This window comes from Cyprinodon tularosa, unplaced genomic scaffold (assembly GCF_016077235.1).
Source record: "Cyprinodon tularosa strain WSP-4 unplaced genomic scaffold, ASM1607723v1 ctg192, whole genome shotgun sequence".
Classification (NCBI taxonomy): domain Eukaryota; kingdom Metazoa; phylum Chordata; class Actinopteri; order Cyprinodontiformes; family Cyprinodontidae; genus Cyprinodon; species Cyprinodon tularosa.
In genome coordinates this window covers 1043521-1163882 of record NW_024038688.1, presented here as the reverse complement: position 1 = coordinate 1163882, position 120362 = coordinate 1043521, and the positions used below count along the sequence as shown (strand labels likewise).

At 38.2% G+C, this 120362-nt stretch overlaps 4 protein-coding genes across 6 annotated transcripts; all 4 read left to right on the top strand.

Annotated features, from left to right (window-relative positions):
• Nucleotides 1-13348: 13348 nt before the first annotated feature.
• Nucleotides 13349-21882, top strand: LOC119782402 (phospholipase A and acyltransferase 4-like). Its single transcript, XM_038283352.1, has 5 exons — nt 13349-13387; nt 18843-18951; nt 19925-19986; nt 20019-20153; nt 21802-21882. Exons 2-5 carry the CDS (start codon nt 18858-18860, stop codon nt 21880-21882), a joined length of 372 nt encoding a protein of 123 aa, XP_038139280.1. The 5' UTR covers nt 13349-13387; nt 18843-18857.
• A 10778-nt stretch (nt 21883-32660) lies between these two features.
• LOC119782364 (phospholipase A and acyltransferase 3-like) lies at nt 32661-115065 on the top strand. 2 transcript variants are annotated; one of them, XM_038283312.1, is made up of 8 exons: nt 32661-32794; nt 33379-33448; nt 36349-36392; nt 36783-36891; nt 37478-37722; nt 38770-38878; nt 39713-39729; nt 114912-115065. In XM_038283312.1, the coding sequence occupies exons 2-6, from the start codon at nt 33433-33435 to the stop codon at nt 38851-38853; spliced, it is 498 nt and encodes a 165-aa protein (XP_038139240.1). In that variant the 5' UTR covers nt 32661-32794; nt 33379-33432; the 3' UTR covers nt 38854-38878; nt 39713-39729; nt 114912-115065. The 2 variants fall into 2 exon arrangements, with proteins under 2 accessions (XP_038139240.1, XP_038139239.1); XM_038283311.1 differs by lacking the exon at nt 114912-115065 and having other exon boundaries at nt 39713-39983.
• On the top strand, nt 45103-49606 carry LOC119782360 (phospholipase A and acyltransferase 4-like). Of its 2 annotated transcripts, none has more exons than XM_038283307.1 (4): nt 45103-45277; nt 46472-46583; nt 46815-47087; nt 48702-49130. In XM_038283307.1, exons 1-4 carry the CDS (start codon nt 45200-45202, stop codon nt 48773-48775), a joined length of 537 nt encoding a protein of 178 aa, XP_038139235.1. In that variant the 5' UTR covers nt 45103-45199; the 3' UTR covers nt 48776-49130. The 2 variants fall into 2 exon arrangements, with proteins under 2 accessions (XP_038139235.1, XP_038139234.1); XM_038283306.1 differs by lacking the exon at nt 48702-49130 and adding an exon at nt 49163-49606 and having other exon boundaries at nt 45122-45277; nt 46815-47071.
• LOC119782401 lies at nt 102667-110947 on the top strand. Its single transcript, XM_038283351.1, has 3 exons — nt 102667-103254; nt 103374-104600; nt 108615-110947. The coding sequence occupies exons 1-3, from the start codon at nt 102723-102725 to the stop codon at nt 110945-110947; spliced, it is 4092 nt and encodes a 1363-aa protein (XP_038139279.1). The 5' UTR covers nt 102667-102722.
• Nucleotides 115066-120362: the final 5297 nt, after the last annotated feature.

Below are 120362 nucleotides of genomic sequence, written 5' to 3'. Positions count from 1 at the left end.
ACCAGGCGCTCGCCAACGAACCCCAACCCCAGGCCTGGCTCCAGGGTGGGGTCCCGGCTCCGCCGTACCGGGCGAAAGCGATTCTGGCAAACCGTCCGGCGCCTCCGGAGGGGAAAGCAGTGCTCCGCTAACACTGTTTTCAGTGGGAGTGGGGAGCTGCTGACCTTGAAGGAGGATATCGTCGGGCGGTGGAAGGAATACTTTGAGGATCTCCTCAACCCGACAGACACGCCTTCCGTGGGGGAAGAAGAGACGGGGTGCTTGGGGCTGGAATCGTTCATCACCCAGGCCGAAGTCACTGAGGTGGTCAAAAAACTCCACGGTGGCAAGGCTTCGGGGGTGGACGAGATCCGTCCTGAGTATCTTAGAGCTCTGGATGTTGTCGGGCTGTCATGGTTGACACGTCTCTTCAACATCGCGTGGAGGTCGGGGACAGTACCCCTGGATTGGCAGACTGGGGTGGTGGTTCCCCTCCACAAGAAGGGGGACCGGAGGGTGTGTTCCAATTATCGGGGAATCACACTTCTCAGCCTCCCCGGAAAGGCCTATGCCAGGGTGCTGGAGAGGAGAGTCCGGCTGATTGTCGAACCTCGGCTGCAGGAGGAGCAGTGTGGTTTTCGTCCTGGCCGTGGAACAGTGGACCAGCTCTACACCCTCTGCAGGGTGCTTGAGGGTTCATGGGAGTTTGCCCAACCAGTCCACATGTGTTTTGTGGACTTGGAGAAGGCATTTGTGTCCCCCGTCCTGCCCTGTGGGGGGTGCTCCAGGAGTATGGAGTCGGGGGCCCTTTATTAGGGGCCATCCGTTCTCTGTACAAGCGGAGCAGGAGTCTGGTTCGCATTGTCAGCAGTAAGTCGGACCTGTTCACAGTGGATGTTGGACTCCGACAGGGCTGCCCTCTGTCACCAGTCCTGTTCATAACTTTTATGGACAGGATTTCTAGGCGCAGCCAAGGACCAGAGGAAGTCTGTTTTGTGGAGCAGAGGATCTCGTCCCTGCTTTTTGCGGATGATGTAGGTCTGCTGGCTCCCTCCTGCCAAGACCTACAGCGTGCACTGGGGCGGTTCGCAGCCGAGTGTGAAGCGGCCGGTATGAGAATCAGCTCCTCCAAGTCCGAGGCCATGCTTCTTGACCGGGAAAAGGTGGCTTGTCCCCTTCAGGTTGGAGGAGAGTCCCTGCCTCAAGTGGAGGAGTTCAAGTATCTTGGGGTCCTGTTCACGAGTGAGGGAATAATAGAGCGGGAGATCGATAGACTGATCGGTGCAGCTGCTGCAATAATGCGGACGCTGCACCGGTCTGTTGTGGTGAAGAGAGAGCTGAGCGAAAAGGCAAAGCTCTCAATTTACCGGTCGGTCTACGTTCCTACCCTCACCTATGGTCATGAAATTTGGATCATGACCGAAAGAACGAGATCCCGGATACAAGCGGCTGAAATGAGCTTTCTCCGCAGGGTGGCTGGGCTCTCCCTTAGAGATAGGGTGAGGAGCTCGGTCATTCGGGAGAGGCTCAGAGTAGAGCCGGTTCTCCTCCACATCGAGAGGAGTCAGTTGAGGTGGCTCGGACATCTTCTTCGGATGCCCCCTGGACGCCTCCCTCGGGAGGTGTTCCAGGCACGTCCCACCGGGAGGAGGCCCAGGGGACGACCCAGGACACGCTGGAGAGACTATGTCTCTCGGCTGGCCTGGGAGCGACTAGGGCTTCCCCCAACAGAGCTGGAGGAGGTGTCTGCGGAGAGGGAAGTCTGGGAGTCTCTGCTTAGTCTGCTGCCCCCGCGACCCGGTTCCGGATAAAGCGGGAGACGATGACGACGACTGTTCACATACTTGTATTATATTACCTGTATTATATTAACCTGAACTTTGAATATTCACCACTGTTTGACGCCATTTCCCTTTTTTCCACCATTTCTCTTTTTCTTGCGAGGAGCAGCCGGCTTGCTTCGACCCGCAGTGAATCACTGCGTACAGTACTCAATGAAGGTACACCAGACCTGTCCACCCTAAACCCTCCATCACTATACAGAGTGGGGACATTATATAGTGGGCTTTATAGTGAACTCAGTTCACTGACCGTTCGGACAGATGATCACCACTTTTTACTTCCCGTTGGTCAGAAGACTCTGGCTTGCTGGACAGTGCCTGTGCCTTCTTTGTTCTCTCTCGCCCCCCAAACAAATCCCATGATGCTTTGTGGTGGGAGCCCTTGCAAAGCAATCTGGGAAAAATATCCTCATTTAGAGACCATAGATGCACCACTTTACAAGGTGCATTGTGGGATATTTTGAGATATTCTGACACTGATATAAAATGGTGTAACCACCAGTGGTGGTTCTAGGGGGCGCTACTGGGGCTACAGCTCTCTTCTGAGCTGAGCTGAGTAAAACGTGCAGTACTGGAATTCACCAGATAGTTCCAGCATGCGCTGGAAAGCAGCCTGTAACATTACCTTACAGAAGAAGTTGTCACCACTAGCTTTTGCTAAACAAACTGATGTCCCAGGGTATGTGAAGCTCTGACTGACTTTCAGACGTTCTTTGTCCCGGTGTTGTGTGAAATTCAATTTCTTGTGTCTGGAGCGAGCATTGAAGCCAGAGAGGCGGACATGGCAGATGGGACCATTTTCACTGCGCTTCTGATCGATTACTCGTTAAAACAACTTATATAATGATGTCAATGTTGTAACATCCAGTTTAATCAGCAGCTGTTGTTTACAAAATTGTAAAATAAATAAATAAATAGACAAGGTACTTTTTAAGCTGTTTTGTGTTGTTTTTTTAAATGCCAAGATAATCGGTCTTTCTCCAACTTCTGTCACTTCAGCCTGAGAAATAAAAGTCAGTCACTAAACAGTTTTCCCATTCGTAGTGAGTATCATTTTTCATTGGTGATATAAGACGATGGAAACTGGCTGATAGCAGGACACAGAAATTAAGAGTTCCTGAAAAGACGAGAGAGTAGACCTTCTGGTAAATCCCCTTCTAATGTAAAATATGACAGATTACTGTATTAAGGACTTTTCTAGTATACGACATGCTATCAGTTTCTGAGAATTTGGAGACAGTTGCTCTTTATTATTCAAAGATATGGGAGGAGGAGAGGAGAGAATGCATATTTTAGCTCACTGAAATAATCTGCTCCATAATATGGGATTAAATGAATTCACCTGCAAGTCTTTAACTGTGTTTATTTCTCTCTTCATCAACAACAAATCCTGTTTATTGTGACATTTGATCATTATTAGTTATGAGAGGGAAATCATATATTTTAGCCACCTGATATGATCCATTTCCCCTTTGATGAACTTTAGGAAATGCATTTTCTGTTTAAATGTTTATCTAATAATTTACAAATATTCCATAAAAGGTTCAAACCAAATGTCTGGAGCAATCCTACTGCAGACATTTTGAATTGAGAATTGAAAATACATTTCATAAAGATAATCAAACCAACAGCCATGTTTATTTGAACTATTTTTGATTTAAAAATATAAAATAATAAATGTTTCAAACATGATGTAGAAAAGTTTCAGAATTCACAGGATTTGTTTTATTTTTTCACATGTTATGGGGGAATGGATTATATCAGGTGGCTAAGATATATGATTCCCCTCTCATAACTTTTGCAAATATTGATCAAATGTCCCCAAATCCACAAAGTTTGTTGCTGATGAAGAAACGAATAAACACAGGTAAATATTTGCAGGTAAATTAATTTCTTCCCATGTTATGGAGGGGGAATGGATTATTTCAGGCAGCTAAAACATATGGATCCCCCCATCATAACTCTGGCAAATAATAACAAAAGGAGGAAGGCAGTTAAATTAATTTCTTCCCATGTTTTGGAGGGGGAATTGTTATGTGTGATGGCATGTAGTATAGGAGACATTTCTTTAATCCAGTAATCGGTCATATTTTACATTAGAAAGGGATTTACCAGAAAGTCTGCAGTCTCATCTTCGCCCTCAGGGCTAAGCCCCTGATCTCCTAGAATCCTAGATCCTCCCCTGGTAACCACTATATAGAAACATTTACAAAAGTAATTCCCAAATATGGTGTTTTTGTAAAAAAAAAAAAAGTTTAGATCCTTTTCTTAAATCCCTTAAGCTGCCAAAGGCTGCAAAAGCTGAAAAACTATTTATGTTCTAAATTTATACAGTTTTGTACCTTGATTTTAATTTTTTCTTTTTTTTTCAGTCTATTTGTCTGCTTATTTATTTGTCTCTATTTTCCAACTGCTCCTCTCATTATGGTAGATTTACTGTATTTGTACAAATGCCTTGTTTGTATATATTTGTTAAATTAGAAAATATGGGACATGTAGGCCGGGAAAATGATAAGCACGCCATCTATTTTTACCAAGTTGGCTAGGTCTGTTTCCTGCTTAAGTGATTCGCCCTGTTCCAGGCAAGCACACGATTGGCTTGTTCCTGTTTTGGTTCCCATGGAGACATGAATGAGATGGTATCAGCTACTTCCTAAAAAATTTCCCTCAGAGTTTATACTGTATCTGAGTCATTACTTTACTCAGTTTCATTTTAGTTTTACATGTAAGCTCTTAAACATATATTGGTCATTCTGTCTATATGAAGAGGTTCATTTAGTTAAATAAAATTATAGTTAATACAGTTAAAATTTTAAGCTAAACTTTGAAATAAGTTTAAAAAAAAAAAGAAAAAGAGTAAGATGACCCTGAAATTGTTGCTTGATGTTTTTATTTAATTTATTCTTTTTTTGTGAAGAAATATATAAAAGAAATAAGAAATTCGTAAACAAACAGTATATCAAACATGATGAGAGGCCAAGGTGCAGAAGGAAAACAAAGACAAATAATTAATGAGAAAGATAAAATAAAAAAAGATTAGAAAAATTTGATTAGTAAAATCAAGGTACAAGATTGTATAAATGTATCAAATAAAAGTCGTTTTTTTTGTTGTTGTTTGTTTTGCAGCCAGTAATAGCTTAAGGGACTTAAGAAAAGAAATAAACTTTTTTTTTTACAAAACACAGAATTTGAGGATCATTTTCATGCATTTGGATATGTTTATGGTTCTCAAATAGTGGAAATGACCCCATTTTCTCTGTATGGAGGCATTGAAACTTCATAGTAAAAGATATAAAGCATTTCCTCACAGTTAGAAATATTTTATGATGCAGTAAATCAAACAGCATTGCTCAGCACGCTTCAGGTTTTTATGTATCAAACCAAAGACAGAAAATGAAACTAGAATTTTTAAAAGCAGAATTAAATCACTTTTTTATTCACTCAGAAACTGTTGGTATTTCTCTTTAACCACTCCCAGTTGATTTTGGCTTGGCTCTAACTTTAGCTCATCAGAAAACTCCCACTCTCAGTTTTGTTCCCCCAGTCTGACAATAAACTACGGACCAAAGCAGGTGAGCAACCTTGGAGAATACATTTTTATTTGAGAAATTGTAGTAAGAACACAAAGAAATAATTTGGTATTTACTGTTTACCTTAATATATTCTTCAGCTAAAGCTTTTTAAAATATATTTCACTGAAAAAAAAAATATGTAACAGTTTTTGGCATTTACTTAAATCATATTTAGTTACTTTACCACAATTTGTGCATGTTAGCACAACAATTGTGTTAAGTAACTAATTATTATTAAGTAGATGTCAAAAACGTTTGCATTATTTTTTTCAGAGTTGTTAGAACTGAACTCATCTTGTTATTATTTAATTTAGATGAGTTTGATTTACCTTAAAACATAGACTTTTTGTGTTCAGTATGATGGAAATTGTACCACATCAGTGCAGTTGAACAAAGACTGACTAGACTTTAGCTTGTATGACTGTTTTCCTTTAAACCAGTGGTTCTCAGTTTTACAGATCTATTGCTGTCAATTTAGTTCCATCAGGATGACAATAAGCGACAGACCATAGGGGATGAACAGAGGCAGTGAAAATGTATTTTACAGATATAATTTGACAGGATAATTAATATCTGTCTTAGCTTATCAGGACACTCCATACAATAAACTGACCCAAAGGAAGCAAAATAGGTGTCGAGTTGAAATTCAGTTTCATTTTGGGTGACAGTGGTGTTGGATGGAGAAGTTTTTCCTGATGCTTGACAAGCTCCATCTGTCTCGGTAGTTGTGTCCGTGTACAAAAACCTTCCCATACGTTAAAGACTTATGCCAGTCAGAGGGCCTGGTGGCGCCTGTGCTTGGCAGCCTCACTTTTATCATAGTTTTTCCACCCAAAGAACGGAGTTTCCAATTAGATGCTTTCAAACGTCGGTGCCCACTCCCATTTCAACCAGTTTATTGAAGGCAGCATCCGTCGCAGTTTGTGGAAAGAAAGGGTAGCAGCATGGTCGAATCTACGTCGGGGCCAGCCGGGGCCCATGCCCCTGTAGGACTGGTACTGGCTTCTTTTATGGCCCCTGTACCAAAGACAAAATACAAAATTTATTTATGAAAAATAAATTATATGTATTGGCACCAAAACTGCAACTGAAAAGGTTCCTTTAACATCTGTATATTTTTAATTTTACTGTTTTATTTTATTGACAGTTGAAAAATGAAGTTGTAGCACTTTTAGCTTAAAGGTTTTAGCTGAATGCAAATTTCGCAGCATGAGTTTGGTGACTTTGGTGAAGTTACATAACCGCCTTTTCTTTAAATTAAGCTAAACAAAAGGGGTTGAGAGGTTGAAAAATCTGAACTTTTGTTTACATTCATGTCGCGAATCCAATCAGTGGTCTACAGTGAAGGAGCGCAGTGAAGATTAGCTTTTTTAAATAAAATGCTGTCACCAGCCAGGCGAATTTCAAGGTGAGCATAAACAGAGAAAACTGCCAAAATGTTTGCAGTTTCTTGTTCGATGTGAACGCAGCTTAAGTCATATGTTGATAGGATCCCAGTTATCGTCTACTAGAACTAAAGTTTCCAGAGCTGTAAATGGCTGTTTTCTTCATTTAATATATCAGATGAAGAAATTTGGACAATTTTTTTTATTTCATTCTTTTATTTGGCGCACCATGAAAAAAACATTTATCTCCCCTTGGCCCCCCAGTAAATTTGGTCTAGAACCAACACTGAGTACCAGCATGATAATTGGTTATTTACATATGCGAGCTAGATCTGTGTTTACAGATATGCCTTTTAGCGTAAAAGACAGCATCGCTAAACTGCAGTTTGAATGGAGCAGGACTTCTGCCTCGATGCAGGAACAATGGAACAATATTCAGTAACCAGGAGTGTAACAGAAACAAATAATAATGCATTTGAATTCCATTTGCATTTAGAAAATCTCATGGTTTATATGGTTTAGTCAATTTTAACAACATGACTAAACTGCTGAGAAACATGTTCACCTGCAGCCACATTTTACTGCTGCTTCAACTCTATATTGCTGGTCTGGATTTAATTTTAGTCTGATGCAGGAGGCCAGGATCATCTAAACATCTCCCCACTAACCATCACCAGGAGTGGATCTCCATCATTTCAGAAAAAGTTAAAGGAGCAATAATCTAAATTTCACCACTAGGTTTACTGTAGAGTACTGTCTGTATCCCACTGCACGACACAACTTTCCAACAAACTCAGTAACATGGCAAGAGGTAATTGTAGTAATAATAATAATGTAATCAGATCCTCCTGTAAAATCCACACAGACTACACATTATGTAAAACAGACTTAGTTGTAGAGGGAGAGCAATGAAGTTAATGGAGGCATTTTCCCTGCAATAGTTTAGTCTAGCACCATCCTGCTATTTTTCTGAACCACAGACGTCATTCTGGGAGAATTTGCTCTGTGGTCTGTTTTTGAACGTGAAAACAGATCATAGCGACAATCTAGTGGTAAGCAGTGAGAATCACCAGCTATCTGTGGGCCGATTGTGCTTCCTGTGAGCTCTCTGAGAGAGAATAGATCCAGTTTTCATCCCTTTAAAGTTTTTCCAACATTCATACTGGTCCTAATTAGCCATCCACTGGCAAGTTCTCCTGTTCTCTGAGCCGTCTGCTCCCATTGAATCTGGACTGGAAGAGCGGTGATATCTCAGCCCCACTGAGGAAACAAGTTTCATTCATTCCAGCATTGTTCAGCAGCAGGGCCGGCCCTATACAAAGTCAATATTTTCGGTGGTGCTCAACCCCCACCTACCCCCATTCATCGCAGTAAATTCACAAAAAACTGATTAGGCTTGAACTTTTCTTTTATCAAGGAACAATAAAAACCGATTTCATCAATACTCAATGAAAGTAATGAAATAACACAACAAGGTCCAAATTAGAAATAAATAAAATAAATTGTAATTTTAACAGCTTTTGCATAGTGCAAAATTGAACTATCTACAAAATAAAACAGTGTAAACAAGTGACAGAAAAAAAATTCCAAATACAATATAATTAAAGCTTAGCATAAAGGGATGTGGCCCAAACCATTGGCACAACAAATAAAAAAAGCATAATCGCACAAAGCATAAAGTGCATATATTAATAATTATGTTACAAAAAAAAAAAGATTTTACAGAGACCTCGAGTGGTTTCTTTTAATACTGAACTCCCTAAACAACTTCATCTCCTGCTACAGTTTTAGACTCCTATGCTGAGTTCAAATTTAGTGGCTTCCTTTTGCCCAATTTGAAGGACGGTGTATCCTACGTGGCCTTGGGTATCCCAGGATTCATTAAGAATCCAAGCAAGTCCGCTGCTCCATGCTCAGAGGAAAAAGATAAATGGTGCCGAACGGTGGTAAATATTGTAAGTGCGGATTAATATAATAAAAGTATGTGAATAGATCCACCTGAACTAAATTTAAATAGTTGTTTTAAATCGTTATTGAGTCAGACATGTGAAGGATAATGTGTGGTTTATTGAAAGATTTCATCTGTTCCCCTGCAAATTATTTTGGATGACATTTAAGCACAGATTCTAATACATCTGCAGTGTGGGGACTATAAGTCTGATATTCATGAAGACGGTATGCTGCTGCTGAAGCTCCCTGAACATATAAATTGCACCCAGAACAGTAGTGAGAAGTTCTGTATCCATTCAAGCCTGCTCTGTGTGTGTCAATGTGTCATTCACAGACCTGTACTTGTAATTCAGTCTTGATGTAAAATCTTGAAATTATATGTAATATGTAATTACCACAACAATGTATTCAATAAATCTATATTACATGTACATAATCAATTTAGCAATTTTGGCACATCTGTATTATTATGCTGCATTACACCTTACTTTTGTTGTGAGTTATTCGTATAATATGTTATACTACTTGATTTATTGACTTTATGGACTTCATACTGAACATGCAACGGGGTGTGCCTGTTTTTTTTTTATCATAGGTGATAATAATCTAGTAATCCTACGAAATACCATGTGTGTGTCAAAGTGAGGAATTTATCTTTATTTTAAAAGTCTTATGCCCCCTGAAAATGAAATGTTGCTGTAGAGCAAGTATTGCTTACAAAGGTGACCGGTCTAACTATGGAGTACCAATATAATAATATAATATAATATAATATAATATAATATAATATAATATAATATAATATAATATAATATAATATAATATAATATAATATAATATAATATAATATAATATAATATGATATGATATAATATAATATAATATAATATAAAATATATTGCTAGTGTTGTTAGACAAACAATGTTAGAGTAAAAGTTTTTCTGAAAACTATCTCTCTGCAACATACACAAATATTCATAACCGTTTTTATAGTACCTCTATCTGTTCATGATTTTCTTCTTTTTCTTTTCCTTTCTTACTTGGAAAGTTTTGGTCATTTTTTTTGCCTTCTGATGTCATGTCAGATCACTCAGCCCCGTCTCTCAGACAGCAGGTAAATGGCAATCAGTCAGAAGGGGGGAGGGGGGTTAATTACATATCATTTCTATTTAAAGGTTTTACTATACAGTAATGTGGAATAATTCTTTTCATACTAAGAAATAATAGTATTGTTTTTTTTGTATGAAAATAACTGTAAAAATATAAGTTCCACTTTTATTTTTCTTCCACTCCCACCATCACAGCGCCCCCTGGTTGAGTGGCGCCCTTAGCATTTACTATTTTATTTATTTGTTCCCAAGAAGGATCCTTTATGACAAAAAACTTTTATGCTTCTTTCACAGTTATTAATATTATTATTTTTGTGTGTGTGTGTGTGTTTTATTTGCTCTATGCAGATAATAACTTGTTCAATGATAAATATAATATTCTTAGCCTTAAACTGTACAGTTTCTGTCTTGCTTTGATCTGCTTTGTGGGATCTATTAAAAGATTTCTCTGTACAATTATTTTCTTCTGATATTTTACAACTTTCACTTGTTGCATTTCCACGGCCTGTTTCCTGACCTCACATTCCGAAAAGGTCCCCCTGGGCTGCCCTCTACAGTTTGAACTAGTGTATTCGTCCATTTACGTTCTTTTTATCTTGGTTCTCCTCACATTATGGACGTGTCTGTTTGCCTTTAAATGCTGCAGCAACATGTCAATACCTCTGGTATTTATAACACCCTACAGGAGGAGGGATGTAAGGTTAACAGGGAAACCCAGACATCCTGTTTTGAATCTCTCTGGAAGAATAGCTTCTCCAGCTCAACATCCAACACTTTCCAGCCTCTCTCCCTCAACTGTTCTAATGTTAATTGTTTGGCTGTGACACCATCCTGGAGAGAAATATCAGCTGGGGTGCTGCATCAACACCTTTGTTTATAGATGTTGGAGCTTGGCCTGTTTTTCAGTGTAGTCCTTTCTCTGAGCCCGGTTCTGCTGGAGGTTTCTTCCTGTTAAAAGGGAGTGTTTCCTTTCCACTGTTGCTACAAGCATGCTTAGTGTGAGGGATGCATTCAAGTCAGTGAGCTAATGCAATCAACTGGGATTCCTTAGATAGAAAACTTTGAAGCAATTTGACTGGATGATCTGGTTAAATTGTAAAGTGCCTTGAGATGACGTGTGTTGTGAATTGGCATTATATAAACAAATTGAATTGAATTTTGCAAACTTCTCCTCCCAAAATATTGCATCTCATTTTCCCCAGATATTCCCACACAGGAATAGCTTAAATAACTCCTTGAGTTTGCCATTTTTGTCTCCAGCTTTGACCTGCCATGAGGTGATACATCGGTTAATGCCAAAAGACCAGTTGTCCATAGTTAAATGAGAGTTTACACTGTGGAACCTGTTTTTTTTTTTTTTTTTGGTACCAAATCTGTCTCTGAACTGCATCTGTGGAAAAGACCCATCAGTGCATAAATTTGTGCAGGTGTGTGAATGGGTAAAGAACTAATTGTAACGTAAAGTGTTTTATGGTCCTTTATTGTCCATTTAATAAGAATTAACAAACTAAAATGGGATAAATGGCCAAAAACATTTAACTGATTTCCAAGTTAACTCAGTAACTTACATTTAATGCTCCAACATTTAATTTTCTACGTATTGGATTCTTGTTAATTCTAAATTTACTGAATTAGAAATATTTTTTTTCTAATTTAATTTGACCAATATTTTTCTTTCAATTTCAGTTCCTTCCAACTCAGACCTGTTGTTGATTTCCCTTCTTCATTCCCAAGAAAGTCATCATCATGTCCTTCTCATCTTCATCTCGTGAGTTTATCCCACTTTATTCACCTTTTCAATAGATACATACAAAACATAATTTATTTTTTTATATCTTGTGTTTTCTTTCACATTTTAAGCAATTATTTGCATGTTTTCAGCTATGGTGGTTACATGTGTCATCAGTCATTAGAGATAACAAGGGATGAGTCTCCTTGATGACGAATTTTGATCCAATGATCCTAAGAGATTAGTTTTATCTCAGGCCCACAGCATGACAGCTGTTTCAGGTCGCTTCACAGCATCTCTGCTGGGGTTAGGTCCAGATTATATGCAGGTCACTTTAGAACCTTTATTTTATTTTTTAATTAATCAAGGTGTTATCAGATATGCTTGTCTTGTCTCCTTAAATTCTCTCCTAACTGAGGAACCTTTTCAAATGATATAACAAATTTATATTACCTTTTGATGTTTGTTGATTTTATATATATATATATAGTGTATGTTTTTTAAGCCCTAGTTTAGATCAAGCTGCTTTTCATGAATGGTATTTGTTCTTTATGTGGAGAGTAATTTCATCAATGGTCAGAGCAGGGCTTGAAAAAATACAACAAAAACAAAGAGGCAGGCACTTTACTCACTCAGACCCTCCTTCGCTGCTTGTATCTTTACTTAAAGTTTATGTTGTCCCTAAACATAGCAGCAGCTACTAACCAGAGAGAACAGCACATGTCCCTATAATAAGTACAATTTACATTTTTACTTAGTCAAAATATGTCCAAATTCCTGCTGCAAAAACTTAGTTTACTCACAAATCTTATATGAGACATTATTAGTAGAACATCTTGCTTTACTATAGTTTTGTACACTATGAGTTGATGAGCAAGACTGTGGAGCAATCAGACAATATAGTGATATTAAAATATGAATAATCTGAACTAAAACAGTTTTATGTGGGTGTATGTGGGTGTATGCATAGTGATTTTATTATAGGAAAACCATAAACTCAACACAAGATCAACGGTTTTCATTTTTGTAACAGAAGCAACTGAAAAAAAATGCAGCAGTAAACAAAAAACAAATGTATTACTTTGCAGGCTGAAGTGACAGATTTATGTGAGAAAAAAAGAAAATAAAGGCAGACAGACTGAAGTGATTTAGAATAGTGTTTATTTACTGCTTTACAAATCTGCCATTAAAAAAAAAAATAAGGCTGGGATCTCTGTAGAGGGGAAAACACAGGTTAGTGACCAGGTAACTCTGATGGAGGACGATTACGAGTGTGGGTCACAAACCAGCGTGAGTCCAGGGAAAGGAGTGGAATCCAGCGCGAGGATTATTCACAGCATGCGGCAGATGCTGCCCAGAGAGTTCCAGAAGCCAAAGCCAAAAGGTTGCTGAGTCGGCTAACAAGCGTAAGCCTCTGAAAACCGATGAGAGCAGGTGATTTCAGAAGGAAAGCAAACCGCAGTCGGTGAGGCAAACCAAGTCCAGGCCAGAAGATCAGAGATCCAAAATGGGGAAATCCAAGCCTGGGTCAGGAGACAGATCCAAGATTGTAAGCAGGCAGAATCCAGCAGGAGTCTGAAGACAAGTTAGGCAAACAGATCACAGAAGAATCTGGCACTGATGAATGGGAGCGAACAGTTTAAATAGAAGCTGGCACAGGTGGATCTGATGAGTGGTAATGAACCATTAGTCCAGTCATCAGTACCAAGACCAGGACAGTTTTTTGAGCTTTATTACAGTAGTATAGTAGTATTATTCTTGATGTTTTGTTCTCACAGGTGCTGGTCGTTGTAAGGGTCCATCTGGAAAACTTATTGACAAGGTAAGAAATGATTAACTCAAAATATTTCAGTGTTTTGCTATATTCTAGGTTTTAATCACACCATGAAATGGAGAAGTTCATTTTTTCAACTTCAAGGACATGTTCCAAATCCAAATACCTTAACTTCAAAGAAAACTTGGAGATTATGTGCAATTAGAAAAGTTTTATTCAGTTCAATTTATTTGCAAGTACCAAAGTCAGATTGGTTGGATTTAATATGGTTAATATGGTCAGATGGTAAAGATTTAACAACTAACAAAAACCAGTTGATTGCATTGACTCATTGACTCGAAAGGAATCCCCCATACTGAGCATTCACGTAGCAACAGTGGAGAGGAAAACTCCCTTTTTAACAGGAAGAAACCTCCAGCAGAACCAGGCTCAATGTGAGCGGTCATCTGCCGAGGACGACTGAGGTTCAAGTTGTTATGGAGGAGACTTACCTGAAAGGATGAGTAGAGCAGTCACACTAAAAGAAGGTCTAGTGATGATTGCAGAGAAGATGCACTGATGGTTCACTGAGTAATGAAATGGGCTGATAATGCATAGAGTGTGAAGAAAATATGCTGAAGACGCACCCAAGTAGGAAGGAAAACACTAAGAACCTGCTGAGCGGTGGATTGCGCTGATGGAGCGCAAAGAGATGAAAAGCGCTGGTAATTTCAAGGAAGAAAAAAGTGCTGATGACGCACTGAGAAATAAAATACTGACAATGCGCTGATGATGCACCGTTAGTGTGCTGGAGATGCATTGTTAGTGTGCTGATGATGCGCTGAGAGGAGTTGCACTGATGATATGCTGAGCGGATAGATGCGATGGTGATGCGGTGACGGGAGTGACACATTGATGAGATGGGATGCTCTGATGATGGTTTGGCTATTGGGTGCATGCAAGAGTATCTGCATGGTTCAGAAATTAAGAAGAGATTAAGCTAAACGAAGGGACAACGAAGTTACCTAGGCTTACCATCACATGTGATTTGCTGAGCAGGTTAACCTAGTATCTCAGCAATGAGGTTATGATTTTTTTTGTTATTATTATTATTTAAATAATAATACATTTTTAAAGCTACAGTGTGTAACTTTTAGCAACATCTAGCGGTCAGACTGCAGAATGCAGCAACATGAACATCTCCCCCCCCACCGCTTTCCCCCCCCAACAGTACGGCGAGCGTTACGGGACAGAATGTCTTCCACGACGTCCGCATCACCTACCTTCTCAAGTGATGAGGTTTGTTTACATAGATAATTTTACAGATAGTATTCATTAGTCTGTGTAGGATATAGATTTCATGTAGACTTAAGATAATAAATATACCCGTTATTTTTTCTACATCGTTGTGACGTTTTGGCGATCTCACAATCGCTAGTTTGTTGGCCCTGCACTGCCGTAGCGCAAAGATGTCTGCCTCCATGGCTGCGAGACCCGCTCCTATTTAATTATAAATAACGAATTCTAAGGCAACGCAAATATTAAGGTTAAGAGGCTGAGCTCGTAGATGATGATAAATATCATAGTTATGTATAATATATTACATTTCTGACTGTATATCCCTGTAATTATTACACACTGTAGCTTTAAGAATCTACACATCTGACACTGAGTCCTATAGTGTTATATGGAGCAATAGGGGTGAAAATTATAATTTACATTACCTATAAATGTGCACTCATTTATGCATGGGGCAACAGTGAGAGAAAAGTAATCGATATCCACAATGAGCATGAATAACACACTGCATGACATTCCATTTATAATGAATATGCTCACCTGCAGCAAATGAGGGCTTTAAAAATTGACCTTCCTCTTGATAAGGAAGAGGGTTCAGAAGCAAGGAACGATGTTAAAGAGAGCATGGAGCCTTGGAAAAAAAATCATCTCACCTGTGGAAATCAGTAAGGCTGGGCATACACTGTGCGTTATCTTCAATCTTTGTACTCAGCTACAGTTCAAGCTGTACAATGAAACCACAGTGTTTTAAAGTTCACAGCTCACGATGTATGTCCTTACACTGTATGGCCATGCTCTGATGCGATCTAACTGCACGTCCAAAAACCACATGTCGGACTCAGCCCTGGGAGATTGTCGGACTTGTCAAAAAAGGAAGAAGAATTCCCTTGTTTGCACATATGCAGTGCTTCTGCTTGAACAGAAGCATGTGTCTACGCACACCTTACGAGGGCCGCTTCCTGATCAGGAGGTGGTCGTGAGAGGCTGATCGCCACTCGTTACCCACTGTATAATAAAGACGCAGGATGCACCATGAGGCTGGAATTCAGCCCATTCAAAAACATTGACGGGCGTGTGCCAGGCTGAAGGCAGGAATCGGGAATGAAAGAGGTGAGCATGAGAGAGGATTGGGTGAGCCAGCGGGCATATGACGTAGCAGAGCCGGGGAGGAATGTGGATGCTGAAAGAAGAGAGACCTGGATCCACAAGGCACTGAGAACTTTGGTAGATGGATTCAAAGTTTGGCTGAATAGCTGAATGGAGAAGCTTTGACTTCATCTTAAAGAAGTATGTCTTGAGAAATGATTGATAAACTGGCAAAATGAAGAACAATTCTTCAAAGAAATAAACCACTGGTTACATTATAAATCAATCTAAAATTAAAACCAGTGTATTATTTTCCAATTCTAATTTGAAATGTCTAAATTTGGTTGATTATGAAAGTGCACAGGTCATTTATAAAGAGAAATAAAATCTACAGCCAGAAAAGAAATGTTTAGGGAAGGAAATTTTGGATAAAACCTAAACAGAGATATGAATTTTATAAACCAAAAATAATACATAAACAAAAAGTAATTATCAAGCTATGGAGGCACTTTGTGGAACGGCTTGTTTACAGATATTAAGTACATCCTTTATACTTAAGGTATTTTATTATTAGTATAGTACTTAGTTTATTATTAGTATTTAGTTATAGTATTTTTTTCGCCAGATTCAAATAAAAGAATCTCTATCAGAACAAAATCCCCATAAAATCACAAAGTCATAGTTAGGGTTGCCAACTCCCTGAAAATAAAAATGGGACACCTCATGTGCGTGACAGCTGACCCAACTGCCTTTACCCCTCCTGGCATGGTGATTTGTTTTAGCCCCATTTGTGTGTGAAATGTTTTTTTTTTTTTTACAATTTCACTCAAATCTGTATTGAATTAGATGCATATTTGTGAGCGACCATCTTCCCACAGCGTCTGATGGGCAAACTGGAACAGCTGGGATTTAATACAACACTTCAAAATTGGCTGCTGGACTTGCTCACCAACAGACCTCAGTCAGTCCGGGTCGGAAAGACAACCTCTGATGTCATCAGTCTAAGCACAGGCTCCCCTCAGGGCTGCTTCCTGAGCCCCCTTCTGTTCACCCTGATGACACATGACTGCGTCCCCAGGTTCACCACCAATCACATGGTAAAGTTTGCAGATGACACCACGGTGGTGGGCCTCATCAGAGACGACAACGACCAGGACTACAGAGAGGAGGTGGAGCAGCTGGTGGACTGGTGCAAAGATACCAGCCTGATCCTGAATGTGGAGAAGATCGAGATCATCTTGGACTTCAGAAAGAACCGGCCTAACCACGCTCCACTGCTCATCAACAGCTCAGCTGTAGAGGTGGTCAGCAGCACCAAATTCCCGGGAGTTCAAATCACAGACTATGTCACCTGGAGTGGAAACACCACCTCACTGGTCAAAAGGGCACAGAAGCGCATGGACTTCTTGCGGAGGATGAGGAGAGCCCACCTGCCCCCCCCCATCCTCACCACCTTCTCCAGAAGCACCATAGAGAGCGTTCTGACCAGCTGTCTCACTGTGTGCTGTGGAGGCTGCAGCGCCTCAGACTGGAAGAAAAAGAGAAGAGTGGTGAGAGCAGCAGAGAAGGTAATTAGGGCTCCTCTTCCCTCCATTAAAGACATTTCATCCCAGCGCTGCGTGTCCCGAGCCCGTAACATCATCAATGACCCCTCACCCACCCACCATGGACTGTTCTCCCTGCTGCCCTCTGGGAAGAGGCTTCACAGCATTCAATGCAGGACCAGCAGGTTCTGCAGCAGCTTCTTCCCCACTGCCATTAGACTGCTGAATGTTTTGTAAAAGGGATTATTTTATTGTATTTTATTATATGTTATTATTAAAGAAAAAACTGAAATGTTAGAACTATAAATATAGTCATATGTTTATATTACTGTTTTATGTGTTTTTACTGTTTTTCAAGGCTGCACTGTAAAAAGAAAATTAAATTGTCTAGAGAGCTGTTCTAAATTAAATGTATTTTTGTTTACACTTTGTGTATACAAAATTACAAAACAAATCTGTCTAAGAGTATCGCTGACAGTAATAGCATAGGTCTAAATAAATAAAGAAAAACATGAACATAGCACCAATTGAAAATGTTGTTAATTGGGGCTTGACTGACTGCTAAATGAGCTCAGAAGTAGATTCGGCTACAGAGTCAAGGGGTGTGAATAAGCACAACGAAAAAATGATGATTAGTAGTTGTATATTTATTTTTCTAATAGAAAGAGTATTGGTTACATATACATGTTAATGAGCTATATTATATGATTTATATGGATATGAATTGATATAATATACACACAAATTAGATGATCAATATAATTTCAAAGAAAAAAAAAAAAAGACCAAAAAAAATTTTGAAACAATTCAGTTCAGTTAATTACAGTTCATGAGGTCCATTGGGAAACCAAATTCAGAGGATCTGGGTTTGAACAAAACTTTTTCCTACCACACTCTAGCAGTGGTTCTCTGGTAGCTCGCCACCCAATGGACAGTCAAAGGAACAGCACACAAAAAAAAACCTGACCTGAAATCAGGCCAGAATCTTAAATTAGTAAAATAATAAACAATAAACTTAGCGTTGGCTGCTAAGATTAAGAGTAAGATTAATCTTACAGCGTTGGCTGTAGCAACTGTGGAGCATTCTGTTTGGGTCAGGGATCCGCCCCCTTTTTAAACGGACAGGGCGCACTACTCTCAGATTGAACCCGGAAGTAGGGCCTTATGTGCTGTGGGTTACACTGGGTCCATTGTTTGCACTTGGAAACTGCTGTAGAATCACACCTAAACAACTGACATAATCATTGGGCATGCACAGACAGCAAATGCAGAGAAAAACAAAGCATTATGGTGGTAAAGAGTTGCATGCAGGTTACAGAAGTAGGTTCAGTTACAAGGTTATCATTAAAAACAGACAAGGCTCACATGCTCACACTGATACATGAAACCAGAATTTTCTGGCCCCAAAAAGTCCCCTCCATTTGAATACAAACTTGAACAGTATAATGTCTAATCTTGTGTTTGCATGTGGAGCCAATGGCTAAAAAAATTTAATGATGTTTTGATCTTAGACTTATATCAGCCTTTTCAATGGTATGACATTATTCCCTGTTGATGTACATGGTTGAATTGTATTTTCTCTCTTTCATCCATAGAATGGAAGAAAACCAATGCCTGGAGATATGATTGAGATTTTTCGTGATCACTATCAGCACTGGGCTGTCTATATTGGCAATGGCTATGTTGTCCATTTTGTAACAGAAGGTGAGTCCCTTAGATGGTAACGTCTCATTCAGTTCAATGCCTGCAAGTGCTTGATATTGGTGGGTGTTATTTAGTTAAAGAATCGATGAATAACATAGTGTTTAAAATGAAACATACATACATATATATGTCCATCCATCCATTTTCTGTCACCGTTTCATCCCAAGTGGGGTCGCGAGGGGTGCTGGTGTCTATCTTTAACTGTCAACGGGCGAGAGGCAGGGTCCACCTTGACAGGTCTCCAGTCCATCGCAGAGCAACACAGAGACAAACGGGAAAAACAACCATTCACACACACACACTCAAACCTAAGGAGAATTTAGAGAAGACAATGAACCTAACAGTCAAGTTTTTGGACTGTGGGAGGAAGCCAGAGTACCCGGAGAAAACCCACACAAGCTCAGGGAGAACATGCAAACTCCATGCAGAAAGACCCCGGACGAAAGAACCCAGAACCTTCTTAATACCAGGTGACTGCAACATCAGGAAAAAGGAACATGAGAAACTAGAGAAATTTCACGGGCTCAGAGAAGAGCTGGAGAAGAGCTGGAGAAAACCTGGAAGGTGTTGCACATGTTTTTTAAACGCCAAGAGAATCTGTATTTCTCCAACTTTTGTCCCTTCAGCCTGACAGAAATAAACGTCAGTCACCGAACACAACAACACGTAGTGTATTTTTAATTTTTCATTGCTGATATAAGAGGATGGAAACTGGCTGATAGCAGGGCACACAAATTAAGATGTCCTGCGAAGATGAGAGTGCAGAATTTCTGGTTAATCCCCTTCTAATGTAAAATATGACAGATTACTGGATTAAGGACATTTATAGTATACCACATCACACATATCAATTTTAGAGAAATTGGAAACAGTTGCTCTTTATTTCCCAAAGATATGGGAGGAGGACATATATTGCCTTTTGAACCTTTCACAAATAACAATATTTCTGTTATGTGATTTTTCTTCTATACAGCATTGCAGTCTGGCTCCAGCCCAGTGCCAGATAGTAAAGGAAGTGTGAGAAAAGATCTCTTAGAAGATGTAACAACTACCTTGACAGGGAATGCAACCCACGTCACAGTGATGAAATTGTGAAGTCGGCATGTTCACTTGAGGGTGCAAATCTGACATACAGCCTTATGAAGTACAACTGTGAACACTTTGCCACTGAGCAGCGCTATGGCAGAGCAGAGTGCAGACAGGTAGGCAAAATCACATCAATCCTTCAATACACACAGAAACTAACAAACACAGATTCACTACTAAACAATTTTGTAGTTTTATGTTGTTTTGTGGTTTTGTTTTACTTAAATGTTTCAGATACTCAAAAAATTATATTATCAGACAAAAATAGCCTGAGAACTTACAGAAAAGGTTTTTAAATTATTCTGTAATTGCATAAAAATATCAAAAAGCCAGAGCATGATTTTGCTGTCTGAGCAGGAAATACAAAGCACAGAGCATTGCTTCTAAATACTGAACAATCCTGCTTTTCAAGGGGTGGCTGCAAATCCTAGATTGTATATACGTGTTGTTGTGTTCGGTGACTGACGTTTATTTCTGTCAGGCTGAAGGGACAAAAGTTAGAGAAATACCGATTTTCTTGGCGTTTAAAAAACAACACAAAACAGAGGACCCTGTTAATGTATTTATTTTACATTTTTTTTAAAAGAGCAACCGATTAAAATGGATGTTACAAAGTTTAGATGATTATATGAGCTGTTTTTACCGAAAAATGATCAGGAGCGCCTTGAGAATGGTCAGATCCGCCTCTCTGGCTGCAATTCGCGGTCCTGACACAGGGGGAACAGATTTTCACGGGGAAACAGAATTTCGCACAAGACCTCGCTGCCTGTCACAACTCCAGTCCGGCACGCGGATGACGTCATACAGACTCTGCTTTGTTTTTTAAAAATATAAATACAAAAAATATAACCGCGGATGTCTGGGGGACAGTGATTCACCTACAGTATTTAGTAAAATGCCCTGATATGTTGCAGTACAATTAAAAGAAGAAACTCGGATTTTCTTCTTTCTTGGATGATACACCCCGTGATGTGGGATGTACCACACTTCTTCTTTGTTGCACTCACTGTCTAAAGGTATCTTTTCAGCATAGCCCTTTGCTATAATTTCATACATAAAAGCCTTATAATCATGAAATTTTGGGTTCTTTGCAGGCTTTTTTCTTTAGATTAATGGCTCTCTGCTCTGCTAGACATACCCATTACTGTAAAAATGTTCATAGCTGTTTATTGATTATTTATTCCGCAGATACACAGTATTTATATTCAATACAACCCAGACACCATATTGCATTTTATATTTCTGTGTATGATGGCTCTAATACCTACAGTCAGTTTATCCAGAACTGACCTCAACATTCACTTCTACTTGATGATTTTTATCTTGAACAGAAAGTTTCTATAAAGCTTTCCCGACGTCGTGAAGACAAGCGTCTTTAGCTGATTGTGTTAATGTGTTCTTCTTGGATAAAAAAGGATGAAAAAACATGAGGAGGTTCTGGTTTTCTGCAATTTTGGCAAAAAGATGACCAGCTCCTGTCTATCCTAGCGTAGCACATCCCTGCTACTCTATAAAGAGTTTTTGATGTCTTGGCGAGATGCAAGGACTGATGTTTGATGTGCTCTGACAATAAAATTTGTTTGTATCATTAAATTGTTGAATAAAGTTCTTCTCATAATGATTGTAAAGATTTAAAAACTATGTTTGATTGTCATGAAATGAATTTATTGAGACTGGATGCATTCCTTGAAATTTTCCAAACATTTAGATACCTTGGTTTTTTATGTTTAATTTTTCTGATTGAAATGTTTTTTTGCTTTGCAGGTCATTAAGGCTGCAGCTGCTGGCGTCACCATTGTGGGTGCGCTTGGTGGTTCGTTCATGGGAGCATCGATGATGCATTAGACCACAAGCAACTGAATTGTCAACTGCCCAAGGAGAAATTTTTGATCAAATGCTAACAGCTTTAAAGATAATTAGAAATCAAATACTGGAAAATTAGCTCAAACAAAGTCCTCTTCTTCTCCATAAAAAAAAAAAAAAAAAAAAAAAAATGTAATCTAACAAAAACTTCCAACTGTTTTTAATATTCTTTTTTTGTTTCTGCATTTTTTATTTTATTTTTTTCCTACTTGCTTTGATTCTGTTTTATCTTCCTGTATTTTAATCATGTAAAGCACTTTGCATTGTCTTTGTACTGAATTGTGCAATACAAATAAATTTGCCTTGCCTTGAAGACTGTTATGTTACCACTGTAACAGTGACTTACTGCATGAATAAATCAAGAAATTGCAAAATATATCTTGTCATAAATCAAAAGCTAAACATTTAAAGTGGACCAATTGATTTCCAAATGCTTATTTCAGGAAATGCTTCATGCATCAGACGATAACCATAACCACATTCCATGGAAACCAAAACTAAACAAACCAGCAACCTACAGGAACTCGTTTCTCTTTCAAACTGATTCTATGGACATATGTCATCTTTTGATCATCTGGTTCATCCTTGAAAAATAGCTTTTTACTCTAGATCATTTCTTTAAGTAGATTCATACAGTTTTGATCCTGAACAAGTGAACAGACCACTTTGTAAAACTGTGACAATTAAATTTATTATGATGTAATTAACTGCATCAAAGGTACCGATAGTCTAAAGAAACATCTGTGGAGTTTTGTGAAAAAATAAATAAATTTACGACCCTTACATTAGAGAACTGACTACATGGAAATCTTGCTTGCTATAAAGTTCCAAAGGATAACTTAATTGTAGAAGGGAGTAGGTGTGAATAAGATCTTTGCTTCTCTCTTCTCCTTTTTGGCATCTTAGAAAATATCATCTCTGGTATCATCTCTTGAAATATCATTTCAGTGTAAAAGAAATAACATTTCCTTAAGCTTTGAAATTATACATTTTAGAGACAGGTTTTTCTAACATTTTGTAATGATCTGAGTGGCAACAGGTGTGCAGAGAACAAGAAAACCAATGGAAGGAAGGGGACACTAGGGGGCAACGAAGAGTAACTGGGAAATATAACCTAAACATAATTGTAAAATATAAATGACTAAATAAAACTAGAGCAAAGACTAAGGAATGATGAATAAGAGATAACTTAAACACCATTAAACAGTAGAAGAAATTTCAAAGATATATAACTCTTAATAGTAAAAAACAGAATAATATAAATCCAAGCCTAACTGAAAACTAAACAGATCATAAAACTAAAATTCTCTTCACTAAGTTCAAGAGAAGTTATCAAAAATAAATGATCAGATAATTCTGAGGGATTAGGTCTTTGGTTCAGCACTGGGCAACATGATTGCTCAGTAACGTAATTGTTAAGGTAAATCTTTTATATTTTTAATTGATTTATAGATACACTACTGTTCAAATGTTTGGGGTCACCCAAACAATTTTGTGTTTTCCTGAAAAGTCACAATTATTCACCACCATATGTTGTGAAATGAATAGAAAATAGAGTCAAGACATTGACAAGGTTAGAAATAATGATTTGTATTTGAAATAAGATTTTTTTTTTTACATCAAACTTTGCTCTTGTCAAAGAATCCTCCATTTGCAGCAATTACAACATTGCAGACCTTTGGCATTCTAGCTGTTAATTTGTTGAGGTAATCTAGAGAAACTGCACTCCCACTAAATAGTTCTTGCAGAATTTGGAGGTGTGTTTAGTGTCATTGTCCTGTTGTAAGATGAAATAAATCTGTACAAATCCCCCACCTTACCAGAACCAAAGCAACCCCAGACCATCACATTACCTCCACCATGCTTAACAGAAGGCGTCAGGCATTCTTCCAGCATCTTTTCATTTTTTCTGCGTCTCACAAACGTTCTTCTTTGTGATCCAAACACCTCAAACTTGGATTCATCCATCCACAACACTTTTTTCCAGTCTTCCTCTGTCCAATGTCTGTGTTCTTTTGCCCATCTTAATCTTTTTCTTTTATTGGCCAGTCAGTCAGTTTTGTAGCTTCTGTAACGAGCTAAACTGTTTTCAGATGTGTGAACATGATTGCACAAGGCAAACACATTGTACCATTAACACTGGAGTGATAGTTGCTGGAAATGGGCCTCTATACACCTATGTAGATATTGCACCAAAAACCAGACATTTGCAGCTAGAATAGTCATTTACCACATTAGCAATGTATAGAGTGTATTTCTTTAAAGTTAAGACTGGTTTAAAGTTATCTTCATTGAAAAGTACAGTGCTTTTCCTTCAAAGATAAGGACATTTCAATGTGACGCCAAACTTTTGAACGGTAGTGTAAAAGATATGATAAAACTAAACATTTTTTCTTTAAATAAATGAATAGTTTAAAATAAATAATTTCAGATTAAAAAACGTCAAAAATATGTCATTCAGAAAATACCTACAGACTAAATTATTATTAATAAGTGATAAGTTAGTCTATTATTAATAATTTGGTTGAACCTGGCAATATTTACCTCACTGACGCTGTTTGGACACAGAAAGATAAAAGTGTTAAAAGGCAGAGAAGGGAGAGATAGAGAGAGAGAGAGAGAGAGAACATCATTTTATTTGTGTTTTAATTTAATTAATTATTTTATTTCATTCATATTGATCACTTTTTTTTTTTATATAAAATCTTCTTTAACTCAGGATGGATGATGGAAAATCTCCTCTAAACCAATATGGACCATGGAGATATTTCAATATTTAGATAACAAAAGATAATTTCCTAAAAAAATATTTAAAACTACAAAAAGTTGATATAACATGGAGGATTTTCTTTATTCATCATCCTGAAGGTGAAAGGATCCTACATGTTTCTCCAAGAAATGACAATGACGACTGGGGGAAACATTTCAAATATTTACAAATATTTGAAATATTTCTATTTGAAACTGCATCATGATATATATACACTATATTGCCAAAAGTATTTGCTCACCTGCCTTGACTCACATATGAGCTTAAGTGACATCCCGTTCCTAATCCATAGGGTTCAATATGACGTCGGTCCACCCTTTGCAGCTAGAACAGCTTCAACTCTTCTGGGAAGGCTGTCCACAAGGTTTAGGAGTGTGTTTATGGGAATTTTTGACCATTCTTCCAGAAGCGCATTTGTGAGGTTGCACACTGATGTTGGACGAGAAGGCCTGGCTCTCAGTCTCCGCTCTAATTCATCCCAAAGGTGTTCTATCGGGTTGAGGTCAGGACTCTGTGCAGGCCAGTCAAGTTCATCCACACCAGACTCTGTCATCCATGTCTTTATGGACCTTGCTTTGTGCACTGGTGCACAGTCATGTTGGAAGAGGAAGGGGCCAGCTCCAAACTGTTCCCACAAAGTTGGGAGCATGGAATTGTCCAAAATGTCTTGGTATGCTGAAGCATTCAGAGTTCCTTTCACTGGAACTAAGGGGCCAAGCCCAGCTCCTGAAAAACAACCCCACACCATAATCCCCCCTCCAACAAACTTTACACTTGGCACAATGCAGTCAGACAAGTACCGTTCTCCTGGCAACCGCCAAACCCAGACCCGTCCATCAGATTGCCAGATGGAGAAGCGCGATTCGTCACTCCAGAGAACGCGTCTCCACTGCTCTAGAGTCCAGTGGCGGCGTGCTTTACACCACCGCATCCGACGCTTTGCATTGCACTTGGTGATGTATGGCTTGGATGCAGCTGCTCGACCATGGAAACCCATTCCGTGAAGCTCTCTGCGCACTGTTCTTGAGCTAATCTGAAGGCCACATGAAGTTTGGAGGTCTGTAGTGATTGACTCTGCAGAAAGTTGGCGACCTCTTCGCACTATGCGCGTCAGCATCCGCTGACCCCGCTCCGTCAGTTTACGTGGCCTACCACTTCGTGGCTGAGTTGCTGTCGTTCCCAAACACTTCCATTTTCTTATAATACAGCTGACAGTTGACTGTGGAATATTTAGGAGCGAGGAAATTTCACGACTGGATTTGTTGCACAGGTGGCATCCTATCACAGTTCCACGCTGGAATTCACTGAGCTCCTGAGAGCGACCCATTCTTTCACAAATGTTTGTAAAAACAGTCTGCATGCCTAGGTGCTTGAATTTATACACCTGTGGCCATGGAAGTGATTGGAACACCTGATTCCAATAATTTGGATGGGTGAGCAAATACTTTTGGCAATATAGTGTATATATATATATATATATATATATATATATATATATATATATATATATATATATATATATATATATATATATATATATATATATATATATATATATATATATATATATATATATATATATATATATTAAAATAGAATCATTGTGTTTCTTCCTGTTATAGGACCTAAAAGAAACTATAGAAGCTCCTAATGTTAAATCTTTTTCAACCAGTTTAAAAAAAGGAAAAAATAAATATTATACAAAGTAAATTAGTTTGATTTGATCAAGCAAATAAAATGTATTTACATAGCACATATCAGTGGCGAGACAATTCATCAACCATTTTTGACACATCTGACCAAAACTGGTTTGGATGGCGATATCTGCTGGATGCTAGGAGAACTACAGCAGAGCGGGTATCCTAATGTAGGCATTAATTCACAGCTGAACTTGTTTATTCCATAATGATAGGTGTTACGGCCCCCTGTATTTCTAGGGAAGTGGGGGCATAAACATATAGGGGCAGAAACCGGTAAGTTCTTATAAAATTATTATTTATTTGATAACAAGAGGTGCAAGCAATAAACAAACAAAAGGAGGGTGGGTGAGGGTGCTGTGAAAATAACAAAGTTAAATAAAAGAGATCCTCAAAAGGAGGATTGTACCTAACTACAGATTTTAACCAAATGGTGATTCTTACTAAAAAAAACACAGAGAGCACATCACCCACTACACCTAATGTAACTAACAAAGAAAAAACTCAGCGATGCAATCAGTCCAGACTCTGGCCCTACCTCCACCCTCTTTCTAGCATCAAGCTTGTAAAGATTGCACATAAGCCAAACGCAACAAAACACTTGACACAAGCTAATAAGTACAAACCCCAAATGGATAACCAAAAAGATAGGTGAGCTACTCCACTAAACAAACAAGCAGCTGCTAACCAACAATGTTTGGTTCACACGAGGCACACAAGTCAACTGGCTGTGACAAGCTGCCTCAATCAACAGGTGAGGTTCCCTTATGAGTAGGAGGTGATTGCAGATGGTGATGAGCGATTGCTTGAAGGTGGAACTGACCCCCAGATTCCACATACTCCGTCAGCGCTCCGCTCCGCTCCACCCCGCTGACGTACGTCGTGCGGAGCGCTTGTCTTTCATGGAAATCAATGAGAGCTGTTCCACATCCACCGCTACTCCTCCGCACGTCTCCGTCCACGTACGTCTTCTCCGTCCGTCACCGACAAATTACGGAGCCAAGCTATTTTTTGCTCCGCTCCGGTCCGGCCAAGTCAAGATCCGCAATTGCAATCGCACCAAACAGGAAAAAGAACATCGACAAATTCCGGTTCGTCAAATTAAAATATTGCAGCAACAGATTGGTGACTAGAAATTATAGCACAATTCTTATAAATATCTAAAAAAATTTAAAAAAAATAATAAAAACTAACACCGTTTATTGAAATGATTGGATCCGAACTATTGGTTATTCACCAACAAGGAAGCAGATTTCTCATCTCCATCAAAATATTTATTTTATACCGAGGGACTTAAACTTTAATCAAATCCATTCAAAAGAAACTTCTTATCACAGGAATGAAAAGAGATGCTGAGTTGTAGAGAACAAGTTCATTAAAAAAAAAACAGTACTGAATTATCCTTATCTCTGTTACAAAAATCTACATATATATATATATATATATATATATATATATATATATATATATATATATATATATATATATATATATATATATATATATATATATATATTTGGGCAGAAACTGAACATATGCTGGATGATGGTGGGATTTTTTTAATATGTCATATTAAATTAAGCGCTCACAGGGTTCATACAGGAATGAGTGACTCTAATTTAATGCTATTTTAATGCTATTAGAAATGATTTTAATGCCATCAACAAGAACCATGTACACAAGTTATTAGTGTACATGAAATATGAAGGAGCTGCAAGCAGAGTTCCATGACTCCTGTATGTATGTAAACACACACACACACACACACACGCACACACACATATATACGTATATATATTCTCTAGCTTTTTCTCCGCCTCGAGCTTCCTTTCCGAACATATGGCTTTATGATCAGTTCCACGCAAATTAATAGCGATATAATATATCTGACGAAATTGTTTTTAGAAGCATTTTTTATTAAAGAATCATAAATGCAACGATAAACATATTTAATTAATTGTAGTGCCAATTATGGCCTTGATTAAAAAAAGAATTATGAATTGTAATTATTTTTAATGATCCGCGGAAACCCTGGTTCATCTGGCGCATGCCCTCTACAGTCTACAAGGAACTCAGAGCGGAGCGGACGGGAGTGGAGGCTGTAGGCTTTGCTTTGTGCAGGCGGTCTGGAGCGCAGCGGGGCGGAGCGGAGCGGAGCGCAGACGGAGTATCTGGGATTTCGGGGTGAGGGAGCCAATGGATGGGACTGAAGTCAGATCCCCAGAAACCAGGAAGTAGGCGGGTCTTTCCACAGGGCCATGCAGCCTACTTAGTAGAGGTGAGAAAGAGGGAGAATGAAGAAAATAAAGGGAGAACACAAATATGACGGCGACAGCCGTAACAATAGGATTGATAATGATGGAAATAGAAAACAAAAGTCTGACCTGTGAAACCCTGATAAACATGCTTTTTTTTTGTATAACAGCTATTAAAGCCTTTCTGAACAGAATAACTTAAACTATAAAACAGTGGCTACTTTGGACTGTTTATGATCAAATCTTAATGAAAATGTAGGAAGGGTCTGAGCTTCTGCTGCTGGGAAAGTGCTAATGTTACTTTAATTATTAAAAGGAGGTGGTTATGTGACTTTGTTTTTTGGTTCAAAAACATGTTAATAAAAAAAACCTAACCTCAATTCACATCTTAGTTTTAAACCTTACCCCTACCCCAGCAGCAGATATTCTCCTCATGGGGACAATTCATTGGTCACCACAAGTACCTATAAGTCCCCAAAATGTAGCATATTCCTGGGAAATTGTCCCCACCAGGTAACAAAGACATGGCCACACCAATGCACACACAATAAAATAATTACAGAATTTGTAATTAATTATTCTAATTACTCACATTAATCATATGTCTTTTTAAACCGGTCATAGGGAACAATGGTCCTCCAGGGCTGCAGTCCTTTAAGTTTTCCATGCTGCTCCTACACAGCCTATGAAGTTCTGTAAAATGACGTATCGATTAAAATAAGGTGTGTTTCGGCAGAGAAATGATAGAAAGAAAGAATTTAAATTTTAGGACATTATACATTTTTAGCTAATCTGTATTCCTGGAGACCAGGGCTGGGAAACACTGCTCTAGAGCCTAACTGTCTAGATCAGGGGTGTCAAACTGGTTCCAGAAAGGGCCGTGTGGCTGAAGGTTTTCTTTCCAACCATTCATATCATCAAGTCATCATGTCCAGATTGGACTCACTAGATTAGGTGACTGGAGTCTGCGGTGCTATTGCTTAGTGGGAAAGAAAACCTTCAGCCACACGGCCCTTTCTGGAACCAGTTTGACACCCCTGGTCTAGATCTGTGTGAATAAATATCTGTAGCAAATTAATCAGTGGATAGATGTGGTGAGTACAGATATGTGTGTATGAGTCCGTAATGTGTGTGTAGCCTTCTATTTTAGGTCTATGCGTATGTAGCAAACTACTCAAAATAAACTCTAAAATAGACCCAAATATAAACGTTCTCTTTGATTTATATTGTACATGATAAAATCCACAGTTTCAGGTGTGATTCTGATGCCATTTAAACTAAAACACCCAGATTATTCTGTTTTCCTGTGAAACTCGACACAAAGTGTGACGTAACAAAGCCTCGCTCACATCAATCATGTGACCCGGATGCAATCGAAACACTTTTGCTTCAAAAAAATTGAAGTCGTGTCGAGCAGACTGACTGGAGCTTAAGAACACTAAAAAATGGAAGTGGTCTAGTGGTGCCATGAAGCTCTAGGCCACAGAAACTGATGGAACAGGTCAGCCACCTAGACTCAGTCACCACACACCTCCAAACTTCATGAGACCTTCAGATCAGCCCCAGAACAGAGAGCTTCAGGGAATGGGTTTTTACAGTCGAGCTGCTGAAGCCATACATTAACAAGTGCAAAGCATTGGATGCACTGGAGTAAAGCACACCGCTGCTGGACTCCAGAGCTGTGGAGACATTTGTGGGAATCTGATTGAATCTAGGTTTGGAGGTTAGCAGGAACGGTTCATGTCTGACTGCATTTAAGCCTAAAGTTCGATGGAAGCGGGATTTTGGTGTGAAGTTATTTTTAGTTCAAGTGAAAAAAACTGAATGCTTCAGCAGATCAAGACATTTTGGACAATTCTCTGCTCCCAACTTTATGGGAACAGTTTCGATCTCTTCCTCTTCCACACGACTGTAGACCAGAGCACAAAGCAAGGTCCATAAAGACATGGATGGCAGAGTCTGGTGTGGATGAACCTGATTGGCCTGCATAGAGTCTCTATACAGGCCAGTCAGGTTCATCCACTATATATAGAGTCTATATAATCAATAAGTCATTATAGTGCCTCTGCGATGGACTGGCGACCTGTCCAGGGTGTAGCCCGCCTCTCGCCCATTGACTGCTGGAGATATAGGCACTAGCACCTCGCGACCCCACTCGGGACAAGCGTGTAAGAAAATGGATGGATGGATGGATTATAGTAGCCTGGGTGCCATTCCGAACTTAGTCCCGCCCACAAAGTTTGAGGCTGGGAAGTTCGGTCTGGCTCTGCTCCATAGTAGCGCGAGTATTATCACCCACTGTCAGGCGATCCAATCAAATTGTCAGGGCGGGCTTTATACGATGATGGACAGACGACCAACAGTAACGTAATCAACCACGTGACCAAAGCGCGCTTGGGTGATAACAATAATGGCTGCCGCTGGAGAGTTGAGGTGAGTAGATTCTGCTATTAGGTCTGTTCTAGAAGATATCGACAGCAAATGAATTTTAAAAGAGGAACAGAGAAACGCGATCAAGTCTCATCTTCTTATTATAGGCGTGCAACTGCACGCTTTGATTCTTGTGGACAACAACTATGCCTCGCTTAACATACGTCATGCACTCCGTTGCTCTTATTGGTTGTAGGTCTATCCAATTGAGTGCAGAGGCATTTTTTTCCCTGGTTCGTTCGAAACACGCCCCATAATCACAGCTCTATGGAGCAGTATCAGACTCAAATTCTGACTAGAATTGAGTCGGACTACGTCAGGCTAGGATTATAGTGCCTGTAAGTTAACGCTGATTATCTTCTGGAGACGACACCAGATACACATCTTTACCGACTTCTTTTGGATTATGATAAAGAAATGAGAAAAGAATTTTCAACCACGGATCATCAATTGTCTTTTGATAAGAAGCGTTTAGAAGTTTGTTTTGTCATCATCCTTCATGAGATTTACAGGGAGAAAAACTCAACAAATATCATCTGGTCCTGCAGGGGGCACTGCTGCAAAAATATTGATAATTTGTTTTGATTGTTCTTTGTTTTCATGTTTTATGTTGAAATAATCTTACCTAAAATCATCAAATTCTTTTTGACTTTGACATAAAACAGACACTGGAAGCTCTGTCCTCAGATTTCATTCCATCTTTAATATTATCTTAATCTTTGCATTCTTTATTTAGAGCGTCTACAACAATTATTGCACATGCCACCGTTTTCCTCAGTAAATATATTTCTAGAGGTGCTAATGACAGAACATTTTCACCAGATGTCAGTAACAATCTATGCAATCCACCCATACAAAGAAATCAAACCATTGATGTCCAAAAACTTAAATGTTTAATAAAGTGAAATTGCACACATTACTAAATGTCGAAGATATATATAAGATATATATCTATATCTATATGATGTTTTTTTCAGACTGAATGCTGCTTCTGTCAGAAAAGGTAGTTTCTACTGTTTATATGTATTTAAAAATTAGACAGGAAAAGCCTACTTCTCAGTCAGAGGTTTTTTGGATCAAGCTGCAAACAAACAGCCTGAAGAAGTCAAGCTTTTAAAAGTTATATTAATACAATTAAAAACAATGAATGAGGAGCAGGAAACTGAGCATGAAGACAAATAAACCCATCGAATAATAAAGCAAGAATTATAAAACATAACAGAATAATTACTTAAACATGAGAACAAAATGAAAACTATTACCTGCAGATTGTGACATTTTCTAAATAAATGGAAAGTTGGAATTCTCCAGTTTATAGTTCTGAATTAGAGAAAAATGGCTCTAGTCTAGTTTTTTTGTACTGGAATGTGAAAACTGTAGTGAAAGGAATTAAAGCTTTACCTGATTAAAATTATTATATTTAAAGAAAGACAAAAAAGGTAATAGTGCAGATAACAGGTTGTAATAAACTGACCTGAAAATAGAAAATAAAAGTATTTTATACCAACAACCAACATTTAACTTTATCTGTTTTGGAAGATTTTGACCAACATTGTTTTGAAAAAGCTGATTGTAGTTGGACTGCATGAGGGCTGACTGACGGAGGGGGAGGGGAAGCTTGAAGAACTGGTTTTATGACTCATGCTCTTCCTCTAACCGCTCCTATTTCACTTTAATGGTGTCACAGATCTTTTTCCCTGTCTAGTTTCTTCAGTGTGAAAATAACTGACGGACCATCAGGGGTGAGTGAACTTAGAGAATGTGTTTAAATTTAACAGAAACTAATTATAGTGAAGATATAAAGACATCATTTGGTATTTACAGTTAACTGTTTGACTAAAATAGTTTCTGTCTTTAACTGAAACTTTGTTCGACATATTTATATACTCTAAACTCATTTTTTGAATGTGTTTGATTATTGGAGTCTAGAACTTTAGTATGGAAAGAGCATTTATTATAAAATAACAATACTCCAGCTGTCATTTGCAAAACCTAAAATTCACCAAAGCTGCACAGAATGACACGGCTAACTGCTATCAGCTATCTGTGCTTTTCTGGTATTTAAGATCAGAATCAGGCAGAACTTGGACAATAATTAAAATAAAAAAACGTATTTTTCTGTCCAATACTCCCTTTCAAATGTATTAGATTCCTGATAACTTTGTGTATTTACTCCATTTGAAATATCAAGTGTTTTAGCTTTACAGTTTTTGATTAACCATAGTTTTACTACTACATCCTTCAGTTCTATGCATGTATATTTTAATAATCTTTAAACAAAGACAGTCCATATACACTCAGACCATCAACATGTTTTCCATTTCAGTTCCTTCAAACTCAGCAGTTGTGTTGATTTTCCTTCATTCCTGAGGAAATCCTCATGTCCTTCTCACCTGGTGAGTCCATCACACTTTATAGTTTGGGTCACAGAGTCTTGGGATTAGAAAAAAAAAAATGAAAAAAACTGTTCTAGTGACGACTGCTATATTTCTATTTTTGATCAAACATGGGAATGTTTGATCAAGTGTTTGTCATGTAGATTCTAATAATTGTTATACAAACATTTTCTGTAGTGAGTCTCTGTTTTTGGCTTTAACTTGTTTTAAATCATTTTCAACATCAGTTCTAGAATTAATTTCAATTGTTCAGCCTTAGTGGTAACATTTTCCATCAAACACTTGAGAAAACTGTAAATTAGTCTTTTTTAATCTATTATGAAGAGTTTTGTTTCCCTCTTTATAGCAGAGTAGTTTTATTTCAGGAACAATACAACCTGATATGTGTCAGGAAAGAAGAAAGGCTCATTTTGATCCATGAAAAAAACAGGATGCTGTTAAACACCTGCCACATTTCCTGGATTAAAGGACTAATATCTTTACAAAAAATCTAAAATCTCATTCAAGCATTAAAATTTAGTAGAATCGATTCCTGCAACACTCTATTCATTGGTTTCCCTAAACCCAAAAAAATCAGTTGCAGTTGATCCAAACGTTGCTGCCCGTGTTCTCACTAGAACTGAGAAAGTAGAGCACACCAGCTTGGTTCTGAAGTCCTTCCACTGGCTCCCTGTAGCTTTAAATAGACTTTAAAATCCTTCTGTTAGTCCAGAAATCACTGAATAGATCAGCAGGTCAATCCATAACAGATCTGTTGTCAGTAGATCTATCTCCTAGTCCACTCAGGTCTTCTCCAGAACTAGAAAAAAACATGGAGAAGCATCATCTATGCTCCACTGACTGGAACAGACTCCCAGAAGACTGGAAAGCAGCTGAAAGCCTGAATGTTTTAAAAGTCTGAGTTAAAAACCTATTAGTTTAGAGCTGCCTTGGGCTGTTGAAGTTAAACTGTTAACTTGGGTATTATTAGTTTAAGGTTGTGATCCAACTATTTGATGTGTTTTTCTACCTGCTTTTATTATGTCTTTTGAATCTTTATTATAAATCTTTTATTTATTCTCCTCCTATTTTGTTTAATTCATAACTCGTTTTACTGAATTGTGGCATATGAATAAACTTTCAGATATTTGACATATATGGTTTATAAATTCCATAATTGTATATTTGTGCCTGTGAATGTAACTGTGCAAAAAGTTTTCATTGAAACTGAAAGTCCTTTTGTGAAAAGTAGCTAATAACATGTTAATATTTCTGATGGCACCGTGCATTTGGACCACATGATGGCGCTGACACCCTCTCTGTCACCTACTGTGCTCCTGGATTTTATCATGTACAATCCTAATATTTAATCAGATTTGAATAAATTACTAATTCTGATGTATGTTGTTAGAAAATATAGATTTCTCCTCTATTATATATTCATTTATCCTATTTACTCACTATAAAAGTTTTCACTCAGTCTGTTTCTCTCTCAAGGCCACACTATGCTCTGCAGGATGTTGTTTGTAGACCAGACATAGCTTCTTCCCATAACAAACCAGATTCTTTTTCAAGGTTTATTCATAACATGTTACTGTTCAACCAAAGTGTCTGTAATTTGTTTTGACTCTGACTAATTTTCCATTGTTGTAAATAAGGTGACATGAATGCTGCCCAGATCAGAACAGGGCAGAATGCTGTGCCATAAGGGTTGTATGATGAACTGTTCTCTCTTTGCAAAGATATGAGATGAAATCCATCAATCACCATTTATTTAACACGGGTGAATAGTTGAATACTTTTTTCCCACGACATGTTTTTAACATAAATAAAGCAGTAAATAACATATTTCATTAAATTATATCATATTAAATTAAAACATACTAATCTACATTGTTAGTTGTGGAAAAACATTTAGAGAGAGAAATGTGAAATAATCTACAGAACATAATTCATCAATGAGAGGAAGATTAATAAACAGCTGATTGATCAATGATTAACTTTACTTTAATGGGTCTCCAAAAAGGTTTAATGTTGATAAATTGCAGAACCAGTAAAACTCATCATCACACATCTAAGACGCCTACAAAGTCTTCATTTTGCAGCCGTGTCTCTTCAGAGCTTCTCTGCTCCTCCAGCATCCTGAGCTCCACATCCTGTCCCTCTGTCTCTCTGCAGAGGGTCACTTATTGCACAGCAGCTAAAGTTCAAGGGTAACCAGGTGACAGGAGATGTTTTCATCTCATATCTTATAAAAATAACATCAATTACATCATTAATTCATGATATCAGTTGGTGTCAGAGGAAACCTTTCCCAGGAAAGCAGCCATGTTCTGTCTGTTGGGAATAATTAACAGTTTAAGACTAGAAAGACAGTGGGACTCGATATAATAAGAAATTAATTTTGTTCATCTTGTCAAATTAAATCTAAACATAAATCTAAAAGGGGACAATATTAGAACATTCTTTTGAATTTGTTCTTATTTTAAGGTTATTATCAGGACTTGTGTTGTTTACTAATAGTCCTTGAATGCACCACCATGGCACGTTCAGCTGTGAACCCAATGAAGGTCCTGATTCAGAGCAAAACAGGAATAACTTCTGTAAAACACTGAAGGATAAAAATTATGTAATGACAAGAAGAAAAGGTCATAATTCTGTGCTTTTTTTTTTTTTGTTTAAAGAGCAAATGTGTTATGTGTAAAAACTAATGCATCTTTTAGTTAAAACCATTTAAAAATATATTTAAAGCAGGAACCAGAAATAGGATTTTAAAAACTGGTCATAATTAATAATTATGCAGGAAAAAGTGACATGTGCTGATGTATGAAAAACAAGCAACACTGTGAAAAAAACAGAAGAACTAGTATATTTATAAACTTGATGACATTAGAACATCATGTGTGTTGATCTTCTTGCAGGTCGAACTCACTGCAGGCTTCCAGGTGGAAAACTTATTGACAAGGTGAGGAATGATAAAATGATATAAATTCATTTCTGTGTTTTCATTTCTAATGTTACAGTGAAAAGCAAAGGTTCATATTTTCTAACTTTCAGGCTTCAATAATGTTCTTTAATGAGCTTTTATAAAAATGTCTTCATGCTGAACAGCCTGAGATTCAGAGTTCTGTTCATTGGTTTCTGTTTTCTAGTAATTTATGAATGAGTTACTAATCCTTTTAGTCAGAAATATTAACTGTTAAGTCATAAACATTATTAGACCATACTTCTATGTTTTTATTCATCTTCTTTGTTGTTGTCTCCAATCTCTTTAGAAGAAGAAATAAAAGAAAAAATAAAGATGTTGAGGTAGAAAATAAGAAAAATAATACATTTTTCTCTGTTTCAACTCTAGAATGGAAAAGAACCCAAACCTGGAGACATGATTGAGATCTTCCGTGATCTCTATCAGCACTGGGCTGTTTATGTTGGCAACGGCTACGTTGTTCATTTCTCAATAGAGGGTGAGACTCCAGACAGGAATGGCTCTATCTGTGGCCACTTCTTTAACCTAACAGTTAACAACTGAATTATTCATGTCTGTCAGATTTAGCTTATTTTAAACACGTTAGAACATGTGACCAAGATGTTTATTCTGACTGAAATCATCTAAAAGTTCTGGAGATCCAGAGTCCTGATTGAAAGAATCAGTGGGAGGAGCTAAAGAGGAGAAAGTTAAGCTGAACTTACCCATTCATTCTCTATGGTAGTTCATATCCCTATGGATACATTTTAACATGATACAAAGTTACACAGAAAAATGACACAGATATTAAATATAAAACACAGCGAATGCATTCAAAACAGAAAGTTATTCTACATTGATGAACAGCAAACTGCTATCATCTGTAATGTAAGGAAGGCAGACTGTAAACCATAACAGCTTATTTATACAAAATTATATGTTTTATTTCTTTAAAACCTTCTGGACTTGAGGATTCTTTGGTTTAGAGCTTCCAGGATTCTGTACTAAAGATGTTTACATGATTAGGATCTTTTGAACCTTTTAATATATTATATGAACTATATTTCTGTGTGTTTTGGTTAAAGGGGGACAGTCTGGCTCCGGCACAGCGGCAGGTAAGAAAGGCAGTGTGAGAAAAGGCCTCCTGAAGGATGCTGGGAAATGGAAAGTCAACAACTACCTTGATGAGGAATACGAGCCCCGTCCCAGTGATGAAATAGTGAAGAAGGCCTGTTCACTAGTGGGTTCTAATCTGACCTACAGCCTCGGCAGCTACAACTGTGAACACTTTGCTACTGAGCAGCGCTACGGCAGACCAGAGTCCAGACAGGTCGGCCAATCATGTTACCTTAAAATCCAGTGCTGTCAGATTAAACTAGAACAATCCAGCTGAGCAAAAATTGGTTGAAGAGACGACATGACTTACGTCCAAACGACGTCTGCATTTGGTTGAAAGTTGAAAAGCCGTAATTTTCAGATCTTTGAAAAGATGTTCAAAACTGGGTTTTCAATTTTAAGCGTTTATATTGGACTAAAGTGGAACAAAATAATTCCAAATAGCCCAATTTTCAGCAACTATTTTTGGACTAAATAAAGACTATGATGGACTAACCTGATTTAGCCTAAAAAACACTTTCTAAATAAAATCTGGTGTTTGGGGGGGCGTCACATCAATATTTTTACACAAATAAACTAGATTCACGTCCAAACAAATTTGTTCTGTTTTTGTCATTAAAAAAAAATTCAAATCTTGAAACAAATTCTATTATCAGAAAAAAAAATACTCTGAGGAGAATTAAAAATATATATATTTCCAAATGCAAACTTTAGTTACAGTAAGAAGCTGTTTAAATCCATCTGGATTTTTGTGAAAGAGTGATTTGCTCCTAAATATAAGAACTGGTTTTACTAAATCAAATTCAGTTTAGCTATAAGCTCTAATTCACAATAGGTCATCTCAAAGCATTTTACGGAGAAAATATTGTGAGATTAGTTTGGAAAACCAGTTGATTGCATCCAGTCATTGATTTGCAAGACATGCTCCTCCTGGATGAGCTTCCAGTGATGACCTTTGCTTGCATTTTGTCATTGACTCTTCAGCAATCCCTCACACCAAGCATGCTAAAGTTAAAAAGCAGCTCTGGAAAACTGTGATCTTCTTAAAAAGCTGTTAGATGAACATCAGATGCAGTGAGAGGGAAACCTTCCTAGAAGCTCCTCTTTTACCTCATGAGTCAATGGAATATTTTCCCAGAAGTCTTTGGTGTCATTTAGATTTTTTTCTGGTGAATATCAGACTAACTTTTATGTTTAGGTTGAAATAACTTGTATAATGCAAAATGTTTCCTGTTCTCTGAACTATGTTTTCCGTCTGCAGGCAGAAAACCTGAAAGCAGGAATAGAACAGCTGAGTAACTCCAGTCACCATTGGAGCTTCAATCACCGGAGGATCAGGGAATAGAAAGACCACAAATTCCTGCAGAAAGGTAAAGTACCCACTGTGACTGACTGCATAAGTTAATAAACAAATATATTTATCATGTCAGGAACAGAAACCTGAATATTTACAGTGTAATCATTTAACATCTGAATGATTGTTTTGGTTAATGTCTCATACAGGCTCTATTTGACCAAAACAAAACAGACTTTTATGAAAACAAATAGAAATAAACCAGCAACATTTTTACCTTCTATATAATTTATGTCAACAGACTTAATCTACTTTTAATTATCTGGCTGGTCATTTATTTCGTTGCCTTGTACCTGTACCTGTGTAATGACAATAAAGTTGAATCTGATCTAATGTAATCTAAAAAACACCTGCTAATTTTGGGGAGTGTTGGCTTATTGGTTATAGCAGTGCGCTTGTGCTCTGGGAAAGTTGCAAGTACGACCCCAACAGCCTCCACTCTGGGTCCCTGAGCAAGACCCTTAACCCAACACTGCTCCCTGGGTGCCGCACAATGGCAGCCCACTGCTCCCCAAGGGGATGGGTTAGATTCAAAAGTAAATTTCTCCAATGGGAGATGAATAAAGTTCAATTAACTATTAATTCCTTTATATCAATTTGATAATTTCTCTGAATAGATTCCAACAGTTTAGATCCTGAACAGCTGATCAGAAAACTTGGTGAATCTGTGGCTGTAGAACTGATGATCGTTTGTTTTCCATCAAACTGGGATCTGATCTGACAGATCTTTTCAGGAGTTTATAAATGATCAAAAGTTATTTAATTAGCTGTGAGATTTTTTTTTCTGCAATGAAAGCAATAAAGTTTCCAAAAAATCAGATTTATCACATTCTACCATCTTTACATCTAGGGCGAGGAGGAGTTGAGGTGATAACCCCTGATTCCTTCAGCCAGAAGGAAGAACTGTGCAACTGCATCCATCTGCTCAGATAGACGTGGATGAAGGTGAACGTTGAAGTTAAAAGTCAACAGGTCATCCTGACCTTCGGCTCTTTGCAAACTGATGATCAGATCCTTCACATTCCTACCATGAATTCATTGTATTTCTACCTGTTTACAGCATCTATTTATTTGTATCCTCTAGTGTTAATAAAATAAAATAATGTGCAGTTTGTATTTAATAAATGTGTCATGTGGTTTATACTTTTGGTTCAAGCCTGCAGAACAACAACAACGAAAATAAAAAATAAAATAGCTTTGATTAAAAATTCTAAATTACATTTAACAAAAATAGACATAAATTTAAACGAACAATAAAGCATCAACCTTGCTCTTAATGGTAACAAAAAGTTACCTGAAACAAAGTCGGAAATGAAATTCAAACTGAATAAATAGATCTAACTATGTAAATATCTATGTGCAAAAGCTCTATTTTAAAACCCAAACCACCTTTACCCAAATACTGACCGTTTCATGTTCCACTGTTCTTCCTCAGTCCTCCCTCCCTCCTTCTGGGCTGAACTGTTAACAAAGTCCCTGATAGAGATCTGACCTTGTGGTTAATCCTGATCACTGGCAGCCCACTGCATCGTTCTAATACCATAGAAGATCTCTGGGAGTTCTTTATTAATCGGAGTTTGGAAAAGCGCCACTCTGCAGGTACACAGGGGGTGCAGACTGTCCTCAGAATTACATGACATCAGAAAAATAAAAGAGGTCATTGACCTCCTGTCTTTAAACACCAGTAAGACCAAAGAGATGGTGATCAACTCCAGGAGAAGACCACCTCACTCCCACTGATCATCCAGGGGCAGAACATAGAAACTGTGGAGAGTTTCAAAAACCTGGGTGTTCATGTCAATAATAAACTGGACTGGACTCATAACACCTACGCCCTGTATAAGAAGGGCTACGCTGTCGTCTGCTGGGTCCCTGGCAGCGCAGAGCGGGACAGAAAGAGACTGAATAAGCTGGAAAGACAGGACATTTTTATACATAGCACTGTATAAACCCCTGCACGTTTTCCTCCTTTTGGCAACTTCTTGTGTCTATTGAGCTGATGTGACAAATGAATTTCTCCACTGTGAGATCAATAACGACTATCCTATCTTATCTTATCTTAATTAATGGAACATTAGTGACCATTTTCATTTCTTTTATATGCGGCATCTTTAAACAACCCAAGGCTCTATGCTTACAAGCAGCACAAGAATGAGAAAGAGGAGGCAATATTTTTCATTTCAAACTTTATCTGTTCATTATCTGTTTCGCTTCAGCTCCTCAGTTTGTAAAGACTCTGCTATGCATTCGGTTTCTGTTAATCTGATGGGTGTGATGATAATCTTAGAGAGTATAAAAAAACAATAGAAATGCGTCTCAACTGACGTTTAGTTTCCATGTCACACCCTGTCAACATGTTTCATAGAAAGCAAAGAGTCAAAGCATAAGTTCAGCTTCTGGGATCTAAATTTCTTTCTCTGGTCTAAATGTTTAAATTAAAACAGAAAACTATGAAACAGTTTATCTAAAAAGAGATTTTCTGTTAATAAATCCAACAAATATATTTAGTTTGGTTCAACAAACGGAACAGGTTATCTAACTTCCTGTGAATCAGAGTTTTTTAACCACACCTGGATTCTGTGAGGAGGCTTAAATATCCCTGATCATCCTTCGTCATTTTAATCGTCCCACAGAGGAGAAACTGGAGCTCAGCAGGTGATAAAACAACAGATTTAATTTAACATTTTGGCAGATTTAGAAAATACACAATTTTAGCTTTGCTTTTATTGCAGAAAGAAAGTGACTAAAATAAACTCAAAACCTTTATTTCCTTTTTATCTCTGTTAATATTTTGTATGATGTCTATGATGATTATATACGATTCTTTTGATTTCTTATCTTATTAAAAACAGGATTTTATTCTGAGTTTGACACCACAGACCATGGACTCTACAAAACCTGGTGAGTTTGTTTTAGATATGATTTGTTTTATTATATTCATATAATGTTTAAATTATATGTTAAAAAAAACCTTTTGCAAATGTTTAAATTGCAAAAGGTTTTGTCTTAAAATAAAAATAAACAGAGTAGTGTTGAAACAACCTGATCTCGCTAATTAAAGGTATTTTAATTCAAACTCTAGGTGTGTTTATATTTTGTCAAAACACTGTTTAGAACCTTCAGAGGTAGTCAGAAATCATGGTCTTATTTTTAAAATGATGGTAAATGATGTTTTTAACCAGCTTTAGATAGAAACATCTGACCGTGGACATGTCTGTCATGCTTAGAGGATGTTAGGATTCAGTGTTCACTTTATGTATCTAATCTATCTTTAAAAAATGACAAATTTACTTTTAGGCCTCTTTAGGTACTTTTTTCTCCATCTGCTATCATCCATATCCAGATTAAACATTAAAATCCCACATGAATGAGGTAACAATATGGAAAGTCTCCTCTTTGGATGTTCTGTCCATGTTAAACCTTCAAATACTCAGATCACTGTGGAGCTCTGCGGCAGTACAGAATCATATCTGAATAGGACCAGTGGTTCCCAAAGTGATTTGATGACTTGTATACGACGGAGTATTAGGGCCACACATGAAGAGAAAAAATATTTTTGCCATGACGAGATTAAACTCGACATGTCGACTTTAAACTCGCCCTGTCGACTTTAAACTCGCCATTTCGAGAATAAAGTTGAAATGACTGACATGTTCTCAAATTCAGAACTGCGAGCCTGGGTAAGCATAGGGAAAGACGTTACGTTATTATTGGTAGGCCACCGCTTCCTGTGATGATTATACAGTTGCAGCACGTCAAAGACTACCTTCACTCATAAAAAGCAGACTGCAGCTGTGGAGCGCGGTTGCTCTTTTCTCCAAACTTTGGAATGTCGAGATTGAAGTCGCCACGATATATCAACTTTATTCTCGAAATGGCGAGTTTAAAGTCGACAGGGCGAGTTTAAAGTCGACACGTAGAGATTAAACTCAACATGACATTTCAACTTTATTCTCGAAATGTTGAGTTTAATGTCGACATGTCGACTTTAAAGTTGACATGTCGAGTTTAATCTCGTCATGGCAAAAATATTTTTTCTCTTCATGTGTGGCCCTAATACTCCGTCGTACTTGTAAACCAAAGAGGGGGGGGGGAGAAAAGAGTGAGAACCATGAAGACTCTCTGTTCATTTTATTTCTGGGTTCAACGCTTCATTTGTTTGTTATTCATGAGTCAGCCAATCATATGACACCACCTAAGAATAATGAAAATAAAACGGGCTGGATTTGATTATGTTGATATTAGAGGAAAGTGGGCAGACTGGTTCTAGTTGACAAAAAGAAAACAACCTAAGAAAGAAACAGCAGAACTGGACAGTAAAACAGGACAGAAGATCATTGCTGGACTGGGGTTTCTTGATATAATCTGCAGTAATCAGATGATTTGGTAAAAATGTTTGCAAAGCAACGTGGGAGGAACCATGCTGTGAGCTTTGGCCTTTACTCGGTTTAGGTCTCTTAGCATCATCTGAGCGTAATTTAAGCTATACAGATTTTTTGAATGTTGCTTGATGATCAGTGGATCCATCTTCTGATTGCTTCCTCCAGCAGGAAAAAAATGAATGGGTTCAGACCAGCTTCTGTTGTCTGATGGTCTTTATGTTCAACAACTCTCTGTCTAACAGAGCAGGTTTGGTATGTGGTGAAAAAAACAGATATAAATTTAATCCAATAAATCTGTCTGACCTGTGAGATGCTGTCATTTCAACAAGGTCTCTGTGTGATCCAGAATCAGACCAGATCTGAAAGGAAAATGGGCTCAAATCCAGGACTAATACAGTTTACCTGTTAAAGTGATCATTCTGTTACTTTGGTGTTTTTCTTGGTGGGTTTAAATCTCAGATAGTATTTAAATTAATTTAGAACTTAAGAAGTTCAAAACTATTAATCTGTTTTTCACTGTTTCTGTCTGCAAACAACAGAAAATTCATTCCTTATTTTATCATAGGGGGGTCGCAAGGGGTGCTGGTTCCCATCTCCATTTGTCAATGGGCAAGAGGCAGGGTACACCCTGGACAAGTCACCAGTCCATCACAGGGCAACGCAGAGAAAAAAAGGGACAAACAACCACTCATAAGGAGAATCTAGAGAAGCCAATTAACCTAACAGTCATGTTTTTGGACTGTGGGAGGAAGCCGGAGTACTCGGAAAGAACCCACGCATGCTCAGGGAGAACATGCAAACTCGATGCAGAAACCCAGGGCCGGGAATTGAACCCAGAACTTTCTTGCTGCAAGGCAGCAGTGCTACCCACTGCACCACCGAGTAGCTTCCAGAGTGGGGCCCTGGTGACCCGCGTCCGAGCGAGGGAACACTATGTCCATTTATATTATTCATCATAGGGGTTTTTGGGCTGCTCTTTGTCTGGCCCCTCACCTAGGACCTGTCTACATTGGGTGACCCTACTAGGGGGCATAAAACCCCCAGAAAGCATAGTTCCTAAGGTCATTGGGACACTCAAACCCCTCCACCCCGATAAGGTGGCAGCCCAGGGAGAGGCAATGGTCATGGATTGTCCATAACGAACACCATGTTCAAGCATAAGGGAGTCTATATGTGCTCTTGGCACCAGGACACCCTAGGCTGTACCAGTCTGTTGTGGTTAGGAGAGAGCTGACCCAAAATGCAAAGCTATCGATTTACCGGTCGAACTACGTTCCTACCCTCATCTATGGTCATGAACTTTCGGTCATGACCGAAAGAATGAGATCCTGGATACAAGCGGCTGAAATGAGTTTTCTCCGTAGTGTGTCCGGGATCTCCCTTAGAGATAGGGTGAGAAGCTCAGTCATCCTGGGAGGAGTCAGAGTAGAGCCGCTGCTCCTCCACATCGAGAGGAGCCAGTTGAGGTGGCTCGGGCATCTGATTAGGATGCCTCCTGGACGTCTCCCTGGTGAGGTGCTCCAGGCACGTCCCACCGGGAGGAAGCCAAGGGGGAGACCCAGGACAGGCTGGAGGGACTAAGTTTCTCGGCTGGCCTGGGAGTGCCTTGGGATTCCCCAGGAGGAGCTGGCCGAAGTGGCAGGGGAGAGGGACGTCTGGGCCTCCCTACTGAAGCTGCTACCCCCGCGACCCGACCCCGGATAAGTGGTAGAAGATGGATGAATTTCATCATTGGCTGCTCAGCAATAACATTGTTTATACAAATCCATAGTATTATAATTTTCAAAGGGCAATTACCACAGGATCAGTCTCATTTTGTATAATATATTGTTTTGCCTTAATCTAGTTTCCTTTTAATTTAAACCAAATCAAAGACTTCTATTCAACAGGAGCAGTGAGATCTCCCAGATTGTTTGATAAAATATAGAAAAGCCTCAAGATTACTTATTTCAATAATGAATAGTGAATTTGAACATTTCATTTTTTCATATCCTCTTACAGAAGCATCAGTAAAGGATCCGATGACTGGCATGGTAAGAATACCTACCATACTACTTTGTTTTCTCTGTTAATAATTTCTTTCTGTCCCATGTACATACAGCACACCTCTGTGTTTGAAGTAAAAAGTTCAAAGCTTAGAGTTAAAAAAGATTCAACAAGTAAACGTATTTAGATGTTTAATAAAACAGTTACTCCTCGGTATAACAGGCTGATGACAGCAGAGTGACACAGCGATGATAATCACTGTGGGACTGGGAAATTATAACAGAATCATTCACCAGGACAGATATTGATCCACTCCTGAGCTTCCTGCTTGGTTCTTAGAAGTCCTGGATAGATGGTTTTAAAATCATTGGATAAATTAAAGAACAGAATCCCCAGAGAACTGCTTGGATTCTTCAAGTGGGTCAGAGGTCAGTGCAGCAGGATGGTGGAGGCAGCAGCTACCCTGCTTTCATGCTGTTATGCAAACTGTAGTTGATCTAATGAAGATGAAATGAAGAAACTATCAAAGGTCTTCAGTAAGTTTGAGGTTAGTGCTTTTACCCTGTAGCTGCAGATGATGTGCAGTCTTAGGGACCATCAACATGATGTCTTCCACAGCTGTGGTAACTTTTCCAACTTCAGACTGATGTTGAACATGTTTCACATAATGCCACATCAAACCTCACATTTTATATGGTTTTCTTCCAAATATGAGTTCAAACCTAAAATGTACAAAAGGAGAGGTAGAAGGTTTTCAGACCAGATCTGAACCTCTAGTTCTGGTGATTCTTTTAAAAGGCTTGGATTGAAAATTCAGACCTAACTAAAACCCAAATTATAAATGTTTAATGTAAGGTCTCTTTATTATCTTTGCATCATCTAAAATAGGTCTAAAACAGACTGCAGCACTTGATCTTATTTAAAGTATTTAAAGTTGGCTCTTCTTCTCAAACTGAAGCAAAGTCAGGAAATTCAGAGCATGATGTGGTTCTGGTGTGAAAACATTACCCAAATGCTTGAATACTTTTATTCTTTAAAAAAATTTGAAAAATGTTCAGCCTTATATTATGCATTTGTTTTTAATTCATATTCCAATAAACAGCAGAGATAGATCAAAACTAAAAAAGTATAAAACAATGAAGAAGCAACACTTCCAGATAGCTTAGAGATTATTTATAGAATAACAATAGAATAATTGGCATGATTATTTAACTCCATCCTTTTCTGTCTTTAAATCTTAGAACGGAAACGAACCGAAGCCTGGAGACCTGATTGAGATCTTCCGTAACGTCTATGAGCACTGGGCCGTGTACGTTGGTCAGGGCTTTGTTGTTCATCTTCTGGGACCAGATGGTGAGTCCATGACCAAACAGGTCCAGATGATTTTAAGGCCATAATCACTACAACACTGTTCTTACATGAGTTTACATGGATCTAAGTTATACTAACATTCTTCTCAACCCAAGAAAATATCAGAATATCTTTATAATCTAGATCTAAACAAAACTACCGTTAGAACCAGAGTACTTCTAATTTCATTAACAGTTTCCCAATGAACTGTTGTCGTTTTGTTTATCTTTGAAGGAACTCTTTCCTCCAGCAACATCAACCTTCCCATCGGGAAGAACAACGTACTGAAACAGAAGCTGCTGGAGGTGGTGAGCACTGACTGCTGGACAATCAACAACCTGCTGGACCATGAGAAGCGACCCCGCCCTGCAGAGGTCATAGTGAGCGAGGCAAACAAACTTGTGGGCACAACTCGACCATACAATGTCTTGGACTACAACTGTGAACATTTTGCAACTGAGCTGCGTTACGGAAACGCTGAGTCACAGCAGGTAGGACCGACTACAGGTGCTGGTCATAAAATTAGAATATCATGAAAAAGTAGATTGATTTCAGTAATTCCATTTAAAAAGTGAAACTTGTATATTATATTCATACATTACATACAAACTCATATATTTCAGATGTTTATTTGGTTTAATTTTGATGATTACAAATGACAACAAATGAAAATCTCAAATTCATCATATCAGAAAATTAGAATATTACTGAAGACCAATAAAAACAAAGGATTTATAGAAATGTTGGCCAACTGAAAAGTATGAACATGAAAAGTATGAGCATGTACAGCACTCAGTATTTAGTTGGGCCTCCTTTGGCCTGTATTACTGCAGCAATGCGGCGTGGCATGGAGTCGATCAGTCTGTGGCACTGCTCAGGTGTTATGATAGCCCAGGTTGCTCTAATAGTGGCTTTTAGCTCTTCTGAATTGTTGGGTCTGGTGTATTGCATCTTCTTCTTCACAATACCCCATAGATTTTCTATGGGGTTAAGGTCAGGAGAGTTTGCTGGCCAATTAAGAACAGGGATACCATGGTCCTTCAACCAGGTACTGGTAGCTTTGGCACTGTGTGCAGGTGCCAAGTCCTGTTGGAAAATGAAATCTGCATCTCCAAAAAGTTGGTCAGCTGCAGGAAGCATGAAGTGCTCTAAAACTTCCTGGTATGTGGCTGCGTTGACCCTGGACCTCAGAAAACACAATGGACCAACACCAGCAGATGACATGGCACCCCAAACCATCACTGACTGTGGAAACTTTACACTGGACTTCAAGCAACGTGGATGAAGTGCCTCTCTTCTTTTCCTCCAGACTCTGGGACCTTGATTTCCAAAGGAAATGCAAAATTTACTTTAATCAGAGAACATGACTTTGGACCACTCACCAGCAGTCCAGTCCTGTTTCTCTTTAGCCCAGGCAAGACGCTTCTGACGCTGTCTGTGGTTCAAGAGTGGCTTGACACAAGGAATGCGACAGCAGAAACCCATGTCTTTCATACGTCTGTGTGTGGTGGTTCTTGAAGCACTCACTCCAGCTGCAGTCCACTCTTTGTGAATCTCCCCCACATTTTTGAATGGGTTTTGTTTCACAATCCTCTCCAGGGTGCGGTTATCTCTCTTGCTTGTACACTTTTTTCGACCACATCTTTTCCTTCCCTTCGCCTCTCTATTAATGTGCTTGGACACTGAGCTCTGTGAACAGCCAGCCTCTTTAGCGATGACCTTTTGTGTCTTGCCCTCCTTGTGCAAGGTGTCGATGGTCGTCTTTTGGACAACTGTCAAGTCAGCAGTCTTCCCCATGATTGTGTAGCCTATAGAACTAGACTGAAAGACCATTTAAAGGCTTTTGCAGGTGGTTTGAGTTAATTAGCTGATTAGAGTGTGGCACCAGGGGCCATCAATTTTGAACCTTTTCACAATATTCTAATTTTCTGATATGATGAATTTGAGATTTTCATTTGTTGTCATTTGTAATCATCAAAATTAAACAAAATAAACATCTGAAATATATGAGTTTGTATGTAATGTATGAATATAATATACAAGTTTCACTTTTTAAATGGAATTACTGAAATCAATCTACTTTTTCATGATATTCTAATTTTATGACCAGCACCTGTATAGGGGAAACCAAGGCAGGATACTGGAGGAAGATAGAGTTTGGTTTGTTAGAGATCAGAGTTAGTCTGAGAAATTAAAAAACTGCTCCCTGGAGAAAGTAGAAAAAAGAGTGAACCCCAGAGCAGCTGGAGCCAACATCAGCGTGTGAGTGTGAATGTGTGAATGACTGAAAGTAGTGTAAAGCGCTTTGGTCAAGTCTTCTGACTTGAAAAAGCACCATATAAGTACAACCATATCGGCTGAGACAGATATTATTTGATGAGAGTCTATACACCCTTCAATTAAACTTTGGATTTTCTTTTATCGTTTAGTTTTGCTTTCATTTCTTGATACCTTTTATGTTGTTGAACACTTTTAAACCTTGTGTAATTTTCTACCATTTTCCAACCATGTAACAGGATGTGAAATGTTTATTCTGCATCCATCAAACCTGGATTCATCTTTTCATCTTTCCTTGTCTCCAGGTGGAAGAAGCTTTGATGGTCGGACTTGGTGTGACTGGACTTTCATTAACTTTTGGGGTTATAATCCTGGCTGTTTTGGCTTGGAAGTTTAAAAGTTCATCAAGTAACTGATGTTGAGAATCTATTTAATTGGTTTAAAAAACATTTTAGATTATCTACACAGTTTAAGATTTTCTTCTTATTTTGTCTTAAAGAAAGAATAAATTAGATATTTATTTTATAGTTGTACATCTTTGTCACACATTCTTTAGGTTTGATCATTTCTAATTGTACTAATAAAACAGGTGCATAAAATATGAATCATTTATCTGATCTTATTGTTTTAATCATAAGGAGTGACTCCATTGATGACTGCAGCTCTTTCCATTTATTTTTAATCCATGGATGTTGTTGATGTACCATTGTTGGTGTGAATCGTGTCTTTATTGGACTGAAAAAGACAAAAAATGGAAACAGAGAAGGCCTTGACCATTTGTGACAAGATATCATAAACGGTCAAGGCCTGTGAGACGAGTCCAGGACTGACTGCCTCTTTGCCACATGGGCTTTATTTAAATATATCAATTGTAGCTCCTGTTCCTTCGCTTTTCATGGTGTCAACAGTAAAACACTGTCATGGATGGGAAAGGAGATGAATCCAGAAAGGCTTCAGTCTTCCAGACCTCATTATGCAATGAAAACAAAGATGGATGACTTTTGTCAATGTAGCATATCTGTAAAAAACAGTATACTATATTTTAAATTAATGCAAATGCATCATAACAAATAAGGTCAATAGGCTAGTTCTCAGAAGAAAGGTACGACTCATGAAACAGCAGACAGAGACTAGAAGTTTGCAGTTGCGAGTGCTTTATATTTATAGTTAGGAAAATTTTATATATATTTACAACATCAGTGAATCATCCAAATGGCCATATAAAATGCGCAGAAAAAGAAAGAAAACAAAACAATAAAGAGGAAAAAGAAAAACAAAATTAATCAATTTCACTATTAATGAAACCACATCCCTTCAGTCCATTCACCCAAAGCTGGGGTTGATTAAAGGTCCCAAGCAAATTCCTTCTAAAGTGCTTGGTACAGTGCAGGTCGTGGACTGATAAAAGTCAGAGCAGAGTGGAAACAAAATTGTTCGTTGGCTGCAAGGAGCCTCCTACCAGCCTGGCAGGAGATCCAAAGTCTTTGTGCACCTAAAGTGCAATCTTTCTTGGGCTCTAGGCCTGGACCTTCAGCTCGCCATCAACACCTGACCAATTCCATAGTTTGTATGTAACACAAAACATACACAGAATGATCACTGGAATCTTTCTCCATTAGCTAAACATGTAAATGGAAAATCACTGGGATTTACACCCAAGTTACATCAAACTGGGAGCACAACAGGGAATCTGTGTAGGTAATAAGTGGCAGATAGGAATATTTTGAGGTCCCTGTGCTACAGGGGCTATTGATAGGAAATAGAAGCAGGATATTTCTTATATTCTTGCTTACTGCCAATCCTGGACTTCTTGAGTTCCTCTAAACTGCCTGACCTTCCAGTGCTGTAGTTGCTTTTTTCTCTCTGAAAGAGGCAGAGCAGACTGCCAGGCCAGATGAGTCCCCCTATGCTGCCTCCTTCTGACTATGGATAAATCTTTGGTTATCTTTTGAAAATGTATCTGATGTATTTTGATGTTGTTTTCTGTCAGGCTCCATCTGTATTGTTTTAGCAGCATAGTATACAGTAGTGGGAGCAAAGTCTCTGAACATTCTCTGAGGTAGAGAGGAGTTCAATGCTGCTATTGGAGCAATTATCACATAATCAGACAAAGGATGAAGTGGGAAATGATCATAAGAGGTCTGTGGGTGGCTTTTAAAGGAGTCTTTTTCATTTATCCCTGTAAGGACTACCTCGTGGTCCTTCCTCCAGCGCACCGGCCAGCTGCTGCCTTCCCTCCCCCTGCTTTGCTGTTCTGTTACCTGACGTACTTCTCTAGTCATCCACCATCAGTCCTCTGGCTAGCCTCTGTAGCTAGCCTCAGTCAGATTTAGCCTCTCGCCGCCCTGCAGCTGTTTCATCATCACATCTGCCCTCATGTGTTGGTAAAAGGTTTTCGTGGTATTCATAAATCATCATAACTCAAAGCATAGCTCCCTCTGCAGGCTCTTAGTCGTAACACATTCACTAGAGTCAAACAGAGGGAAGAATTCTCCATCATCTTCATCAGATTCTACCAGGGGATTACTGGAGCCACGATGAAGATGATGGAGGATTCTTCACACCCTCTGAACAACACTGAGGAGGCAATGATTGGTTCAGTGGGAGGCTTCATCTGATCCACTGCAAGACAGGAAGATATAGATCATTTCTGCTGCCATCAGGAATGATCAGGAATAAGATTTCACATTATTAGTTGTTTCTTTTATTTGTGAAAAAAATATTACAATATATACAATATAGAGTTTTCTTGATGTGATTAATATAAAGCATTTCTAATTTTATGACACATTACTATTGCTTTAAAAAATATCTCATATGCCCGAACTTGAAAGATCCATCATGTGATTGTTTTGGATCACAAATGTAATAGAGTTGAAGTTGTGCAACAATTGAGAATTCTGTGGATTGAATTGAATCAAATTCAGAAGCCATTCATCAATTTTCTCTATTTTGTAACCATGGCGAAGAGTAAACAACCTGTGAGCAGCTGCATGGACTCCTTTCTAGTAAAATGATTTAATGTAATAAACTTAGACTGTCTCTCTTAACTTCGGTGTCAAGTGGACGACATATTCAACATAACATGCATGGTGTTTAGGTCACAGGTCAGGTGCTCAGTGTTTGCATGTCTGTCTCCATCTCTATAAAACTGACTTGTTGCCTGTAATCAGTCTTACTTGGCTTTCAGTTGGAGTTGATCTGATATTGATGCCAGTGTCTAAAATATCTCTGATAGCACTGAAAGTGCTGGTATCAGTGAGAACAGACATCAATCCAAAACCTAATTTATTAAAATAGGAATCTATTTAACGATGAGCTCTATCAGTTCTGACCCAGTTCTTCTTTTGTGGTCTTAAACACACTTTCTGATGAAGAAGAACTGATCACCTGAGTTTGAAGCTTTAACCTTAGCTAGGCCTTTTCACCATGATAATCATATTACAGTCATGCAGGTGGAATGTGAATGTTTTGTTTTTAACACAGTGGTATCTGTACTCTGTACTGGTGATACCCGCAGCAAATAATCGGTATTGGAAGGAAAAAATGGTGTCAGAGCATCTCTATGAACTAATTTCTTTCTTTTGTCATATATTCACTTACAGGTAAATGGGGCCTACAGCCCTGGGTAAACAATGCAAAATAAATGCATAGTACTTTTTTTCTTCTACTTTTTTCTATAAAAGATGAAATGACTATGGTCTTTATTTTCTTTGTACAGTATTAAACTGTAGCTTTACAGTAAATTACTGCCTACAGTAACTGTAAAACACTGTTTATTTATATGCAACATGCAGCTATAATTTAGGTGGAAATTACTTTAAAATATAGTAATTTACCTTCATATTTACAGTGAAATATTTTGATAAATATACCCTGTAAATGAATGTGAAAGTTATGCCGTTAGTAGCCGGTAATTTATTGTAAATTCACAGTGAAAAGTCAGAATTCTGACTAATTTCCCTTATTAAACTGAAATAAAATTTAAAAATCAGTTAACATTTTTTTTTTCCAGTGGCCCTAAACCTCTTCCATACATAAAGGAATCACCACCATGGAGGTTTACCCACTGCTTAACAAAAACAAGCTGAGAACTGAGCTGGCTCTCATCTACAGTAATGATGAGCTGCAGTGGTGCTGTGGCTCTGTAGCAGCTCTTTATCAGGAACAATCTTTAGGACACCTTCTCAGAGACTATGGCTCAGATAAAGATCCTCACCACAACTTCCATGACCACAGCTGAATCTGAGAGGTGCTTCTCAACGCTGAAGAGGATCAAGACCTTCCTAAAGAACACCATGTCACAGGATCATCTCAATGCTGGTCATGCTCTCTATGGAGGAGAACCGAATCAAAACCATCCCTGACTTTTACCGTAGAGTCATTGAGCGAAATGTAAGAACAAAAACTAAATCTGTACATAAGATGATGTTGTTTTTATAATGTTGTTTTTTTGTTGTTGGCATTCATAAAAATATATTAGTGTGATAACTTATTTGTCTGGTTCTTGGTATATGTCTATTTAGAATTTATTACCCCCCCGGAGAAAACACCACCATCTGCCACTGGTTGGATGTTTAACCTCTTTTATATTTCGGCCGTATGCCGCAAATAGAAAATAAAATATTCCGTTGATTTTCATAATAATAATAATCACAATTTTCTGTGGTAAGCTTCTTTTACATAAAGAGTCACCATGGTCCTTCAAAAAGCCTTAGAATGCCTCATTTTTATTTAGAAGTCTTTTAATGTTTTATACTCCTATAATTAGTTTTTTATATATAATTGCTTAAATGTGCATATTTATTGTTACTTATTTAATATTTATAGTTCAACTTTTTTATAGCTATTTTACTATTTCATACTTTGACATAGGGCTGCTCTGGAACCCACAAAACTAATTTCATTTCACGTTAACGTGTGTTAACATTACGAATAAGACTCCTTGAGACATGATGGTGAAATGGCAGATTGTTTTTTTCATTTCTTTCATTTTTTAGTTAACTGTATTGATATTGTTCACTAAAGGGAAACAGGATAGGGAGGAAAAGGCGGAGTCAAACCGAGCTCCTCTTTGGGCCGAGCAGCCAGAGGAGCAGTGAGGAGAGAGAGAGGAGACGCTACGCGTTAAATGTAAATGTTTTAATTTTTTATCATTGAAGTATTGTGTAAAATTATAATAGATATATGTTCAAAAGTTGGCTTTCAGATATTCTGAATGACCCTGAATCTGCATTTTAGAGGCCCTATGTTACACGTGGAAGAAGAAGGGGTCTTCACTGTGCAGCATATTTAATTTTTATTGATTTTTCTGTGAAAACATGAACAACAACATCAGTTCACTTTTGCTATGTCTCATCTCTGATCACACTGTCTGACGTCTTACTCGCTCCACAACTGCACGCGCCAGCAGCCGATACTTTGACTAAAGCAAATCATGTAAAACATACCAGTCCTGACACATTAAACTGTGGTCGTATTCACCAAACATCAGTAAATGAACTCTTTTTAACCTCCATATTTATCATTTTTAACCACAATATTCCCTTTATTTTCATATATACACATCTCGGTGCTGTAATGGGTTAACTTGTTATTTTTGCATATTATTTCTAACCATAAACAATTATAAACAAACGATAAGACTAGTAACAGTCTAGTACATCAGTAAATTAACTCTTTTTAACCTCCATATTTATCATTTTTAACCACTATATTAATTCCCTTTATTTTCATATATACACATCTCAGTGCTGTAATGGGTTAACTTGTTATTTTTGCATATTATTTCTAACCATAAACAATCATAAACAAACAATAAGACTAGTAACAGTCCAGTATTTAGCCCATGAACTGACCCACCGTATGCTAACATCACGCCACCGCGAGCTGAGCAACTGTCGGTTAGCTCCGGTTATACACTAAGCTATTAGCCGCGTGCTAATGTTAGCAACTCGCTCAACCTGTTGAGACCAACCTAAAGATAGTAACAGTCTAGTACTGAGCCCATGAACTGACTCACCGAACGCTAACATCACACCACCGCGAGCTGAGCAACTGTCGGTTAGCTCCGGTTATACACTAAGCTATTAGCCGCGTGCTAATGTTAGCAACTCGCTCAACCTGTTGAGACCAACCTAAAGATAGTAACAGTCTAGTACTGAGCCCATGAACTGACTCACCGAACGCTAACATCACACCACCGCGAGCTGAGCAACTGTCGGTTAGCTCCGGTTATACACTAAGCTATTAGCCGCGTGCTAATGTTAGCAACTCGCTCAACCTGTTGAGACCAACCTAAAGATAGTAACAGTCTAGTACTGAGCCCATGAACTGACTCACCGAACGCTAACATCACACCACCGCGAGCTGAGCAACTGTCGGTTAGCTCCGGTTATACACTAAGCTATTAGCCGCGTGCTAATGTTAGCACCTCGCTCAACCTGTTGAGACCAACCTAAAGTCGCACGGCAATACGTTATTCAGTGTTCGCCCACATCATTTGTCATCTTTACACATCTGTATCTTATGAATTTTACATTTTCTCTTACCTGTGAAAACATGAACAACAACATCAGTTCACTTTTGCTATGTCTCATCTCTGATCACACTGTCTGACGTCTTACTCGCTCCACAACTGCACGCGCCAGCAGCCGATACTTTGACTAAAGCAAATCATGTAAAACATACCAGTCCTGACACATTAAACTGTGGTCGTATTCACCAAACATCAGTAAATGAACTCTTTTTAACCTCCATATTTATCATTTTTAACCACAATATTCCCTTTATTTTCATATATACACATCTCGGTGCTGTAATGGGTTAACTTGTTATTTTTGCATATTATTTCTAACCATAAACAATTATAAACAAACGATAAGACTAGTAACAGTCTAGTACATCAGTAAATTAACTCTTTTTAACCTCCATATTTATCATTTTTAACCACTATATTAATTCCCTTTATTTTCATATATACACATCTCAGTGCTGTAATGGGTTAACTTGTTATTTTTGCATATTATTTCTAACCATAAACAATCATAAACAAATAATAAGACTAGTAACAGTCCAGTATTTAGCCCATGAACTGACCCACCGTATGCTAACATCACGCCACCGCGAGCTGAGCAACTGTCGGTTAGCTCCGGTTATACACTAAGCTATTAGCCGCGTGCTAATGTTAGCAACTCGCTCAACCTGTTGAGACCAACCTAAAGATAGTAACAGTCTAGTACTGAGCCCATGAACTGACTCACCGAACGCTAACATCACACCACCGCGAGCTGAGCAACTGTCGGTTAGCTCCGGTTATACACTAAGCTATTAGCCGCGTGCTAATGTTAGCACCTCGCTCAACCTGTTGAGACCAACCTAAAGTTGCACGGCAATACGTTATTCAGTGTTCGCCCACATCATGTGTCATCTTTACACATCTGTATCTTATGAATTTTACATTTTCTCTTACCTGTGAAAACATGAACAACAACATCAGTTCACTTTTGCTATGTCTCATCTCTGATCACACTGTCTGACGTCTTACTCGCTCCACAACTGCACGCGCCAGCAGCCGATACTTTGACTAAAGCAAATCATGTAAAACATACCAGTCCTGACACATTAAACTGTGGTCGTATTCACCAAACATCAGTAAATGAACTCTTTTTAACCTCCATATTTATCATTTTTAACCACAATATTCCCTTTATTTTCATATATACACATCTCGGTGCTGTAATGGGTTAACTTGTTATTTTTGCATATTATTTCTAACCATAAACAATTATAAACAAACGATAAGACTAGTAACAGTCTAGTACATCAGTAAATTAACTCTTTTTAACCTCCATATTTATCATTTTTAACCACTATATTAATTCCCTTTATTTTCATATATACACATCTCAGTGCTGTAATGGGTTAACTTGTTATTTTTGCATATTATTTCTAACCATAAACAATCATAAACAAACAATAAGACTAGTAACAGTCCAGTATTTAGCCCATGAACTGACCCACCGTATGCTAACATCACGCCACCGCGAGCTGAGCAACTGTCGGTTAGCTCCGGTTATACACTAAGCTATTAGCCGCGTGCTAATGTTAGCAACTCGCTCAACCTGTTGAGACCAACCTAAAGATAGTAACAGTCTAGTACTGAGCCCATGAACTGACTCACCGAACGCTAACATCACACCACCGCGAGCTGAGCAACTGTCGGTTAGCTCCGGTTATACACTAAGCTATTAGCCGCGTGCTAATGTTAGCAACTCGCTCAACCTGTTGAGACCAACCTAAAGATAGTAACAGTCTAGTACTGAGCCCATGAACTGACTCACCGAACGCTAACATCACACCACCGCGAGCTGAGCAACTGTCGGTTAGCTCCGGTTATACACTAAGCTATTAGCCGCGTGCTAATGTTAGCACCTCGCTCAACCTGTTGAGACCAACCTAAAGTCGCACGGCAATACGTTATTCAGTGTTCGCCCACATCATTTGTCATCTTTACACATCTGTATCTTATGAATTTTACATTTTCTCTTACCTGTGAAAACATGAACAACAACATCAGTTCACTTTTGCTATGTCTCATCTCTGATCACACTGTCTGACGTCTTACTCGCTCCACAACTGCACGCGCCAGCAGCCGATACTTTGACTAAAGCAAATCATGTAAAACATACCAGTCCTGACACATTAAACTGTGGTCGTATTCACCAAACATCAGTAAATGAACTCTTTTTAACCTCCATATTTATCATTTTTAACCACAATATTCCCTTTATTTTCATATATACACATCTCGGTGCTGTAATGGGTTAACTTGTTATTTTTGCATATTATTTCTAACCATAAACAATTATAAACAAACGATAAGACTAGTAACAGTCTAGTACATCAGTAAATTAACTCTTTTTAACCTCCATATTTATCATTTTTAACCACTATATTAATTCCCTTTATTTTCATATATACACATCTCAGTGCTGTAATGGGTTAACTTGTTATTTTTGCATATTATTTCTAACCATAAACAATCATAAACAAACAATAAGACTAGTAACAGTCCAGTATTTAGCCCATGAACTGACCCACCGTATGCTAACATCACGCCACCGCGAGCTGAGCAACTGTCGGTTAGCTCCGGTTATACACTAAGCTATTAGCCGCGTGCTAATGTTAGCAACTCGCTCAACCTGTTGAGACCAACCTAAAGATAGTAACAGTCTAGTACTGAGCCCATGAACTGACTCACCGAACGCTAACATCACACCACCGCGAGCTGAGCAACTGTCGGTTAGCTCCGGTTATACACTAAGCTATTAGCCGCGTGCTAATGTTAGCAACTCGCTCAACCTGTTGAGACCAACCTAAAGATAGTAACAGTCTAGTACTGAGCCCATGAACTGACTCACCGAACGCTAACATCACACCACCGCGAGCTGAGCAACTGTCGGTTAGCTCCGGTTATACACTAAGCTATTAGCCGCGTGCTAATGTTAGCACCTCGCTCAACCTGTTGAGACCAACCTAAAGTCGCACGGCAATACGTTATTCAGTGTTCGCCCACATCATTTGTCATCTTTACACATCTGTATCTTATGAATTTTACATTTTCTCTTACCTGTGAAAACATGAACAACAACATCAGTTCACTTTTGCTATGTCTCATCTCTGATCACACTGTCTGACGTCTTACTCGCTCCACAACTGCACGCGCCAGCAGCCGATACTTTGACTAAAGCAAATCATGTAAAACATACCAGTCCTGACACATTAAACTGTGGTCGTATTCACCAAACATCAGTAAATGAACTCTTTTTAACCTCCATATTTATCATTTTTAACCACAATATTCCCTTTATTTTCATATATACACATCTCGGTGCTGTAATGGGTTAACTTGTTATTTTTGCATATTATTTCTAACCATAAACAATTATAAACAAACGATAAGACTAGTAACAGTCTAGTACATCAGTAAATTAACTCTTTTTAACCTCCATATTTATCATTTTTAACCACTATATTAATTCCCTTTATTTTCATATATACACATCTCAGTGCTGTAATGGGTTAACTTGTTATTTTTGCATATTATTTCTAACCATAAACAATCATAAACAAATAATAAGACTAGTAGCAGTCCAGTATTTAGCCCATGAACTGACCCACCGTATGCTAACATCACGCCACCGCGAGCTGAGCAACTGTCGGTTAGCTCCGGTTATACACTAAGCTATTAGCCGCGTGCTAATGTTAGCAACTCGCTCAACCTGTTGAGACCAACCTAAAGATAGTAACAGTCTAGTACTGAGCCCATGAACTGACTCACCGAACGCTAACATCACACCACCGCGAGCTGAGCAACTGTCGGTTAGCTCCGGTTATACACTAAGCTATTAGCCGCGTGCTAATGTTAGCACCTCGCTCAACCTGTTGAGACCAACCTAAAGTTGCACGGCAATACGTTATTCAGTGTTCGCCCACATCATGTGTCATCTTTACACATCTGTATCTTATGAATTTTACATTTTCTCTTACCTGTGAAAACATGAACAACAACATCAGTTCACTTTTGCTATGTCTCATCTCTGATCACACTGTCTGACGTCTTACTCGCTCCACAACTGCATGCGCCAGCAGCGGATACCTGGGAGACGCAGCGCCCCCTGCTGATCGGATGTTTTCACAGTCACATGCATACATAACATTGAGTCAAAAAATAAAAAATATAATTGGGGGTACACTGTAAATTGTCTTTTCAATAAACTGTCCATTAGCACCAAATTGTCTCTGTAAACACCTTATGCCACACCTACAGTCACAGAATCAGTGAAAAAGTGTATCATTCTGGACTTTCTGCAGGAGTGAATACTGCAAAGTCAACCACTGAATGCAATCAGCAGACAGAAAATGTTTAACAATTTATATGTATGATATGATTGATTTGTCTTGGGAAGTGCTTTGAGATTGCTTGAATTTTAAATTGCAACAATAGAAAAAACTGAATTAAACTTTGTTAACAACACATTTATTCCTTTACTGTTTCTGTAAATTATAGATTATATTTAAGTTCCAAAATGTTCCTGATAAACCATCATTTATGGCTGTTTGACATGTGTGTTAAATCTACCATTAAGAAAACGCTTTGTATATTTGTTTTGCACTCAAAGTCTCTGCCAGGCGAAGTTCTCTGACAGCTGCAAGCAAGGAGTCAGATGGATCATAAGCTACACAAAGTAAAAATTGAAACAATGTCATAAAAGTAGTTTCTGTAAAGATATTTTTGTTCTGAAAATGTTCTCTTTTTTCACCTTCATTTGACAACCAAGGATTTTAGTTCTTACTTAGTTTTTAGCTGGAAAGACTTTTATTTAGTTTTTAAAGACAATTGCAGTTTTCCTTGTTCCATTTTTGACAAATAATGACTTCCTTGTGTTTACATTTTCATTTCAATATTGAAAGCTAAGAAGGGTTTGATTTCAGTGAAGACTTTTTATTTTTAAATGCTATCTGCTGGCATGTAAAAAAAAACCATCACATTATGTTCAATAATGTTATATAAATAAATCACTTATCAAGATTCTGTCTTGTAATTTTGTAAACACATTGCATTGCACCTACATTGTGGGGTAACTGTAAGAATATGGTGTTCATATGATGTGCTATAATACGATGAATTAACTTATAATATAAAAATTAAAACAGCAAAAATAGTATTGTAGTTTGAGTAAGTCTTGAATGTGTACTTAATAGAAGTAAAAATTGAAGTAGCTGCATATAACTAGTATATTGGCAGAAACCCTCCATTTTCCCAGGGGTTATATTTCAAAGAAAACCCTTGATAGGCAACATCTGTGAAGTAGTAACTTATATATATACATATATTTTTTTTACAATTAGTATTAAAAACTAGTTCAGGCTTCTATCCTCCTTCCTCAATGATCTCTTTAACTTTATTGTTCTCAAACGCTTCTGCCTTATGTCATTTCCCTCCTTCCAATAACCAAAGTTTAGGAGCAATTGAATTAAATGACAGACATATGATGTAAATAACAAGAAGTCGATAACCCAACCGCATTTATTTTTAAATGTAGGAATAACAATACAGACATAAGTAACATTAAAAATATAAAAATAAAAAATAAAGTGTAATGAAACAGCATAAATATAAGAAAATCTGAATAATAGGGAGACCCATGATCATTCAATGTTAACAAAGAGAATCATCTTTAAATAGGCTTAGATAAACCTGCTGAACAGGATTTGGTTTACTGGAAATCAGACTAAAAGAAAAAGAAAAGAAATAAAACAACAGGGTGTGGTTATTGAAAAGAAAAGGCCTCTGGCTTCAACTTATTTCAGCCAGCTTTCTACAGGAATGAGGAAATCATTATAGACATTTAAAAATATAAAAAATATATCCACTGGAAAATGTAGACTTATTTGTTGAGCCTTGTAACACATTTAGCCTAAACTTTGTTACAAAACTGACCTGCCTGTCTTCCTGGTTCTGCTCAAATCGGACTGAAACCATTTTTCCAGAATCTATTTCATTTCAAATCAAACTTTCTGCTCCGTGTTGATTCTCTCACTGTCAGTTTATTGAGTTTATTGTTAGTGAGGCATCTTCTGCCAGCAGCTCCTCTGCTTTCCTTCTCCTCTCTGGTTTTATTATCATCTAGGATTCATGGACTCAGTCAGTATTACACGTCACGAAAAATATAAAATAAATATTGGTTGTGTCTTTTCACTGCAGAAAGGAATCATTCAGATTCAGGGATAGATTGAAAGTCTGACATGTTTATTTTTTATTTTTTAACAGACACATTATCATTGACTCAACACAGCAGGGAGCAATCCGCTTAAAGAAATAGTTCCGATCAGATATAAACTTTAAACACTTTTATATCCCTTTCCGGTGATTAAAGTTCAGAATTTGTTAATAAATTTGCTCTGTTTTAAGTCTTTGGTGTCGTTCATCTCTAACCTTCCTTATTTCCTCCTTTAGCTGAGTTGAAACCGCCCCTTTATTCCCAAAACTACCTTCATTCTAATCCAGGTGAGCAGCAGCACGACAGGTAAGAAAATATGATCTATTTGACAATAATAGAGACGAAAACATTAAACAAATTGTCCGAAAAGATGCGATAATGTGTCATTAAAACGTCTGAAGACTTTCAGGTTAAATCTTTAATGTAAAATAATAAATCTCGGATCGCAGAATGACGCAGATAGTAAAATTAGTTAAACATGGCGGATTTCCAGTAATTCCTCTGAAACTCACTGCTGGCTGCCTTTCACATTTTTAAACGCGAAACCTGCACAACGAATTAAAGCAAACAATTGATATTTATTTATTTATTATTTTTGTTTTAGATCTCTTGCCTTTTGTGTCAGAAATATAAGTTGGACCAAAGCAGAGATAGCTACAGGAAAAACAAGGAGACAGAAAGAAAGAGCAGGGAGGTTTTCTACAATCCTAACTGTTCCCACAGGAAACTGTTAAATCAATTCAACATCAGAATGACATCAAACACTGATATCAAAGTGTTGTCATAATTTTAATAAAAAACATAAATAACTTTACATCAGTCCTTTGACATTAATTTTATTTAGATCAGTTATTCTATTCATTTCAACATTGTTTTAATATCAAACGTTTTTTAAATTTCACTCAGATAACGATATTTATGTTATTTTGACATCTTTAATATACTTTTGCAAATGAAATAATGTATAATTTTTAAAGATTATTTATAAGCTCTAGTTGGCCTTTGTTATTTCTGAAAATTAGAAGGGGGGGGGGGGGGGGGGGGGGGGTTGCGAGTCAGGACTTGAACCTGAAACTACTGCATGAAATTCATTCAGCAGCACAGGCTGAGATCAACCTGTTGAAACATATCCCCATTCTGATCATTTCATATATTTTCCTATGGGGGAAATTATTGAAGCAATGAATCCTGTGAGACGCATATTCAGGTACATCAGGGGTCTGGAACCTTTATTCTCCAAAGAACCTTTCTCAAGGTTATGTTATGATTTTCGGGAAAACAACATCATTATTTTGGATAAAAATCTACTTAAGAAAAATTGTTTTAATTGTTAACATACCACCCAAATTTTGGCAAACATTTTTTTCCCAAAAAATAAAAAGGATAGATCCATAGGATGCAAATGTTTGTAGAAATAACATTGTTTCCAACCTAATGATAAAAACACCATTGGTGCCTTTAGGGTCATTCTATTGCTCATATTTAGAGCAATTATTTGATGAAAAATTAGATATTTTGCTAAAACCAAAAATTACTTCATTAAAATCATTGACAGACATCAAATTGATGTCAGGCTGATTAACATTTTTGACTAGAATTATCACAATTTCATATTAGTTTTTGATGTCAAATTTATGTTGAATTAACATCTTTTTGCTACTGGGTTATAAATGCCAATATTGTTTATGTGTGTGAAATTTACTTTTGGACTCAACAGCCAAGTGGACCAGAAAAATTAAATGATTTACTGACCAAACATATTTTTACCTGCTAGAAAAAAAATGCAATAATTTGCTCTCATTTATTTTTAAGGAATATATTATTTCACTAAGGCATTATGCTAAAAGCAAACAAAATTACAGTAAAAGGTCTAATAGTTTTATTAAAGTTGTAATTCAGAATATGATTCAAAAATGTGAAAATGCAAAATACTGTTTTATAAAGTGGCCATAAATCAAACTAATCCATAAACAGTAAACTATTTTCATTTGTTATATTGCCCATAAATACAAGTAAAGCCATTCTACCTATGGACTGTGCAGTGCAATCTTTTAATCTTTGTGTTTGTGTTGAGTAAACCATCAGCGCCCTCACAGCATGGGTTGTTTATATTGAACCTGAGATATGGTAATCCGGTGAATGTGGCACTTACTGCGTTTGTGCTCATGGATGTTCTCCAGGTTCATAGACAGTGAGAAATCATCAACGACATGTTGTCTTTCAGAAGGATTGGTTGCTGTTGGAAAAGATCAAAGTATACAGTTTAAGAGAGAGCATTAAAAAAGAGAGGGAGGGAGAGACTGACAAAATGGCAAAATGGCTTGCCATATCACACCTCAGATCAGGGATGAGGAAGATCAGTGTTTTGAAATACTTTCATTTTGAATCCAGGTGAGCAGCAGGAAAAACGACAGGTAAAAGAATAATATTGACTTGACAAAATTATAGACGATAAAATAAAGCTCAGATTGTCTGAATTATTTCAACAATGTGATTAAAACGTCTGAAGACTTCAGGTTAAATCTTTCATGTAAAACAATAGATTTTTGACGCAGATAGTTTAGTTAAACATGGAGGATTTCCAGTTGGTCTACATCCTTTAAAAGAAAAACAGTTCAGGTCGTCTGTCACACTTTGTATGTGAAACCTGCAAAAAAATACAGCAAACAAGTTATATCGATTTTAAGGCTAAAACAATTAATGGGATTAAAAAATTATTGAAATAATCGTCAGCTAATTTAGTAATTGATGAATCGTTAACTGGAGTATAGAGACTCTTAAAACATCCCTTTAGCTGACAGATAAACTCACTTAGAGCAGGAATTATACCGACATTGTAAAAAATATTTAAACATTTTGCATTTAAGATAAAAAAAAACTAAAAACATTTTTCAGTCAGTATGCTATGCTCTATCCAGAACTCAAGTGAAAACATTTTAGTTTCACCTGGCTTGATTTAAAAAAAAATCTTCCTTAAGGAATCTTTGGCTGTTCGGTTATTAATCGAAAAAATAATTGACAGATTAATTGATATGCAAAATAATCATTAGGTGCAGCATTACTCTATTTATTAACTTTGTTTTTAGATCTGCTGCCTTTAGTGTCAGAAATAGAACTTAAAACAAACCGGAGCAACAGGAAAAACAAGCAGACAAACAGAAAGACCAGGGAGGAGGTTTTCTAGAATCCAAACAAACAGTTGGATCACATTAATGAAACAAACAGAATCAGATCAGAAAAACTAAAGTCTCTAATGAGAGCAAGTTAATGAGTTTTATCAGTGAAACTTCACTTTATCACAGTCTGTTAGATTTTGATGACAATTGCAGTTTTCCTTGTTCCATTTTTGATAAATAATGACTTCCTTGTGTTTACATTTTATTTCAATATTGAAAGCCAAGAAGGGTTTGATTTCAGAGAAGACTTTTTATTTTGAAATTCAGTCTGTATTAGTTTAAGCTGACATAAAAAACCCTCCACATTATGTTCTATAATGTTATATAAATAAATCACTTATCAAGATTCGGTCTTGAAATTTTGTAAACACATTGCATTGGACCTACATTGTGGGGTAACTGTAAGAATATGATGTTCATATGATGTGCTATAATACGATGAATTAACTTATAAGTATAATTGTACAAAAAATACCAAAATAGTATTGTATTTGGAGTAAGTCTTGAATATGTACTTAAAGTAAAATTTGAAGTAGCTGTATATAACTAGTATATTGGTAGGATATTGAAGAGAATATTGGTTATAAATTTTAAATGTACAGGTAAAAGCCAGTAAATTAGAATATTTTGAAAAACTTGATTTCAGTAATTGCATTCAAAAGGTGTAACTTGTACATTATATTTATTCATTGCACACAGACTGATGCATTCAAATGTTTATTTCATTTAATTTTGATGATTTGAAGTGGCAACAAATCAAAATCCAAAATTCTGTGTGTCACAAAATTAGAATATTACTTAAGGCTAATACAAAAAAGGGATTTTTTAGAAATGTTGGCCAACTGAAAAGTATGAAAATGAAAAATATGAGCATGTACAATACTCAATACTTGGTTTGAGCTCCTTTTGCCTCAATTACTGCATTAATGCGGCGTGGCATGGAGTCGATGAGTTTCTGGCACTGCTCAGGTGTTATGAGAGCCCAGGTTGCTCTGATAGTGGCCTTCAACTCTTCTGCGTTTTTGGGTCTGGCATTCTACACCTTCCTTTTCACAATACCCCACAGATTTTCTATGGGGTTAAGGTCAGGGGAGTTGGCTGGCCAATTTAGAACAGAAATACCATGGTCCGTAAACCAGGCATGGGTAGATTTGGCGCTGTGTGCAGGTGCCAAGTCCTGTTGGAACCTGAACTCTCCATCTCCATAGAGCAGGTCAGCAGCAGGAAGCATGAAGTGCTCTAAAACTTGCTGGTAGACGGCTGCGTTGACCCTGGATCTCAGGAAACAGAGTGGACCGACACCAGCAGATGACATGGCACCCCAAACCATCACTGATGGTGGAAACTTTCCACTAGACTTCAGGCAACGTGGATCCTGTGCCTCTCCTGCCTTCCTCCAGACTCTGGGACCTCGATTTCCAAAGGAAATGCAAAATTTGCTTTGGTCAGAAAACATGACTGTGGACCACTCAGCAGCAGTCCAGCTCTTTTTTTCCTTAGCCCAGGTGAGACGCATTTCGCGCTGTTTCTTGGTCAACAGTGGCTTGACACGAGGTATGCGGCAGTTGAAACCCATGTCTTTCAAGCGTCTCTTGGTGGTGGATCTTGAAGCACTGACTCCAGCAGCTGTCCACTCCTTGTGAATCTCCCCCACATTTTTGAATGGGTTTTTTTTCCACACTCTTGACTAGGGCGCGGTGATCCCTATCGCTTGGACACTTTTTCTGACCACAGTTTTTCCTTCCCTTTGCCTCTCTATTAATGTGTTTGGACACAGAGCTCTGAGAACAGCCAGCTTCTTCAGCAATAACCTTTTGTGTCTTTCCCTCCTTGTGCAATGTGTCCATGGTCGCCTTTTGGACAGCTGTCAAATCTGAAGTCTTCCCCATGTTTGTGTCGGCTTCAGAACTGGACTGAGAGACCATTTAAAGCCCTTTGCAGGTGTTTTGAGTTAATCAGCTGATTAATTTGTGGCACCAGGTGTCTTCAAAATTTAACCCTTACACAATATTCTAATTTTGTGACACAGAATTTTGGATTTTCATTTGTTGCCACTTCAAATCATCAAAATTAAATGAAATAAACATTTGAATGCATCAGTCTGTGTGCAATGAATAAATATAATGTACAAGTTACACCTTTTGAATGCAATTACTGAAATAAATCAAGTTTTTCAAAATATTATAATTTACTGGCTTTTACCTGCACTTGAATAAAGTAAACTGTGACCCAAAGGTGTACTTTATAACTTCTAGTATAGTGAACCGTCCATTTTCCCAGGGGTTACGTTCCAGAGGGAACCCCTAATAGGCGACATCTGTAAAGTAGTAACTTTGATTTTTTTTTTTTACAACTGTTATTAAAAACTAGTTCAGGCTTCTATCCCCCTTGCTCAATGATCTCTTTAACTTTATTGTTCTCAAATACTTCTGCTCCAGTAGTATTCACAGAGGTGGTCTCTTTGTGCAGTAAATATTACATCCAAAGGGTTTCTTAAAGTTTTCCATCCAGCCCTTTATAGCATTAAATGTGTTTAGTACTGCATGAACACCAATCCTGATGATGATACGTTGATACAGTGGTCTAGATTTTGTACAGATACCGTTCATATCCAGCGTCATGTTCTTTTTTCTGCAGTCATTAATCCACAAAGTTAATGCAGACTCCATCCTTACCATGGTCTGGTTGCACAGTTGCAACCCTTTTTGCATCCTTCTTAAAACTTATCGCTGCTGTTGTCCTTATGTCATTTCCCTCCTTCCAATAACCAAAGGTTAGAAGCAATTGAATTAAATGACAGACATATGATGTAAATAACAAGAAGTCTATAACCCAACCGCATTTTTTTTTAAATGTAGGAATAACAATACAGACATAAGTAACATTAAAAAGATAAAAATAAAAAATAAAGTGTAATGAAACTGCATAAATATAAGAAAATCTGAATAATAGGGAGACCCATGATCATTCAATGTTAACAAAGAGAATCATCTTTAAATAGGCTTAGATAAACCTGCTGAACAGGATTTGGTTTACTGGAAATCAGACTAAAAGAAAAAGAAAAGAAAGAAAACAACAGGGTGTGGTTATTGAAAAGAAAAGGCCTCTGGCTTCAACTTATTTCAGCCAGCTTTCTACAGGAATGAGGAAATCATTATAGACATTTAAAAGTATAAAAAATATATCCACTGGAAAATGTAGACTTATTTGTTGAGCCTTGTAACACATTTAGCCTAAACTTTGTTACAAAACTGACCTGACTGTCTTCCTGCTTCTGCTCAAATCGGACTGAAACCATTTTTCCAGAATCTATTTCATTTCAAATCAAACTTTCTGCTCCGTGTTGATTCTCTCACTGTCAGTTTATTGAGTTTATTGTTAGTGAGGCATCTTCTGCCTGCAGCTCCTCTGCTTTCCTTCTCCTCTCTGGTTTGATTCTCATCTAGGATTCATGGACTCAATCAGTATTACACGTCACCAAAAAAATTAAATAAATATTGGTTGTGTCTTTTCACTGCAGAAAGGAATCATTCAGATTCAGGGATAGATTGAAAGTCTGACATGTTTATTTTTTATTTTTTAACAGACACATTATCATTGACTCAACACAGCAGGGAGCAATCCGCTTAAAGAAATAGTTCCGATCAGATATAAACTTTAAACACTTTTATATCCCTTTCCGGTGATTAAAGTTCAGAATTTGTTAATAAATTTGCTCTGTTTTAAGTCTTTGGTGTCGTTCATCTCTAACCTTCCTTATTTCCTCCTTTAGCTGAGTTGAAACCGCCCCTTTATTCCCAAAACTACCTTCATTCTAATCCAGGTGAGCAGCAGCACGACAGGTAAGAAAATATGATCTATTTGACAATAATAGAGACGAAAACATTAAACAAATTGTCCGAAATGATGCGATAATGTGTCATTAAAACGTCTGAAGACTTTCAGGTTAAATCTTTAATGTAAAATAATAAATCTCGGACCGCAGAATGACGCAGATAGTAAAATTAGTTAAACATGGCGGATTTCCAGTAATTCCTCTGAAACTCACTGCTGGCTGCCTTTCACATTTTTAAACGCGAAACCTGCGCAACGAATTAAAGCAAACAATTGATATTTATTTATTTATTATTTTTGTTTTAGATCTCTTGCCTTTTGTGTCAGAAATATAAGTTGGACCAAAGCAGAGATAGCTACAGGAAAAACAAGGAGACAGAAAGAAAGAGCAGGGAGGTTTTCTACAATCCTAACTGTTCCCACAGGAAACTGTTAAATCAATTCAACATCAGTATGACTTCAAACACTGATATCAAAGCGTTGTCATAATTTTAATAAAAAACATAAATAACTTTACAACAGTCCTTTGACATTAATTTTATAGAGATCAATTATTCTATTAATTTCAACATTGTTTTAATATCAAACGTTATTTTGACATCTTTTATGTCATACTTGTGCAAATAAAATAATCTATAATTTTAAAAGATTATTTCTAAGCTCTAGTTGGCCTTTGTTATTTCTGAAAATAAACAAGCAGGAAGTGGGATTAGAAGGGGGGGTGGTTAGCAAGTCAGGACTTGAACCTGAAACTACTGCATGAAATTCATGGGTTGTGCATTTAACCTTTACCTTTGCCACCACCAGCACAGGCTGAGATCAACCTGTTGAAACATATCCACATTCTGATCATTTCATATATTTTCCCATGGGGGAAATTATTGAAGCAATGAATCCTGTGAGACGCATATTCAGGTACATCAGGGGTCTGGAACCTTTATTCTCTAAAGAACCTTTCTCAAGGTTATGTTATGATTTTCGGGAAAACAACATCATCATTTTGGATAAAAATCTACTTAAGAAAATTTGTTTTAATTGTTAACATACCACCCACATTTTGGCAAAAAAATTTTTCCCAAAAAATAAAAAGGATAGATCCATAGGATGCAAATGTTTGTAGAAATAACATTGTTTCCAACCTAATGACAAAGAAAAAGAAACAGATAAAAACATCATTGGTGCCTTTAGGGTCATTGTATTGCTCATATTCAGAGCAATTACTTTATGAAAAATGAGATATTTTGCTAAAACCTGCAGTATTTGTTTTTTGCCTATTAAAAACAAACTAATTGATATTTTTATCATTTCTCAGCCAAAGTCATTAAAAGCTACTATGGAAGGTGAAAAGAGCCTCTTGCAGCTCTGGAGCCTCTGGTTGCAAACATCTGATCTAAGTAAAAAAAAGCCAATCCTGATTGTGATGTTAGACGGTAGATTATCTTGCCTTCCATGGACTTTTTAGATTGTTTTATTGGAAGATGCTGCGGTGCTTCAGGGGTTAAGCACATGATCCCTGTATAGAGGCTTTGGTCCTTAATGTGGCAGTAACAGGTTGGTGACCTTTGCTGCATGTCTTCTCTCTCTGATCTTTTTTTGTCAGCCTACTTACAACAATAACATTAAAAAAGAAAACTCGAGAAATTTATTATTTTTACACCAAAATATAAACAATCTCAAAATAACATCAATATCATTGTTTGCTTAAGATTTCAAAGAGGTTTTATATTGAAATATTGTCAAAATGACTTCATTTAAATCATTGATAGACATCAAATTGATGTCATGTTGATTTACATTTTTGACTAGAATAATCACAATTTTATGTCAGTATTGATGTTGAATTAACATATTTTGCCTACTGGGTTATAAATGCCATTATTGTGTATGTGTGTCAAATTAAGTTTTTGACTAAACAGCCAAGTGGACCAGAAAAACAAAATGATTTACTGGCTAAAACATATTTTTACCTGCTATAAAGAAAAAATACAATAATTTGCTCACATATATTTTTAAGGAATATATTATTTCACTAAGTCATTATGCTAAATGCAAACAAAGTCATAGTAAAAGGTCAAGTAGTTTTATTAAAGTTGTAATTCAGAATATGATAAAAAAATGTGAAAATGCAAAATACTGTTTTGATAAAGTGGCCACACATAAACTTAAGATATATTGTCCATAAATAAAAGTGTAGCCTTCCTTCCTATGGCATGGGCAGTGCAAGGCAATCTTTGTGTTTGTGTTGATTAAACCATCTTTGCACTGACAGCATGGGTTGTTTATATTGAGCCTGAGACATGGAGATCCTGTGAATGTGGCATTTATTGCGTTTGTGTTCATGAATGTTCTCCAGGTTCATAGGCAGCGACAAATAACATGTATCTGTTCTCTATTTGCTGCAGACTGAGCAGATCATTAGCTTAGCGTCATCATCATAAATAAAGCCGTCTCTTGCTAAACACAGTTTTTCCAAAAGCGCCATTTTTCTATAAACTTTCTCTTTGCCCCGTGGGCTGTAGATCTTCCCTCCTCCTCATCAACATGTTGTCTTTTAGAAGGATTGGTTGCTGGTGGAAAAGAACAAAGTATACAGTTTAAGAGAGAGCATTAAAAAGAGAGAGAGGGAGGGAGCGACAAAATGGCAAAATGGCTTGCCATATAACCTCAGATCGGGGATGAGGAAGATCAGTGTTTTGAAATACTTTCACTTTGAATCCAGGTGAGCAGCAGAAAAAAAAGACAGGTAAGAAAATATTATTGACTTGACAAAAAATATAGACAGTAATATAAAGCTTAGATTGTCAGAATTATTTCAGCAATGTGTGATTAAAACGTCTGAAGACTTCAGGTTAAATCTTTCATGTAAAACAATAGATTTTTGACGCAGAGAGTTTATTTAAACATGGAGGATTTCCAGTTGGTCTACATCCTTTAAAAGAAAAACAGTTCAGGTCGTCTGTCACACTTTGTATGTGAAACCTGCAAAGAAATGCAGCAAACAAGTTATATCGATTTTAAGGCTAAAACAACTAATGGATTAAACAATTATTGAAATAATCGTCAGCTAATTTAGTAATCGATTAATCGCTAAATCCAGTTTAGAGACTCTTAAAACATCCCTTTAGCTTACAGATAAAACCCACTCAGAGCAGGAATTATGCCAACATTATAAAAGAATATTTAAATATTTTTGTTGTATTTTGCAGCATGCTCCATCAAGGATTCAAGTGGAAACGTTTTCGTTTCACCTGTTTAACTTTGTAAAAAATCTTCCTTAAGGAATTTTGTTTTGATTGCTGCTGCCTTTAGTGTCAGAAATGGAACTTAAACCAAACTGGACCAACAGGAAAAAACAAGCAGACATAGAGAAAGACCAGGGAGGAGGTTTTCTAGAATCCAAACAAACAGTTGGATCACATTAATGAAACAAAAAGAATCAGATCAGAAAAACTAAAGTCTCTAATGAGAGCAAGTTACTGAGTTTTATCAGTAAAAGTTCACTTTATCACAGTCTGCCTTTTTATTCAGATAACTGCTGTAGGATGAGTGGCTGATATGAGGAAAACTCAGAATTTGTTGTACTGTAAAATCAAAATTTTATCTCGATTAAAAAGGGACATATACACTCACCGGCCACTTTATTAGGTACACCTGTCCAACTGCTCTTTAACACTTAATTTCTAAGCAGCCAATTATATGGCGGCAACTCAGTGCATTTAGGCATGTAGACATGGTCAAGACTAGCCTGGGTGCCAGTCCGAACTTAGTCCCGCCCACAAGGTTTGAGTTCTGGGAAGTTCGGTCTGGCTCTGCTCAATAGTAGCGCGAGTACTAAAGCCCACTGTCAGGCGATCCAATCAAATTGTCAGGGCGGGCTTTATACGATGATGGACAGATGATCAAGAGTAACGTTATCAACCACGTGACCAAAGCGCGCTTGGGTGACAACAATAATGGCTGCTGCTGGAGAGTTTGGGTGAGTAGATTCTGCTATTAGGTCTGTTCTAGAAGATATCGACAGCAAATTAATTTTAAAAGAGGAACAGAGAAACGCGATCAAGTCTCATCTTCTTATTCTAGGCGTGAAACTGCACGCTTTGATTTTTGTGGACAACAACTATGCCTCGCTTAAGATACGTCACGCACTCCGTTGCTCTTATTGGTTGTAGGTCTATCCAATTGAGTGCAGAGGCATTTTTTTTCCTGGTTCGTTCGAAACACGCCCCATAATCACAGCTCTATGGAGCAGTATCAGACTCATATTCTGACTAGAATTGAGTCGGACTACGTCAGGCTAGGTCAAGACAATCTCCTGCAGTTCAAACCGAGCATCAGTATGGGGAAGAAAGGTGATTTGAGTGACTTTGAACGTGGCATGATTGTTGGTGCCAGAAGGGCTGGTCTGAGTATTTCAGAAACTGCTGATCTACCTGGATTTTCACGCACAACCATTTCTTGGGTTTACAGAGAATGGTCCAAAAAAGAAAAAACATCCAGTGAGCGGCAATTCTGTGGGCGGAAATGCCTTGTTGATGCCAGAGGTCAGAGGAGAATGGCCAGACTGGTTCGAGTTGATAGAAGGGCAACAGTGACTCAAATAACCACCCGTTACAACCAAGGTGGGCAGAAGAGCATCTCTGAACGCACAGTACGTGGAACTTTGAGGCAGATGGGCTACAGCAGCAGAAGACCACACCGGGTGCCACTCCTTTCAGCTAAGAACAGGAAACTGAGGCTACAATTTGCACAAGCTCATCGAAATTGGACAATAGAAGATTGGAAAAACGTTGCCTGGTCTGATGAGTCTCGATTTCTGCTGCGACATTCGGATGGTAGGGTCAGAATTTGGCGTCTACAACATGAAAGCATGGATCCATCCTGCCTTGTATCAACGGTTCAGGCTGGTGGTGGTGGTGTCATGGTGTGGGGAATATTTTCTTGGCACTCTTTGGGCCCCTTGGTACCAATTGAGCATTGTTGCAACGCCACAGCCTACCTGAGTATTGTTGCTGACCATGTCCATCCCTTTATGACCACAATGTACCCAACTTCTGATGGCTACTTTCAGCAGGATAATGCGCCATGTCATAAAGCTGGAATCATCTCAGACTGGTTTCTTGAACATGACAATGAGTTCACTGTACTCAAATGGCCTCCACAGTCACCAGATCTCAATCCAATAGAGCATCTTTGGGATGTGGTGGAACGGGAGATTCGCATCATGGATGTGCAGCCGACAAATCTGCGGCAACTGTGTGATGCCATCATGTCAATATGGACCAAACTCCCTGAGGAATGCTTCAAGCACCTTGTTGAATCTATGCCACGAAGAATTGAGGCAGTTCTGAAGGCAAAAGGGGGTCCAACCCGTTACTAGCATGGGGTACCTAATAAAGTGGCCGGTGAGTGTATAAATATGTATAATTTTTTTCAACAATTTTGCTCAGTTTTGTCACTTTGGAGTATTTAGGTTTATTTTGTTTTCCTAGTGAATGTAATTTCTAAGCCCTGTGAATCAATTTGACTCTTTGGTCGAAACTGAACATCAGGCTTAATGTTTGAAACAGATTAGAATGGCGACATCTGCTGGATGCTGTAAGAATTACATCTGAGCGGGAATCCTCATATCTGCATTAATTCGCAGCTGAACTTGTTCGCTCCCCAATAATAGTTTGGATAATGATAATATAAGTGAATTGTAAAAAAAAAAAAAAATATATATATATATATATATATATATATATATATATATATATATATATATATATATTCTGACCTGGGAAATTGCAATATAATTAAAAGCCTTTCTGATTCAGAACTGGAAAAGCCCTCAGAAAGCGCAGATCTCCATCAAGAAGCTAATTTCCGCTGTGACTTCCACCTTAAGTTAATACTTATATACAGAGAATCTTTCAGAAACATTTCTGGATCCTAATGTTGATCCAGATCATCACCAATGTATAATAATATGTTTCCGGTCACAATATGCACATTGTCTGAAGTTTGAGTAAACTCTGTTCATAATTGTTTTAATTATTTTGAAAGCAGATAAACAAACAAACGGCAATGAAAATATGACATCCTTGGTGGAGGAAAAACACATCCTTAAAAAGAAACAACCTGCAAATATCTTTGTGAAAAAAGAATCAGAACCAAGTTCTGGTCCCAGTCCAGTCCATCTAATGTGAACCATTAATATATTTAAACTGATGCTTTTCATTTTCCATTTCATTGATAAATATATTCTTAATATATAATCCTGTCACATGCTGATGTGCCTTTGAGCAAGGCATTTAACCCCAGGTTTTCTTCCGATCTGTGTAACAGTGAAGAATGTGTCCATTTTAGTGAGTTCATTAAGGTGAATGTGGCTCTAAAGTAAAGCAGTTTAAATGGTCTGACTGGTGCATTCTAGATGTAGTCTATTCTATTTCTATAAACCAGTAGATCAGCAGAAAGAGGAATAATAAAATCTAACCTTCTGAGTTTTGTTGACACTGTCCAGCTGTTGGTGCAGCTGTTGAACAGGAAGTAGATCAGAGATGATCCTCTCATTGGACGGTTTCTGCTTCCTCTGACTCTAAAAACCTTCATGTTAGATTAACTGTGTTCCAGCAGAAAGTTGGACACAGATTTAGAGGGAATCTGATGAATCCAACATGAACTGAGAATGTTAAGAAGTGCAGAACATGAACACATGTTGGAGATCAAAGCTTTAAGATCCTCCTAATGTTTCATTTAGAGCAGTATTGGTATCAAACTAGAGTCAGTTGGTACTTTGACAGAAAATGGAGCCAAACTATCTTCCTGATTGGTCTCTGAGATGTTTTACTATCAGCCAGTTGAAGATCAACCATAGGAGGGAAGAACTGTCATCTGGAAGATTTGGAGGAAATGAGCTCCTGTTCCTTCAGTTTTAGTGTCTCTGTCCTCAGAAGAAGTTGAAAAGTTTTCAGATTCATTGGACTGTTTTCCAGAGGATGGAATGAAGACTTTGTTCTGTTAAAGTTCTGCAGATGAGAAACCAGAACAGAAAGACAGAGAACTTAGAACAGCCCAGATACAGGGTCATGAGTATTATGGGATATTGAGTTATTATGAAAGAGTAGAGAGTAATAATGAGGGACTGAGAATAAAGAAAGATTTGATCTGAACTATGAGAAATCAATGTTTCACTCTGGATTTCTGTTTTCTCCTACAGAGTGGGAGTGCCTTGGTAAGTTCATCATCACTGTAATATTTCATAATTTCTGACTGTTTGGTAAAAATCTAGCAGTAAACATGAAGCTGAAATCCACTAAATGATCCAGTTCTCAGCTCTAATCATCAGTCAGAGCTGTAAAATAACCCAATCATACATGGAATCATCTGCAGTGAACCTTGAATGATCCACCAGACCCACATGTAGCAGACATTTGGTTCTGGAGAACCGCTTCAACTAGAACCCTTTTAGAGGAGCTGGAAACAAACTGATGTCTAAAGAGATACATTCAAATCTCTTCAAGACTTTTGTTAGCAGATCTATGATGTTTATATCATTATTTTGATTCTTTCTAGAAGAATCTGTCTGTGATTATCAAAGGTCTGAGGAGAAGCCATTCAATCCTAAAGAGAAACAAAGTCCAAAGTTTGTCCTTTAGTGTGTGTGGGACCAGTGATCTGCTGTGTTCCCTTTAAAGAGGAATATTTAGGAGTTTGACATCCAGATGACAGGATGTATGTATCGTCCACATGAAGTAGAAGCAGTGAGGGAGGCAGAGACTGAGGGACAACAAGAAGCTCTGAATGTTTCTATCAGCATCATCACTGAGTCCCACTTCCTGCTTTCTAACCAAGTTTTAGTTCAGTTACCTTGTTTCAGAAAAGACAAAGACTCCATGGAGGTTTGAGGAGAGGTGGGGGGGCAGTGAGTGTGTTTTAATAGTGAGGGTTTAAAACTAGAGACACAGGGTACCACTGCCCCCCCCACCCCTCCTCCACTTCTCCCAGCACAGGTTCAGCCTGTAAACTGGTGTCCAGGCGGCTGCACAGGCCTCCAGCAGCAGAACTTCCATCATGGAGGAGGAATCTGATCAGAGAAACAATGACTGGAAGATGGAAATATTGGAGAAGTGAAAACAGATAAATAATTGTTGTTTTTATTTGAAACTATGGAAATAAATCAATATTTTATTGTTTTATTTGTTTTTTTCTGTTGCAGAGAAAGAAAAGGCTGAGGCTGAACATCAAGCTGGTAAGTCAATCATCTCTGTGGTTAAACTGATCCTCTGATTACTAGAATGCAGGGCCGTATCCAGGGCCCAACTATGCTGTGGTCAGTAGTGAGTAACTTCTTGGTAGGTTCAGCAGCGTGAACCCAGAAAAATGTTTTTTTAATTCCTTTATTTAAATCTGGACATTTTTAGAGTGTCAAGCAGCAAAAGCAGAATCATTCAGACTTTTAAAAAGGCTAGTTGGTTCATTTCTCTCTTCCTCTTTCTCTGCCAGACATTTCAGGAAGTATAAACTTGTAAACTTGATTTTTATGTCATTTTTCTTTTGAAGCTTCTATCTAAGCAGTTAGAAATGTTTCACAAAAGATAATCCTGTAACGTACAAGAAATGGGCTCTAACATTTACCACAGACAGGTCAGTGCAATGCAGCAGATTTTATTAAAGAGGATGGGCTACTTGCGGCATTCTGAGTGCGCAGGCAGCTCTCGGGCTGGAAATACCATTTGGCAGAAACAACAGGTTAGTGATCAGCTAGGATCCTGGAGGGTGTATGGGAGTTTGCCAACCAGTATACATGTGTTTTGTGGCTCTGGAGAAGACATTCGACCGTGTCCCTCGGGGGGTCTTGTAAGGGGTACTCCAGGAGTATGGAGTACCAGGCCCTTTAATAGGGGCTGTTAGGTCTCTGTATGACCGGTGTCAGAGCCTGGTCCGCATTGCCGGTAGTAAATCAGACTAATTTCCGGTAAGGGTTGGACTCTGCTAAGGTTGCCTTTTGTCACTGATTCTGTTCATAACTTTAATCGACTGAATTTCTAGGCGGAGCCAAAGTGTTGAGGGGATCTGTCTTGGTTGCCTTAGGATTGCATCTCTGTTTTTCGCAGATGATGTAGCTCTATTGGCTTCATCGGGGCGTGATCTACAGCTCTCACTAGAGCGGTTCACAGCCGATCGTGAAGTGGCCGGGATGGCGATCAGTGTCTCCAAATCCGTGTCCATGGTCTTGAGCCGGAAAAGGGTAGAGTGCCTTCTCCAGGTTGGGATGTACTGCCCCTAGTGGATGAGTTTAAGTATCTTAGGGTCTTATTCAGGAATGAGGGGAAGATTGAGCGGGAGATCGATAGGCGGATTGGTGCGGCGTCTGCTGTGAAGCGTGCGCTGTACCAGTGTGTTGTGGTGAAGAGAGAGCTGAGCCAAAAAGCAAAGCTCTAGATATACTGGTCGATCTACCTTCCTACTCTCATCTGCGGTCATGAGCTTTGGGTCACGACCGAAAGAATGAGGTCCCGGATACAAGCGGCTGAAATGAGTTTTCTCCGTAGTGTGTCCGGGCTTTCCCTTAGAGACAGTATGAGGAGCTCAGTCATCTGGGGAGGACTCATAGTAGAGCCACTGCTCCTCCACATCAAGAGGAGTCAGTTGAGATGGCTTGGGCATCTGATTAGGAGGAGCGCTGCCAGCATTACTTATGCCACACCTCGTGTAAATAATCCCCCAAGTGAAACTTGAAAAGCTGTAATTTTCAGATTGTTTCTTTCTTGGACTAACCGGAAACAAAATCAGACTGACCAAACATAGCCCAATTTTCAAGAACTATTTCTGGACCAAATCTAGATTTTAATGGACCGACCAGATTTAGCTTAAAAACTAGGGCTGCAACTAACGATTATTTTAAAAATCGATGAATCGGACGATTATTTTTTCGATTAATCGATGAATCGGACAAAAAATATTTTTTATATTAACCTCTTTATTCCAAAATAAACATTTTAGACAGAACAAACAAGCACACAAGTACAGGTTGCTCATTAACTGTACTGGTGCAATATGAAAAATAAATGTTTGTGTTAAAACTACGCAAACTTACATGAGAAATGTAGCTGTACATCCACAAAATATAGGGTACTTTGTTTCATAAAGCGCAAAAAAAGACATTTTTTTTTTTAAAAGCCCCTAAGGGGTTCAAACAATAGGCCCCCCCCATTTCAACAAATTAGTTTTTTTAGACTAGAAGAGTTCTGCCTTTTAAGACAGGAAAGTATAGCAGTTAAAGTTGCTGCTTGAGAAAATACTGAACCATAGAGATAAAAATAGCCCTGTGATTCAAATTATAAATTGTATTTGGAATAAAAATGAGAGAACTAGGGGTGCTAAAAAACACATCCTCCAAAGACAGATATTTACATGGGAATGTGGCAGATAATTAATTGACATATTACTGATCTTGCTGGATTTTATTCTGCTTTACTTCCATAAATTGCAGGATCTTCTTTACTTTAACTTTGCCAGAAGATTTAAACTTTAAAAGCCTTGCCCTCATAATTTGCAAGTTAATTTATTTATAAAGAAAATATAAACGCTGCTTAAGCTAGTTCAAATGAAATTAAAGGTAAAATAAGTAGCCAACCTTATCACTGTCTGTAACCTACTAACACGTAAGGAAAGCATCAGATGAGCTACCTGAGAAACTAACGTTACGTTTCCCCACTTTAAAACCAAACAAACATGGTGCTTCCGTGCCATGTTAATTTCTTTTGAAAAAAGTTGCATGTTATCACTTTTTTCGCTTTACAAAGTGCAGGCTATTTTAATTATTGTGATCAATTTGCGCCGTCAATCCCGGTGCATGCGCGCTTCATTTGCAGTCTGGACGCTGAGGCTCTGACTGCAGCGCTGAGAGGGACTCCTGCGGGAAAACGCGGTTGGGGTGGGGGAGGCGCCCCACGGCAGAGTAGGAACGATACATGCTTTCACGTAAAAGTCTCCAAAAGCCGCCAGTGACACCGAAAAAAGTCGCCAGATTTGTCGCTAGTCGCTTTTTTAAAAAATAGTCGCTGGAGGGGTCTGAAAAGTCGCTGAGTTGGCAACACTGCACCTGCGGCGCTGACTCGCTCTGCCTTTTTTTTTTTTTTCTTCCTCTTTCAGTCAAGAGGCAATGATGACGGCGCGGCGGATGACGCAATAATCGCGCGACACAACTAATCGATGATGAAATTCGTTGCCAACGCTTTTAAAAGTCGATTTTTATCGATTTTATCGATTCGTTGTTGCAGCCCTATTAAAAACCAACATTTAAATCATGTCTGGTGTTTGTGGGGCAGTAATGTCTGAGTCAAAGAAGAGAAAAAGTCTAACACCAGAAGAAATAAAGCATATTGGAAGCGTTATATTAGTCCAGTTCATCGACGGGGATTCTATATGAGGGAATATACTGTATTTATCAATATATTCCCTCATATAGAATCCCTGTCACATGCTGATGTGTCCTTGAGCAAGGCATTTAAACCCAGGTTTCCTCCTGATCTGTTTGTCAGTGATGAATGTGTCTATAACAACAATAGAAGGTAGAGATTGACTGATGCAGGTTTTAAGGCTGATTGTTTTTAACATCATTATAACTGATCTGATCTTTTTTGGAGCTGATTGCTGAAGCAGATATTGATGTAATTATTTTCTTCCACTTACATTAGAAAAATGAAACAGTTATAACAAAAAGTTAGAGACGTCTCAGTCGGAACAAAGAAGAAAACATTTAATAACAAATAAAAGACATCATTAATAATGAAAAATTGAGGAAGTGGCGATGAAAGGCACATGTCAGGACCTCAAGGCATCGCTGCTGAATTTATTAATGAATCAGGAAACACATGAACATATCACCCAATACTGAGAAAAAATACTAATATCAAGTGGCAGATGAATCAGTCTGTCTCTGAACATGCTGAATGTCCAGAAAATGATAAACTCTCATTGGACGGTTTCTGCTTCCTCTGACTCTAAAAACCTTCATGTTAGATTAACTGTGTTCCAGCAGAAAGTTGGACACAGATTTAGAGGGAATCTGATGAATCCAACATGAACTGAGAATGTTAAGAAGTGCAGAACATGAACACATGTTGGACATCAAAGCTTTAAGATCCTCCTAATGTTTCATTTAGAGCAGTATTGGTATCAAACTAGAGTCAGTTGGTACTTTGACAGAAAATGGAGCCAAACTATCTTCCTGATTGGTCTCTGAGATGTTTTACTATCAGCCAGTTGAAGATCAACCATAGGAGGGAAGAACTGTCATCTGGAAGATTTGGAGGAAATGAGCTCCTGTTCCTTCAGTTTTAGTGTCTCTGTCCTCAGAAGAAGTTGAAAAGTTTTCAGATTCATTGGACTGTTTTCCAGAGGATGGAATGAAGACTTTGTTCTGTTAAAGTTCTGCAGATGAGAAACCAGAACAGAAAGACAGAGAACTTAGAACAGCCCAGATACAGGGTCATGAGTATTATGGGATATTGAGTTATTATGAAAGAGTAGAGAGTAATAATGAGGGACTGAGAATAAAGAAAGATTTGATCTGAACTATGAGAAATCAATGTTTCACTGTGGATTTCTGTTTTCTCTCCTACAGAGATAGAGCGCCGTAGAGCTGGTAAGTTCATCATCACTGTAATATTTCATCATTTCTGACTGTTTGGTAAAAATCTAGCAGTAAACATGAAGCTGAAATCCACTAAATGATCCAGTTCTCAGCTCTAATCATCAGTCAGAGCTGTAAAATAACCCAATCATACATTGAATCATCTGCAGTGAACCTTGAATGATCCACCAGACCCACATGTAGCAGACATTTGGTTCTGGAGAACCGCTTCAACTAGAACCCTTTTAGAGGAGCTGGAAACAAACTGATGTCTAAAGAGATACATTCAAATCTCTTCAAGACTTTTGTTAGCAGATCTATGATGTTTATATCATTATTTTGATTCTTTCTAGAAGAATCTGTCTGTGATTCTCAAAGGTCTGAGGAGAAGCCATTCAATCCTATAGAGAAACAAAGTCCAAAGTTTGTCCTTTAGTGTGTGTGGGTCCAATGATCTGCTGTGTTCCCTTTAAAGAGGAATATTTAGGAGTTTGACATCCAGATGACAGGAGGTATGTATCGTCCACATGAAGTAGAAGCAGTGAGGGAGGCAGAGACTGAGGGACAACAAGAAGCTCTGAATGTTTCTATCAGCATCATCACTGAGTCCCACTTCCTGCTTTCTAACCAAGTTTTAGTTCAGTTACCTTGTTTCAGAAAAGACAAAGACTCCATGGAGGGTTGAGGAGAGGTGGGGGGGCAGTGAGTGTGTGTTAATATTGAGGGCTTAAAACTAGAGACACAGGGTACCACTGCCCCCCCACCCCTCCTCCACGTCTCCCAGCACAGGTTCAGCCTGTAAACTGGTGTCCAGGCGGCTGCACAGGCCTCCAGCAGCAGAACCTCCTAGCCTGACGTAGTCCGACTCAATTCTAGTCAGAATGAGTCTGATGCTGCTCCATAGAGCTGTGATTATGGGGCGTGTTTCGAACGAACCAGGAAAAAAAATGCCTCTGCACTCAATTGGACAGACGTACAACCAATAAGAGCAACAGAGTGCGTGACGTATGTTAAGCAACGCATAGTTGTTGTCAACAAAACTCAAAGCGTGCAGTTTCACGCCTAGAATAAGAAGATGAGCCTTGATGGCGTTTCTCTGTTCCTCTTTTAAAATTAAATTGCTGTCGATATCTTCTAGAACAGACCTAATAGCAGAATCTACTCACCTCAACTCTCCGGCGGCAGCCATTGTTGTTGTCACCCAAGCGCGCTTTGGTCACGTGGTTGATTACGTTACTGTTGATCATCTGTCCATCATCGTATAAAGCCCGCCCTGACAATTTGATTGGATCGCCTGACAGTGGGCGATAATACTCGCGGTACTATGGAGCAGAGCCAGACCGAACTTCCCGAACTCAAACCTTGTGGGCGGGACTAAGTTCGGAATGGCACCCAGGCTAAGAACCTCCATCATGGAGGAGGAATCTGATCAGAGAAACAATGACTGGAAGATGAGAAATATTGGGAAAATAAATCAATATTTTATTGTTTTATTTGTTTTTTTCTGTTGCAGAGAAAGAAAAGGCTGAGGCTGAACATCAAGCTGGTAAGTCAATCATCTCTGTGGTTAAACTGATCCTCTGATTACTAGAATGCAGGGCCGTATCCAGGGCCCAACTATGCTGTGGTCAGTAGTGAGTAACTTCTTGGTAGGTTCAGCAGCGTGAACCCAGAAAAATGTTTTTTTAATTCCTTTATTTAAATCTTGACATTTTTAGAGTGTTAAGCAGCAAAAGCAGAATCATTCAGACTTTTAAAAACGCTAGTTGGTTCATTTCTCTCTTCCTCTTTCCCTGCCAGACATTTCAGGAAGTATAAACTTGTAAACTTGATTTTTATGTCATTTTTCTTTTGAAGCTTCTATCTAAGCAGTTAGAAATGTTTCACAAAAGATAATCCTGTAACGTACAAGAAATGGGCTCTAACATTTACCACAGACAGGTCAGTGCAATGCAGCAGATTTTATTAAAGAGGATGGGCTACTTGCGGCATTCTGAGTGCGCAGGCAGCTCTCGGGCTGGAAATACCATTTGGCAGAAACAACAGGTTAGTGATCAGCTAGGATCCTGGAGGGTGTATGGGAGTTTGCCAACCAGTATACATGTGTTTTGTGGCTCTGGAGAAGACATTCGACCGTGTCCCTCGGGGGGTCTTGTAAGGGGTACTCCAGGAGTATGGAGTACCAGGCCCTTTAATAGGGGCTGTTAGGTCTCCGTATGACCGGTGTCAGAGCCTGGTCCGCATTGCCGGTAGTAAATCAGACTAATTTCCGGTGAGGGTTGGACTCTGCTAAGGTTGCCTTTTGTCACTGATTCTGTTCATAACTTTTATGGACTGAATTTTTAGGTGCAGCCAAAGTGTTGAGGGGATCTGTCTTGGTTGCCTTAGGATTGCATCTCTGTTTTTCACAGATAATGTAGTTCTATTGGCTTCATCGGGGCGTGATCTACAGCTCTCACTAGAGCGGTTCACAGCCGATCGTGAAGCAGACGGGATGATGATCAGTGCCTCCAAATCTGAGACCATGTTCTTGAGCCGGAAAAGGGTAGAGTACGTTCTCCAGGTTGGGATGTTCTGCCCCTAGTGGAGGATTTTAAGTATCTTGGGGTTTTGTTCACGAATGAGGGGAAGATGGAGCGGGAGATCGATCAGCAGATTGGTGTGGCGTCTGCTGTGAAGCGTGCGCTGTACCGGTCTGGTGTGGTAAAGAGAGAGCTGAGCCTAAAAGCAAAGGTCTAGATTTACTGGTCGATCTACCTTCCTACTCAGCTATGGTCAGGAGCTTTGGGTCACGACCGAAAGAATGAGATCCCGGATACAAGCGGCTGAAATGAGTTTTCTCCGTAGTGTGTCTGGGCTCTCCCTAAGAGATAGGATGAGGAGCTCAGTCATCTGGGGAGGACTCAGAGTAGAGCCGCTGCTCTTCCACATCAAGAGGAGTCAGTTGAGGTGGCTCGGGCATCTGATTAGGATGCCTCCTGGACATCTCCCTGGTGAGGTACTCCAGGCACGTCCCACCAGGAGGAGGCCCAGGACACGCTGGTGGGACTATGTTTCTCGGCTGGCCTGGCAGCTACTTGGGATTCCCCCTGAAGAGCTGGCCCAAGTGGCTGGGGAGAGGGACGTCTGGGCCTCTCTACTGAAGCTGCTATCCCCGCAACCCGACCCGGGATAAGCGGAAGAATATGGATGGATGGATGGATGGATGGATGGATGGATGGATGGATGGATGGATGGATGGATGGATGGATGGATGGATGGATGGATGGATGGATGGATGGATTGATTGATTGGATGGGTCCTCCTTAAAAAAATGTTTTTACTTCTTTTCTGAGAATCCCGGGGATGATATGATCTGCTTGTTTCCCTGTTTCATGCTAATGTGTCTCTTTTATCTGGAGGAGCACTGCCAGCGTTACTTATGCCACACCTCGTGTAAATAATTCCCCAAGTAAAACTTGAAAAGCCCTAATTTCAGATTGTTCCTTTATTGGACTAACCGGAAACAAAATCAGACTGACCAAACATAGCCCAATTTCCAACAACTATTTCTGGACCAAATCTAGATTTTAATGGACCGACTAGATTTAGCTTAAAAACCAACATTTAAATCATGTCTGTTGTTTGTGGGGTAGTAATGTCTGAGTCAAAAAAGAGAAAAAGTCTAACACCAGAAGAAAGAGAACATGTTGGAAGCATTATATCAGTCCAGTCTGTCTACACTGAACCATTAATACTTTTAAACTGATGCTGTTTATCTTCCGTCTCAATGATAAAGATATTCTTAATATAGAATTCCCGTCATAAGCTGATGTTCCCTTGAGCAAGGCATTTAACCCTTGGTTTCCTCCTTATCTGTGTATCAGTGATGAATGTGTCCATGTTAGTGAGTTCATTAAGGTGAATGTGGCTCTAAAGTAAAGCAGTTTAAATGGTCTGACTGGTGCATTCTAGATGTAGTCTATTCTATTTCTATAAACCAGTAGATCAGCAGCAACAATAGAAGGTAGAGATTCACTGATGCAGGTCTTAAGGCTGACTGTTTTTAACATCAGTCTAACAGATCGGATCTTTTCCAATCTTGAAGCAGACAATGATTTATTTATTTTCTTCCATTTACATTAGAAAAATGAAACAGTGATAACAAAATGTTAGAAACGTCTCAGTCTGAACAAAGAAGAAAACATTTATTAATAAATAAAAGAAATAAATAATAAAAATAATAAATAAAAATGCAGGCACATCGCAGGACCTCAAGGCATCGCTGCTGAATGTATTAATGAATCAGGAAACACATGAACATATCGCCCAATACTAAGAAAAAATACTAATATAAGCTGGCAGATGAATCAGTCTGTCTCTGAACACGCTGAATGTCCAGAAAATGATAAACTGGTGTCCAGGCGGCTGCACAGGCCTCCAGCAGCAGAACCTCCATCATGGAGGAGGAATCTGATCAGAGAAACAATGACTGCAAGATGGAAATATTGGAGAAATGAAAACAGATAAATTATTGTTGTTTGATCTAAAACTATGAAAATAAATCAATATATATGTGTTTAATTGGATTTTCTTCTTTGCAGTAGGAGAAACAACTGATGAAAGCTCTGATGAAGGTAAGTCAATCATCTCTGTGGTGACACTGATTCTCTGATTTTTAGAATTTCAATTAAATATTCATATATTTGTGTCTAAATGATGAAGAATCAACAGTGAACAGGAAAAAGAGGTTTTTCTTGTCCTTTAGTATAATTTGTTATCACTGTAATATTTCATCATTTCTGACTGTTTGGTAAAAATCTAGCAGTAAACATGAAGCTGAAATCCACTAAATGATCCAGTTCTCAGCTCTAATCATCAGTCAGAGCTGTAAAATAACCCAATCATACATTGAATCATCTGCAGTGAACCTTGAATGATCCACCAGACCCACATGTAGCAGACATTTGGTTCTGGAGAACCGCTTCAACTAGAACCCTTTTAGAGGAGCTGGAAACAAACTGATGTCAAAAGAGATGCATTCAAATCTCTTCAAGACTTTTGTTAGCAGATCTATGATGTTTATATCATTATTTTGATTCTTTCTAGAAGAATCTGTCTGTGATTATCAAAGGTCTGAGGAGAAGCCATTCAATCCTAAAGAGAAACAAAGTCTAAACTTTGTCCTTCAATGTGTGGCTTTAATAATTTTGTTTAAAAAATGTTTTAAGTTAAATATAAACATAATTATTGTAAAACATTTCTTTAGCAATTATCACGAGTAATGTTAACTTTCAACATACAGAATTATAAATGTATATAAATGAATTATACAAATGATTTATAATAAACATGTTGACAGAGAGTGTTAATGTGACAATAGAAGAAAAACTGTTAATTTCTACAGATTATTAATCTGGATCTGCTCCAATTGGATCCTTCAGGGAAAGGAGGGACGTTCAGCAGAACTTTCTGAGCTGATTGGGCAAAGCGACACCTAGTGGCCGCCTACCAATGTCTGGTTTTAGTCATTTACAGTAAAAATGAAAATGTCTTTATCATCAGGCACCAAGTTAAAGCCCATGTTGTCATGGTAACACTCACACTGTTCCTCTCTCAAAGATGAAATAGTGGATTGTGTCCAACCAGATGTGATAGCAGCAGCTACGCGTACGTCTTCCTGTGCTGCCATGTTTAGTTTGGTTCAGCTCTGGGCTCAGCAGCTTCTGCTTTCTTCACAGCTGTATGTCCCTCCTTAAACCAGAATACTGCAACCTGATTGGCTGACAGGGTTTGGGTCAGATTGAACTGTTCAAGTGGGAGCAGGTTAAGATGAACTCTGGTGTGTTTGGGAATGAAAAAATACTGAGAGAATTCAGCTTCTAGGTTAGATTATAATGTAGCTCTGAGAATAAATCAATAATTTTTCATTTGTCTGAAAATGGAGAAACTTAATTCATGTTTTTTGGTTATAACATCATAATATAGTTATAACATCAGATGTTTTCCAGGCAGGTTTCTGTGTTGTGTTTTTACATGAAGAATTAAAAAGAGGACCAGGGATGTAAATCTATCTTTTCTGACTCTGTTCTCTCTTGCATAAAATTATCTTGGGTTTATCTTTGATTATCAAAGTCTCGGGTCTTGAGTAGAATAACTTTCAACAACTAGACTGTGATTCCTTTCTTTTTGTCTTTACAAATAGAGTCTTTATCATTGGAGGTGGCCCGCCCAGACTGTAAGTTAACCTGTGATTGTTCTTGCTTTATTTTCAGTCCAGTGTCATTATTTTTAACATTTTGTATTTTTATTGGTCAATACATTAATAATAAATATATCTTTGATGCTGAAGGTGACATTTCGGTTCATAGTTTGAATAAAGTGTTTAATTATGTTGAAAACAAAATTGCATTCTAAAAAAACTATATCTTCCTTTCACACTTTGAATTCCATATTTAATGCAGTTTTAGCCTCTAGACACGCAGACTGTTCCTAAAAACATTTCTATAATCATAGGATATTCTTAATAGATGCTGCTCTCCTGCTTGGTTCTTTGATGTCACCTGTGTATCAATTGCAGTCATGAAATTCATCACTGCTAAATATTCCACATTCATCTATCAGAGGTTTTATGAGGAAGTGGAAGCGGCTGGAAATAACAGCAACTAACCCAGGAAGTGTCAGGCCACATAAACTGATGGAGCAGCAGATGCTGAGACCCATAGAACTGAAAGGTCACTAATTTTCTACAGAAACACTGCAGATCATCAAGCTTCTCGTGGCTCAAGGCTGCAGTGCAGAGAGCCTCATAGATCAGGTTTACATGGCTGATCAGCTGCAACCAGGCAGTTTATCCAAGAGCAAAGTGATGATGCAGTGGTATAAAGCTCACCACCACTGGACTACAGAGCAGTGGAGGAGAATTACCTGCAGGGACAAATGATGCTTCTACATCTGGAAATCTGATGCACCAGTCTGAGTTCATTATTCCCATAGAGAGCAGAACTTATTTAACAGTGTAGCACCAAGAGTAAAGTTTGGTGGAGGGGGGGTCATGATGTCAGCTTGTTCTTCAGGATCTGGGCTTCACTCCTTAGATCCATTAAATGATCTCAGAAAGCTTCAGTAAATCTGTGTTCCCAACTTTATTGGAACAGTCTGGAGATGCTTCTTCCTCTTCCAGCATAACTGACCAGGAAACAAACCAAGGACCATAAAGACGTGGATGAGAGAGTTTGGTGTGGATGAGCCTGACTGCTCTGCAGAGCCCTGACCACCATCGGATAGATCTCCTTTGAGATTAATGAGATCAGAGACTGAGATCCAGACCCTCTCCAACATCAGTCCATGAAATCACAAATATGGTTCAGAAAAATAGTCAAACGTTCCAAGAAAGTTGCTGCTAAACCTTATTGAACTGTACGGATTAATAACAAGATGTTACTGATGTTCAAATGAGAGTCAAGGCAGGGGAGGGAATATTTACCCGATACAGTAGATATATGTGCTGTCTGTGTTTATCAAACAACAAATTTTGTTCTCATGAACATTAAATTTAAAGCCGAAATGTCAGAGTGAAGCCCTGGAGGGTCGATGTCCAGCAAAATATGTCTGTGATCCAACTCCCCTGAATGAATGACTGAATCACCTCCTCAGCCTGCAGCCCAGTTCTGCAGAGTTCTGCTTATGACCTGATTATTTGATCCAGGTGTGATAAAGCAGAGAAACCTAAAAGGTGAAGCGCAGCGCCCTCTAGGACTGGAGGTTGACAACTCTGCTTTAAAGCCTTTTTGCTCTGATAACCTGAAGTGTTTCACTTTAGTTCTGAAATCAAGTACCAGATCAAATTAAGTGTTTTCAGCTCTGAAGTGCTTCAGATGTTTGAGTGAAAACATATTTCTTGAAGCCTTAGATCAAAACAACTTTTAGATTTCAGAATAACTTCAGTGAGAAAACAGGAACGAGTTTTTAGATGACAGATTTACCATTTTAAAAGAAGTATTTTACACACTATGTTTTATATTTTACAGTCTAACAGGCTGCAGCCTTCCAACATGATGTCTCACAGCTGATCAATGGTGAGCTGAGCTTTAATGAAAGCTTTTTGTTTCCAATAATAAAGCCTTTCATTTATAGTAAAAATGTATTATTACACTTCTAACTATACAGACCAAAGGGACTTGGTTAGACTCAGTTTTCCACACTTTCATCTTGTCATGTTGGGATTAAGATGCCTAACCCACATGCAGAGAACACTCAGGAGACAGAGAAAAAGTTCAAAGGTTTATTCACAAGTTTACAATTGTGCACTGGAACTGGTTTGGTCCAACTGGTCACGGGCGAATCACCACTATGGAGAACAGAGTGATTAGAGGCTTTCCAGGGATCCAGTAGTTGTCTGATGATTGAGTTAATACCTGCTTCGGGGGCTGAATATATCAGCAGGAGGTGGGTACCCAGAGGGTCCAGAGGTTAGTCGGCAGGCAGAGGGCTGATGGCTAAGGCAGAGACTGATGGAGCGCAGACAGGCAGATTCCAGAACTGAGTGACTTCCAGGTTTCAGGTTTTCTGACAGATCTGGTTCTGTAGGCAGAGAGAGAGAAATAAACTGGATCAGGCAGGATCACACAAAACTCAGAGAAAAGATCAGGCAGGTTGGCTCAGGTCTAGCTGTACTATTACTGGCTAACACTCTGGCACTGGAGTGTCAGTCTCCGCCTCCTTAAGTAGGAGCCTCCTGATGAGCAGATGGAAGACAGGTGTTGCAGTCAGCTCACGCTCCCAGGAGATCTCGTGCGCCCTCTGATGGAGAAAAGTGGACAAACCTCCAGATCCCAACCCATCTGTGTTCTTTCCATCTGTGACAGAAACCTGTTTGCTCTGTGATCATACAAATGGTCTTATGATTCTGTTTTATTAAACAGAAATATAAACAAAGTAAACCAGATAATTCAGCAGTTTTTGCTGCTGAACATAAATATTTTATTCCATAAATGTGTGGAATAAAGTATCTAAAAGGTTGATCAGCATACAGATCTCCGTCTGAAGCAGAAACAGCAGGAGGGTGGATCCAATATTTCAGAGGTAAATGTGAAATAATCTGCTCTACTAACCTGCTGCTGAGACAGAGGGCAGAAAAACGACAGTAATGGTGACATCAGAGAGGATGGAGAACTGAGGACACTGATCTCTAGATGGAAAAGGATTCAGATGGAGGATTTTTTTCAGCTCTGCTCTTTGGTCTGTTTCTCTCTGCAGGCGTCAGAGAAGAAAAAACTTGCCAATTAGAGAAGGAAGAAATCAGAAAACACTTCCTTCACTGAAAGGCAGATGTTTTTGAGCAAGAAAGTTCAGCCAAGAAACTTTTTTAAGAAATCAGCAGAGTTTGTCAGAGGCAACCAAAGAGGACTTAAATGCAGGACTCAACTCAGGGAAATGAAGTAAAACAATCATTTAATGCACTACTGCACAGTGAGTGAGAACAACTGGCAAAAATCAACTGGCTGGTCAAAAAACAAATAGAGCAACTAGCTTAGCTGCCAGGAAAGGTAGAACTAAGGCTGGAACGCTTGACATCAGTGACAAAGACAAACTGGCAAAGAAGGCTGCAGAGGAAGAGGTTCTTTAATATTAAAAAAGATAAATGATTGAAAACTGGCTATATGATGTTAACCGAGTCTTAAATTAAAACCATTTTTGTTTTTGTTTTTACAGTTTAGATTGAAACGTCCTTCAAAGATGAAACAGAAGGTGGAAGATCAGCAAATACCTGAGGAGGAGAAGATTGCCTCTGATGCAGGAACCAAAGAAAAATAGGAGACATGCAAAAACAAAGCTGCTATTATAGTCAGCTAATAATCAATTTTTTTATCAAACATATGGAAACGAATAAAGCCATTGCAATAATTGGATTCGTTTTTTTTTTTTTTTTTACAAAGATTGTGAAATTACTGAGCTGTAGAGTTTCCATGCCAAGCAAAGGAGTTTAAAATCCAACATTTAGAAAGATAAAACTACTACAGTAGTTTATTTGTCATTTTAGGGAAAATGTTCATCTTTAATCCTTTCATGAAGGCCAAAAAGGAAACATCCATGAGTGTGTTCCCATTCCAGGTACTTTCAGCGGATAACAGGTGGAAGTTGGTAATATAATCATCAGGGATCGATCCCACTGCCTGAGTGACAGAAGTCCCCTCAGAGCTTCTCAACAAGGAAGAATTGGGCAAAAATCTTGGATCATTGTATGAATTACAGAGGCTACGTTTGTTTACTCACTCTGACGTTCCCAAGAACTTATCCTTGCCCGCTAACAGAGAGATTACATACGCCTCTTTAGCCATATCAGAGGGAAACGCAGAGGGCTGGAGTTTAAAGTGAATCTCCCAGCTGTTTTATGAGCAAAACTGCATTCTCTTCTCCAGTAAACATGTTACGATGAAACATGGACATTGGTTTTCAGTGTCAAAAATTATTATCATGGTTTATGTCCCAACTTAACAACGGAAAAAGACGTTAGCCAAGAGTTTTGAAGCAGAAACAGTTTCCCTTATCTCTGCTTTCCATCCAGCTACCATTGTTTTTTGTGTGTGCGAGTGTTCACTGTCTAAACATTCCGGCCTCATTTTTCTCTGTGTACTACCAACTATTGATAAGGCCTTGTAGTCTTAATAAAAAATAGTTTCCCAAAAAAAATCAAAAATTGCCAGAGTAGTCTTAGGAGGAGATTTTTTGACTCACAAAACAAAAAGCACTCGTGGAGAATGTTCTTGCTTCAAAAAGGGGTGTTTTCTTTACTTCTAAAAATAACAGAAATATTCTCCGAGTTGACTTCCTAAAATTTCAAGTATAAATGTTAAGTGGTGTGTGAAAAAACTATTGCGCTCCTCACTCCTTCAAACAATCAGATCCACCTCATCAGCTGCTTCTACTTTTTAATCTCAGCAGGAGGCAGACAGACAAGGAGGAGGGTCAAAGCAAAACTAATACATGAACAGATAAACAATAACTCTACCATTCACACAACCTTAGATCAGTAACATCAATAATTTAGCAAAAAATTAATCTAATTCTTAACAGGCTCCAACAGGCCTTCTTTACTGAACCACTGTGTTTACATGAAGTTTAAATGTGCTCTAGTAGATTAGATTAGATTAGATTAAACTTTATTGTCATTACACAGGTACAGGTACAAAGCAACGAGATGCAGTTTAGGTCTAACCAGAAGTGCAATAGCAGCAAGTGCAGGATACACAATGGTTCCATAAATACAGGGCATGGGTTTTACTGAATGAGTATAGAGATGAATACTATTATAAATAATAAATATAGATCACTAGTGTTATGAACTAAATTTACAGCTGGATATGTACCGAATATAATATAGAGGTGGATATTACTATAAAAAAGGGTTTTTACAGTTATGTACAATAGCATATATACAGATGGGTTTTACTATAAAATGAATAAATAAAGTTTGGACAGAAGCTATCTAAATTAAAGTGCAGTGGAAGATAACTGCATATTACAGTTAAAGTACGTTATTAGAGATGTAAATGTAAACCACTGGTGCTGTGAATAAACAGTCGGCAGTGCAAATATAAGCAGTCGGCAGTGCAAATCAATAATCAGCCAAAGTGAGTAGTGCAGGATGCATATAAAGAGTTGTTACAATAGTAACAGTCAGGAGTGCAGGTGAACATTACAGTCTTGTAAAAAAACAGAATAGCAAAATGGTGGTTGGAGTGAGGAAGGAGAGTAGAGTCTATCCACGATGGTTAGAGTTAAATAAAGAGACAGCTCTGGGGAAAAAGCTGTTCTTTAGTCTGCTGGTTCTGGTCCGGAGGCACCTGAAACGCCTGCCGGAGGGCAGGAGAGAAAACAGTCTGTGGGCTGGGTGGGATGAGTATTTAACAATGCTGCGGACTCCATGTAGGCAGCGTTTCTCCTGGATCTGCTCAATGGTGGGTATTGAAGTTCCAGTGATGTGCTAGGCGGCTTTCGCCACCCTCTGCAGTGCCTTGCGCTCTGCAACAGAACAGCTTCCGTACCACACTTATACAGTTGGTTAGGATGCTTTCTATTGCACAGAAGAAGTTCACCAGGATAGTTGAGGGGAGCTGATTATTCCTCAGTGTTCTCAGGAAGAAGAGGCGCTGGTGAGCCTTCTTGACCAGGCAGGAGGTGTTAATTGACCAGGACATGTCTTTTTAGAAAACACAAAGAAGCGTTAACATGGAAAATAATATAATACAACGTATTTTTTCTAGGTGTTTGTTAATTAGCATAGTTTCTGTACAGCAATGATGAGTTCAAGAGCTCACTGACTGTTCCTGTTCTCATCTTTTTCCCTGACTTAGCTTCAGACTTCTGCTTGTTCTCCGGGGCTGCAGCATCTGGGACACTCTAGGCTTTACACGCTACATCTTGTTGGCAGCCCACCGGCTGCATCCTACCTTGTTCTCTGGCTATGGACTGAACTTGTACATCAGAGTTTACTGCCTCAGATGTGCTAGCCGCTGCAACTGCAGACCTCCTGGCCTGTAGTTTTAATAAACACCTTTGAAATAATCCCACTGTCTGTTTTGCCTGAATACTGGGTCCTCGGTTCTGAGTCATGCCAATACTTGTGTTTGAGCAACAGTACTTGAACTGAAGGCTTCCTCAGCTCAGCCTTCATACCAGAACAGTGCTAGCTTATAGTGCCACCGGGACTGAAGGAACTCTGCAGTGACAGTTAAAACATCTGCCATTAAAAAAGATACAGCATAAAATGATAGTATGTTTTATTTTGCAATGGCTGAATTTTAACACTGCTCAAAAGAATTTAAACTATCACTTGGTTTTAGGCTAATCAATGAATCTGACAGAGAGCCTTGTTGCTACTCCTTTTCCTCATTCAGAATTTTGGTCATGTACAAGTTAAAATAATTAGAGGAAGTTCATTCATTTATGCTAAGATAATCCTCTTGCTGCTGCCAGGTTTCTGTAAAACCACATCAATCAATCTGATTATTGCAAATCACATTGTTAGAAAACAAAGTCATTGATTAGACAGTCAATTGGGGTCTCTCCCTTAGGTATGATTCTGTCCTACCATGCATTGACTTATCAAGCTGACCACTGGAGATAAGCACCAGTTCCGCATGACCCTGAAATACAAGCGGCAGAAGATTGATAAGTTCCGTATTAAGATTTCAGTTATATTATTTAATTCTCTCTCTCTCTCTCTCTCTCTCTCTCTCTCTCTCTCTCTATCTCTCTCTCTCTCTATATATATATATATATATATATATATATATATATATATATATATATATATATATATATATATATATATATATATATATATATATATATATATATATGTATATATATATATATATATATATATATGTATATATATTTTTTTTTTTTTATGATAACAACCCAGTAGCTCAGTCTAAAAAGTCCAACTCTCTGGGTTTAACAAAGCAGACTTAAGAACTGCTACTTTCTTTACATAAACAGAACAAATTATCTCTGTAGGACGGGTCACAGTTAGTTCCTGCACAACTGAGCTAAGAATCAAAAGGTCTTGTGTTCAGGGATCAAACTTCTGATCAAAATTAGGAAGAAACACCAAAAAAATCCTGACAGTTTCTGAAAGTTTGCTGATGAAATGTTAATTTAGTCTGTAGGTGAGCAGTAGCTCTACTCTTTTTCCCAAGGTAGAAGGTCAAGAATGGCAAAAAAAATGTAACTAACTTTTAATTAATAAACTCAAAGCAGTGAGATGTGCAAATATGCTCTTGATGCTTTTGTTTAGAAAAACATTTAATGTCTGAGTGGATTCTCGTCTTGGAAGAGTTCTGTTTGTCAAATATTAACTCAGTTCAAAGTCCTTCACTGCTGACTGACGAAGGAGGATTTTATTTCATTATAGTGCAGAGAGACTCGTTTATGAAGAGGCAGAAAAATTGATACAGGGAATACTTCACATTTAAGGTAGGTTACCTTAGCTTTGTCAAATATACCTAAAATATACTAACTTTAACATCTGGATCATTAAAATTTTTGAGTTTAACAATAACTCAGTGTTCCTGAATTCCTCAGGTTTTTACTCTAATTTCAAAAAATGATGAGTTTATAATTCGGTTGTTTCATTCGTTTTTTGTTACTTTTTAGGTCTTTTCTTAACCTTACTTAGAGAAATGAGAGTTACAAAAGATTTATTGTTATTTCATTTTCTGTACTCTTAAGTTTCAAAGTTCTCTTTGCAACAAATGTCAGATCAATAAAAAGAATTGTAAAAATAAAAGCCAACAACTTTGTTTGTGCCAAACATTTATCTGATGTCCAGCTTGGACCTAAATGCTGTAACTTTGACCTCAGATAGAAATCCTCATTTAAGATACAACAAACCATAGAAAAAATAGTTTAGATTTTGGTTTCCCTTTTTATTTTTTCTTTCTCTGCAATTGTTAGATGATTATTTTGCAGCTTTCAGGACCTGATGATTCAGCAAACAGAGGTAACATAGGATTTATAGGTACGTTTCCTGAAAACAGAGGATGTTAGTCATGCTGAACAGAGAGCAGTAGATCATTAGCATATCAACTAATGTTCCTTTTTTTAGGTGCTCTGATTCCAGTCATATTTTTCCTTAAAAGATCAAAGCTGCATATGGGTCCTTTTCTTCAAAATAACTTCTGTACCTGGAATTCAATACTTCATTTAGTAGAAAAAACCATTAATTTTACATACATAGGAGGAGCAATGAGCGACACTGCTACGTCTGTATGCACACAATTTTAAGATCAGACTAATAAATATTTGAATAAAAAAAAAAAAACTGTTAGTTTAACATTAATTCCGCTCTTTGCCCTTCCCTGCAGAAAGATTGAGTATTTAATTTTATCATAGTGCAGAGAGACTCGTTAATGAAACTTTGTCCAGTCTTACTAAAAATAACTTATCTTATTATATAACTTATTAAAATTTTTAAGTTAGAAAATAACTTAGTGCTCCTGAATTCCTAGGATTTTTATTCTATTTTCGACCTATTCTAAGTTTATAATTGGTTGGTGAATAGTTTTTCTTTTTTTAGTTCATTTTTAAAAAAATGTTATTTAGAGAAGTGAAAGCTTTAAAATATTAATTGTTACATCATTCTCTGGACTTTGGATTCTACGATTCAAAGTTCAAATGATTGCAGTAAATGTTAGGTCATAAACACTGTTGTAAAGATATAAGCCAACAACTTTGTTTGTTCCAAACCTTCAACTCTTCCTGGCAAAGCAACGCTGAATTACTGAAAGTTTTTGATAGCAGCAAGTCAGAGCTGTTGTGTCAAAGGAATTTGACATCAGTTTCCATCACCTACACATGTTATGAACATAATTAAAGATATAGAGCAGACATGGGCAAACTACGGCCCCCGGGCCGTATACGGCCCGTTAGGCTTTTTAATCCGGCCCGCCGAACTTGTCCAAATTACCATATTTTCACGACTATAAGGCGCACATAAACGTCTTTTTTTTCCCTCAAAATGTGCGGTGCGCCCTATGTGTGTTGTAACTGTGACTTTTGAGACCACCATGCACCATGCAGAATTCCTCATCTCCTCATTGAGGATGTAAGGAGACCAGGTGTTTTTTTCCACTCATCACCATCTCTGGTAATCTGTGACTCCATGCGTGTCCATCTCACAGCTGATGTGAAACACATGGTGAAACAAATGACTGCTGTGCTTGCTGTTATTCAACCGCTTGACATCGGTGTGAACCGGACGCAGCAGGTGCAGCAGAAGCAGCAAGTTTACATGCAAAGTCAATGGTTGACGCGCGTATAGGCGCAGCAAAAGGTCCCGCAGCTCGTTTTGAGCAGCAGGCGCAGCGCGTCGGGAGCGTTTAAGCATCTGAGTTGCCGCCAACGCGCTGCTGCTGCTCGAGATGGAAACATTGAAGTTTTGCTGCTGGAAGCGCCGCATCAACCAATCAGAGAAGCTGATCTGGGAGCTGACAGCGAGACAGACACATTGCTGATGATGACATATGATATTAAAGCAAATGAAAAGGGCTGGATGGATGAGGAGATGATGAAAGCGTGGCTGAGGGAGGTGTATGTGAGGAGACCAGGTGTTTTTTTCCACGCATCACCATCGCTGTTAATCTGTGACTCCATGCGTGCCCATCTCACAGCCGATGTGAAAAACATGGTGAAACAAATAAACGCTGTGCTCGCCGTTATCCCGGGGGTCTGACAAAGAAACTTCAACCGCTCGACATCAGTGTGAAGCGGCCGTTCAAAGTAAGGGTGCGAGCGGCGTGGGAGCGATGGATGACAGACGGAGACCACAGTTTCACGAAAAGTGGAAGGCAGCGCCGGGCAAGTTACGCCACCGTTTGCGGATGGATTGTAGATGCTTGGACTAACGTGTCTGCTGGCTCTGTTGTTCAAGCTTTCGCAAAAGCCGGCATTATTTCTGAGGAGCCGCACGGCACGGAAAGTGACTCTGACAGCGAAGAAGGGGAAATTGGCATGTCTGATTTAGTGCAGCTGTTCAATTCAGAAACAGAGGATGATGACTTTGATGGGTTTGATTAATACTTTGTAATAAATACTTGAATAAAGCACAATCATACTCAGTTTTGCTCCCGCTCTATTTTTCTACCTGAAAACTAATAACTTAATCTGGGCCGGGTCGCCTCCGGGTTCACGCGGCTGGCAGGTGTTTTTTCATCTAAATGATCTAAATCTTGCAGCTATATTTGATGTGATCAGTGGGAATAAAGTAGTTTTAATATGTTTTTAAGTGAGAAAGTCCACCTGAAAACGTAATAATTGCAGTCAGTTCATCCAGATTATCATCCTGCCTATACTATTTCTGTCGGAGGCGCTCAGACCCCCACATACCAGCGGTGCACCGACAGCAGAAATCCCTTCATCAGCAGCCTCTAGGCCGGGTAGCCTCCAGGTTCACCGCGGCTGCTGGCAGGTGTTTTTCATCTAAATAATTTAAACTGCAGGCACCAGGATACCGGTAATAAAAGCGAACATATTCCGTCGGCAGGTTTCAGGATTTTAAGTTAATTTAGGACTGATCACAGACATCTGTGTCATCAGCGATGTGTCTGTCTCAAGGCCAGCACGCAGGTTTTGTATTAATACTTTGTAATAAATACATGAATAAAGCACAATCATACTCAGTTTTGCTCCCGCTCTATTTTTAAATACGCAGTAGAGGTATTTAAACGTAGTAGAGGACATGTACCTGTATATAAAAAAAACCCTATAGTCCGGTGCGCCTTATGTGTGTGTTAAATACAGAAATGGCACACATAACTGAGACTGCGCCTTTTATGGTCGTGAAAATTGTCTGTTTTTTTATACATTTCCATCCCCAGGTTTAATTAATTACATTGCTTGTCCAAATGCTCCTGGCCCGGTCCTTCTGTCACATTTTAGAACCCATTCTGGCCCGAAAGTCAAAAAGTTTGCCCACCCCTGGTCTAGTAGTTCCCATTGATTTTGCTTGTAAAGCGGGGAGAATGCGGTTGGCTTACCGCACCATGACATCACTGCTGGAAGATGGCAGGAGGCAGGGGTTACTATATTTGCCTCACAGAACCAGAACCAACCACAAGCAAACACTTGATTTCATTTTAGATTCTAGCTTTTTGTTCTAAAACATTTCCTCCAATAGCTGCCATGAAACATTTGATCACTGGGTGATAAAATTAAGAATTTATTAACTTTTTGTTCTTTAACTCAGATCAACCAAAGGAAGCAGACAGCATGGCAGCAGCACAGCCTGGTGAGTTACACCTCTGAGCAACGCAGATGACTGTATCTGTTGTCATGGAGACATGAAAGCACAACTACATGGAAAAATATGAACAGACAATGTATTTAGCTTGATGTAGAATCATGGTTTTAAAATAATATGATAATAAACAGAAACGTGGTTCAACTTTGAACTAAAATCCATCCCAGAGTTTCTCCACCATGACTGACTGCTTCTGGGTTCTGGGAAAGTTGTCCTGATGGTTTTTATCCTCATCAATCTAAAGATGCACACAGCTGAGCTCAGCATCAGTCTAGATCATGTTAATCCAGTTTTAATTATTAAAACAAATAGTTAAAAACCTTTAATCCACAGACTTCAGCCCACAGCCTGCTCAGCTTTGACAGAGAGAATAATAATCAGTGCTTCCCCTCTGGGTTCATTTGCAGCTTCAGAGCAGATTTTAACCTTTTATCTATAAGTAAATTAAACAAACAAACTTACATGAGAAATGTAGCTGTACATCCACAAAATATAGGGTACTTTGTTTCATAAAGCGCAAAAAAAGACATTTTTGTTTTTAAAGCCCCTAAGGGGTTCAAACAATAGGTCCCCCCATTTCAACAAATTAGGTTCTGCCTTTTAAGACAGGAAAGTATAGCAGTTAAAGTTGCTACTTGAGAAAATACTGAACCATAGAGATAAAAATAGCCCTGTGATTCAAATTATAAATTGTATTTGGAATAAAAATGAGAGAACTAGGGGTGCTAAAAAACACATCCTCCAAAGACAGATATTTACATGGGAATGTGGCAGATAATTAATTGACATATTACTGATCTTGCTGGATTTTATTCTGCTTTACTTCCATAAATTGCAGGATCTTCTTTACTGTATCTTTGCCAGAAGTATTTGAAGTTAATTTATTTATAAAGGCTATTTTAATTATTGTGATCGACTTGCGACGTCAATCCCGCCGCATGCGCGCTTCATTTGCAGTCCGGTCGCTGAGGGTAAACATCCTGCAGCTCTGACTGCAGCGCTGAGAGGGACTCCTGCAGGAGAACGGGGTTGGGATGGGGGGGGCGCCTCACGGCAACAGCTGCCGCTGGAGAACAAGAGAAGGAAGGATACATGCTTTCACGTAATAGTCTCCAAAAGCCGCCAGTGACACCGTAAAAATTTGCCAGATTTGTCGCTAGTCGCTTTTTTGAAAAATAGTTGCTGGAGGGGTCTGAAAAGTCGCTAAGTATAGCGACAAAGTCGCTGAGTTGGCAACACTGCGCACCTGCAGCGCTGGCTCGCTCTGCCGTCATTTTTTTTTCTTCCCCCGTTTCAGTCAAGTGGCAGTGATGATGGCGGCGGCGGCGGATGATGCATTAATCGCGCGACACAACTAATCGATGATGAAATTCGTTGCCAACGCTTTTAAAAGTCGATTTTTATCGATTTTATCGATTTGTTGTTGCAGCCCTAAGTTTCACGTTGTTACATGTTTTGAAAAAATATTTTCCAACTGTGATGCACTTTTGAAACTGCTGAGCTTTTGAAATTTTAAAAAAATTTGAAAAATTTGCTGAAAAAAACAAACATTGCTTCTTTATTTATCTATTTTTCCAAAGGGATTTTTATATGTTTAGAAAAGTAAAATTGGAAGTATTTAGAGAATAACTCCTATGTAGTTAGGAAAACATTCCATGAGAGTGTTAATAGTCCAATTCTAACACCTAGTCGGTGTAATTAAGTGTTAACTTATCCACTCCAGAAATATTTATTATTAAACACTTAATCAGAGTTACAATGCCAGCTCTCCAAAAAGAGTAAAATTAACACTCGCTAGTGTGGACCGATATAGACACTTCAAGAGTGTTAAAATCAATTCTGACAGTGTTGATTTGATCATGTTGGATTTGCTGTGTACTTAAAATGTGCAGGGTCATCTTTGAGCACGCCATTTCACTTTTCTTTCACCAGTTCACCGCAGTTCTTCCAGCAGTCCACACTTTCTCTGCTCTCTTTTTCTTCTCCTTCTTTCCCATTGCCCGGCTTGTCACAGGTTTGCCTGCTGTGTCTAAAAGTAGCAGCAGCAGCAACCCAGACTGACAGCAGCTCATTGGCTCATTTAGATCACGTGCAGCCTGGTCCCAGAGGACTTTACCGTACAAACAGGAGAAGCAGACAACATGCAGTAATTTATAAATGTTTTAAATCAGGTTGGGTCCAGCTTAGCCAACATTTGGGTCCAGATCCGGACTAGGCCCACTAATCCGTGACCTCTGCACTAAACCTTTAATTTCTGGACATGTATGATTTGCTTTCTTAGTATGTGTGGATTGCATGGATTGTTACCAACATCTGGTGAAAATGTCATGTCAATAGCACATCTAGAAATATATTTACTGAGAATAATGGTGATGTGGTCAATACTTATTTCCCCTGCTGTTAATATGAGTGAACCTTCTGCTGAGCCATTAGTCCTTTAATCCTGGAGATGGTGATAGAAGGTCTTTATGATCCACTGTAGGCTCAGGTTAGAGTCCATCACTACACCCAAATTTAAAGCCTACTTTCTAGCTGGATTAACTGGAGCTGTGTTCTTCCTTGTATATTATTTCCTTTGGTCCTAAAATATAATTACTTTAGTTCAGAAGGTAAAGTAACAAACTTTCGTAAAATAAACAACGTTTACATTGATGGAAAAAGGAAAATGATTGAAATTGCTCCTTATTGATCCCACAATGGCGAAATGAACTCTGCATTTGACCCATCCCCTTGGGGAAGCAGTGGGCTGCCTTTGTGTGGCACCTGGGGAGCAGTGTGGAGTTAAGGGTCTTTGCTCAGAAACACAGAGTGCAGGCTGTGGGGATCGTACTTCCAACCTTCTCAGAGCACAAGCACACTGCTCTAACCACGAGGCCAACACTGCCCAGTTTATTTAGCCTGAAACAGTTTTCTCTGCCCAAACAAAGTGGACCTGTGTGATGAATAGCGGGTCTGAGACGATTATTTGTGTCATATGTGCGATAAACAAAAAACACATTTTTAGGAAAGACCTAAAAGTTTTGTGTCACTACTGACTGGCACTGGGATATGTACATACGTTTATTAATCTTAAAAAATATACATGAGATGGACCAAGCAAAACTGGAAGAGTAAATGATACATACTTTTTCTTTTTTTCTATCGTCATCAGAAATCCAAACAAGTATTAAAATGTTCCATTAAAGAACATGCTTTGTGTAATGTTTGTTTCATGTGGAGTACAGTATTAAAAGTAAAAAAAAAGTAGTTTTTCTTCAGAGACAGAACTTAGAATTTCTTCCTCATAGTATTTTTTTAATTACCTAAGAATGTTACTTATATTTTGAAATTATGTTTATTTTTGCAGTTTTTATTAAATAATATTAAGCTTGGTGTTAGATATGATAAAGAGTTTATTGAGAACTATTTACTTTTTGTTACCCAATGACTGTATGAAGTTTACCTGTTTTAATTCTTTAATATCTGAATTAGATTTGAAATTCTTTTTCATGAAATTATAATAATGGAGGATATATCCAGTTTATTTTCCTCTTAAGGCTTAGATTGATATAATTTAAGAATTATGTTTATACCTAAAAATTATTTCAATGTTTCTCTCCAGTGTCAGAAGTGAGGATCGTTCTGCTGGGAAACGACTGGTTTGAAAGAAGCTCAGTGGGAAACATGTTATTGGAAGAGAACAGGTTTGAGAAGAACAGAGAACCAGAAAGCTGTCTGAAAGTCACAGGAACGATCAAAAACAAACTATTTGTTCTAATAAACACACCAAATCTGTGCCTTGAATCTTCTGAAGAAGACTTTAGAAAACATGTGGATCAATGTGAGAAACTCTCTGCTCCTGGGCCTCATTTGTTCCTGCTGGTTCTACAGCCTGAAAACTTCACAGAGAAAGACAAACTGAACCTGTCTACATTTCTTGAAGATTTTAGTGATCAAGCATTTGGCCACTCATGTGCTCTGATAGTATCCAATAAAACAAAGAGTTCTGGTTCCATGGAAGAATATATGCTAAATCAACAGCTGAAAGAATTAATTAAGAGATGTAAACAGATAATGTTAATGGGATATAATTATGAACAAAAACGACTGTTAATGGTTATTGAAGAAATGGTGAAGAACTCTAAAGAAGAACATGTCACCAGAGGAGTTCTCAAAGATCCAACAGCAGCTGCGCAAAGTCAGCATGCAAGAGACGGTAAGTGTGCTTTATGTAGACTTTGACTTATTTGTGTTGTCAATTAAAACAGTTATACAACTAGTGGAAACAGATAAATGAGATATAAGAAATTAATATTGTATTTGTATTTATTTCAGCACATCAGCTCCGAATAGTGATGTTTGGAAAGAGTGAAGACAAGAAAACAACTTTGGGAAACATCTTAACAGCGAAAAAGGACTTTACCGATTCACCATTTAGTACTTCTAGAATAATTTCTTCCAAACACTGTGATGTTGTCAAAGGTTCATGGAACAGTAAACCAGTAACAGTGGTGAGGACTTCAGACTTATCCAGTTTATCTGTGGAAAGTCTGAGAAAAGAGATCCAGAAATGTGTGGAGTTCTGCTCTCCTGGACCAAATGTTCTGCTGCTGTTGGTGAAGCCTTCAGATTTTACTGAAGAGGACAGAAAAACACTGAAGTTCATCCTGAGTTTGTTTCTACCAGATGCCTTCAAACATTCAATGGTTATCCTGACACATAATGAGAAGCCTGAGGATAAAGCAGTAGAAAAACTGATCAATGACTGCAAGCAAAGGAAACTCAGAGTCAGTCTTCACAAACATGAAATCTCATCAGATGACCGGAAGAAAATGACAGAAGAAATAGAAAAGCTTGTTTGTGACAATAGAGGAGAATATCTAACGCTGAGTTATGAAGATGATTTCATGCCTTTGTTGAACAGACCCACACCTTCACTGAACCTGGTTCTGTTTGGTAGAAGAGGAGCAGGGAAGACTTCAGCTGTTGATGCCATCTTAGGAAAAGAAAGATTTGGACCAAAGGCCAACTCCTCAGAGTGTGTTAGAAACCAGGGAGAGGTTCATGGACGTTGGGTTTCTGTGGTGGAGCTGCCTGCCTTGTGTGGAAAAGCTCAGCAGGAAGTGATGGAGGAATCATTCAGGTGTATCTCCCTCTGTGAACCTGAGGGTGTTCACGCCTTCATCCTGGTCCTACCTGTGGGTCCCCTCACTGATGAAGACAAGGGAGAGTTACAGACCATCCAGGACACATTCAGCTCTAGAGTCAATGACTTCACCATGATCCTGTTCACCACAGAGTCAGATCCTACACATCCTAACTTCATAGAGAATGATAGAAACACCCAGGAGCTTCTTCAGAGCTGTGGAGGAAGATATGTTGTTCTCAACATGAAGGAGAGGAAGCAGATCCCAGAACTCTTGAAAAAAGTGGAGAAGAGTATTTCTGAGAGGGGGAATCGTTCCTGCTACACGACTAACACATTAATACATGGTATAACGGAGAAAATGTCCATTCTACAAGCTGAAGTTCAGAAATTCAGAACAGAGACTGCTCTCACAGGTAAAAATAAGTTTTAATTAGAATAACATTTAATATTATCTGTCTTAAGAAATTATTTATAAACTATTAAAGCAATTAAAATTGCTTAAAAGAGCTTAAGCTCTTTTTGTGCATTTGAAATTAAATCTACTTTTAGCAGGTTTCAATAGAGTTAAATATATTCATCATTCAGTAATAAGTATTCCGTTTGAAAATGTTGACTTAGAATTAGAGTTTTTGTCTTCTAAGATATTAGACTTGTATGAAATGACATGGGACATGTTTTCAAAACATAACAAAAAATGGAAAGGGAGCTTGAAAAAATTATTCATTATTACCATTTTAATCTTCTGCTTCCGTGATGGATTAAATTCTTAACGAGCTTGGCCAACTCAGAAAATTTTAAATACTTAATTCAATAATAAAAATATATAAATATTGATAAAATTAAAGAGTGATGTTAAAACTATATGCCAGAGATATGAATCCTGTTGGGCTCTAAGGCATACATTTTAAAATTGTTGAAATCTTTAAATTCAAGGTAAAGATTATTATAATTAATTCAGATTTTAATAAGATCCACACATATTTTTGAAATTGGTATCACAATTATATTCTTAATCTGTTTTTGATATTAAACTTAGGACAAAGGAAGTTAAAACTATTTATTAAAAAAAAGTGTGTTTTCCATTCTTAAAAGTGGTTGGCTGAGCTATCCTTCATAGCTTTTGTAAAATACAGTGTAATCCAGACCTAGATCCGCTAAGACCACAGCACAAAATATCTCTGCGCTAGTGTCAATGGGTGTAGCATCTCCTGATTTCGCAGCCAAGAAACATAGCACTAAAACATCTCAACGCTGGTCTGGTCTATCACCAAAATCATTATCTGTTGATCACCATTTCAAGCATAAAAACCATAAATCCTTTAATAATGTCTCATAAACATTGACATTTTATCATTAAGTGTAAAATTAGGAGATGAGAAAGTATCATGATCAAATGGATGATAGGGAAAATAGTGATGACAAAGCATGAAGGAATGCTCCTAAGAGGTTTGTAGGTGGCTTTTAAAAAAGCTGTTTTAATTTCGTCCTAGAGGGACTGTTTTGTCACCCCCTCCAGCCTGCCTTTGCTGTCCTTCCACCTCCAGCAGTTAGTCTCTAGAGCAGGGTCACCAAGACTGAGGGCTATTCTAAGGGTACTCATTCATAGGACAGGCTACAAATACTGGCATGTGAACTGTAGGATTCATTATTTACCTAAACTTCATAGATAATAAAAATATTTCTATTGTTTCTTTTCATTTCTAATTTGCTTTAACTTTATTAAAATTTTGAAATCCTTATGAATGCTTACATGTTTTAAATTATTGATATGATGAAATGCTTTATAAATGCTTTAGACTGAGGCCACCCCATGTTGTCCTTGAAGGCCCCTTGTTGCTATGGGCAGGTGACCCCTGCTGTAGAGGCTAGCCTCAATTGCAAAATAGCCACTGACTGGGGCTGCAGCGGTGGTTCTGGGATTAAGCGCACAACCCCTGTACCAAGGCTTTGGTCCACAAGGAGGCTGTGGCAGGTTCGAGCTTCAGCCTGTTGACCTTTGCCCCATGTCCCCCCTCCCTCAAATTCCATTTCCTTTTACCACCATTGAAATACTCTAAACTAAACAAATGACTATTCTTTAAAATCACTTAACTTTTATATGATTCTTTTAAAGGATTTCAGCAGAAAGGAATAATGAAATAGTGAGTCAGAAACTATTTAATAAACCCAACTAGCCCAGTATAAAAAAGTCAAGGTTTCAATCTCACATTCTCTTGTATAAGTCTCAATATATAAATCCAGCCAGAGTTTGAGATTATTCATGAGCAGATGCAGCATCTTCATTCAGTATTGTAGATACCCCTGTATCTCTACAGATAGAATTATTGCTAAGAAGGGAAGCCTATCTAACTGATTTATTAAGAACTTTCAGACGAGGCACACAGCTGCACTGCAAAAGTTGTTTGAGTTCATTATGTGGAAATATTTTGCCTGCTGCAGGAAGATGGACCATAATAGCTTAAAGAAGACCTTACTATGTGTGTGTTCAACTGTTTGAATCCAAAGTCTTTTTTTTTTGTGAGGGAGTAATTTCCAGATAGGGTAAAAAGGAAATAGCATTTTTTAAGTTTTAACAGAAATGCTCCAATTAAGTGTGACAAAAAAATATTAAACAATTATCAGACAACGCAGATATCAATAATAATCAATTCCTATTTCAGGCCTCGGTTACTTTACTATTGCTCTCAGTGAATGCAGACAAGTGTGACCCGAACCTATGTTTTACCTTCTTTTTATCCTGAAGTTCATCCCCTAAAGGTCCATCCGGCCCAAAGTTAACACAATTAACTTTTAACTACATAATTCCCAGAAGGCCTTTTTTGTTTTTCTCAGCTCCACAGAAAATCCCATGATACTATGCAAGGAGAGCTCTCGCAAAGCATTCTGGGATAAATCTGCTCGTCTAGTAACCATCAATGATCTCTACCTATCAAGGTGCATTGTGGGAAATTTTGAATACACTACTTTTTCATCAACTAGACGTTTGGACACTCATCTAAAATGGTGTAATCACTATAGAGTGCCCTATGAGTTATTAAGCCAGATATTCTGACACAGCGAGAGAGAAGTGTTACAGAACGCTGTTTTTGTAGCAATTTGATTCTGAAATTAGCCATGAAGTCCACTTAGCCTGTGATCAGTGTAGTGTGAAAAAAGTATTCAACTACTCACCCTAGTTCAATAAACGGAGATCGATGGATTTCACTCAGTCGGCACATTTATTTTCATATCTTTGCAAAGAGAGAACAGTTCATCATACGGCCCTTACTGCTCTGTATTCAGCCTTGTTCTGCATGAGCAGCGTTTGTTCCCCCCACTTACAACAACGGAAAGCAGTCAGAGTCAAAACAAATTACAGACACTTTGGTTAAACAGTAACATGTTATGTATAAACCTTGAGAAAGAATCTGGTTTGTTTTGGGAAAAAGCTATGTCTGGTCTACAAACACTCTCACGCAGATAATTCTGTGGCCTTGCAGATGAAACAGACTGAGTGAAAACCTTTATAGTGAGTAAATTGGATAAACTGATATACGTATGAAATAAGAGAAATTTAAAATTTCCGACCACATCAGTTAGTTGATTCTAGTCCATAGCATGTGGCCCTCTATGATGGAGTCTCTATTGATATGATCCCCAGGACAGTCATGCAGCAAAGAGACTGAAAAAAGAATGAGGCAGAAAAATTAATATCATGGTTTATGGCCCAACACTATTAGAGCAGCTGAAACATAGTCATCCTTTCATATAAACTGTACTGATCTACATGGTTAAATTGTGTTAGGTGCAAAAAAAAAAAAAAAAAAGAACAACCAAAGTAGAATCACTAGAAGGCGCACTTAGAGGGGAGTGAGACCCTGCAGAGGAGTGGCATTTTGACATGACACTTGTGACACTGCTTCCACTGATAAAGTCAGATATGATTGTGGAAATTACCCTGTACATCACCACCACCCCTTTTTTTCACTTCAGATATTTAGTCATTTAAGAGCTATATTCATCATGCTGTGAACTTTTTGCTAAAGGCTGTCATACTGTCAGAACGTTTTTATACCTAAACCAGACTTTCCCTAAATTCTGATTCTGAGGAACTAAATGGAAGCTTTATCAAGCATTGTCTAGCTTACCTACAACAATAATTACCATGAAATGACCATGTTATTCATGTTTTTAACAAACTGCAGTTGACATGTAAGAATGAAATGTTGGAAATACAAAGCAAGCATATGGCTTCTTTGTAAACCGGGATCAAAATCTTCTCTGCTCTTCTTCCTCTTTGTCTATCTAGGCATGGAAGTGGGGTTTGAAGTCAGAACCTCTGGATTCCAAGCGCAATACCCTAACCACTAGGCCGCCACTCTCTATTGTCATGATTCAAAGTATTGTAGCCTTTACAAATGTTCTTACTTTGAATTTCTTCTTCACAGATATTGAGGAGAAGAAGAGCCCAGAATGTCTCAGGATTGTTCTGATTGGGAAAACTGGTTGTGGGAAGAGCTCATCAGGAAACACCATTCTTGGAAGAAATGAATTCAGATCTGTACCACTTCAACAGTCAGTCACAAAGTTCTGTCAGAAAGCCCAAAGTGAGGTGGATGGTTGTCCTGTTATTGTTGTTGACACTCCTGGTCTGTTTGATGACACTTTGTCTCACGAAGAAGTCATTGACGAGCTGGGGAAATGTATGAGTCTTCTGGCTCCAGGTCCACATGTCTTCCTGCTGGTGTTAGAGATCAGTAGATTCACACCAGAGGAGATGGAGACGTTAAAACTCATCAAGAAAGTTTTTGGAAAAGATTCTGAGAAGTTCACCATCATCCTTTTTACTGGAGGAGACAAATTGGAACGTCACAAAATAACAGTCAGTGAGTACATTGCAAGTTGCAATGATTCTTGTAAGAAGCTGATCGCTGACTGTGGAGAAAGATATCATGTGTTTAACAATGTTAATGAACAGAACCGCTCACAGGTCAGTGAGCTGATCAGAAGGATCAACACAATGGTGAAGCAAAATGGAGGAGACTACTACACCAATGAGATGCTGCAGGAAGCTGAAGCTGCCATTAGGAAAGAAATAGAGAGAATACTAAAGGAAAAGGAAGAGGAGATGGAAAAAATAAAAGAGGAGCTTAAAAGAAAACACAAGGAAGAAAAAGAAGAAATGGAAAAACAAATTGAGAAACAGAGAGCAGACATGGAAAAAGAAAGAAAATTGAAAACTGAACAACTTCAAGAGATGGAAGAAAACATTAACAGGGAACGAGAGCAAAGAAAGAGAGAACAGAAAGAAAGAGAAGAAGAAAAGAAGAAAAGAAAAGCGTTTGAAGAACAACAACAACAAGAGTGGGAGAAAAAACAAAAGGCTTTAGAGGAAAAAATGAAATCAGAATCAGCAGAAAAGGAAAATATTGACAGGAAATTAGAACAGATGAGGAAAGAAATGGAAGAAGAACGTGAAAAAAAGGAGAAGGAAAGAAAACAGTGGTGGGAAAAAAGAGAGAGAGAGAATGAAGAGAGACGAGAAGAGGAGCAACGGAAACTGAAAAAGCTTCAAGAAGAATTTGAGAAAGAAAGAGAAGAATATGAAACTAAACTTAAAGATGATGAACAGAAAAGAAAAGAAAAAGAACAAAAACTTCAAACAGACCTTAAAGAAATGGAAACAAGGATAAATCTGGAGCAGGAGGAGAAAAAGAAAGAACAAGAGAAGAGAAAAGAAGAGGAAAGGAAAAGAGAAGAGGAGGAGAAAAACCAACAACATGAGTGGGAGCAAACACAGAAAAAATTGGAGGAAAAAATCAAATCAGAATCAAAGGATAAAGAGACTATCAGCATGAAACTGGAAGAGATGAGTAAAGAGATGAAACAAAAACGAGAAGAATGGGAGAGGGAAAGAAGAAAAAGAAAACAACAGGATGAAGAGGAACAGAAAAAACGCAAAGAGCTGGAAGAAAAATTAGAAAAAGAAAGACAAGAACTTAAGAACAAAATAGAATCTGATAAAAAGCGACAGAAAAAGGAGGAGAAGGAGAGAAAACAGATAGAGAAACAACTCAGAGAAATGGAAGAAAAGATTGAGATGGAGAGGGAACAGAGAAAGAGAGAACAGGAAAAAAGGGAGAAAGAAGACAAAGAAAGAAAAGAAGAGGAGGAACGACAACGACAGGAGTGGATGAAAAAACAAAATGCTTTAGATAACAGAATCCGGTCCGAGTCAGAAGAAAAGGAGAAAATTAACAAGGAATTGGAGCAGAGCAGAAAAGAGATGGAAGAAAAACGAGAAGAATGGGAGAAGGAAAGGAGAGGGTGGTGGGAAAAACGACAAAAAGAGGATGAAGAGAAGCGTGAAGAACTAAAAATGCTTCAAGACGAATTTGACCAAGAAAGAGAAAAATATGAGATAAAAAGAAAAGAAGATGAGAAGAGACGAGAAGAAGAAGAGAAGCAAAGAAAAGAATTAGAGCAAAACTATGAGAATGAAATTCAGAACATGAAGAGTAAATATGAGGAAGAGGCCAGAAAAAAAGCTGAAGAGTTCAATGAGTTTCAAGAGAAATACAAGAAGGAACTTATTGAGAAACATGAGGAAGAATTAAAAGCTATGAAGGATAACCACAGGAAAGAAATGGAAACAAAAGAGAAAGAGCTGAAAGATACAGAAGAAGAAAAGAAAAAATTAGATGACATAAGGAGAAAACAAAAAAAAGAACTGGATGATTTAAAAGAGAAATTTGTTGTAAAGCATTGTGTTACTAGTTAATGGATATATTCTCCAATATGACGCAGAATGTGAAAATTATACATTTACTGAACTGCATTTGCTTCAACTATTTAGCAAATAAAACATTCATAAAACATTAACTTCATCTGCAGAAAGAATATTAATGTAAAGTAATTTATTGAATTTACTAAAACCTGAATACTGAGCTGACATTTAAAGCTGAAACAACAAAATGAATCAGAAAACTTAAGTGTATCAGAAATAAAAATAATAAAAACAACCTTGTAAAAAATGTAAAAATAAAAACATTAAATTATGCTAAATATAACTAGATTGGTCACAACACATAAGAGAAGCTTGGATCCATGGTTGTGTTCTTTGTTTCCCTTAATTCAGACTCTGCTCCATCTGTCATGCCAAGTAGCCTCCCTTCTTCCTGTTTATCTGCAGGAGTCTTTAAACCTAGAAGGCTTTTCTTATCTGTAATTAGTTTCCAGTAACTTTGGATCAATATTTTTATCTTTAACATTTGTATTTTTTGGTTAGCTCACTTGGTAAGTGTCGAAATGATAAAATGATAAAATTGATCTACTGTACATAATGATGTAGATTAAAGGCTCTGGTTCCTGCCTGGGTAAAAAGTAGAAGGCACTTGCTAAATAAAAAAAAAAAGGAATTTGTTTAATTCGCTAATTAAGTTCCACCGTTGATTTCTGACAGGGGACAAAGTCCAATGGTTCCACAAAGTTTATAGTGACTCTTTCTTTGATTAAAAAGGTTTTCTTCTAACTTTTCATGTATTGTTTTTAGGTGGGAGGGTTCAGGCCTTAGAGTTGCCTTTTGCTTTACAGTAAAAATCTCAAGTCAATATAGATAATCTAGTATAATAAATTGGTGTACTTTAGATGTAGCCGACTGAAGATGATGCACAAGGGTTAAATCAATCAGGGTCAGTAGGTTGAATTAACAGTTCTTCAAAAAAAATTTATTTTAAAATAAAGGACTCATGTTTTTTTTTTTTTTTATTGTTTTTAACACAAAGCTTCTTTATTGCTCCAGCAATATCCTGTTTATATAAGATGCATTTTATAATTCAGTAAAGTTTTTTAGCTGCTCAGCTCCATTTTTTATCTTTGTTCCATTTTTTTCTGTGTTAAACATTTCTGTCATCTCAATCTCAGCTCAGTAGAGCAAATACTGATCCCAAAAGTTCACTGAAAGAGAAAAGGTGGTGGAGCTTCTGTTTCTGAATTGGAGATAGTTTTAACTTGGACATCAGATAGGCTGCTTGTATTATAGCTAATAGAGCATGCAATCTTACTATTATTTCTGTATTTTATTTGTCCCTAAATGACTAAGCCTTTATAATATATTTTTAATCCAATATTGATTTTGAACTTCTTACTGTTGGAATCATTTTCATATCTGGCATCTTTGTCAACCATGTTTTGTGTTAAATGTTCTACATTAATAAAATGGTGTAATGTTTTTGGAATCCTAAGTTGTCCTTTAACTTTTTACAGAAAACACACAAAACACCCAGCTTATAATTTTTCTGTTCGAACAAACTGGCTTAATCCATTCTAGCTATTTCTGCAGATACTTGTCTTCATGTTGTTATAACAACCAAAATAAATAACAGGTTATTTTACGATGACAATTAATTCAGCATCCCGCCTCTCAACCAGAGATTGTTTGAGATAAGCACCACAACTCTGACGGCATAAGCAGGAGAAGATGGATTGATGGATTTCTTCAATTTACTGAGTAGTTTGACTCACATGCTAAAATATGGAGACATGTTGAAAGGAACAGAGGTAGAAACCTAGTATAAATTGTCATAACACAAAATGTTTTAGACACATAATATAGGGGCACATTGTCCATATCAGAACAGTTTTAATGGTACTTTTAAAAAAAGTTCCTTTTTAATATGATTTATTTTATCAAACCCAGATTGGGTCCAGCTTCGAAGTAGGTCAGCTTCATTAATGCTACAGTAACCTGAGTCTCTAAGTTAACTTTTTATGTTTACTTTTTTATTTTATTTTAGGTAATATTTCTTGCATCCAGATGTAAAACAAAAAATAAGATGCGTAATTCAATAGTAGTGGAAAACTCAAGGTAAAATGTCAGTACAAATGTAAATAAGATATAAAAAAAAATGAGACTAAATAATCCAATCCAATCCCATTTTTATTTAAATCTATCTGAATAATAGGCAGAGAAATGAACAAATTTTCTTATCCTTGATTTAGACTTTCTGAATCACTTTATCATAGTTCAATCTGAAAAATTCACATGAAGAGAAAAGACAATTAGAAGAAATTTATTGATACAGTTATTTTGTCTTTGGCGCTCAGACCTCTGCAGGAAACATAGCACTTAATTTTAATAGATATGCATGAACAGGAGCAAAGAACAGGGCTGCCCCCCCCCCCCCCCCCCCCCCCCCCCCCCCCCCCCCCCCCCAGGCCTGAAACTGGTGGTGGAGTGGAGATAGATAAAGTCTGCTGAGCTTTATGGGGAGATCCAGTGGACTGTGTGAGCTGATACTAGAGCTTCACTCAGGCACCTGGAAGATGGAAGTCCAATTGGATAACACAGGTTGAAAAAACCTGTCCATGATGAGCAAGCATAAAGCGACAGTGGAGAGGAAAAACTCCCCATTGGGAAGAAACCTCTGGCAGAACCAGGCTCAACATGGCGGTCTTCTGCTGGACCGGTTGAGATGAGACGAGGAATGCAGTAAGAGTCCAGGAGGAATCACACTGATGAAGCTTTAGCTGCAATGGTGGAGGAGGAGATGGAGGTGGGTTGAAACGGTGTCATCTGAATGAAGCCACACAGTGCATCCACAGCCTGCGCACAGGAGCAGACAGGTGCGTAAAGGAGGCCTTTTCAGATTAACTTTGGATGCCAATTGGCTTTTGTATAGTTGTGGTTCAAAGCTGATTGTCGGTGTCGCAGGTGGATGTATGAAAAGCAATACGTTTCTTCAGTTGAACTTCCGCCTATGCTCCATTACTGCAAAGAGGAGTTTAACCAATAGCCCCTGAAAGGGAATCAATAATCTTTTTCTCCTAAATCATAACCTATACTACACCGTTCCTCCCGTATTGCTGCGCTCAGACTTCTCCTCGGAGATCGAGGAGAGCATGCACAATATTTTCATTTAATTCGTAGGAGCAAAACATGCAGAAATGAAAGCCTAATTTAATATGACATATTTTAAAAATCCTCATCAGCATCCAGCAGATGTGCGGTTTCTGATGGAGATGAGAAATCTGCTTCCTGGTCTGTTGAAGTACCAATAGTTTGCATCCAATCTTTGAAATAAACGGTGTTAGTTTTTTGAAATATATAAAAAATGATGCTCTAATTTGTAGTTACTGATCTGTTGTTACTATATTTTAATTTGACAAACCGGATGTTCTCGCCGTTCTTTTCCCCGTTTGGTGCGATTGTAATAACCCTGGCTGCCGGGGGGTGGGGCGCCCCTGGGGCCTCGGATCCCTGGAGCCCAGGGCTGGATTCACTTTGGACTCGTCCCCGCGGCTCCCGGGGGGGTTGCTGGGGGACACCGCAATGACTGCCACTCTGGGTCTCTGAGCAAGACCCTTAACCCCACACCCCTCCCTGGGCGCCGCACAATGGTAGCCCACTGCTTCCCAAGGGGATGGGTTAAATGCAGAGGTAAATTTCTCCAATGTCAGATAAATAAAGTTCAATTCATTATTAATTTATGTCAATGTGATCATTTCTCTGAATAGATTCCAACAGTTTAGATCCTGAACAGCTGATCAGAAAAATTGGTGAAACTGTGGCTGTAGAACTGATGATCGTTTGTTTTCCATCAAACTGGGATCTGATCTGAGGGATCTTCTCAGGAGTTGATAAAATGACCAAAGGTCATTAAAATATATGTCAGTTGCTTTTTCAGTTGGGTTTTTTGATTTATCACATTCTATCATCTTTACATCTAGAGCAAGGAGGAGTCGAGGTGATAACCCCTGATTCGTTCAGCCAGAAGGAAGAACTGTGCAACTGCAGCCTCACTGCATCCATCTGCTCAGATAGACGTGGATGAAGGTGAACCTTGAAGTTAAAAGTCAACAGGTCATCCTGACTTTCAGCTCTTTGCAAACTGATGATCAGATCCTGTAATGATCTCAGAATGTAGGACCCAGAATTTGAGGCGAGACAGGCAGTGGGAAAGTTCAAAGCGTTTATTAACAGACAGGTGCGCGGGGCTGCTCGGGAGGGATCTCTGCAGAAATGGGAGAATACAGGTCAGTGACTGGATATGGAGCTTGGAGCAAAGTCACTGACCTGATTTAAAGTTCAGTCCGTTCGCGGAGCTTTGACCGCAGTAGCGGCGGACGACGCCCCCAGACTTCCTAGAGAGCGCGCAGCAGACGCCGAGCAGCAACAGAGTCCAGAAGGGAAATCCAAGGCCGAAGTCAGGAGACAGTTCCAGGATCAGATCAGACAAACAGAGCAGACAGGGGCAAGGCAAAAACTCGAAATCCTCAGGGCAGAAACTGGTCAATATCAGGGAAACAGGCAGACTACAGATTGCTAGGGAACGTATCACAAAAACACAAGAATAACCTGGCGCTGATGGGAGGCAAACACACAACTTAAATAGTAGAGTAACTAGGTGGAAATGATCGGCAATAATCAGCCGCAGAACCAATTAGACAGGAAAGCAAGGAGCAAAGGAAAAAACCAAACCATCAGCACCGAGATCATGACAGATCCTTCAAACACCTACCATGAATTCACTGTATTTCTTCCTGTTTACAGCATCTATTTATTTGTGTCCTCTAATGGTAATAAAATTAAATAATGTATAGTTTGTTTGCAATATATGTGTTGTGTGGTTTATATCTTTTGGTTCCAGCCTGAACTACAACACCAGCAAAAAAATTAAACAGCTTTGATTAAAAATTATAAATTACATTTAACAAAAACAGACATAAATTTAAACGAACAAGAAATAATCAAGCTTGCTCTTAATGGGAAAAAATGTACCTGAAACAAGATAGGAATTTAAAATCAAAGTTGAAAATTAGCTCTTTAAACTATATAAATGTCTGTAACTATGTGCAAAAGCTCTACCACCTTTACCCAAATATTGACCGTTTCATGTTCAACTGTTCTTCCTCAGTTTCTGTTAACAAAGTCTGTGATAGCGATCTGATCTTTTGTTTTATCCTTATCACTGCCAGCCATCCCACTGCATCGTTCTAATCGGTCTCCGCCACGTGACGTCAATTGTTTACCTCGGGCGCGGTGCATCGTGGGAAAACCAAAATATTAGGTGGAAAGTCGAGATAAGCCACACGCGGCTGTTCTTTCGGCACAATTATTTACCAGAAATGACACGATCATGTTGTGTGAGAGGGTGCCAGTCCCGGTGTCGTGCCAAGGTAGTTATCTCCTCGTCGGGAGCGCGCACGGAGTAGAAAGAACAACCCGAGTTAACTCCGCTTCAATTCCAACGTGCAGAACTTGAAATCTAAAAGGTTTTACGTGTATGAAAGTTGAGCTTCACTGTTTTATTCTTTACTTCACATGTTATAGCAGAATATCGCCAGTGATATTGATCTAAAACTAATAATAAAACAAACATTTGCTTGAAAGCTGGTCGCTGACAGCAGTGTCTACTCCTCCCTCTGAAAGCAAACAGATCCTTGTTGTTTTCCACACGTTCATTAAAAAAATCTCTCATTGTTACACAGTGTCCAAATGCTCTCATCCCATTGAAAACTGTTGTAAACCATATACTTTTAATGAAAATGAAATAGAAAATGGAGTGCACGTGTAATCATTAAAGACTATATGCAGAAGGAAAATAATTTTTTCCTGGTTGAAATTTAGTACTTAAATCTATATCTGGGATGAAATAAAACCTGCTGTAATCTGTTCCCCCTGTCTAAATCAGACAAAAAAGGCCCCAGCTTTTTCATTTTTGGCTTATAAGCATCTTTTATGATGCCAACTAACCCCTGAAACTTTGGATGTGATGGACCTTTATTTCTTAAAGTTACAAGGGGGGGGGATTATAGCAGGCCACCTGCTAAAATCTGTTCCCCTTGTCTAAATCAGGCAGAAAAGGCCCCAGCTTTTTCATTTTTGGCTTATAAATATCTTTTATGATGACAATTTATTCCTGAAACTTTGGATGTGATGGACCTTTATTTCTTGAAGTTATAAGGGGGGAACAAATTATAGCAGGCCACCTGCTATAATCTGTTCCCCCTGTCTAAATCAGGCAAAAAAGTTCCCATCTTTTTCATTTTTGGCTTATAAGCATCTTTTATGATGACAAAAATGAAAAAGCTGGGGCCTTTTCTGCCTGATAATAAAGAACTCTGGGAGTTCTTTATTAATCAGAGTTTGTAAAAGCTCCACTCTGCAGGTACACTGTCCTCAGAGCTACATGACATCAGAAACAAAAGAGGTAATTAATTAATGGTACATCAGTGATCACTTGAATTTCTTTTAAATGCTAAACAATCCAGGGCTCTATGTTTACAATCAGCACAAAAATGGGGAAGAAGAGACACTTTTTCATTTACTGTCTTATTAGCATCAGCTAATGTATCGTCTGTTTATTAAACAAAACCTCCTTTTTCTGTTAACATGTAGAATTTGACCAGCTGCAGGAATGAGAAACAATGTGATGATTTTAAGGACATTTAAAAAATTGAGTTTCATGGAACCTAAACCCAGATATTTTCTCATCTTAATATAAATACAGATAGAAGCTCCCAGAGTGAGTTCCTGTTGTTTTTTATCACAACCAGAGCTTTATAGTTTAACTGTAGCTCAGATGAAAGTCCCTTTGCTCTCTGTTCCTCATGAAGAGGCTTAAACCTCCGTCTCATTCCTAGCAGGCTGAATATAAGTTATAACAAGTATCTTAAAATCAGCTTACTCTGTTGTCATTATTCTGGCTGTACTGCTAACTTTTCAATCTGCATATAAAGGATCCACAGTTTCTGAGGATGTATTTTACTACAAAATGTGAAGTGCAGATCCAGGGTCAGTTCAACTCAATTTTATTGATTTTATTTATATACTGTATACTATAACTGGTTTTCCTCACTCAGTGACACACCCACTGAGAAGCCCAGTCTGGTCATTGGCAGCTCCAGAAACGTGGCATTAGAGACACCAGGGACCATATTCAAATGTTTACCGGGGGCCAGAACGGGCGACATCAAATCCTACCTGAAACTGCTGGCTAAGGATAAGGTTAAATACAGTAAGATTGTGAACAGGGTTTAGACTGCTTTGATCCAGTTGAACTTTCAGAGTTAGCAAAATTATTGTTTTCATCTAAGCCTTCAGCTTGTATGTTAGATCCAGTTCCAACCAGGTTATTTAAGAAGGTATTCCCTAACTTAGATGGGATCCTTTTTGTAGCTTCAGCGTAAGTTATTCCGAGCTCATATTTCTATTTTTTTATTTCCTCAGACCTTTTGCTCGCTTCACAGCCACGATATGCAGCAGTATGTTCTCCACCACAGTTACAGCATTTGATCTTAGCTTCTTTCCCACATTTTCCATATTCATGCTCTCCTGCACACCTTCCACATCGCTGTTTCCCTTTACAAACTGCTGCTATGTGTCCAAATTTTTGGCATTTGAAGCATCTCAAAGGAGGAGGATTGTAGATTTTAACATTGTAGCTCATGTAACCAATGAACACTTTGCTGAATAATTGCTCTTTCTCGAATTGAATTAACGCAGATAAACTGTCAGATCTTTCTCCGTTTCTTATTGTTTTTAAGTGTTTCACTTTTTTGTTACTTTTTCACCACTTATGTTTTCTAGAATCTCTTTTTCAGACACTCTCAGAGGAACTCCTCCAGTGACTCCCCTGCTGATCTTTTTGTTCTCCAGTAAGCTGCACTGAACTCTTATCCCCTCAATTTTGTTGATCCGAATGGCTTTGCCTTGCTGGCCGCTGTCTCTGCAGTTTATTAACAGGTCTCCACTGTACAGGATTCTGGCACCTCTGACTTCTCCTACAAGTTTATTTATTGATTCTTTCAGGTGAACCGGATTCCAATTTGTAAAAGCGTTTGCCTGATTAACGACTTTGAATATGACTTTGTACTCATTTTGTTTTGCTGTGAAATGTATGGATTGATCATCACTTGTCAGCTCTGAACTGGACTCCCCTTCAACTGATCTCTACTTTTTCCACCTTTTCTCATTTTTTGACGCTACTCTCTTCCAATCTTCTTCATTGTCACTATTTTCCTCTTCCATCCCAAAAGAATCCCTTCCTGTTTCCTCACTACTGACGGCCCAGGACATTTCTCCACAAGCGACTTTGAAACAAGCGCCATGCACCAAACCACCCGGATCCTCTCCTCTTGCCTGTTGTTATGCTAAAGCCTGGTCTCCTCGTTGCTCCACTCTCACCTGCTCCTTATCAGCTCGTTAGCCCTGCCTTTGTTTCAGTCAGCAATATATTCTCTCCCTCTGCTGTCACTCTTTGTTGGTTCCTTGTCGTTGCTGTTGTCTTCTCACCTTGTCACTCCCAGGCTCCTCGTGCTTGTTTTCCCTGATGTCTCCATGGTTCTGGTCTGTGTAACATTTTTAGTTGGATTTTTGGATTTTGCCTCAATTGTTTGTGTTTACATTAAACTGCAAGAAATCACCTCAGCCTCTCTGCCTCTGCATCTGGGTCCTCTATACACAACCAAATTCTGACATTTAAAAGTTTAAAGTGTTTGTTTGCATTTGATCTGTTGATCTTTACTGTTAACTTATAATGTAAAACAAAAACATTTAAACTCAGCTGCATGTATATTACATCATAAATATTATTTTTAGTGAAAAGAAACTCATCATTTATTTTCTTTTTAAGTAGTTTAATTTAAAAAAAAATAGGCCTTGGGCCACATTATTGTATTATATCATGATATGCAGGATTTTACATCACTGTTAATTATTTAATATTAAAAAGATAAATTATGGATGAAATAGTTCTATGATTTTAACCAAAGCTTAAAGGGGAATTTCGTTTTTTTTACATTGGCCCCTTGATTTTACGTTATTACATCATGTTCTACTCACACATATTAGTTTTGTGGGTTTGTGGTACACGCTCTGTTTTGTTTTTAAAACATATAAATATAAAAAATATGACTGTGGATGTCTCAGGGACAGTGTTTCTCTACATGTTCTGAATGCTGGCGTACCATAAAGAATAAATTATGAACAGTTTAGTTTGTGCCTTCAAGTCGTTGCCCATAGGAAGACGTTACTTGGATATAACCTAACGGAATATCTTCAGAACGGCTCCAAATGACACAAATCTTACATGGGTGAGTAGAACATGATGTAAAATCAAGGGCCCAATGTAAAAAACGACGTTTCCCTTTAAATCAAAATTTTTTGTTATTGTTTACTTTAGAGTTTAGATTCA

Excerpts from the sequence above, each read along its gene's own strand:
- LOC119782402 (XM_038283352.1), top strand. The coding sequence starts at position 18,858 with ATGCCTGGAGATATGATTGAGATTTTTCGTGATCACTATCAGCACTGG. Across the intron at positions 18,952-19,924 it reads TGTCCATTTTGTAACAGAAG|CATTGCAGTCTGGCTCCAGC; the intron begins GTGAGTCCCTTA and ends TCTTCTATACAG. Across the intron at positions 20,154-21,801 it reads GCAGAGCAGAGTGCAGACAG|GTCATTAAGGCTGCAGCTGC; the intron begins GTAGGCAAAATC and ends TTTGCTTTGCAG.
- LOC119782364 (XM_038283312.1), top strand. Across the intron at positions 36,393-36,782 it reads GTGGAAAACTTATTGACAAG|AATGGAAAAGAACCCAAACC; the intron begins GTGAGGAATGAT and ends TTTCAACTCTAG. Across the intron at positions 36,892-37,477 it reads TGTTCATTTCTCAATAGAGG|GGGGACAGTCTGGCTCCGGC; the intron begins GTGAGACTCCAG and ends TTTTGGTTAAAG.
- LOC119782360 (XM_038283306.1), top strand. The coding sequence starts at position 45,200 with ATGAATAGTGAATTTGAACATTTCATTTTTTCATATCCTCTTACAGAA. Across the intron at positions 46,584-46,814 it reads TCATCTTCTGGGACCAGATG|GAACTCTTTCCTCCAGCAAC; the intron begins GTGAGTCCATGA and ends TTATCTTTGAAG. Across the intron at positions 47,072-49,162 it reads GAAACGCTGAGTCACAGCAG|GTGGAAGAAGCTTTGATGGT; the intron begins GTAGGACCGACT and ends CCTTGTCTCCAG.
- LOC119782401 (XM_038283351.1), top strand. The coding sequence starts at position 102,723 with ATGTTATTGGAAGAGAACAGGTTTGAGAAGAACAGAGAACCAGAAAGC. Across the intron at positions 103,255-103,373 it reads AAGTCAGCATGCAAGAGACG|CACATCAGCTCCGAATAGTG; the intron begins GTAAGTGTGCTT and ends TATTTATTTCAG. Across the intron at positions 104,601-108,614 it reads AACAGAGACTGCTCTCACAG|ATATTGAGGAGAAGAAGAGC; the intron begins GTAAAAATAAGT and ends TCTTCTTCACAG.